General features: G+C 45.0%; 4 protein-coding genes across 8 annotated transcripts; 2 read left to right on the top strand and 2 right to left on the bottom strand.

Annotated features, from left to right (window-relative positions):
* Positions 1 to 8,098: 8,098 nt before the first annotated feature.
* LOC142950068 (putative methyltransferase NSUN7) lies at positions 8,099 to 22,898 on the top strand. The gene is made up of 13 exons (XM_076091972.1): positions 8,099 to 8,141; positions 9,662 to 9,781; positions 10,248 to 10,430; positions 11,877 to 11,935; positions 14,037 to 14,173; positions 14,388 to 14,540; positions 15,247 to 15,430; positions 16,135 to 16,348; positions 17,083 to 17,226; positions 17,346 to 17,447; positions 17,533 to 17,650; positions 20,269 to 20,389; positions 22,047 to 22,898. The coding sequence occupies exons 1-13, from the start codon at positions 8,099 to 8,101 to the stop codon at positions 22,896 to 22,898; spliced, it is 2,430 nt and encodes an 809-aa protein (XP_075948087.1).
* A 2,454-nt stretch (positions 22,899 to 25,352) lies between these two features.
* apbb2b (amyloid beta (A4) precursor protein-binding, family B, member 2b) lies at positions 25,353 to 67,562 on the bottom strand. 5 transcript variants are annotated; one of them, XM_076091012.1, is made up of 18 exons: positions 67,405 to 67,562; positions 52,291 to 52,400; positions 50,827 to 50,894; positions 48,349 to 49,435; positions 43,213 to 43,457; positions 42,423 to 42,554; positions 41,912 to 41,983; positions 41,113 to 41,163; positions 40,312 to 40,397; positions 40,112 to 40,172; positions 38,076 to 38,222; positions 37,393 to 37,520; positions 34,237 to 34,351; positions 32,702 to 32,786; positions 31,073 to 31,153; positions 30,839 to 30,966; positions 29,329 to 29,508; positions 25,353 to 28,564 (listed from the first exon to the last, which is right to left on the bottom strand). In XM_076091012.1, the coding sequence occupies exons 4-18, from the start codon at positions 49,412 to 49,414 to the stop codon at positions 28,394 to 28,396; spliced, it is 2,748 nt and encodes a 915-aa protein (XP_075947127.1). In that variant the 5' UTR covers positions 49,415 to 49,435; positions 50,827 to 50,894; positions 52,291 to 52,400; positions 67,405 to 67,562; the 3' UTR covers positions 25,353 to 28,393. The 5 variants fall into 5 exon arrangements, with proteins under 5 accessions (XP_075947127.1, XP_075947130.1, XP_075947128.1 ...); XM_076091015.1 differs by having other exon boundaries at positions 30,839 to 30,954; XM_076091013.1 differs by lacking the exon at positions 67,405 to 67,562 and adding an exon at positions 67,126 to 67,282.
* Positions 67,563 to 71,630: 4,068 nt separating this feature from the next.
* haspin (histone H3 associated protein kinase) lies at positions 71,631 to 81,285 on the top strand. The gene is made up of 13 exons (XM_076091971.1): positions 71,631 to 71,713; positions 73,084 to 74,782; positions 75,986 to 76,130; positions 76,239 to 76,390; positions 76,518 to 76,706; positions 77,152 to 77,237; positions 77,518 to 77,580; positions 77,665 to 77,756; positions 78,881 to 78,960; positions 79,304 to 79,392; positions 79,964 to 80,106; positions 80,229 to 80,331; positions 80,923 to 81,285. The coding sequence occupies exons 1-13, from the start codon at positions 71,631 to 71,633 to the stop codon at positions 81,122 to 81,124; spliced, it is 3,126 nt and encodes a 1,041-aa protein (XP_075948086.1). The 3' UTR covers positions 81,125 to 81,285.
* Positions 81,286 to 82,530: 1,245 nt separating this feature from the next.
* Positions 82,531 to 106,081, bottom strand: fam184b (family with sequence similarity 184 member B). Its single transcript, XM_076091982.1, is given in 18 exon segments — positions 82,531 to 82,603; positions 83,603 to 84,000; positions 85,827 to 85,934; positions 87,519 to 87,672; positions 87,760 to 88,119; positions 90,085 to 90,200; positions 90,399 to 90,529; positions 90,769 to 90,901; positions 91,083 to 91,202; positions 92,607 to 92,760; positions 93,940 to 94,238; positions 94,324 to 94,431; positions 95,729 to 96,262; positions 96,348 to 96,499; positions 96,925 to 97,060; positions 97,659 to 98,330; positions 100,701 to 100,889; positions 105,929 to 106,081. Coding segments are annotated over 18 exon segments (3,990 nt in total).
* Between the last annotated feature and the right edge of the window lie 3,323 nt (positions 106,082 to 109,404).

The following is a 109,404-nucleotide window of genomic DNA, read 5'->3' as shown; positions in this document are numbered from 1 at the left end:
CACAGCCGCTGAGCTCCAGGAGGAGGCCGGAGCCGTTGGAGGTGTTGCTCAATACATTTTGCTTTAATGCTTACTTAACTCTCCTTCAGCCAACTTTCAATACCTGCACTGTTACAGGTAGGCTGCCGAGTTCACAGTTGGTCATCATCAACAGTGTGTAGGCAGATAAGGCCTATTTACATGTGCGGGACAAGCAATATTCAGTGTGTCTTTATGTTTTAGTTTGTTTTCGTCGAATCGCATTCACTCGTCGTTACTGCTGACAATCACCTAAAGACTGTGTTTTTCGCCACCATTTATAAAATCCCCTCACAGAGACCTGCTCGTCAATCCATCGCAGCGAAGAGCGGGACATTAAGTCGCATTATTGTTGCATGTTTATACAGAGCAGGCTTTGGAAAGTCATCTGCATTAACGACTATATTATAATAACTTTGACATGAAGGGAGGCATCACAAAGACTTTGGCATCGGTTACCAGCAGTGTTAAATATCAATATTGCTTGAGCCCTCTTGTGATCCTTTAACATCTGGTGCAATGGTTCAATAAAAACATTTATACAGTAATGTGAGATGTTTCTTGGATATGTATTTAGTGTGTATCGTTGGTTCAGTGTAATATAATACAGGCCTGCAGTAACTGTGTGGCCCCAGTCACATGTTTGGACCGAAAACCTTCGAATGATTTTATATTCCATTTCACTGTACAGGTGTTAAAAGCAGCAGCTCGGTCTTTTAGTTGATTCTAATGCATCTACCTTACCATGCGGTATCTTAATACCACGAGAGTATCTTGTCATTGTATTGGGATTTTTATCTGTCGAAATAACATGATGGGGGATGAAATACTGCAGGGAGGAATCATTCACAAAGCAGTTGGATGTCAGTTGTAGAGATAAAGGTCATGCTATTTGACGGGAGGGGCAGGATTGTTCGAATATTTATGATCGTTTTATTGGTCAGACTTTCTATAAACACCTCCTGACACAGTATGAGGTCACCAGTAAAGACACACATTAACTAACTGGGAGATAAAAGCAGTTCAATTTTATATCAAGAAAACACGGTTTGGTCATTTTGGAGGCATTTAAAAAATAGTTGAATTAGCTTAGCTGGAAAACTATTTTACAGTTTATTATACAATAATAAATAAATAGGAAATCCAATGTCGCATTCGTAAACAAGACAGACTTAAAGGATACTTGTGGTTTATTATAATTCATTTTGTAGTTGTGACCATTGTGTCTATTGATCACGATGACATCGTGCTCACCAGAGTTACTGCAGAGATCTGAAAACATGGCACCATCCCCGCAGCAAGATTATCTAAGCCGCTTTATTTGTTGGTAAAACAGAAAAATGAGCGCACCTGGAAGGTCAGTAATAATCCCAGAGGAAGACTGTAGGTACAGTAGGACAAAGTACAACTGTAACCTGGGATGGATGTTTACAACGCACAGTTTAGGTAATATTTCTTCCATTGGCTTTCTGCTGATGTTTGTGGTGCAGTAACTTCTTTTGCTGGCTGGTAACCTCACAGTGACGACAAGTCTCCCGAGTATCAATCCTTCTGGTGAAAAATCAAATGAGAGTATTTTCCAAAATTTCAAGTCAAACTTTAATAGTTACAGAAATGTTGGGCAAAACTAGCCAAGCTAGCTGTTCCCCCCTGCCTCCAGTCTTTATGCTAAGCTAACCATCTCCCCACCATGTGTTCATGGTTTTAATCGCTATAGTTCCATGCCTTCTTCAATACAGCATGATGTTCATTTCATAAATTATGGTCCAGTTTAAAGTAAAATAGACATCAAAGAAGGTTATGCTTTTGGGCGGGGCTACCTTGTGATTGACAGGTCGCTGCCGCGGCATTATGAGTGTTTTCATCCTACTATACTTTAAAACTGTGACAGTGTGTTTTCAGGTCATGTAAGTTATTTGTAATATATTGGTCGTCTAAAATTCTATCCAGTGTTCAGTTGTACTGAGCTCCTCTCTCTCTCTCGTGTCACTTCTGGTTGCAAAAAAAAAACAAGATGGCGGCAGACAATAACCAAACTGGCAACAGACAATATCCCAAACTCAACGCTTCAAAACAGCATTCGCCAAACCAACGGGTGACGTCACAGTCATGACGTCCACTTCTTCTATACAGTCCATGCTCCCCGTCTGCTGGCAGTTTAGCTTTATATTTACCGTTTCCCAATATATTAAACGTTTCCTTTAACAGTAACAGAACTTTTGAAAACTAATAAAGTAAGGGCCCATCTGTAATTAACTGAAAATGATCCTTTAATGATGGCTTCATGAACTTTAAGTTTTCAGACACACACACACACAGACACAGACTTGCAGTCGTGCACATGCAGCCTTTTCACAGGGTGTAAACAAAAGCAAACTCTCCCCACAATAAGCAGCTCAGACCCTGCCCTGGTTGCTACACAATGGACAGAAGAGACCTGAGACACAGAGGGCAGAGATTCCCATGAAAACACACCGCTGGTGCTCCAAACGCCCGACAAAGACACACAAAGAGACGGGGAAAAGTGTATCTATTCACCTGCAGCAAGCGGGCCCGATCAAGCCATCACACACACACCGCAAGAAAAACTGAGAAATTGGGAAAACTTGGATCGTATTACTATTTCATCTGCTGGTGAACTGGATTTATCATGTCAGATTGTATCGAGTGACATGTGTGTGTGTGTGTGTGTTTGTGTGTGTGTCGGCTTGTTGGTTTGTGGCCCTGCTGGGGACTTCATTGTTAGTCTCTCTCATGTTACACAAATAAGATCGCAGCAACGTTTCTTGTCAAGTTCTGACCTTGTACTTTTCCACAAAAGCAGCATTCTCCACGTGTGTGTGTCTGTGTGTGTGTGTGTGTGTGTGTGTGTGTATGTGAAGGAGAGAGACAGAGACAGCGATGTGGGTCTAATAGATTCTAATTGGGTCTTGATGAGTGAGAGAGATCAAACCCAACCTCACACACATACAACCTCAATAACTACACTACGTGGCCAGAAGTATGCGGACGCCCCTGTCCAGCTACTTTTGTGTACCAGTATTTTTGCTGTCTGAGGCTTTTTTTGTCTATTAATGGACAGTGTCTCTTGACATTTAAGTTTTTATTGATTTTAAAGGAAGGGTTGGCACACGGTAACAAGTAGACACTATAACAAGACGTAGTGTCACGGCCGGGCAAAAAGACAACTGGAGATGGATCAATATGCAGATAGACACGGGAAACAGAAGGACAATAAACATTGATTTGAATAAAGAAATGTCCAAAACAAAACTTTCTTGCCAGGTAGGTACAAAAGTAGTAACTACAAATTCAAGAGGCAAAGCGACACGGACCAGGTAAATCAGACATGTGCACAAGGGATACTAACGGGAACATAGCAGGCGAACCAACAACCAGCAGACAAAAGACAGGACTATAAATACACAAGAAACTAATCAGACAACAAGACACAGGTGGGCAGACAGGAGGGACCGGGACCAACCAGCAACCTGGAGCAACCAGACCACAGGGTTAACGTTAGCCTGCTAGCAACACACAGTAGCATGTTGCCTAGCTTTGTACCGACTTGGTACCTCAAGGAGACGACGTCTATATTTGATACAGTCTGTGGAAGGTAATAAGATTCTCAAGAAGGCCAATGAATATAATAATACAAATATATTTAATATGTTATGATACAAGTAGTACATATTAAAATGGGCGACCCAGTGCACAATACAACAAGAAGAAAACTGGACATTCTTAACTATGCTTGAAATCTAAACAGGCACTATTCACTATTTACAGGCATGTTTATTTTCATATGTAAGTCCAAAAAAGGTCTTAGTGGGAGGTCCCATCTTCCAAACTTTCTTTTAGAGGAGCAGTGTGTAGGGTTTGGTGGCATCTAGTGGTGAGGTTGCAGATTACAACCAACAGAACGCCGTTTTGCTAACCCTTCTCTTTCCAAGCCTGTCGCAGACATACTGCGGCCTTCAGGTAACCTAAAAAAAGGCAAAAGGCCCTCTATAGAGCCAGTTTTTGGTTTGTCCATTCTGGGCTACTGTAGAAACATGGCGGTGCAACATGACGGACTCCGTGAAGAGGAGATAACACGCTTACAATAGAGGTAGACATTACTCCCCTATATCTTTACATTGCTAATAGTTGTTTGCTGCTATATTAAGGCTCTGAATCACAACAACACAACAACAACATTAGTATTTGACATCTGTCTCCTAATGAACACAAATCAGGAGTCCTAAGGATTACTGCACCAAATCAACTCGGACTTCAATTACTTTGACCCGGAAACATCTCACTAATGAGATCCAACTTCCATTCTGCACTTCCAGCACAAATTAGAAGTTTCGGTCCGGCTGAGGATGGAATCGATGACAGAATTGCGCATTCTGTTGGATGGTGAGTTTTGTGGTGTTTCCATCTTTAGTGCAGACTCACAGCTTACAAATCGTTATTTGTTTGGTTTGGAACCAAAGAATCCCCAAATAGGCACATTTGCATTCCTTTTGCTAATGAGAGCGGACTTCATTCCTGCTGGAGTTAGGACCACTTGGGTAATTACCAGGGCTGTACCGAATAGTTCAAAGCTTCATTCACAACGCTGCCATTTACATTAATATCATTAAAAATGTACAGAAACATTGCACGCAAGAGTTCACCTGCCTCCACCTTCTTTTCCCCTCTCTCTCTCTCAAACACACACACAGCGAGCAATGCAGTGCTGTGTCCTCGTCTCTTAACGAAATATTCCGCTTTAATCCATATTTGTTGGCGTTAAGCCTGTCAAAAACAACATTTTCACTGCGGTTACAGGAACAGCACCATGAATTAGGCTACATTTATACAGTATAACACAAAATCAGACATGTGGTCACTCTTTTCTTGATACGCTACAATGCGGTGAAGCGTTAGTTAATTGATTTTTAGAATTTTATGTTAAGTTATATGATATCTAAACCAGCAGGTCACAACATTTTAGACAATACTGTGTTTCCAACTTTGTGGCAACTTTGAGCCAGCCCTCATTGCCCAACATTACTGCTGCTCTTGTGGCCTGAACGGGAGCAGATCTCTGCAGCCAGCTTCCAAAATCTTGTGGAAAAACCTTCCCAAAGGTGTGGAGGCTCTTATGAAACGTCCAACAATCAATGGGTGTCATGCCACATAGTGCCGGAAACCAGGCCCCCCCCAAGGTCACTCAAGTAGACAACATACATTTACATTCACACACATTAAAGAAAAGTGTGAAAGCCGAATGTGTTCGAACGGAATTGGTGAGAGAGGTTGGACGGTGTGAGTGTGAGAAGGCAAATTTGATTAAAGAGAGAGAAGGAACTCCTTCTAGTACCGTATAGCTTCCCGTAAAGACTAAGACCTTTATTGAGTCAAATTCCAGGTCGGCTTATGGCCGCACGACCCGCCGTCTCCAACCGGGCCGATTATTGAATACGCCGTCACACACACACACACACACACACACACACACACACACAACACATGGAGCAACCTGAGGCCTGTTGTGAGGCGACATTGATGACGCGTGTTGGATGGGATAATCTCTCCAGCTGTACTCTGCCCCGCAGAGTGAGGCTCATTCCCCCCCCAAAAAAAGCTCACTGAGGTTTTTCCACACACTGACGACGACCCCCCCCCCCCCCCCCCCCCCCCCTGCTTTTTCTGAAGCTAGCACTAGTACGCTACCAGAATCAACTTTGTGTTGATCCGTCACGGTCCATCGCTACTGATTTGATGACTGGGTAGTACATGTGCTGAGTTTAGTCTGCGCCCGTCCATGCAGCAGAAAGCCTGACATGAAGAGTCAGCTTCATATTTACAGAAAGTGGCTTTGAAATGGGCCACAGGACCGTAATTCAGTGACGCGTCTCCCCCTGTTGGTTTGATACAGACATCACATAGCTTTGATTCATGATATCTGTCTAAAGGAAATGACCCACTGAGCTGTAACTTTTTATGACTATTAGCTCTTTAACCAAAGTTAGAAAAAGCTTTTTGACTTGTCAGTGTTCAACCTGGTTCATTAACACTGGATGGCAGACATTACATTTTTTTCTAATAATAATTGATCTAATGAAAAAATAACATTCAATGGTAATGTCTTTATATATTTATATATATATATATATTATATTGGGCTTTTGCCCTAGCCAGATGAAAAAAAACAACTTTATTTAGTGAAAAGAGAAAAGTGAACCAATATCGAGCAAGGGTTCTCACTCTTTAGTTTAGTAATTGAAGGCCCACTTCTGATTGTTAAGAAAAAAATCCGGGGACCACTTTCCTAAATAAATGAGGGGGGGGGGGGGGGGAACGATAAACGGGGCTGTGAATATGTGTTATGCCTCTGTCAGCTGTCATGATAAATATAAAATACATATTCTGCTTACCCTTACCCATCACTGGCTGCCATTTGTGAGGAATTTAAGTTTTGAAGCTCCTAATTATGGATATTATGTGATACAGTATATTTACTTGTAGGAGTCTGGTCATTTCATGCATTAAGTGTCTGTGAGAGGGGGTTGAGGAATGTGATGGGGCAGACATAACAGTCTGTCGTGTGGTGCAGATGGGGCCTCACTTTCATTATATATGTGTGTACATTTTGTTATTAATAGTGTGTTCAGTTTGCAACTGTTTAGCTTCTGTAGTTATTAAATATCTTTTGTTTTGATTATAACCTGCACCAGCTGTCTTTTTGGCCCTGCCTTGCCGAAGGACGACACAGCACATGGGGAGGGCCGGTCTTTCTCTTTGTTCAAACCCTAACACATTATGAATCCAAATTTACAAATGTAGTGTCATATTTCCTCACCGCTTGGAGCTTTTAATGCCCACATCACGTTTTCGTTTAAAAACAAAAACGATCCATTTAGTGTCACTGCATCCGAGGGGACGTTAGCTAGCTAAGAGTGGCAAAACAATGTGTTGTAATATTCAAACGGAACATGTCATTGAAATGATGCATTTAGATTTCATGTGTTTCTTGAGCCTATTTATATATAAAAATAACTAGCTTTATAAATAATGAAGAAAAATATGTTTTTTTTATTCCAAGTGTAACAATTTGGCAGTGCCTCCCCTGCCCGATATACAGTGGTTGAGAACAGCCGATGTAAAGAAAGAGGTCACAAATAATAGCTGATATTGCCTTTTTTTTTGCTTTCTGTGAAGAAAGTCATTTTGATGAAACAGGATGCACAACCACACTTTTTTATTTTAGACTATTTTAGCATGAGAAGAGCTACTATGATGTTCAGGAACAGCTCCAAGGGCCTCTGCTTAGTTTTTACTTTCATTTTTCTAACCAATTAACCCACCAGATTCTTGAGCTCTACATGACACTACTGCAGTATATTTTAAAATGGTCCAAAAAAAAAGACAAAAAGAAAGTTGCAACCGCCAACATTGTTGTGGCGTGCCAGATGACATTATCTTCGTTTTCATTTGGCAAGAGGGAAAGGTTAACCCACTCGGAGCGAGTTCTCTCATGCAATTCTTGGCTAATAGAAATACTCTGCGTGGGCGGGATGTGATGACAAGGTGGGAACCAAAGCTGCATTTTCAACTTCACCTCTACTCCGAGAGGCTTCCTTCCACTCTGATCCCTTTGGTGAATGAAAGTATAATAATCACCAGTGGGACATCCTGTCCCCACTAGGGGACAGTCTCATCTACCTGTCACTCGTTAGGGCAGACAGTGTGATAAAGTTAACAACTCCAGCTGGTCGGAGGTCGACTGTATACAGTTAAGAAGAGATCTTACAGTGATAACACGTCTGTAACATTAGTATTAATAGTTGTCCTAAACAGAGTGTATCAAGTATTTTACTGTACATCAGTCACAGAGATGAAAGGCTCATTATCATATTGTTGCCATGGTACTTCAAACTCAGGACAGGACGAAACCAGGCATGACAAAGAGGCTGTGAGTGTGTGAAGTGATCTAACTCAATGGGGCTCTGCGTGATACCCAAACCCGGAGCAGAAAATTACCAGTTTGCGGTTTGACAGCCGGTCTTGGATATTTACTCGGGCTGCGTTTTTTTTTTTAGAGAAGATGAGCTGCATCGCTCCCGTGAGGAGGATTCTCAACGACAAAGGTAAAAGACCTGCCATGCAATTTTAAACAGCCCATCATCACCCATGCAGATTACTGCTAAGCTGTTGTAGCCCTTTCTTCCAGCCCTGCTCCTCTAAAGTGGACTTAAGAGTTCCTCTCACGGAGGGGAGGAAACCGCCTCCACAGTCATTAAATCACTGCCGTTTGATATTCATTAATTCATTCCATTTGCACCGGCCTTATTGGACACGCTGCACATTTCTGGTCAATTCCAATTTTGTGCTTGAACATTGATGAGTGCTGTGAAAGCTGATTACACACTCCGCCTGTGTTTCTCTCCATCAATCCACTTTAATTAGAAGCCAGTGGTCCCTGCAACTTCAGGCTGTTAATCCTCATGCGCCAATTCTTATTGTCGAGTCAAGGGACGTCACGGGTTCGAAACTGCATCCTGCAGACTTGTATACTGTTAACGTCTCTGTGTCCTGGTTCAGACTGCGCTAGCCGCTATTGGCCTGGTCTGGACGTATCGGGTGAGAGGCACTTTCGGGTCTTTTTCGCTGTCATTTTCTTCGGCGATCGCCACCAAAGTGTAAGTAATATTAATTTATACGTATCAAAGAATCTACGTGTCAAAACATGAATATATATGGTCGTTTACATCTCTAATTACTCTAGATAAGTGACTGATGAGAGAAAGCAGTAAGGATACTTGAGTTGCACTTGGGCGACTCTCGGACGATGATCTTTTACTCTCAAAACTGTCTCTGTATTTTCACAGTACTGCTAATATGAGTCAGCATATGAGTGTATTTTGAATTACGGTCTGGGATGTGTTGACAGCATTGATGGTAATTTTGGCGACCCTGGAACAAGTTAATATCCTCGAGGATAGAAGTTAGTCCGAACCAGGAAGAGGATGGCGCACGGCTAATTCCGGCGCGCGGCTAATTCACCGGCGTTAGCGTCCTTTTACCGACTCTGGCAAAGGCAAAGCTAGAGTTTATAATTAAAACGATATTGAGTTAGAAAAGTAAGAAGTTCAACTTTTGTTTAACAACAATAAATCAACTGAAATCATTACATGATCATATCATTATTTCAAGTGATTCTTATTGGAATATTAGCTAAAAACTGTCCAGACTAGCACACACAGATGGTACTTCATATCTGTGTGTGTGTGTGTGTGTGTGTGTGTGTGTGTGTGTGTGTGTGTGTGTGTGTGTTGCACACTGATGAGTGAGGCAGGTCAGTGAGAGGTGGACCTTTGTCCAGGGTCAGACAGCGGGACATTATTTATTCATGCCGACTGATCTGGCCCGTCGGCCTAATTGCACCAGTAGGAGCCCAATTACCCACGGCGTCCTTTGCAGCCGCACAGTCTCACATTCACAGAAAACTGGAAGTCGGATCACACTTATTTACATTTGCTTGGCTCGGATTCAACTCTGTAAGCAAACAGAGTTTGTGTCTGTTTGGATGCAAGATGTCAGGAACCGAAAGAGACAAAAAGACGTAGGTGAGGTCTTTATATGCTGCTGTTTTCCCCCTCTCACACAGTGGGCTCCAGCGAGGACGTGAACACAACCTCTGAGATCTTCATCCCACATCAAGACCACAAGGAGACCCTTCCATTTCTACTTCCTCTTCCTTGTCTCCATTCGTTGTTACAGTCACCAGGTAGACATTTAATCATATTCAAAAGTTTTCAATCTACATTTTCTGGTGAAAGGTTTCTCTCAACATTGAGACATTCATCAAGTAAGAGAAGCGTGGTCGCACACGGATCAAACATGCGTGATGATGACAGCAGCAGTTCAACACAAAGGGGAGATGGCTTTTATTTTGAAAGGAAAGACAAGGCTCTCAAATACACCTGTGTGGCCTCAGGTTGCAGTCAACTATAGCTGAGCTGAATGCACCAGTTGAAGCAGAAAAAACTAAACAAAGCGGTCGCCCCAATTTTGAAACTGTATCCTGAACATCGACTCCTTTTACTGTTTCGGATGGAGCACCTACAGCGTCAATACACAGTATTACCTCTAAGGGCATGCGCCTTCCACTTCCTCTTCAGATGTCTCTTCCCTCCACACATGGCAACGATCTGCTTTAACGTCTCAGTGCACTTCCTCCCCTCTCTCTGCAGCCTCTCCTCCGTCAGATCGGGCCTACCTGCAAGCAGCAGCCATCTTCCGCCGGCTGCGCACGGAGAAGCCGGTGACGCAACAACTCCTGCATTATGGGAGGAGGACGGACACGCCGCTACCAGAGAGCGGAACCAAAACCGCCCAGAGACGGGCCTACCAACTCGCCTTCAGCACACTCAAATGTATTTATCACAGAAGTCACCAGATTTGAGATTTACGTAGAACCACGCACGCCGAGAGGCCGGACTGATGGCTAAACATAAAGTCGGAGGAGAAATTAATTTGATCTATTCTCCCGCTGTCCCTGCGAAACCTTAGCCACCTCCTGTACGGGAGGCCTTATCTCTCTATAATGAATGGCGGTGGAGCTCCAGCATGTGTCAACCCCAATATTCACTTTTGAATTGCGGCTTCAACTGCGGACTGTAGATTAAATAGTATATAGTCGAACATTTCATTCCTCCGTGGGACTGCGAATTACTTGAGCTGGAGGTACAGCAGATGTCTGTATGGGAGGTGATAAGAGGGTGCATGCCATGGAAACACACACACACACACACACACACAAATGTACATGTAGCAGTCGTACAGCAAGCACACAGTATTTGACTGCACGTGTAGGGGGGGGCTGGTTTCTGCATATAGTTAAAAAATTTGATTTGGCCAGGTTTGGAGATATTGCACTAAGCACAATGAATTTGAATGGACTTGTGGTTCCGTGTTGCAAAAAGCAGTTATAAAATGACATTTAAAGCTGCACTGATGAATATTTTCATATTATCAATGGGTCCCAATACACAGAACGTGAAAGGGTTCACGTGTGGTGTGGAACCCACAGAGACATATCACCTCACGTTGCAGTTACCCTCAGCTTTACAGAGCATTTTGACTTCTTTTAAATTGTTTTTTTATTTTACCCTTGACTTTACTGTTATGGTTCACTCTCACCACTCTCATCAACGTAATTTCCCCCCAAAAACAAAAAAAACTCTAATAAACACACTGTACACTACTAGCCCAGCTGCAGCAAGTGGTTCACAAACAGAGTAACTGACCAGCTGGTGAACCTAGTGGAGCATTTAGCAGCTAAAGACACAGATGTTTTCTCAGGAGAACCAAACCAGAGCAAAAAGTAGAGTGAATATTTGCCGACTTTCGTCAGGTGACCAGAAACGCCACTCTAAATTAAAGACAATGTTGCTGCTGAATGTGCAAGTAGGCAACTGCTTACGAACATATTTGACATAACAACTTTATGAGATGATATTATGTCAGTCTTGTGTCTTCTGCTGCCCCCAAGTGGCCAAAAACAGTCAAATAATGATACCATGACACCAAAAAAAATTGTAGTGGCATCTCTTTACAGAAACAATGCCCTTGCTACTCTGATTAATCGACAGTCTTAAGAAATGGTCCCCATGTTAACTGTTAAAGGCCAGGTCTATGGATTATCTGGAGTAACAAAAACACATTTCTTTTAAAGAAACAGTGCTATCAAAATGCTTTTGTTCGTGTTTTTGTCATTTGAAGGAACCAAGCTTTTGAAGTTAGCCTCAGCGTGTCTTAAATGCATCTTACTGATGTTCGGATCATTTTTTTGTCCATTACCAACATTGTTTTCCTCCTAGATCAAGATTTACTGGAGGACATGATTGCCGACAGCTGCTTCCACAAGACCCAGCACATTGTGAGTCCCACCAGATTTGACACGAGTGATCTCAAACCCTAACCTGACGCTCCAGATGGTTCGATGCCGTCATAGGAAACCGTTTGGAAAACGGCAGGCACTTTCCCAAAAAAAAACACGTGGCAGGTGATTGGATGAACCATCTGTCAATCAGACTCTTATCAAAGCGAACCAGGAGAAGAGCGAAAAACATATTTTCCATCGTGAAAGGCCTTCAGTGTCGTTCTTATTCTTTTTTTTTAGTGAAGAAATACCCTCCAGTTCTGATATGACTGATGGTATCTACACTAACCTCTTCAGGAGCCACCAATGTCGCTGAGAACGAACAGTCGCCTCTAACTAAAACTAAAAAGCACTTCAGCACTTGTTAAAATGTCTGTGAGTTATCTGTCTTCTAATAAAGCAGCCGTATTCTCTCTGTCCGTATAGATGCGCTCCGTCAGTGTGAGGTAAAATGAGTGAGGGTGACGGGGATGCAGTTAAAGGCCATTTGTATTCAGATCTGTACGTAGTCTGGCTGGTTATAGATGGCAAATGATGCACACAGGAGAGAAGGCAGACGCACTCCCCAACTGGGAGACTATAAATGACACTATAAAACACAGTGCGATGGCACACACATGGACAACGACACACACCTAGCCTGTGTGTGTGTGTGTGGAAAGAATGATTTTATTGAGGGATGGGTGAAACATACAGAACAGGCTGACAGATCATTAGGCTGAAAGTGTGACTATAAAACCGGTCACGCAGCTCTTTGTGATTCCACACACCTCTTTGCTACAATATAGCCTACTGTACATATTCTGCCCCCCCCCCCCCCCCACACACACACACACACACACCTAGAGAAAAGAAGTTGAGGGAAAGGATGGTGTGTTAGGCGCCATAAAAGAAAGAAAGGGAAATATTTACTTTATATACGTTTATATATTCAAAATGGATCACATGACTACATGTAAGCTAAAGTGAAAAGAGGTCGCTTGTAGTGACAACCCCTCACATTCAGCAAAAAAAAGTTATAAAAAACCTAGTGTACACCTTCAGCACCAAACTGGAGACAGACGCAGTTAGCCGGTGGACATAGTGGAGGATTTAGCTGTTTTGAGCCAGATTTGTCCCTCAGGAGTAGGGAGGAGATCAAAACCAGAGATTAATAATGGACTCCCAGTGAACAGAAACTGTAAGAAGTGGACGTCCTCATCGTGACGTCACTCATTGGTTTGTGGACTGTTGTTTTCAAGCCTCGAGTTCGGCGATTTAGCCGTGGCCATCTTGGATTACGGCCGTTGCCATGTTGTTTTTTCCGCAGCCAATGAACAGAAGTTACCATATTTCGAATGCGGAGGAGTGACGTAGTGACGCCGTATACGGCTCTGGTAGCGGCAGAGACCTGTCAATCACAGTAAGCCCGCCCTAAAGCATACTCTGCTTTATGGTCTATTTGACTCTAAATGGACCATAACGTACTAAATGAACATCATGCTGTATTGAAGAAGACTTGAAACTAGAGATTGAGACCATAAACTCATATTTACAATCTTTATTGAGGTAATAAATCAAGTGAGAAGTAGAATCATTTTCTCGTACACTTCCATACGATCTTTTATTCAACCGGAGGAGTCGCCCCCTGCTGATCAGTAGAGAGAATGCAAGTTTTAAGACACTTCCTCATTGGCTTCACTCGGCAGAACTGGAGATTGCCACCTGGATGATGAGCCAGCCCAGGGTTTAAGAGATGGCAATGTTGTGTTTACAGTTTGTTTGCGCTGCCTCCGAGTGACAATGATTACAATGTACAGGTGTCGTGGATAACATTGAAATCTACTGCATGGTATTTAGGTGCGCTAGCTCCGGGGTCCTGGTTGTGCATACTGGCTCACTGTCGTGACTCACTGGGACACCTGATGGAACCGAGCCATCGTTAACAAAGTTTCATGTGCTTCTCTCTCTATGACGAGTCAAAATGTCGGTGGAACAAGGTCTATTGCTATTGAATTTTTCTTGTCTATATTATGATGATGACGATAATGATGATGACGATGACGATGATGATGATGATGATGACGATGACGATGAAGGAAGCACTCATGTTTTGCAGTGCGGCGACTTGTTGCCATTGGCGATGGTGATGCTGTTTGACTTCCAGGACCGACGCTTTTTGCCGCGTGAGCGTTCAATGAAGGAAGGGGAGGAGCCTTTGCAGGAAGTCAGGGACCTGGAGGGCAGTCTGCAGAGGTGTGTTTGTGTGTGTGTGTGTGTGTGTGTGTGTGTGTGTGTGTGTGTGTGTGTGTGGGAGGAGATGGAACATGTTTTTGCTTCTCGCGTTGAAGAGTTTTTTTACTGTAGTTAATTCTGGATATCGCACAAACTGAAGTTAAGAGAAGTGAAAATGTGACCTGAAGTATGTTTACGATGATGGTGTGTGTGTGTCTGTGTGTGTTTATTACAGGTGTAAAACCAAGCTGGCAGCATCTCTTGCTCGCTGCAGAGTGAAACAGGATCTGCAGAGCTTCTCCTGTTTTCTGTCTGATCCTGTCAGGACTAAACAGCACAGAGCAAAACGTCTGCCACTGTATGCATGGGTCAATACTCTCAAGACAAGGTAAACAGTAAACACGGATTACGGCCTTCGCCATGTTGTTGTTTTTTGCAACCAATGAATAGAAGTTATCAGATTTGAAATCCGGAGGAGTGACGTAGAGACGCCGTATACGGCTCTGGTAGAAACCTGTCAATCACAGTAAGCCCGCCCTAAAGCATACACCACTTTATTGTCTAATTTACTCTAATATAACCATATATTACTAAATGAACATCATGCTGTATTGCAGAAGACTTGCAACTAAAGATTGAGACCATAAACTCATGTTTACAATGTTTACTGAGGTAATAAATCAAGAGAGAAGTAGAGTTATTTTCTCATAGACTTCTATACAATCTGACTTGCTGCTTCTGAGAGAATGCAAGTTAAAGACACTTCTGCCAGGTCTAAACCAGCAAGGGTTGTTAGATCTATGGGAGCAGGTGACGCGAGTATAAAGACAAGTGTTAAACTTTAACACGGTGGCCGTTTATAAAGTGACACTGTGCATTTGTAGTGACAGGCTCTGTTTGGGGGAGGGGGGGATTGCAGGATGAGGTTAATGGTGAGTGAAGTTCACCGGGGCGCATCTCAGACAGAAAGGTTCAGCATGTGTTCCTGTGGTAACACCGTTCATCAGACAACCCTGAGAACAGGAGAACCCCACTATGTCAGTGCCTCAAATGAAGCGTCCAATCGAGCAGAAAACATCTCCTCTCCTCCGTAGTGTTGAGGAAGTGAGCGAAGCGCTGCGAGGCGCCGGCTTGTGTGAAGTGGAGCTGTTGACAGACCTCAGAGAGGCGACGTTCTGCAGAGACCCTCTCTGTCCGGACACACTCGTCTTCTCACGGCAGCTTCATGCTCTGCTGCGGCACAGCAGCCTCACAAGCACACATGCACTCAAAACACAGGTACTACATGGACACGCGTGTGTGGAGTGAAGTGTGTAAATATGCTTAATGATAATAGACCTTTGTAGATCATCTTAGAAGACAAGTACAAGATGACTGGTGGAGAGAGTACAAATGCTGGTTTATAAATTCACGTGAGTGAAAAGTTACCAGGAAGTGAAGTTAAAATTAGAGGTGAGCTAAGAAGTGAAAATAATAAAGAAATTAAACAATGTTCTTATTTTTGCTGGCCAACCATTTGTCACAAATGACCCCAATCTTCTGGTTTCTGTACTTATGGAGCACCAAGCACATGTGTTTCTGTCTGTCCACTTCATTTAAAGCAGAATTATGGGCTTTAAAGAATATTAAAAAGTCCCCAAAATATGCTACTCACTGGTTGCCCAATTAGTTAACCAGGAGGAAATGTAATGAATCACTCCAGGGGTTGACTTATTGTTCTTCTTCCACACATGAATAGACTACAGCTTAATTTTACTGCTGAGAGACAGATTCAAAGTTTGCAGTCGGATTTCCTTTTTATGGCATACAGTTTAAAGTTGCTAATCTGTGTAACCGAAAGAAGCCGGTTTGCACTTAATCCTGATTAGCAACAGTGATCTGTAATACCTGAGAGGACAGTTTTGTAAAAGAAAGGGAAGGCGATCCTCCACGTGTGCGTGAACGACGCGTCCATCCGTGTGTCTCTTTTCCCCCCCCCGCAGGACAGGAGCCTGTGCGTGGCGGTGAGCGCGTTACGCCCCCTGCTGTTCGACAAAGGCGACGTCCTGGTGGCGGGGTCCTTCTCGGCTGTGACCGTGGCTCACGTGTCTGTGGCCGCCGCCGCCCGCTCCGGCCGAGCGCTGGTGTGTGCCGCCGATCACACGCCCGCGCAGCTAGAGGAGATGCAAGAACTGCTCGCACAAATGGACATCAAAAGTGAGCGATGAAAGCACCTTAGAGAGAGAAAAGTATAGGCCTGTTATGCAAGTGGGATGGACATTGTTGTGAGCCAGGGGCGACATTAGGCCTATTTTAGGGGGGCTGAAGCCCCCCCAAATAATTTGGCATTATTGGATTAAAAATAAAAAATAAACTTTTTTTTTTTTTTGGTGATGTCATTAAATTAAACTATTGTTTCTCACATGGACAAGTTATTTATAACTCTAACATGCTACATATGTGCGTGCGTTCTGGTTTGTATGTTTTCTCCCCCTTCAAATTACAATCCAATAGCCGATCATCATACTTAACGATATAAAGTTGACACTGTCAGGTCCATTCTCCATCCATTGTGTACAGTCCCTTTAAGAATTAGGATTTGGGAGTGACGCGGATATGAAAGCTAGTTTATCCGTCTTTCCTTTACAAGCAGGAAAATTATTTCTCTCTTTATTTGAGAAAAGTTCATATTTGTGTTGTCAAATTTCACTATGACCCTGAAATTCTGTCTCTTGTGTTATCATATACTGAATGCAAGCAAAACAGAGCAAAATCACACTCTTTCTGATTGAACCAATCTATGAACTGTCTGAAACAATGGATATCCAAAAAAAATGCTAAGCCCCCCCTTTCTTTGAATCCTAGAAACGTCCCTGTTGTGAGCCTTTATGGAATATTTTCTTTTCAATTTCCATTTATGATTTCCTGATGCAAATTCATGCCCAATGTAGACGTGCGAGTCCTGTCAGAAGCCTTCTGCGGTCTGGACGAGTGGCACGCCGCCGTCCAGCGCTTAGAGGTCATCGTAGTGCTGCCCCAGTGCTCGTCCTCCGCGCTCAATGACCCCGTGCCCACCATCCACAGCGAACATGGAGGTACGTACAAATCAACCGGTAGAAACTGAGATGTATACAGATACTGACAGAGGCAGTGTCTTTCCATTTAATTTCCCATATATGACACGAATGCTGAGTAAGTTTCATCCTGTTGTCAGACTGGGATCTACTGCCAGACTTGTGTCACAATTCTGTGTCCCGGAGCAAAATACACAAAATGGCCGACCAGCAGGCACGACTACTGGCACACGCTCTGTCCTGTGAGTACATATTAAAAGAGGGGTGACCACACACAGCACGCAACATACACGCACCACTACAACACTGTACTGTCTTCTCTGTCAGTCCCAAAGGTCCAGACGTTGGTCTACTGCACGCGCTCAGTGTATCCCGAGGAAAATGAACAGCTGGTGAAAAGAGTGATAGAGAAAGCACGCACTCACCCCAAACTGCTGCCCTTCAGGTAAACACACACACACACACACACAAACCTGCTCTCTCTCTTTGTTTAGGTATTAGTTATCTGTCTATTAAGTATTTAATTATGTTATTTTCATTACTTGCACACAGACTGAAACCACAAATGTAATAAGAAAACATAAAACAATAAGTGCTGTTAGAAAAAGTAGATCATTTACACACTTTTCCCTCCACTGCCCGACCAGAGAGCGAAAGGTGATTGGCAGCTCAAAGTGAAGCTCACCTGCTTTAGCATAAAATTCACTTTGAATCCGACTGTGCTCTGACTGTCACCTGAGATACTGTCAGATCCTTGAATTCATGCTTAACCATCAAGATCATTACTTTCACTGAGATCCAGCAAGATGTTCACTTGTAAAACCCACCTGCATGTCTTTAATCCAAACAAACCAAAGAGGCTCTGTGAGGCTGTGATGAATGCTAACATCAGCAAGCTAACATGCTCACAATGGCAATGCTAACATGCTGACGTCTGGTATAAGGTTTATAGCTAGTTTAAAGTTTTTATGTTCACAATGTTCGCATAGTGTGTTATCATGCTAGCATTTGCTAATTAGCACGAAACACGCTATGCTAACATGCCGATCATAGACTGTGTATAAGAAGTGGAAGTAGTCATCGTGGCGTTACCCACTGGTTTTTGGTCTACCGTTTTGAAGTCTTGAGTTCGTCGAATTGGCCGTCGCCATCTTGGGTTTTTGCAACCAGTGAATGGAAGTGACCATATTTGGAATGAGGAGTGGCGTAGAGACGCCGTATACGGCTCTAGTAGCAGCAGAGACCTGTCAATCACAGTGAGCCCGCCCTAAAGCATACCCTGCTTTATGGTCTATTTGACTTTAAAAGGGACCATCATTTACTAATTGAACATCATGCTGTATTGCGTATCTAACTGCAGAACCCACTTATTGAACAGATTATTTATATTGCACGTGAATGAATAAATGAACGAGGAATTGTTTTTGGTATGTGTGGTCTACTGGGAGCAGTGTTGGTTGTTGGAGTGAGGAGCTTCATCTCTGAGAATTACACACAGCAGGAGAGTGAGTGAGTGAGTGAGTAGATAATGTCTGACTAGTGTAAATATGACAGCATATCTCACATCTCCACTTTATATACCGTATGTACATGTGTGTGTGTGTGAGTGTGAGAGAGGTTACAGGCACCAGGCCTGACGACAAGTATAAAGGATCAGCTGCGGTTGCCGTGGGGACAGTGGTTAATCCTAGAGTCGAGGTGATGGGGTGGAGAGTCTGTTTCACGCCTGCTGCTCCACCCAACTCATTTCTCACCATCAATCCAAATGTCATTACATTTGGTCACATAAGCTCTTTTATCAGCTCACCAGTGCGCAGTGAGACGACCAGCAGCCGCTTCACCTCCGTGTTTACAGCACTAAAGAAGTCCTGTTGGCACTTCTTGAATAAGGATCTTTCAAAGAAGAGGATAGGGAGGACCTAGCAGTAAAACAAACATTATGTCTGCCTCTGTTGTTTTTATGCATAATGATATGTGTCATTGCCTCTTTATTTTCTGATATATTTCAAGTTAAATGCAGTATTGCAGTATAGTGGGAGGCCTAACAAACAAGACCACTTGAGGTATCGATACAGCTCATATCCATGGATTTATAAAGGGTTTCTTCTGACTTTTAAGTTTTGTAAGTTTAACAGATTTGAGTTTGTTTTGTGTATTTCTGTGATACTTATTAGTTATTATTAGTTTACTATAAGCCTCTGTTATGCCAGAAATGTATCATAAAGCTCTCAAAAGATGTATACAACCTGGAGAAAACTATTCATTTTAAAGAGCAACTTTTACAGGTGGCCACAATACTCCCACCTTGATGCAGTAGAAGTGTACGCCAGGGTTTCTCAGTACACCGTGACATCACTGTTGGGTGTGGTTACAGACTGGAAGCTGTCACCAGAGAGGGCAGGGCAATGCTGCTCCAGACTGTTGTTACATTAATCTATTATAAAGAAATGTAGTAAACTTCACTGTGCCTGTTTATTCAAACAATAAAAGTTCAAGCCCACAAAATTTATAGAGAATAATGCTCTGGGCCTCAATTTATTAAATACTTTCATTTTTGTTTCCATCCAGCTGCTGAAGAATGGAAGTGAGAGCTAATTTACGCTCTCTCGGTTATCTTGCTTCCAAAAATGGCTTTGCATTGAGAATTCTTCATGTGAATGAAGGTCACATCAGCACGTCATCTCCATATTTAAACAGCGTTTGGTCCTCTGAGAATTGTTCACCAGCGTTTACCAACAAATCCAATGTTGAGGACGCCAGATGTAGTTACAATACGCAGGAACCGGCGGTGACAGCTGGCAGTGACATTACATCTGGAACTGCTGTCCAAATACTGTTACGAATGTGTCGTGCGCACTGTGTCAACAGTTGATTTGTAGCTTTTTCAAGAATTGTACATACATTTTTTGTATTTGGTTGTCAACATAATTTATGGAACCTTTGTATAATTTCCTGAAACCGCCGATTCTTGTGTGCAACACTCCCATTCCTGTAAGCAATATGTCTCTGAATTAATGTGGCAGTGATGGATTCAAGTTGAAAATGCTAAATTTTTTCTCTCAGGGTGAACGGCCCCATTTTCCCAGACGACTCCCAGTCAGGGGACACGGCGGACTCCGAGTTCTTCCGGCTCGAAGCATCCCAGTTCACCAACGGATGCTTCGTCGCGCGGCTGTCCCGACAGGTGAGAGAGAGGGGGTGGGAGAAAAAAACAAAGTGAGGGCAAGGTTTGCAGGTTTGAAGCGGGAATAGAGTTTTTGTGGTGTGTGTGTGTGTGTGTGTGTGTGTGTGTGTGTGTGTGTGTGTGTGTGATGCGTGCGATTGCTTTGCGACGAGACCTTGCAGTAGTGCTGAGGCTGCACTCTTTTACTGTCCGTCTGCTGGGAGGTCGGGCGGCTCTGCTTGTCTGCGCACACACACACTCTCTCACACACACACACACACACACACACACACACACACACACACACACACACACACACACATTGACTATCTCTCCCTGAAACACTGCAGCTGTATTCCAACACCCTATAAAAAAATAGAGACAAGTTAAAGATGAAATGCATCTGAGCTGCTGAAACATTTCAGCGCTTCACAGTGAAGATGAATGGATAATTCTTATCTGTATCGTTCTTGCAGCCCTCTGGTCTTGTTGCGTCACCTCATTGCTCTGTCTATTTGCCCCCCTCCCCCCCCCCCCCTTTTTATCCTCTCGCTCCACTCATAAAACGTACATCCAGGAGGAAATGAGATGCTGCTCCTTTGATCCCCTGCAGCTAAAAAAAATGGTGCAGGGAGGGAACTGTATGTGTGAGCGTGTTTCTTTTTTTTCCAATACTAAGACACGCACACATACACACACACACACACACAGGGGGGGGGGCAAGGTCTTGCTCACCTGTCCGGTGGCAGTGCAGTCATTTAAAATCGAATGATCACCACGTCAAAGTAAATCGACATCAGAGTGTTTCACACCGCTGCTCAGACGAACAACTCCACGCCAGTCGAACTGTGCTAGAGGTCGATTTAAAGGGATCTGAAATAGACGACAATCTCTCAAACAATCTCTCTTTTAAAAATCAAAGGGAGACATCAGATAACAGATGTGTCCAAGAATCTCGGGAAAACAAGACAAACCTGACAGCTGTGCTTTAGTGCACATTAGCAAACATTAGCATGCTGCTAACACGCCAAAGTAAGACGGTGAACATGATAAACGTTCTACTTGCTAAACATCATCATGTTAGCATGCCGACAATAAAGTTAGCATTTAGCTCAAAGATAAGTGGCTTGTGACTGCAACCATCAACACGTGTCAACTTCCGCTCCTTACATGCATACGGTCTTTAAAATAAACTTCCGTCCTCGAAGGAAACAACTCAGTTAAGTTTAGGCAACAAAACGACTTAGTTAGGTTTAGTAGAGTTTGTTGTTTGGGTTAAAATAACGACGGAGTGCCGTTACTAAAGTATGCAAGTTACGTGACATCTAAATCAACATTAACTTTATGTTTCACACGGGGAACGTCTTTATAGTTTATTCATAATTTCGTGGAGAACATGATTTTGTGTGATATCTATGAATTGCGGCACATTATTTTTCGCATGTATAGCTGCGAATGCTGGATGAGACCAGCCTGAACTATCATGTTGTCTTTCAAATCACCCCCCCCCCCCACACTCTGCTCTCCTCTCCCTCCTCTGCAGGTTAACTTTATGGCTCATTTCTTCAGCATGCTGTTTTGCTGTATAGATCTCCTCGGTGCTATGTAGCCCCAGAGACCCGTAGTTTTAGTGTGTTGCATCCTCGCATCAAATCTTAAGCTGCCCTCGCTTTTGCAGGCGGATCCCACCAAGGTAGAGACGGTCCACGATGTTCTGGCGAGGGCGGCAGCAAAGGGCCTCCTGGGTGGAATAATTCCTGAACAATCAAAAACCGGTAAAAGGGGAAAAAGCAGGAAGAATCGCGTTACGTCGGCCAGCAGCAAACCCTCATCCCCCTCGAGCCAAGAAAGGCAGAGGGGAAGCAAGGTTGTGAATGGAGAAGATCCGGTCGAAGCTTCAGAGCATGAAGAAGAGAGAGGTGAACGTGGAGAGGAGGGAGAGGAGGAAGATAAGGGAGAAAAGGGTGGAAAGAAGAGGCCAGGGCTGAAAGGAAGTAAGCGAAAGGTCAAGGGGCAAACCAACAAGACGACCGAAGTCTCAAAGCAAAACCCTAAAAGCCGCAAGAAGAAATCAACAAAGACGAAAGTCAACCAATCACCTCACAAGAAGCAGCTTACAAGAAGTAAACCCAGAAGAATACCTCGTCTTACACTGACGTTAATGTCCGCCACAAAACCCTCCAACCACTTGTCTCCAATCACGGCCCTCGCGCACAAGCTAAGTAACAGTCCAACGGTTAAATCCCAGCAGACTGACTTTAGCACCCCGTCCTCTGCCCGTCCCGCTCCAGCCGCTCCCCACGCAGCCTCCAAGCAGGTGCAGAGGCCCAGCACAGAGCTCGAAAGAGCAGAGAGGACGTTGAAGGACGCAGCTAGACCAGCGATCCCGCTCAAGGCCAGAGGAAAGGTGGCCAGACCTAGGAAAGAGGATGTGTTGAAGCACGCAGATTTTGTCCTGCCACCCATTTCCTCCCCCTCCTCCGGCTCCAAGCAAACAATACTTGATATTGGCTCTTTCTCATCTGGCTGACTTTCCTACAATCTATTAAAATGTCCTCAGGTTGTTTTTATGAACTGTTAAAGACTTTAAAGAATGAATAAATACTACATCGTGTAAATACGTGGCAATGTGATAATAACAAAAAAAGTACTTTTTTAATGAAGTGTTAAATGTCTTCATGTCCTGCTGCCATGCTGACCTGTCTTCATGTAAAGTTACTGTTCAGTTCTGAGGTAGGCTACTTATAGGCTGCTGTACTTTTCATTTTCTGCTACTTTATACTTCTGCTCCACTAGATCTCAGAGGGAAATGTTGTACTTTTTACTTCACCACATTTATTTTGAAGATTTCTTCACTTTGAAGATTCTGATAATGAATACATTATTATGTATTAGTATAGATTAAACTACCAGCAGTATATCAAGTAGTTGAAATTAGCTTCAACATTAAATTGATGAACATATGAATCAGCATTTATAATATAGTCATTTAATTTTACATTATTTTGAAATGGGCCACTCTGCATAATGAAGACTATTACTTTTAGTACTTTAAGTATATTTTGATCATAACAGTTCTGTACCGTTACTTTTACTTTTCTGAATACTTCATAGTTCATATTCACTTCAAGTACATGAACTCAAGTAGTGAACCATATTCACGTGAATGCAGTGAGAAAAATAACTGCGAGACACCAGCTACCCCGAAGGAAACTTCGGAGGGAACCTGCTGGTTTGATTAGTCTTTCGCCCCGATACCCAGATCGGACTACTGCGGGTCGATCCCCGCCTATATTTTCTCAGTTAAATATTGTTGTAAATTGAATCCCTCGACCATTTTTAACATTTAGGAACTGAGGATAGGCGCTGGAAATAGAGGAAGAGACCCATGTCTCTGATGTGTGTGTGTTGTCCTCCATGCTAGCATTTTGCCTGTGAGTTTTAATTTGATCACTATAAAAAGTTGCTATTGTTATCTCTCTCACTCTTGTGTGTTTCTCTCTCTGTCAGCCACACCCTGCCGTCTCTCTCGTTGGTCTAAACAGCATCACACTAATCCTGGTAGGCGTTTTACTCTGCTGTGCTCATCTACTCAGATGTATTTAACCTTGGCATAGACAAGTGCTCTCAGATTGAGGCATCGTAGAAATTCATGAAAAAATGAAATATTCATCCACATTTATTAGTGAATTTACAAAGAGGAAACTGGACACAGACCACTGTTGAATGCAGGGCTCCTTTACTCATTTTGGTATTCCCATTTCCTCGTCTTCCACACATTTTTTCTTTTTAACGTTTCTGTTTTTCATCAGAAGTGATTGTTTAAGGGTTAAAACAAATGAGACAGTGTGGAAAAATGATTCTTCATCACAGGAAATGGGATGTTTTCTTCAGGAAAATACTTTTTTTATAAACACCGGTCATGTTGTATTGAGTTTGCCTTGAACAAGCAAATTGCTCAAGAATTCATGGAGGGTCATGTATGGATGCACTATAAACATACTTATGATGTGTTGTAATCTGCTTATGGCCCCGTATAATTATAGGTAAAAGCGCACATAATTATTCATAATTCTTTATAACGATAATCATAACACATTATAAAGCATTTTAAAATGTGTTATAAGCAGTGTGAGAAATACTTGGTGGCAATCGCGAGGTTATGTGCTTATAAGAGTTATAACTAATGATACCGTACAATAAGCAAATTATGATTATTTTAGACATATGGACGTCATAAAAAGTGTTAAGCTTTATTTTTCCGGCAAAGTCATTTATTGTTTCAAATATTTCAATGATATTCTTCCCCTGCAATCTGCACAATATCCAGTGAGCAGTGTATTTGTTCTCTTTTTGCTGAAGGGAGGGTATCCTATATTAAATCATAATTGTATTTCACACCTCCCCATGAGGATTTATTATATCATATTAAAAGTTAAATAGGAGAATGTTATCTTTAATTCGTTGCACTTTGCGCTACCAATGGCAAGATTATCATGAGCATGGTATTAGTTCACTGGTATGTGATAGTATTTTGAAATACTGGGGGGAGGATTTTACAATATTTGTCAAGGGGAGGGTCCATCGAAAATCATTTATTTTAGCCCCCCTTCCCACCCCAATCATTTTACTACAGTCCCTTATTAAGACACAATAGGCAAGTTAAAGAAGTCTTCTTGGTCTTGTATAGGCATTGACATTTTATAGATTAAACCAAGAACTCCAAACCTGTGGATCAGGAGCAAGAAAAATCTGAGCCGTCACAAGATGTCTGAAATGATAAGGAAAGAAATATAATGATTCTGCTATGTTTTTTATTTTGTTCTCTCGTTCTCCCACATTTTTTCCTGAAACGATGTGTTCGGTCATCTTCTCAGACCTCTAAAACGTTATCAAAAAGAACAATCTGAGTAGGAGGTAACCTTTATCAATCATCTGTAATGAATACAACAATGAGCTGCAGCGTTGATACACAGACACAGTGTTCGGTTTTATAATGCTGTTTATTCTCACAACTGATTACATTGACAAAGTGTACAAATCGGTGAGCAGCAAACAGAAGCCGACACATCCATCTGTGGGAAAGGTGTGCGTTTGTTGTCGTTTATGTGAGTGAGCTTGACAGAGACGCCGGGAGTCCACTATTGTTACCACCATCCTCATCCTCCACCTCTTCCTCTTGACTCCTGTCAAACTGTTGAGACCAACAGTGGACCCCCGGCTCTCAGTACACTGTACAAGGTGAAGATATATTCCTTTATTTGCCTTTTTTTTTTTTCCTGCAAAGCGGAGCTTGTTGGAGCATTGTGAGTAAACCGGGGACCGAGACAATGACACCGAGTCAAGAGACTTTACTTGCCCCAACTAATAAAATCAGTATATACCTTTATAAAATAGAATAAATAAAATAAAAAATATTTCTGTTCAGTACATACAGTCGTTCCTTCCACCGTCCGGGCATGCGAGGCTTTTCACGACTTTCCATTTTCTCGAGATCAAAATAATGCATAGATAATTGCTCAGTTAAATTCACCATAAAACGGAATTGACAACTGTGGAAATGTCCAATCACCTTTCCTTGTTTCATTATTCGCTCTGGCATTTTTTTTCTTATCTACAACAATGTATATCACTATTTAACACTTTGGCCATTTGGTGAGTTCTCAAAGAAGAAGGCATTTCATTACAAGGAAATAACTACAGACATTAAAAAGGAAAAGATAGCTTATAACAATGATTAATGCCAAATGTTACATTAAATTTGAAGTTATGTACACGCACATTTTGTCATCTCATTCACATTTCAACGTCCTCGTGACAAAAGAAGGTGATGCGGCTGAATTTTCTCACTAGAATCTCAATTACACTCCTGGTTCCCTCCACTAGCGGTGAACTGGTTCAACAGCTCGGCACAAGACGCGGAGGCAACGAGGCGCTGCAGTAAACATGGCCGCTCGCTGAGCCTCCTTTAGATACCACTTGAGGGCTGCATACACCACGTCATGCTAAAAGACTCAGGCTAAAGCTACATTTAGCAGCAAAAACACTTCTCAGCAGTTGATGATCCGTTTAGAGGACGTGGAAATAAAGAAACTGTGTTCTTGTGTTGCAGCGTACAGCCAGTTAGTCCGAGTATTAGTACGTTTAGTGTTATTTCATTTTAACATAGCCCTGTTTGGCTGCTTAGCTTACATACTTGGGACATCCGGGACAGAGGTTCAGGCTTTCAGGAAGCTGGACTAACCGTGTGTTTGGTGCTCTTTGCTGGGTGTAGACTTCCTCAAATCCAGTAAAGAGCAGAACAGAGATGCTCACATCAACTCTGATAAAGGTTATGCTTTTTCTCTTACGTAACCTGTAAACCCATAAAATATAGTTAACTGGCTACAGTAAGCTATTTAGCCTGACATGCTAACAATTGCAGCGTACATTATAGGAGACAGCTTTTTTCCCTACAGCCCCTCACACGCTGCTTCACCACGTGGAGCAACCCTGAAGCTTGACAGACTGGAGACGCACACCTTGCTCCCTCAACAGTCGCTGTTCGGTTCAGAGGTTTTAGCTAACGAACCGTTGTACTAGCTAGGTAGTCATCTTCTGCCTTACATCCAGAGTTAAAAAATATGTTTCTGATTTTAGTTGCAATAAACGTCATAGACTTCATTAGTTATTACCGTACATCCAAGCTTGTCAGATATGCGATAATGAGGAGCTAGCAGTGTTGAATTGAGATGTGTGAGAGGAAAAACTACAGAAAACAGACCAAAGGTGATCTAGTGGCACTGATGATAACAGTGGTGCAGTAAGGAGGCAATGAAAAACAACAACAACTGAGAATTCAAGTGAACAGAACCCTGGACACACATAGATAACAGCCCGGGAGAGTCCTGTCGGTTTGAGTCAACACGTCTCTCTGTTTGGCCGTCCTCTCCAAAAAAAACAGCCGAATCCGGAGGTGAAACCCGTCTGTTCTCCTTCTCACCTCCGCAGGTACAAAAACACTCCATTTGTCTTCTACGAATGATTCCTCCAGCCTTTCTCCTGTTTTTATAAGTGGACATGAAGTCTCTGAGGACTGATGCAGATCCCTATCTCCTTCTCCATTATGGCTATCGTCTGTCGTTTTCCCGAAGGCTTAACGAAAGAACAAAAAACAACAAGCAAACAGGAAGTGTATGAGGGATGTTTCGGGTGAAAGGTCACCGCTCGTTTAGACCCTCCACGCCGACGTTCTCACCCTCCTGTAAGCAGCAGCAGTGTATCGATATTGTCTAAAATGGTTCACTTTGATACAAAAAGTTCATGCAGGATCAGGTTAGTGTGTGTAGACTGACGACCCAATATTTTTAGTCGGAAGCAGCTTCCTTCTTTCACTCATTACGCGCCGATTTAAAAATCAGACGCGATGGCTTTCACGATTCTGTCCTTCCATTTCACTTCACGTTACAGTCCACAGGGGACAATGAGAAAGGGGGGGGGGGGGGGGGGCACTACAGACTAACAGGACAACCAGGTGAGTGACATGGGGGGGTGTGGCCAGGTGTGCAAGGTCATGCTGGCAGCACAGACACAAATACAATTAGAGCACGGAGAGATCAGCAGTTTGGGCAGCAATGAGCTCGCGCTGTGCCGGAAGGAGCACTTCCTACTTCCTCTTCAGGTTTTGCTCTCTTCTCCTCACTCCTTCTCTGCGCTGAGGGGGGATGAGAGTCACTTCTATGTACACGATCACCACATCGGGTGTTTCTCTGTGGTGGTTCCTTCTCGATGTGGGATTAGAGTCTTTATGCATGTCATATTTTGCAGAAACAAATTTGAATTCCGCCCCAAGAGCCGATAAACTCTTGAGGCCAAATTCCAATTTTAGTTCAGAGAAGCGAACTAAAATGTGTTTCCCCAAAACCCCCGGAGATTCGCTGTGTTTCCAAGGTTACTGGGGTCTGCGGTGACGACGGGTTTTTTTTGGAGGCGATGCGACTAGTTACCATGGCGACTGGGGGTTGCGGCGGGGGTCGGTTGCGCGGGTTACTGCGGCAACTCGGTGACGGGTCTCTTCTGTTTGAGGGTGTCGATGAGGGACAGGACGCCTCTCTTCACGCTGGTCGATACCCGACGGGACACCGAGTCACCGGGGGGCAACGAGCCGCAGGCCTTCTGGGAAGGGGGTCGAGCCACCAAACACTTCTGATACCGCAGCTGAGAGAGAGAGAGAGAGAGAGAGAGAGAGAGAGAGAGAGAGAGAGAGAGAGACGTATTGTAAATAAAAGAGTTACAAGCTGCTGAGTGTTCGACTGTGGAGGTGTCTGTGGGAGAGACTGGTGCAGGCTGCTAGCTGTGATCAATAGTAATGACTGGTGATTCCTGTCACCGTGAATCAGTTTTAGTGTGTGGGTGGTGTGTGTGTGTGTGTGTGTGTGTGTGTGCGTCCATATATCCATAGTCGTGATGTGTGATCAATAGCCCAGCCAGCAGTCGACTAATCTTGTGACTCACCCACAGCAGAGAGGGCAGAGGGAGAAGAGTTATCTCCACTAATGGGTTGCATTACAGCAGAAACACCGCATTCTGGGTTGTGATTATGGACGTTATAATGATAAATTAAAAAAGACTGTGAAAGGTTTTTCACAGTTTGTTACATTAAATCAATGTACATGTTTCCTCTTTAAAACTTCTCCTGTAAAGCAGTAAACAATGTGTACATAATCCAAATCTATACTCGAAAACTTTCCTCTTTCAGAGACGACTGATGCTGATCTCAGACTATATTTTAACTTCGGGCGGCTTGAATGCATGTTTTACGCCAACAGTGTTTTGACAGAGGGCCCCATTACAACCTGAATAGAGCATATGGATCGGACAGTGACACAACCATCTGTCAAGGCTGAATAACCCAGCTCTAACACCAGCAAGAGAGGCTCAAAATGCCGTCCCGAAATACAGCCCCATTCCAAGTGACTCACCATACAAGCCGCCTGCACAGCCTCCGACACATGCCCGGCGTTGGGCTCACACCAGAAGATGTGACAGTCGAAGCGATGGCCGCCGGCGTCCATGACGAAGGCGAACGTGTGCACGTTCCGCCCGACGCCCATGAAAGATAAGAATCGAACGCGACACTCCACCAGCACTTCCTCTTCGGCCTGGTCAGAAACATACCGGTAGGTGATTAATCAGAGAGTCATGCAGATTGTGATTTTACTGGAGAGACATCATAAAAACACATTATGAAGGGAATTTACAACCTTTGTTCTGCACTCAGAGGCATGCATATAGTTCCACATGTTCATACAGGGGAGCCGCCCAGTAAAACTGTAGCCTTCTAATAAAGAGGTCCACTGGAGCAGATGGGCTTTATGTGCCTTGATGTTACAGCTAAATTATTTAAATTTCAAAAAGGCATTTTATGTCATCTGCACGGTCGAACACTTCACATTTGTCCCATTGCTCTGGGTGGCTGCTGGCTGCCTTTCATGGTTGACAATGTCAGTAAGGTCTGACAATGAAAAGCCAGAGTCACGCGTTTTCCACCATTTTCTGTCGTTTTACGTGTTAGAATCAACAGTGAAGTGCGAGCAGCGGACACACTTTAAAAGTGTGGTGACTGCTGAAGGAAATAAATGGCAGACTCAGCGATATGTTCTGCACCAGACATAACAAAGCGGTATGTAGCTGAAGTAAATTGCTCAAAGATGACCAACATTCATGAGTTTAGTCTGTAGGAAGTAACGGTAGGTTCTCTAAACAGACAACCGAAACAACAGGCGTTTGGATGCTCCGCCATCTTCTGTCCCACTGCCATAGAGTGCAAGAATGTAGAGAAACTTGGTGGTTGTTTTCCTATAATGCCTCTCCCACATTTTGTCCAGAAGGCAACCCCTGGTTCCAAAAAGTGAAGCCAATGCGGAGGTGCTCAAACTTGCATTCTCTCTACTGGCCATCAGGGGGCGACTCCTCTGATTGTATAGAAGTCTATGAGAAAATGACTCTACTTCTCACTTGATTTATTACCTCAGTAAACATTGTAAACACGTGTTTATGGTCTCAATCTCTAGTTTCAAGTCTTCTTCAATACAGCACGATGTTCATTTAGTAACTTATGGTCCATTTAGAGTCAAATAGACCATAAAGCGGGTTGCTTACTTTGTGAGTGACCGGGTGCTACCAGAGCTGTATACGGCGTCTGTACGTCACTATAGATATGGTCACTTCTGTTCACTGGTTACAAAAATCCAAGATGGCAACGGCCAAAATGCTGAAGTCGAGGCTTTAAAACGGCAGTCCAGAAACCAATGGGTGACGTCACCATGGACTACGTCCACTTCTTCTAAACAGCCTACGGTTCTTTCTTGTGTATGAAGTTTGATTTATCATATTTTATCTTGTCCATACAGAAAACTGAGAAGAACAGAGTGAAGAAAACCAGTGAAAGTCGTGGGGTTGTAGTTCAGCTCCGGCAGATGTGCGTCTTACCTCGTCTTTGCTGATGGTGACAGTAGCATCTGCCACGTTGAGGGCCACAGGGGTCCAGTCCTCTCTGTTGGACGAGCCGATCAGACTGTCTATAGCTCCGTTCAGGATGTCCATTCCTGAAGCAGAGCATGTTAAAAAAAAAAAAAAACAGAAACATTAAAATCATACCTAAAGTTAGACTGCATCTCATCACAGCTCCAGGTGTGTGTGTGTGCGCTCGTGTGTTGGACTAACCTATTGGTCTGGCCACAGGCAGCATCCCGAGGTAGAGCACCTGAAACTTCTGAACCAGCTCCGTCTTTGGTGTGGGGAACTCTGCTGGGGAGAAGCCACGCACACGTTCAAGAGGGGCATTTTCAATTCCATGTCAACAAGCAACAATGCCCACCTACAGAGGGAGTCCACACGCAGCCTGCAGAGTAGATATCTGGATACTGACCACCTTCTGGGTGGCTTCCATTGTATCTAAATGCCACAGCCAATCATTGGTGAGCGATGGTGAGCGATGATAGAAAAGACACGTTGTCATTATTTTAGGACTGAAATTGAGAACCAGTCTCGCTCCAAAGAAATGCAGCATGAGTCTGCGTTTTAGCCGACTAAGAAATCTTGTTTTACTGTCACCAACATCTCCTGGCAGGCTACCTCTCCCATCTGTCTGACTAATAAAAACTTGAGGAGCTCCCTCCACATCTCTGTAAATTTGAGATAATTGAACACCGTCACATGCTGGTGCACTGGACCCCTAAATCTGTTAACGGCCAACAACTGTTCCATGTAGCGTGTGGAGTTTGTTGACCACTGGCAGAGCTAGAGCGATGTTTTTTACGAGCGGGTCAGCGTTCTATTTCACGCCGTCCTACTGATCGATAGCTGGCAGTGATAACGCACAGCTATCACTTAGCTGGCAGTGATAACGCACAGCTATCACTTGAGGGTTGAGGAGTGAGCCGAAGCAGAGAAACAAGAAGACCGCATGCCAGTAAATATGGATGTATATAATGCAGGGTTTAAAAATTGTACTAATACTACAAACTAATATCCCCCTGGGGATAAATAAAGTTTATATCTATCTATCTATCTATCTAATATCTGCAAGTATTTTATGAGGAATGAAATGCATTTGTCAGGCTTCAAGGACACTAAGATCATATGTGATTAACAGATAATTGCATAATGAACCCGCTCACTGCAGCCTACGTGAAACCTTTACGACGTGAGATATAAATCCCCCCCTTCCCTCTCACATCCTCCCAAGCTAGCTAGCCCGACCACATCAAGACAGGAAGGGAGTGGCAAAGTAGTAAAGCCCGCCCTCTTGCTTGATTTGATTGGCTGCCTGGGCCAAGTGTGACATTGACGAGTGGTCCATATGAGAATACTTCAAACGTTTATGCGCATCTAAACACCGTCAGGCACCATAGGAAAACAATGGTTTTGCGAGGGACACAGTTTTAGCGCCGTGTTTACACAACAGTGTGTTTTGTTGAGTAACACCGAATGTCAACGTAACTTTGTTTGTTTACAAGAAAACTTCACACTTTAATCTTTAATTCACTCGCAGTGATGGTTGGAGATCTTTGAGAAAACATCTTTGAAAAAATATTAAAATGTAATTATTCATGAATCAAACTGTCTTGATGCTTGTGTTCAGAACTCTTCGTGACATTGCGCAGCATTAGCAGAGGGCATTGCGGTGGTATTTGAGACTTTCTGCTCTTACAAATAGCCAGTTTAAATGCATGCAGTGTGCCCAAGAAGTGACGACTGTCTATTGATGCAAGTCAGTTGTCACAATCCCTATCTCTCTCTCACACACACACACAGACACACACACACGCTGAGAGTATGTGTGAGGCCTACCTTGTAAAGGGAGATCTAGTCCGGCCTGCATCCTGTCATGGAGAGAGCCCGCCATCGCTTTGGCATTCTTTCGCTCTGTCATTATCTGGATGGAGAGACGGGCAGATACAGAAGTGTGAGGAAACGGTGTGTAACAACGGACGCACAATCAGAATACCGTGGCAGAGACACGGGGGAGGAGGTTGAGGAGATGAGGAGAAACATGTGTGACAGTGAAAGGGGATGAAAAAAGAAAAAGAAAAAGATGAAAGAGCTCAGGAAAAACCTCGAGCAGTTTCACCCCTGATACTGTCATGTTGTTTACTCATTCCAACTGGGGAGCACGCACACACACACACACACACACACACACACACACACACACACACACACACACACACACACACACACACACACACTAAGCAGGCCACACTCCTCTTTCCAAAGAAACATACGGAAAAACACAGAACCAGACGGACAAAAACAGCCAGAATCACACACACAATATGGAAATATACCACACATAATTTATACATATCTTTAATCAGAGAGTTTGTGGCAGCGACCCCTGCTGAGACCAAGTCTCTGCTTCTCCTTATTTATCCTTTCTAGTGTGAAAATTCTGTATTAAACAGACTCCATGGTCTATAATATGTAAAGAGGGGGAGTTAGAATTAGCAGGAAGGATGACAAGAAGGACAAATGGCTCCTTCGTCACCTTTTTCCTCAAAGGAATAACATTTCAGGGACACACTATGCTCGAGTCAGCGGTAAACAAAGACAGAATTTAAAGCTCTTTTACAACATCTTATTCGATTTCGGAAGCTGTAAATATGTTTCATTGGGAACAAAAGTAAAGTCCAGTAATTCCAGGTGAGTTCGGTGAATAAAGCAACTACAATAAAAAAAAAAGTAAAAATGTTGTTCTTGTAACCGGGTTCGCATGAATCTGTATTCATCTCAGAGAGGACGCTCAGAGCAGAGAGAGCTCTCTGATAACTGTGTTTAGAAAGTTTAGATGAGTTTAATCTTGTTGTTGGACTCTTTGAGGAGATTAGTGCTACGGTTAAATGTGTGCCGAGACTGTGGAATAGTAAATATGATAAAACAATACACGAGCTCAGGTGCCACCACTGCTGGTAATACATTATTATTATTTATGAGTATTGTGATTGTAATAATTTTTCTAATTATTACAATTACAATAATTATTTTAATTTTCATTTTATTATTATTATGATTGTTTTTCTGATAACATTATGATCATTATACATATTATTTTCAAGAGTATAATATTTTATGATCATTTTTCTTATATAATTATAACAGTATAATAATATTACAACTTTATTTTATAATGATTCTTATTTTTTTCTAATAACATTATTAATATTGGTATTATTATTATGAGAAAAACAATCGCAATAACAATAACTTTTCTAATGCTGTCCCGAGGTGTTTCACACAGTTTGTTTGTAACATGTATTGTGATCATGACATCAGCATTCTCTCCACATGTTGGAGTTCTATCCGTGCATCCGGGCTGAACCACTCACCCGGGAGCAGATCTCGTGCAGGCTGGTGGCGATGGCTTTGGCTGGCGTGTCACAGCGGAACACATGACATTTCAGGATCCTGGTGTTTTTGTCCCGCGCCACGTATGCAAAGTCCCTGAGAAAGAGAGGACAACACCGGGTCAGTGAAGACACACGGACGGAGGAAAAAAAACACCGAGGGGGGTGGAAATGAGAAAACTACTAGTTTCAGTTCTACTCAGAGACTAGACGTGTGTGTGTGTGTGTGTCTAGTTTTGAGACAGACAGCTCTTGGAGACAGATGACAGATTAGCTGACCTTTATCTGTCTGATGAATACAGGACACACACACACACACACACACAAGTCAATGGACCCTCGAGATCAATAGAGCAGCGTGATGCAAGAGGGAGTTGAATGAGTGACAGCAGGGGAGAACTTTCCCCTGAGCCCAGTGGAGCCGAAAAAACTATCTACCAAGCTGAACAGAGGGAATGAAAACAGAGGGAGGGAGAGAGAGGAACGAAGATGTAGCTGCAACAAATGAAACCAGTACAGCTCTCATGCACACACACACACACACACACGTTGATTTACATCATTCAGATGTGCACATAAAATCCATCTGAATAACTTCCTTCAAGCTGCGTGCTTCAATATGCTGTGCAATAGGAAACACGGGTCTGATGGGTAACAAGATTTCTGAGCCCAGCCCCTCAGGGGCAACTTGTCATTTGCGTGTGTGTGTGTGTGTGTGCGTGTGTGTGCATACTTTAAAAAAAAAAATGCTTGTAGACAGACAAGGACAGAGGAGGTCACCTTTCACTTCACCACAGGAGCCAGTTTGAAGACGAGACGAACGAGACACGGAGGAAATGAAACAATAAGGGGATGACGGAGATGATGGAGAGATAATGTAGGGAGGGATTAAAGGGGAAGGAATGTGTTTACCTCTCTCTGTGTCCAAGGAAGCAAGGGAGGAAAGGAAGCCAGTTAGTGGAAATAAAAGACAGAACAAAAAACAAATTCTTTATACCAGCCCCCCTGCTGGGGGGCCAGGAGGCAAAGAGGAGGCGAACAGCAACTCCCACACACACTAAAACACAAGTTACATACTTCTTTGTTCTGTGCAGAAACTACTTCCCAAGAAACACAGCTTTGAAGAGCGGTGCAGAAAAGCAGCAACGCAGGTCATTTTTATGTGTACTTCATATTTTTGCTCCGAGGGAAAATATATAAAAGTCGGACAGAACTTTGAATAAGGTGCAAAGGAAGAAGAGAGCAACAGCAGGACAGAGAGATGTTCTGGATTCATTGTCGGTTGATTTTTCATAAAGGAAATAGACTGGGAGTGTCTGACAGACACAGAATAAAAAAAATGTAAAAAAAGAAGTTACCTCGAGGAGCGGAGCGAGTGGATATAACGAGAGGAAAGTGAAATACCGGCAGAGGAGACTGGAAGTGAACGGCCACAACGTACACAATTAATATAAAAGCGCTGAAGACGAGGGCAGAACAAAACACTAAGATGAAGAGTGAAGATAAAAGTCAGAGGAAAGGAGGGGGGGGGGATATCTCATTCCCACTATAATCTCATCATCATGCCGACGCCCCTGAAAATGTCAAGGTTGCCGTGGGAATCTGTAATCTCTATGGCGATAATGAGTTTCGTGGCACATGTGTAGAGAGGGGTACGGTTACTACGCCGACACGACCACTGTGAGAGTGTGTGTGTGTGTGTGTGTGTGTGTGTGTGTGTGAGTGAATGGAGAAGGAGAACTCCTCACTACGACCGGGCTTCAAATCAAAAAGGTCTCGTATCTTTAAAGGCAAACGGTCCAACAACTCATGAATAAATACAAGAATAAAAGCAGCTCCTGCCATCACTGCGTTCCTACACACACACGGACACGTGTCAGTCGTGAACTGATGCACGTTTCATCGCTTGGAGCTTCTCAGCATCGCGAACGCTGTTTTCAGACTCCGGACTCGGATGAACGGGACTCTCTTCATCTATTTGTGATCAGCCGCTCTCGGTTCATCGCTCACATCGGATGTTCACACTCCACCTGAGTTTTTCTGTCACATGCACGTCCTCACACTGGCTACAAATCTCCCACAGACTGATCTTTTATTTTGCTACTTCGTAATAAAGCTAAACAGCAGCAGTGGTGGTTTCAAAAAAGCAAGATTACAGAAGGTAAATGTAGATTTACTCACGGCTGTACGCGGCCGTGATCCTGCGTACGGGAGCGTCACACCGTCGACTCCTTGGTGATACCGCGGCCGTGCGCTCACTCCTCAACCTGTCCTGCTCCACACCCAGAGAGCACTAACCATACCTTCCCCCTCTGGCAGCTCCATCCCCCTTCTCCCCCTCTCTCCTGCCAACCCCCCCCCCCTCTCCTCTTCCCTCTGCTACAGCGCTGCATGTATGTGTGTGTGTGTGAGAGTGAGAGAGAACCCCGAGGCAACAGAATTATGCAGTTCTGAACATGCCAAGAGCTTTTAGCCTTACCTCTTTCCCCGAGTGTGCTTCTGCTTTTGCATGTGTTGGTGTCTGTGTGTGTCTGTGTGTGTGTGTGTGTGTGTGTGTGTGTGTGTGTGTGTGTGTGTGTGAGTGTGTGCCAGCTCCAATTATTCAGCAGCAACCGACTGCTCCAGTCCACCTGGCTGTGCCTGATAATCTACATTTGAATCGGTCTCCAGCAGCAGCGCAGAGCGCTCTTTGCCGGTCGCCCGGCAGCACCACCATGCGGCGTCGGTGTATTTGGCCGTGAAAGTGAGGGACGGACTGCCGGGTGTCCCGCCCCCGCCCTCTCCTTTGTCCCGATGAATTTATCCTTCATCGTCAATCACTAGCTCCTCTCTTCTTTCCGTCACCACACCAGCCGTCTGCTGCCCTCCACCGTCATCCTGACCTTTTACTGTTTAACTGAGCGATGTGCCATCGACTTAATTTAAATGAGTGACTAATCCATCAATTATTAAAGTCCTTGAAAACAACAAGAAGTCTCACTAAGTCATGACCCAGGTTGATAAGACACTACGGAGATGTTAGAGATGATTTAGTAGAGCATGGTGTGCATTCTGGGTAAACCTTACACGCTAATGATTAATCATGAGGACAAGAAAAAAGGGGGAAATTAATCAATATAAGAAAAAAGGGTGACTGACCTGCCGTTGTCCCGGCCAACACCCCAGACCCGGATGCTTGCGATTGGCTGAGAGTGAAGCACGCTGCGGTCCATGGGGTCGATCAGGTTCAACATGTTGTTCTCCAGCACCAGGTACATGTCCTTCCCCTGGACACACACACACACACACACACACACACACACACACACACACACACACACACACACACACACACACACACACACACACACACACACACAAATCCTTATTTCCTGCAGCTCAAGACATTGCAAAGAAAGAAAAAAGTATTCATCTAAAAAGGTCAGCTGCTTTCTTTTACTTTTTTTTGTCTTTTATAAGTATATTTGCCTGAAGCGTATCTGTGTGTTATTGAAAGAAGGATGAAGTGCTCCCTCTCTCTCCCTCTCTCTCCCTCTCCTGCCCTCTCCCTGTTCTGTCGCTTCACATTAAACACAACCACCGGAGAGGTAGGAAAAGACTTCATAACGTTGCTCCACTTTGCTCTCTTCACTCTCCTCTCCCTCCCTCCATCTTTGACACACATTGTTCTGTTCACATCTGTCTTTTTCTTACGTTGCTCTGCCCCTTCTAATTCCTCTTCCTGGCTCTCTCCTAGCACCCCTCCCCTTGTAAAGAAACTTTTGTTCTCGGAGCAAAACAATACACATGAAACACTCCCCCCCCTCCCCCTCCCCCCTCACCTCTCCCCAGATGCCGACGGTGTCTCGGATGTCATTCTTGCAGTAGGACAGCTGCCGGATGCAGTTGTTCACGGCGACGCTGCTCTTTCCGGGAGCCAAGTCGTCCTCCGCCATCTCCACCCATCCCAGAGAGCGCACGGCGAAGCACTGAGGACACGCCAAAGCCACCACACGTTACACGATACATGTACGTTGTTCAGTTCAGAGAGCACAGACATATCAAGGCTTTTGGCACGCTGACCAGCAGGGATCGGTTTTAGGCTTCGAGCCAAATCCTTTGAACTGCACAAAGACGAATGCAGATAAACGGATGAGGACAACAAAGCATGTTGGAGGACAAGAAGAAACTGTAAGAGGAGTGAGACACATCCGTCTGTCCTCATCAAGTATTCATTTCATTTCAGCGGTCTGTTCAGAAAGTACTTTGCGGACGACGGAGGTCAACGATGAAAGAGGACAGCTAATAGAGTGAGTCGCTACCAAAGGAACCATTGGTTGTGGATCAGCTGCTCAAATCAAAACAAAGTGAAGGACTACTAACTTTCAGTGTAACACAGCAGGACATATAGTAACATCATGTCTTCAGTGTGTGTCAATCACATAGATAGTAGCCCAGATGGATAATAAAATGCAAAGGTGTGATGCTATTCTATCATAGGAGGTTAGGGTGGTGATATTGTTGTCACTAGAAACATTTTAAAAAGCACTCTGAGCGCCCATAAGGAGTTTTAGCTTGTTATACTAATGTTTAGTCAGGAAGACTCTCTTTACTCTCATTTATTCACAAATCTCTCTCTCAATCAGCTGATTATGGGCGTTAAGTTAACCAACCCGATTCTGCCGCGATCTCCCTAAGCCAATCACATCGCTGCTGTCAAATTTCAAAAACCATCGTCGGATCCTCAGCAACTCCCTCCATGCACGTGTAATAAATCATTGTTTCACTCTGAGTGACGTCGCTCCTGATTGGAATATTTTAAGGTAGTAAAATGGCACCTGTGTGTGTACTGCAGTTATCGGTTTCTCGACTTAAGATAGATAGGAAATTGTTGAGTGAGGCCTTCCTTGTGTTCAGCTCCTTTATTGGTAGAAAAGGGGCCGTTCCAATCCTGATGCTGCAGTGGGCTATTTGCTGGAAGTCTGTGTGTGTGTGTGTGTGTGCGCGCTACCGACCAGACGCCCTGACTGTTCGTCTGTGTTTGTGTCTGGTATTCATCACGATGTCACTGTTGCTAAGGATTGCGAATTTCTGCCAGACAAACACACACAGAGGGAAACAGAAAGGCTGGATGTCCTCTTTAAAGTCTAATCCGGGACGCTTTCGATCTTCTCAGCGATCCGAGAGAACGGCACACACACACACACACACACACACACACACACACACACACACACACACCTCGGTGTGTATTTGAGCCTTTCCTGCAGTTTGTGACAGAATGCAATGACTCTGTGTCTGATAATTAAGTCATCTATTTTTTCTGTTGAATTAGTTGGACTCTAAATTAATGTATTCCTTGCGCTGACATTAGCTGGTATGCTGGCTTGGCCTTCTACTGAGTCATATGTTTTATTGAGCCCAACTTGAAATGTCTCATTTGAATCCCAGCTTTGTCTGTTTCAGAGGCCTTGGGGATCGATGCACCGGCGTGCAGCGCTGAGCTGTAGTTCTTGGTCTCGCCACTTGAGGGCAGCATTGATTAATGTCTCAGCTCCACTCAGCCACCATCAACATAAACACCACCAGTAAACAAACAGGCCTGGGACATAAACAGACAAAAACCTGCAAACAGAATCATTTCACGTGTGTCCTGGGAATGTTGATTGTGTTCCGCAGTGTTTAAAGCAGGATTAGATAACTCTAACTTTAGATACGGCAAAAGATCTCAAACATTGCTGGAGTATTCTGCTGCCGTACTAACATTTATTTATCTAGCATTTAGACATTTAAAAAGGAACTGTGTGTACACATTGTTAGAACAGAAGAGCAGAACAATGTGGACTAAAATACATGCATGCTTCATGCAGGCTCTTACCTTTGTCTCCGGGTCTCTGTTGGCTCTGCTGGACTGCTCTTCTTCCACTTCTGGACGGTTCCTGAAAAAAGAAAATACAAAAAAAGGTTTAAAAAAAATGTGTGACTCCAACACAAGAGTAGAGCAACCAGGCTCGACTGGTAAGACACACAGACAAGTGTAGTAGAGTGTGTGTGTGTGTGTGTGTAAAGGCGTTTCACCTTAGCTTGAGCGATGCGTAGCGAAGCGTCGCGCCCTCGAACTCCTTCAGACTGGGGTCGGAGTTCACCGTGGCCGCCTGCAGGTCCTGGCATGTACAGACGACATTATCAGGAGCGTGCAACGTGACACAGAAAAACACCCCCCCCCTCCTTGAAGCCCGTGTCACACATGTAACCTGTAATACTGTCTGCTAAAACGGTCCTCTGTGTGACGTCTGGTCCCTCATGATGTAACGGCTCCAGACAGATGAGGCTCTAGTTCACCTCCTGTTGGGCCTTTCTTTCAGTTTCAACATGTCAATGTGCTTTTTTTTTTTTATCCAACTAGAGCTGCCGTCCCCACACCTACATGTATGACTGCCGTACCATTCCTAGGTTACATGGAGAGTGAGAGAGGGGCTAAAGCAGGCACAGAGTAAATGTTCTGACCACACGCAGCATGTCGTGCCAGCATGCATCGTTGTGTAGGCCTCGCCGGATGGAGGGATGGCGTGTTACGTGTACATGGGGGCATGCTGCATGGACGCAAGGGAGTTAACGTGTAACGTTCATTCACATCTGCGCCGGCAGGAAGGGAAAAGACGACAACATTTCATAGGTGAGTGAGGAAAAAACAACCTGTCGTATGTGTGTGTGTGTGTTGCTGCAGCCAAATGTCGACGATGCTGTGGTCGGTGCGGTTGCATTTATGTGGAACAATCAGCCACGCATGCTCTCTGCACAAGGCAGTGAATTGGTAGCACATGATGCCACGCTGTGAAATGCACCACGAGAGAGACCCGCTGAGTGCGTTATACTTGCCTTCCACATCTCACTATCAATCTTTCCGCCAAAATCACTCCACGGCTGTTTCTACACACACAGTGTTCAAACACACACATAGTGATAGGGGGAAAGGTAAGAAGGGAGCGAGGGAAGAAAGACAGAAGAAGGATGTTAGCTAACTAGCTCACTCCACACAGAGCGCCTGCTGCAATGAGGAGCGACCCAGCGAGACATTTTATTAAAAAGGAAAAACGCTGCCGATCAAAATGCCTCATGCTGCTATTGATCGGCCTGCTGCTGAGAATCTGCTGATTCCTGATTAGTACGATGTGGAACAATACAGACAGTAGACGATCCCATAAAAAGATTAAAAAGCCCCCCCGTAATTAAAATAAAATGTATAAAACTGATTAATAATAATACAAATAATAATAACAATAATTCTTATCCAGTTTGCAAGATAGAAAGCCACTAAAGAATCAATGCTAAAACAAAAACACTACAATACACTAGTATGTTCATTTAACATTTTAAAGATAAACATGTAAGTGGACTTTGTGTGCCATGTGCGTCTGTAACGTCTCACTGTGTTCCTGCTCATAAAAAGTGTCCATGAGTGCACACTAACTGTCCAAACACTGAACTCCCTGCTCTGTAGGTGACACAAATATACAGTAGAATGCACACATACAGATGCTGTGAGTATCTTCTTTTATCTGTGCCACAGCACACGGCACAGAAAGAAAGACATTAAGCTCAACTCCACGGGGCGATAACAGGAGAACCGGGCGAGCGGTTAGCAGAAGGGGAACAGAAGAGTGTTGAAGTATCCTACCTTGTCCTCATCTTCAAGAAGCTGAGAGCGACTCTCTGGGTCAGGACTCCCCTGTGGAGATGTGGAGCGAGGCTGAGGAGGGGAAAGAGAGGGAACCGGGGAGAGATGAAGATTAAAAAAAAAAAAAAAAGATTATGTCTGCCATTTTGGCTCTGGTATCACTGGCTAGCAGTCGGCAGGTCAGAATGAGATTTTGGCACATCTATCTGTCAACATCAGTCCATTCTCACTGGATCAATATCTTATCTACACCGTGCTCCTCTGCATCACTCTCCCTTCCTCTCTCCGTATCCCTCCATCATTCTGCATGATGACTGATTGACTGACTCCGTGTTCTTGTTGCTCTGCTGCTCGACCGCAGTATCGACGGCGTCGCCCTTCTCTGTCTCGCTCCCTCTACCCAGTCGTCTCGTTGCCTATGTCTGCCACTCCCTCGGCTGATCTCAGTCAGGACATACGATAAAATACCGAGGCTTAAAAACGTGCAGAATACCACAGACGCTTTACTCACAAAGTAGCAGCTGTTGACGAACCCGCACGTGGCGAGGACGGGCTCGTGAGCGGAGAGCGGCTCCACCGAGCTGTCGGAGGTGGTGCTGCCCGAGCGAGTCGAGCCCCTGAAGAAGACCTCTGCCTGGGACGCCTGCAAGTGAGCCCGCCCACACACACACACACGCACACACACACACACACACACACACACACACACACACACACACACACACACACATTCAGGAGGACTGTGGTGTTAGACTGCATTAGTTTTAGCGCGGTGTACTTAATAATGTGGCAACCGAGCGTACTACTGTATATCCACATGCGTTGTAGCAGCTGCTCTCATATTAACTGTCTGCTGTGGGGCGTCTCCAATTGTAATAATGACGATCATGACCCGAGGTTCTAAAAACACAAACGAGACTAATAAAGAGGATTTTAATTTTCAAGTGAATTGCATTGGAGGCATACGACAATATTACTACGGCATATGTAATTTTGACTTCATTATATTTGTATTACATTCTTGTGTTTACTTTATGAAGGTCATATAGAGGCATCAGTATGAAACTGAGACTGTTTCATAACCAGTTAAAAGTTCCTCACAGTAACTTTAAATCTGTGACTTCATCGTCTCTTTACATTGTGGATGGATGGACGACTAACAGCCTGTTCCAACCATCTCAGGTGATCCCAGTTGAACAGCTGCTAATATAACTGACAATTACAGCACAAAACAGAAAAACCCAAATAAGACTGAAGTCAGAGCTAAAATGTGTGTCAGCTTGTTGTTTTCCGTCTCTCACCTCGTGGTCAGGAGTGGGCGAGGGGCTGAGTGAGCCCAGGGTGTGCTTGCGTGGCGTGGAGGCCGCGTGCTCGCCCGGGGCCTGGGACTCGGTCTGTCCCGGGGGTGCCGGGCGGGCGGCGGGTCTCTCCCACTGGGTGGTGCCCGTAGGAATGTGCCAGTAGTAGACGCCGGCCATGTCCGTGATCTTCTTCCATCCTGGAGGCAGGTCCGGGTCGGTCTGGAAGGACTGCTCACTCCAGATATCTGGGGGGAAAAGTCACAGACCTCTTGTGTACTTTTCTTACAAATGCTTGTATACATACGCACACACACACAAACATAAGTTTTTTTCCTCCATGTGACCAAATGGAAGTTAGCCCCCCCACACACACACACACACACACCCTCACACACACGAACATACACTGAAAAATATCAACAGCTGACTGCGATTAGCAGCAGCTGTCATTCGACCAGCCGTGTCTTTCCTCACACAACAACTGAGGAACACTTGGTAAACGCTGCTGTTGTATTTTATGTGAGATGGAAGACCACGAACACCGACAGCAAATCATTTTTAAGAGGCAATGAAATCAGAAAAATGTGCCAGATCATTCCACCACTTCGTTTTCCAGATCGAGAAAACAGGAGGTCTGCAGTGGTTCGTGTCGATTAGAATAATTCAGCCTGAGTTTGACTCCAACCCTATAGTTCCTAAAGTTTATTCCATATTGCGATGGCGATGAAAGCATCAGTGTTGCAAACTCAATTTAGTATACTGCATATCACTCGCACAAAGGGAAACTTTTAGCAGTGTGGGAGTCCATTTTTCCCATATTCACCTGCTATATGATTACCATGTACAACTGAATGAAGCTGACCGACGAGAAATAATAACAATGAATGTAACTGCAATCAAATACCTACAAAAAGTATTCGCTCAGCACAGCACTTCCTGTAATTAAAAATCTAAACTTCCTTTCTCTAACACATCGGCAGCACAGAGAGCAGACCGTTAACATCATTTATTTGACAGTGATGGAATGTGAGGGGAAATACAGCGTTTACCTTGAAAAACACACACACACACACACACACACACACACACACACACACACACACACACACACACACACACACACACAGAGAACTATTGATGGCATGTATGTGTGTGTGTGTGTGACGTTGATGTAGAGACTCATAAAGGTGATATATGCTCTGAGGGACTGGTCAGCAGTGTGTGTGTGTGTGTGTGAGAGTGTGTGTGTGTGAGTGACATAAAGAGTTCTCAAACTGCTGACCATGCAGATGAAACGCAGCCCACGGCCCTGTCGCTACGGCAGCAGGCCACATGTCACCATGACGACTGGGGAGTTCAGACGCACACAGTTATTAAAGGTTTGGTTGTTTTAATGGAAACAGAAATGGCTCATACAGTGTAGAGAAAATGCGCACATACGCTCTTGGCAGACATCCCCCCTGGGGGCTGAAGGCTGTGCTTTAGAGCGAGGAGCCGTAAAGCTGAGCCTTCTGGGAGTTGCAGTCTTTTATGAGCAAAAAAATGGGTCAGAAAATCTACGACAGAGAGAACCGGAGAGTGTCTGTCTGCTGAGAAAGGGGGAAGATGGTGACTCGGAGAACTGGTGCCAGCATGAGATGAACTGGATGTAGATTTAAGCATGTACGTACATAACGGGGGGGAGGGGGGAGAGAAAGAGGGAGGGAGATACCACTGGCTCGAATGGTGCATCATGCCTCCAAGTTAGCAGCGTCACACTCTGCGAGTGTGGAATCAGACGGGAAGAGCTAAAGCGTGCAGTCTGTGGGGAAATGTGCCACAGCCGAGCTACGTAGCAGTTAGCCTACGGTAGCCTCCATTAGCATGCAGCTCCTTGCCAGAGCAGAGTTGAGGGGAGAGGGGGAGGGGAGTGCAAAACACATACACATGTTCTCTCAGTGAAACGACACAGCGCATACACACATACACACACACACACACACACACACCATCACCAACTCACACACACACACAGCATGCACAGACCACAGATATCTAGAGAACGACACCATTGCAGAGACAAACTTTATCCCTGTGCTGAAAGAGACACATATACCCATGCTTGTGCGTGCACACACACACACACACACACGCACGCAGCGTTCAAACTGTAGTTTGCAGCCAACTCCCGACAGATGCACCTACCCTCGTAATTGACAATCACAATGGCCAGCATGTAGTCTTTCCCCAGCATCATAGTTAGCTAGCTGCCTCTCACACAGCAAAGCCCAGTGCTGTAACCAAACAGAGCAAACCCCAGGCAGGGATGGAAAGAGAGGGAGAGAGAGTACAGAGGAGAGAGAGAGGGGGTGGGGGACAGAAAGGCATGGAGAACATGAAGAGAGAAAAGAGTGAATGAAAGAGAGTGGGGGGGAGAGAAGGAGGATGTGTATCCTCCTGCAGCTGAGCTATATTTGCTGTTGTTATTGTCTCTGCTCTCCCTCCATCTGGAGCACAAACAGCTCAAATAAGCCTGCCCTCCCCTTCCAGTCCCGAGAGAGAGACACACACACACACACACACACACACAAGCACACGGAAAGACACAAATAAATCTTCCTCATCAAATGTCAACAATTTCTCCCCCGACCTTCCCTTAAGCCTGGCTTGGTTGTCCCTGGCAACCCAACACACATCATCTTTCATTCAGTATCATATTTAGTCGAGGGGCGAGGATGAGGAGCAGAGAGGAAGGCAGGCATACGGGGAGAAAAGAAAAGAGGAGGACCTCGATAAAGTGAGGGTGAAGAAATGTTGGAGGAAGTGAGCGAGACAGAGAAAGAGAGAAAAAACATCTGGCAAAAGAAAACTGCTGACTCTTACATGTTGCTGTACTGCACTCATCATGTTGTGTGTGTGTGTGTGTGTGTGTTTTGGCTCCTCTGTGTGAAAGCGACTTCGTACTGGCCCTCCAACCCGCAAACATCCACAGAGGAATGTGACACACACCTGGGAAAACAACACGGCTTTGTCGATGTGAGAGGGCAGGAGGGGGGGGGGGGGCAGCAGCATGGACGACTATGTGTTAGATATCGACAACATGAACGATGCCAGGATCAGGACCGTCGACTCCTCAGTAAAACCCTCGAGAGGACGATACGTCTTGACTAAGAGACTGCAGCGTCTACGTTTGTCCCCGTCCTCGGCTCGTCGATACACCAGCATTGATCCACAGCTGCAGCCCCTCGGGGGAGTGGCTGAGGGGTTTTACTCACCCGGTAGCCAAACTTACTTAATAAAATCAACAAGAGATTTTTAACAATTGGGCAAAAAAACATTCTAAATGTTGTTATCTATAGTGGTTATTTGCATAAAACACACAATTTTTATAATAAATAATTGTATTTTTTTTTTTATAATTTGCTTTGATTCATTTTTTGGGAGGCATTAGTAGTTTTAATTATGTATCATAAGATGCTTAGAGCTAGTGTTAGGAAGTCAAACATCCCTCTCTAATATGTATTATTATATATTTATTATATTGCTGTGAAAACATCTTCAAAAAAACTAGATTTATTTAAATTTCTCACCCCCACTACATTTTACAAGATTACATTTACAGTTAATAACCTTCGCACAATACCCATTTTTTAGCCGTTAGCTTCGTTATTAGCAGAATAACGGAGAGACTAAGCTGTCGGCAGAAGAGCGGTTCACTGTGATTGCTCTGAGCAGCATGATGGGAATGAATTACAATTTAATATTTTTATGTGTGATGAAAATGCTGATATATTGTTAGCTCCGTTATTTAGCCAATCAGGACTGTGGTGCCAACCGGTTGCTGACAACGGGCAAGAGGAGAGCTACGTTAAATAAAGTTGCTGATTTCAACGGATTTGTTGCTCACAATGTAGCATTATCAGGCATTAATGGGGATCACCCGATCGCATATTTTTACTGATCATTGGCCCCTAATAAAGATCACATTTATCTTTCATTTGCCCGATAGGACGACTGCATGAGGCATTCCACTCGCCCGAAACACAGAGTGTACTTTCCGGGGAGGCGGGCAACCGTTACTGTTGAGCCCTGACTCTGGAATGACTTAGATGAAGAAGAGGAACACCTGGAAAGTAGATTCTGACAAATTCTGAACAAGCGTGCTCCCAATCACACTCACAGAGAAATGAAACGCACAGATGCTCAGAGCCTTAGATCCACAAAAAAAGGGGACAGTGAGTGATCAGAGAGCTAGCAGAGAAGCATTCTGGGAGAAAAAGGAAAAAGCAGCGGATGGTTTACAGCTGAGCTACAGCTCAGAGGTCGGGGGCTGCTGCTGCTCCAGATGAGATGGATGTGCCTCATATGTCTCGCAGCGAGGCCCGAGGAACAGAGTTTTAAGGGCCCCATTAAACGGGACATCCAGATCTTTACGTCACACCGACGAAGAAGTGCAATGACTTCAACAGACCTGCTGCAAAGGTACAAGCTAGTTTAAGAGAGCAGTGGCCCACAACAGGAGGCGGTGACTCACCACAACGTTCGCTAAGTAGAGTAGTAATTTATCCTCAATGCAAGGTAATGACACTGATAAAAAAATAGATCTTTAACGTCTTCTCGTTCCAGTTTTATGTGACAGTAAACTGAATCTATTGAGGTTTTGTGCTGTCAAGCAATTTCAAGACGTCACTTTAGAAATGTTTCAAATATACATTTTATGGATTTTATGGGTTGGTAAGAACACACACACACACACACACACACACGCGCGCAGGAACACAGCACGAAACAGAACGCAGCAGATTTAGCCTGCTAACCACCCACAAGGTTACGAGGGCACTTCCTGTCCCAGCCAGAGGGATTCTGGGAGATTTACTGGAGGCCAAAGTGTTTGTTATTCTGTTCCAGCAGTGTCTGAGTTCTGTATGCACACACACACACACACACGCACACGCACACGCACACGCACACGCACACGCACACGCACACGCACACACGCACACGCACACACGCTTGGTCCCCATATATAGAATGGTACATTGCAACACAGGAGGGAAAATAACAAGCCAGAGTCGCCGGCACACACTCACATGAAAACTAAATGTCGGCGGCTGTGAAACTGTCTTTCTGGAACGTGTTTTGTGTCAATGGGCGTACCTGTCTCCTCCGGGGAGTTGCTCTCCTGGGACAGAGTGGTCCAGCTCAACTCTTCGTCGCTGGGGTTCAGATTCTGGATGCGGTTCAGAGCGCAGTCCGTCTTTGCCCCCGTCCGTCTGTCCTTCTTTGTCTCCGGTGAGGAGGAGGAGGAGCAGGAGGAGGAGCAGGAGGCCACGGAGAGCAGGGGCGCGTCCTCCTGGCTGGCGTGCTTGGGTGGCGAGGGCGGAGGGGGCACCGGCGAGTCCTTGCCGCCCGATCTGAGGAGCTTGAGGTTGGAGCGGAGGTCGGAGATGAGCTCCAGGCCCGGAGAGACGTCGCACTTCTGCGCGGGAGACTCGCTCCGCACCGACAGCAGAGGTTTCTTCTCCCCGTCTTCCTCCTCCTCCTCCGCCACCGCATCCTCTCCGTCCTCCTCAATCTTCATCTTTGACATCACCTCCTTCTCAGACAGGATGCTGATGTCATTGCTCTCCTCTGCGTCGATGTTCAAGTCAAAGTCTGTTGTCGTGTTGCCGTTCAGTTTGAGCTCTACGGTCGCGTTAACGTCACAGTCCATGTCTGATTCACTTTTCTGCTCGGGCTCCGCGTCGGTGTTTGAGAGCAGCTCGACCTCCTCGTCCTCGTCCTCCTCCCGGTCGTTATTGGTGAGAGCGTGACCCTCATCCTCCTCGGCCGCGTTGACATTGAGCTCATCCGCCATAGCCTCGGAATCCAGGTCCGTCGTGTTCTTGTTGTGATCCTGACCGGCTTTGCGCAGCTGGTTCGCTCCGTTCTTGGCCAGTTTGGGATTGTTTGGGGTCGGGGACCGCGATGGGGAAGACGGCGAGGATGAAGACGGCGAGGATGAAGACGGCGAGGATGAAGACGCCGCTGCCGCCGCCTCCCCGAGGCCCATCGCGGCCTGGATGCTAGTGAGCGCGTACTTTTTACGACACTTGGGAGGGGTGGCGGAGCCCTGCCGGACGACGTCGCCGCTCAGCAGCTGGTTGTGCGAGGAGCGAAGGCTGAGCGAGGTGGGAGGCGTGGCGGCCGGGCAGTTGCGGTTGGTCACGTCCACCGACATCATCGCGGCACGAGACGGGGTCCCCTGAAAGAGGGGGAGAGCGGGAACATGAGCACAACACAGTCAGCTTTCAGTCTCATTGCTTACTGAGGATATGTTCCAATATTGAAAAATGTTATTGTTTATTGTCATGCACCAATCACCAAGCCTAAATCTTTGTATGTGTAATATATTTAGCAATAAACCGTTTCTGATGCAAATATTCACTATTGGCTCTCTACATGAGAAAGAGTTAAAGAACAGATGTTTAAGTTTACAGTCTTTAAAGGGGCAAAAAGGAAAGAAATATAATGCTGGCCTGCAAAATATACAGTGTTTACTATACATTTTTAAACCCAATTGAAAAAAGAAAAAAGCTACAGTCGTGGATAAACAATGATGCCTAACCTCGGGCTGTTTTTCTTCTGGTTTGGTTCGCACAATCACAGAAATGTAACTTCTCATCCTAGAGCTATAATTAGACACTCAAGCATGCTGAACGCATGAAAACATCCTTTCAAGAAAAGTTGGGTTTTCTTGACTACAAACCCAATGAAAAGATCAAAACTACTAACAAGTGTTGCCTGTTAAGCCGAAGCCTGACGCGGTGTATACTTTCCCTCCTGGTTCTCTAAATACTAGTGCACCAAATCCACAGCTGGAAATAGTACCCAACAAACACACTATTTATCCTGTTTGAGTAGTGTTTGCTAAAAACTACAGTACCCAGCTGTTCCAGGAGAACCACGGACAAAGGGGGTCACGGTAGGGATAGGAGAGTATATCGAGAGAACGCAGGGTTGGTTTTTGGCCTTCTGAGTGGGATGTGTTGACGATAACTAAAGTGCAGACTACTGCCAGGCTTACATTCTACATTCCTGAGAAATGTCACCGTAGAGCAGCGATGGAGAACCACTCAGCATGAAGAGCTCTGAGTATGGAGGGTTATTTCTATTCCGACTGACTGCTGAGCACAGCATGCGTGAAAAGCATGTGTGTGAAAGTGTGTGTGTGAAAACGTGTGTGTGAAAGCATGCGTGTGAAAGTGTGTGTGTGTGTGTGTGTGTGTGAAAGCGTGTGTGTGTGTGTGAATGTGTGTGTGAAAACGTGTGTGTGAATGTGTGTGTGTGAAAGCCTGTCTGTGAAAGCGTGTGTGAAAGCGTGCGTGTGAAAGTGTGTGTGTGTGTATGTGTGAAAGTGTGTGTGTGAATGTGTGTGTGTGAAAGCGTGTGTGTGAAAGCGTGTGTGAAAACGTGTGTGAAAGCGCATGTGTGAAAGCGTGTGTGTGAAAGCGTGTGTGAAAACGTGTGTGAAAGCGCGTGTGTGAAAGCGTGTGTGTGTGTGTGAAAGCGTGTGTGTGTGAAAGTGTGTGTGTGAAAGCGTGTGTGTGAAAGCGTGTGTGTGAAAGCGTGTGTGTGAAAGCACGTTTCTCGTACCTGACAGGAGGTCAGCCGTGGACCGGCGCTGGTCACGGTTCAGGGTTTAGTGGTGCTCAGCTGCAGATCTGAACACCACAGAAGAAAAATAAAGAAAATAACGATCAGAAGAAGAATGCAGAGAATTCTTGGTACTCCTTGGGTTGCCCTCGGAGACCACATCCACTCGTGTAGAAACCCGACTACAGCTGGTTTCTATGGAGACGACATAACACAGTGAAGGGACTCCAGACACTGTGACAATCAGAAAAAAGAGGCATTCAAGGACCTCAGACAGAGAGGTAAACAATTGGTGGGGGCTGTTTGTTCGGTGAAGAATTGCTCATCTGACTGTACACACGTGATCAGCCACTGAACGTACAGAGGACAGTGCTTTCCCTGTCAATCCAAATCAAGAGTATTTCTTTCAATACGTTTTTCGGGGTCTTCCCTGTTTAGCAGTGATGCTAAGGTAGCGGCACACAGAAAGGTGCTGCCAACCTGGATATGATATGCGTTTAGTTTGGAGTTTGGAGTTCATCCAAACCAGTGGTCCCCAACCCCAACCGGGCCGCACAGAAAGAATAAATATTATATTATATCCGTTTTATTGATTATCAGAGTCTGAAAGAAGTTTTATTTTGAAAAATGACCGGATTCTCTGGCAATTTCATCCGCCTGTGCCTCTTGACATGTCAAGACGCTTGTCTCGGTCACGTGATACGTTACCTCAAAAATTAAGCCCGCAAACTAGCGAAAATGAGTAAATAACTTTTGGAGAGCTTCTTTGCAAAGAGGGAAAGGCCACTAAGGAGACAGAAGAAGAGCCGACAACTTCCAAGACAATGAAAGCTTCATTTAACAGACAATATCAGGAGTCTGATTAAATATCAGGAGTAATTCTGACGAACCAAGCCCGCTCTGTATATGTGGCGACAGAGGAAGATCAGCTGCTGGAGATTGTAAATGACGGTGGCCTTAAAAGTATGTTTGAGACAACAACTCTGCTGGTGTTTGGATTAAAATCAAGGCTGAATATCCTGAGATCGCCACTAAAGCACTGAAAACCCTGCTTCCATTTCACACATCCTCTTTGTGAAGCAGGATGTTCTGCAGTGACGGCAATCAAAACAAAATTAAGAAGTAGACTGGACATAAGGAACACAATTCGGGTGTCATTGTCTCCCATTACCCCCAGATGGGACCGTCTCGTTGCAGCATTATTGTGAGTTGTATTTATTTATGCATTTTATATTTGTTTTCATGCCGGTCGTATCATTTTATTTCGTCGTATTCTTCCGCCACACCTTGAAGGCCGTGAAAATATTGTCTTACATGAAACCGGTCCGTGGTGCAAAAAAGGTTGGGGACCTCTGATCCAAACAACAACAAGGCCCCAATTTAGCTAAGGGCTCCACCTTAGATTTTACATTAAAATAAAACATACCAAGTTGAAATAAGCCCTTTACGCAGCTGCGGACTTACCGGAGACCTAAGGATTGTGGGAAACTCCAGGATGTCGCGCGTCCATACTGGTAGCCAGTGGTTGTCTTTTTCTCATCCAATCACGGGGGCTTCGGCGAGGCAGCGTTGTCCTGAGGGAGAAGACCAACATAAAACAAGATTAATGAGAGAGAGGGGGGGAAGAGGACTGCAGGACACCAGCGAGACAAATAATAAAGAAGCATTAATTATTTACAACCTCGATCAAACACTAATACACAAGGTGTGTGTGTGTGTGTGTGTGTGTGTGTGTGTGTGTGTGTGTGTGTGTGTGTGTGTGTGTGAACATGGGGCTCATTTTGTATAGAGCTCATATTTCTTTCTTTGGTGCAACCCTTCACTGACTGGAACCATCGTAAACTTAATGCCACAGGAGACTTGTAAACACACACACACACACAGACACACACAGACACACACACACACACTACTGCATAATGCAGTCGAGACTCGTGGACAGTTTCTCACCAACACACAACCGCTATGAGTAGTGGAGGGAGCGATAATAAGCATAGTCAGAATAGACCGTAAGATTCCACTTCTCCCCGGCTGAGTGGCTGGAAAAAAAACACCTGGAATGATTTGGAGGAATGAAATGTCATCCCAATCACATGGATCCGTCAGCTAAAGTATGAGCTGACACTGACCAGTGCAAGGATATTACTCCAAATGACGAGTAATTAATCAACCTTGTTTAAAGAGCCAATCAATTACAGCCACAAATCCCCTGCAGCCGTGAACGCAACAGTGTGCCGATGACTGCGGGAACATTCAGACATTTAAGTGCACGAAGATCGAGCTTTCATCAGGGTTTTGGTAATCAGGCAAATCCTCAGTTGGCAAACGGCAGTGAATGTTACTGGCCCAGACACTGAAACTGATCAGCTAGCTGTTTTAAATGCAGCAAAGTGGAGATTTACCCCACACTAATTGCTCTCATTTGTCTACAATGTGACAGAATTCAGTGTTATGATTCATATGAAAAAAGAAAGGAATGAAAAGTTCTAGTCAGTGGACAGAATGGCGAAGGAAAGCATTTGAATCCCTCATCTGTCAAGCTACCTGCAGTGCTTTGCGTGAGCTGTTGCTTCCCTGGAGGAGAGTTTAGTGATTAATAGTTTGTCCCCTTCAATAAATAAGGCATTAATAATGTTGCTATGTAATTAGCCGAGCTATATATTTATGGCATTTTGCATGCTTAGTGGATCCATCGCATCTTGTCATAAGTACACTAAGCAAATACAGTTTAAGCTACTGTTTTCAAGCCTGTGGATAAATGGCAACATCAGGCCACGTGTCATGTCATCAAGCTGTGCACATTTAGAGAGAATCAAAATGCTAATTGTTTTTATTGCCAACTCCCAAAAATGTTCACTTAAAGATAGAATAAATAACAATGAATCTCCAGGCCTACATGACCTTTATTTTTTTTCCAGTTTATGTAACTACTCAAAGTTATGAATAGTGCATACTTATATGAGTACTGAACCATTTGACTGTGTGTTGGTAAGCAGTGTCCAAAATTACCGATGGTCCCTCCTACCTAGTGCTCCAATGTTATGCTGAAGCAGCCCAGTTTCTTATCAGGTTGGGAAATAGTCACAAAATGCAATCTATTGATTTTGTGTACATGGACGACAATTGGTCAAAGCTAGTGACGTAGCATAGAATTATAATTAATAGAATAGACCAGAGTTCCACACCGCGTTGTAGTTTTGTTGCCTCAACCTAAACGTTCGTAAACATTTTCCTTAACTTAACTACGTGGTTTTGTTGCCTACACCTAATGTCCGTGACCGTTTTCGTAAACCTAACTATGTGGTTTTGATGCTAATACATAATGTTCATTTTGTTGCCAAAGCCTAACGTTTGTTTTGTTGCCTAAGCCTAATGTTTGTTTTGTTGCCTAAGCCTAATGTTCATTTTGTTGCCTAAGCCTAACGTTTGTTTTGTTGCCTAAGCCTAATGTTCATTTTGTTGCCTAAGCCTAACGTTTGTTTTGTTGCCTAAGCCTAGTGTTCATTTTGTTGCCTAAGCCTAACGTTTGTTTTGTTGCCTAAGCCTAGTGTTCGTTTTGTTGCCTAAGCCTAATGTTTGTTTTGTTGCCTAAGCCTAGTGTTCGTTTTGTTGCCTAAGCCTGACGTTTGTTTTGTTGCCTAAGCCTAACGTTTGTGACCGTTTTCCTAAACCTGTTCCGAGCAACACGAAAAAAAACATTTGTGTCCCTTGTACATAAAAACAATAGATTGTATTTCGTGACTATTTCACAAACTGCCATGAGACTGTTTGTACATACGTACTCTTTCTCTCACAATAGAAACAAGACTTCATACAGTAGATGCAATGAACTTTGCTCTCTCGTTGACATATTTCGCTGACTTCATGCATACAGAGTCTTTTAATAGAGTGGAACCATGATGTCGAAGCAGAGAAAATAAATCCACTCCTTTTTAGGTTGAAAGACTAAACTACACATTTGCACTACGGACCATTTGCAACAGAAACAACCGGGTATTCGAAGGCAATATAATGGTAACTGGATTTGCATGTATACAGCACCTTCATAGTCGTCAACATTCACCCATTCACACGCACTCAGGTTCAGCGTCTTCCCAAGGACACAAGGACATGTGGAGTGGAGGAGTCTGGGATCGAACACCCGATCCAGAGAGGACACACCACAAGGCTATTTTGCTGTATATTTGTTAATAAATGTTTTGCAGTATGAATAATGAATACTGCTGGACATAGTAAGATTTTAAAAGATTATTAAAGATTGAAGATTTTCCAGAGACCCCACAGAACTTTGCTGCCGAGGCTTTCTGAGAGTCTCTCACATTTTGCACACAGCTGGTTCGTTCATCCCACATACCGAAGAACACTTGATCTGCCAAAGCAACGGTCTTATACTGAGCCAATACTGTTTACGGATACAATAGACACATCTGGTTTGTCTGGCAACACTAGCTGTTACACAGACTTGTGGTAAAAAGGTAAACCATCTGAAGAGCAGCTGTATAATTTTGACCTGAAATCAGATGTGTGTACTGTAATGGATTTTCTCTAATGGTTTAAGCATAGACTACAAGAGAGATGTCATGTCAGAAGTCTTTCGGTCCTGAAAAATAGCAATAAAAACGTTGCATTCTGGGATTACAAATGACAGGGCGTGCAGCTTGGTTCCCTGAATCCTGCTGCGACAAGTCTGCATACCTGGGAACAGCGAGAAAGTATTTGTATGAAGGGGTGTCTGTCTACACTAACAACTTATGAATCATTTCCCGTGACATGTTGCTGCTGACTTGGCTTTACCGGTTGGATGTGGTATGTGTAATCGCGGTCTACCACCCTCCCCTTAGTACAAGAGTCATTGCTGGTGGTACTGTGTTTAAGGGTGTTCACAGTTATATTAAGTGAACAGTTTATGGAATTATAGTGCTTTTATTATAACCAGTCCCCCATTCATCCTGTAGATTAAGTATAAAGATAATAGAAGGTTTTTGGTCAGCCACCTGACCTCAGTATATCTAAGCATGCGTTTCCCTTGCTGATGTCCCAACTGAAGGCACAAAGACCCCCAAAACATGCAATAGATTGTTTGTAATCACGTGACTATTATGATGTAATTCAGATGGAGGGCAGGAAGTGAAGAACCTATATACTGAGCGAATTGGAAATGGAGGAAAGTGAACACATAAAAGGGTTGGTTGAACCTGCACGCAGCAGAAACACATATTGGATGTGATCCCTACAAAATGAAGAAGAGCGATATTTCCCACAACTTGACCGATTTGCCCGGTGTGGAGGAGACAGTACAAATGACCTCGTCCTCCAGACCTCCTAATACACAGCTTACAACTATTTTGTGTATGGTGGGGCCCACGACCTCGGAACCTTTGGCACCTACTTTACCCACGATGCAACTCAACTGCCGAGATTTGGGTGTGTTATGCCAGTGAACAGCCAATGTGGCTTTCAAGACACTGGCCTCAGGCAGAGATGAGGTCCAGATTTTGATCACTTTAAAACTTGCAGTCTTTATAGCTACAGTTGGTGACTAATATTAACAATAACTTTGTTATATTTGCTCAGACTGTCACTATATCCTGCCAGTTGTAGATGAGACAGATAATCTGTGAATAAAGACCTAAAACACTTGACCTCTTTCTTTACAGTGATTGTACAAAGGCAATAAAGTAGGCCATGAATATGAGCTATGAGTTTACAGATAATTACAATCCCTCCTCGGCATAGTGGAGGCCGGTTACACTAGTTTATTTTTTATTATTCTTCACAGTTCATGTTGTTTGTACGCCCTCTGTCGTGTCGGAGAGTAATGCAACGAACAGGGCATTGAGCATTAACGCATCCTCGGAGCTCACGCGCCGTCTACAGAAGTATAAACAAAGAGAAACGCTGCTATCGGTATTGACAAGATTACCGTCGGTGGGCGGTGGTTGGTTTTTGGCTCGACTGTTTTCAAGATCTGTAAACATACTTTGATGTGCAAAATGGGTGGAGGTGCCCTTTAAAAGGTACCACTTTAACCTCATCCCGACTGTTTCAAGCCCAGTGTGCTGGAGTAGAGCCTTGATGACACAAATGTGTCTCTGGCCAAACACTAACTACAGACCGCTCTGGAGTTGCATAACAACTTTTTTTTTTTCCTACAGACACGGATGTGAAACGTAAAGCTTTTGACACTCGGGTGGAGCTCCAGCTCGGCGGCAAGTAGGCACTAAAGCTGTGACTTCCAGTACCGACGGCATCTGGACATGGCCTCTAATTGGACGGGACGACAGCGATCGTGGTGTCTGTTCTGGGCTTCCTGCAGTCCTGTGCAGCGGACAGGGGGGACGGGTCTAGGCATGATTACAGGGCCCCTCCAGTGGGCAGGGCAGCGCTGACAAAACAGAGACAAACACTCATTCACACACACGAGTAGTAAATATGAGGGTGAACCTTCCAAACTGACAGAGGGAGGAGGGTAATCAGATCTAGGATGTGTCACAGCATGACGGTTTGACCTTTGACTCCTGACCCTCTGGCTAACCCACCGAGTGTGTGCTGTTGCATGTGCGTGTTGTTACTGTGGTATATAATGTTAGGTGTGTTGGGGGGGAGGGGTCTGGCTCCACCAAAGAATGGAGGGAGCAGCTGCGAACACTCCACCACTCACTCTCTCTTTCTTTTCCACCACCAGACTCTGGACGAGCGAGGAAGAGGCGGATTGCTTTCTTGAACATTCATGAGCCAAGTGGACTCCTGCCAGCAGGTCGACAGACCTCTCATCCTTCCTTCCCCGCCCTTTCCCCTCTCAAGGCTCCTCGCCAGTCCAGTTCCTCTGCTAATCCCACCTGACTTTTACCTCTTTCCTTTATCCCATTCTCTTTGGCCGTTTCCTCTCCTCTACCTCTCCTACGTTCATCTTCTACCTCTCACACCCCCCCCCCCCCCCCCCCCCCACACACACACACACACCTCCTCTTTCCTTTGTCTAGAAGAGAATTGCTGTCTTTTCTCATTAAAAGTAAAGAAGGTCTGTAAACTCTCATAAAACCACCCGTTTCGCTCTACAAACCCCTGATTTACAGTCCCCCCCCTCCCCCTCCTGCTCTCGTCTCCCCCTCTGCCTGTAAGGAACCCCATCTGTTGCCAAATAAAAAAGACTGACTGAAAAAGCAAAACTGTCACAGTTAAGAGGCCGGGGCCCGTCGGAAAGATAAAACAAAAACGGACGGATTCGCGGCAACGAGGGACGGCGTGCAGAATAGAAAGTGCAACTGGGTGTTGTTGTTTTTTCTAACTTTTTTGGATGAGGATGTGAACGTGTCAACCAGCTCGTAAAATAGCAGGCAACCGTCCCAGATCTCCCCTGGCTTTATTGTCATTGGCTGCAGACAGAGTGGGCCGGACCCTCATGTAGCTGCAAACGGCCTCCACAAACCAGGCTGAGAGGTTAGCAACACTGCTAACCAAACACATGTAGCTGGAGAGCTCTTCACATTCCAACCACTAGTGTGGCCATATGCTATTATTATTATCACTTTTTGGGGGTAAAAAAATGTAAAAATAAATAAAACAAAGGCAGATCGCTACATTATGTCTACACAGACTATTTAACTCCCTGTATCAATCACAGTTGATTTGAAGCCCGTTTCACTGTATATAAATCTCTAAACAGCTTTAGGACCGGCCTCCACTGCAGACTCCATGTTGTTTTATGTGCCTATTTGTTCACTCGGATCCCAAACTGCAGGTTTGTTTTATGACCAGAAGCACAGCCATGAGAAAAGTGGCGATGCAGCATTTTCAAATGACAGAGTATGTTTATATATTAGGGTTATTCTTAGTCACCTCATATGAAGAGCTACATATTTTGCAGCTACTAGCAAATCAAAATTAATTGATAAAAAAAAAAACATCAATCAGCCCGACACAAAGCTAACAGATGGCTGGTGACTGGTCTATTCTGGACATATTATTATATATATAGATATATTTCTCCAAGCTCACTGTGTGGAGTGTGTTTGTGTGTGTGTGTGTCCACAAAACAAGGAAGAATCAGGTAGGAAAACAATAGCCATCTACAGGATCTGGTTTCCAGAATAACAGCGGAAGGGGAGGCCCAGTGTGTGTGTGTGTGTGTGTGTGTGTGAGAGAGAGAGAGAGAACATCCATATATTGTTGATAGCGGGAAATTACTGAGACACAGTGACAAAACTCTGAGACTGCAGCTTAAACAAACAGTCTTGTATACAGACAAACACACACAAACACACACACACACACACACACACACACAGAGTTCTGTGGCCGTACGTCGTCCTCGCAGCAGCAGTGTACGGACAGAAATAGCTCTACTGTGATACCTCTTTATTCACGCTGCAGTTTGACGTCCACCCAGTGGATGTACTGTACACATACTGTTGAAAGGTATCATTTCTCCTCCGGCGCGGTTTCCACGAGCGGGAGAGCGAGAGACAGAATGACCACAAAAGAAAAGGAGAGCAGTGAGGAATTTCCAGGGTGTGCCAAAAGAATCTCAGGCATGTCTCTCTTTTCAGGGGGGGTGGGGGGGGGTCAAGGCAAAAACCTCTAATTGGTCAACAAAGGTTACAGACAAAACACACACACACACACACACACACACACACACACCCACACCCACACAGAGCTCTTGGAATTGGAGGTTGCATGTGTGGACAGGTTCCATCCACTGACCCTGAGCAGACTGAAGGGCCACGGCAGTGGAACACAAACAAGGTGAGAGTGAGCGGCCTTTATATAGTTACTGCCTATATTTAAATGAAGACCACCGGGGGCAACAGAGCGTTCTGTAACAGCCTCTCACCACACACCCACACACACACACACACACACACACACACACACTCTCAGACTTTGGAATCCTATGACGTGTGGAAAAAAGAAAAGAAACGTTTCAGAAACAGAAGCCCAGGGATGAATTTCCTGGATTTGGGAAGCTTGGTAGCAAGTTAATCCTACCCCCTACCCCCCACTTATTCCCCCCCCGCCCCGGTTCCCAGCCCCTCTCTTCCTGTGGGTGGGTGAGGGGAGGTCGAGGGAGGGGAAGAAAAGAGCGCGCCCCGCCGAAACAGAGCCGAGCGCAGCGAGAGGAGGGAAGTCCCATTTCAGTCCCTCCGTGGGACACACGTGAGCCGGTCGTGTGGCCAGCGCGACTTCACCGCGATGAGACGACGGCTCCTTCCTGGACGCGATGCTGAGGCCACACAAGCTGTGCCAGGAGTAGAGACAGGGAGCAACAAGTAGAGCCACGTCCAGTAGAGTTTTTACATAGTTCAGAGTTCAGGAGTGTCATGTTGACATTCAAATGATTCTCTGTCTCTCTGTGTCTCTCTGTCTCTGTGTCTCTGATTCAGAGACTCCGGCGACTGGTCGTGGGCCCGCAGCGCTGCTTCACATTTTCCACACAGTCTAATACGTGTCATGATCCGGTTCTCCTCCACCTGATGGTCATGCTGCTCGGTGGAGCAGCGACGTTCACCCGTCCACGTAAACCCTGTTTCACAGCGTAGTCCAGAGGAGTCCCGCTGCTCTCTCCCCTCAGAAAGATTTTACAAATCGTTGTAACGCCGTCATCGGCCAAGTACTATCTCCACCAAAAAGCAGACAGGGAAAACAAAAAGGGTGTCTTCTTTTGTATGCTAACCACCTTTTATTTGAAGACGTTCATTTTACCAACAGTTTGAGTTAAGATAATATCCAGTAGCGGTTGGGCACTGAGACAATTTAATTCCAATTTCTCCTCCAAATTAAAGGTTTCACACCTGTGCTTGAGTATATAATCCAAACTCGCTAGCGGTCGCTAAGAGTCTCCCCTCTTCTTGCCGAGCAGTCAATTCCAAGCTAGTGTTGGCCGACAGGTAGCCAATCAAATTTGAAACACGCAATGTCAGCCCCACCAGTCATCAAATTTGTGAAATAAAGCAACACTCTGCGCATGTGTATTTATACTTTCCCCACATACAATACACGTTGCATTGTGAGATGGGGGCCACACAGGCCACCGTAGGCCTACTGCGGACGCCACGGATCATCTGAAGCAGCACGACACTGACTACTGAACATGATGACCACATTAAATCCTAACACACATAATATGAAATTTAGGAAGATTCATAGATAATAACTTATGGCAAATAGTAAGCGTTGAGAATTAATAACATAACATAATTTGTATGCCCCACCCACCCCTAATGACCAGATGTCTTCTGCATGTGGTCTCTTTTCTTATAATGTTATTACTGATGTAATAATAATGTTTATTACTGATGATCTCATCTACAATAATGAGAAATGTGTTATTCTCGGCCTCCGTTCAGTTACAGCGGCGCGTTTCACGAGTAAGATTCGCGGTTTCCTGCCTTTGAACGTCACAGATGTGGAAGTACCAGATATCCACACAGTGGGAGGAATAAATTTTTAAAAAAGCACGTCCTGGTCAAAGATTACGTTGTGAATCCTAGCGTGTCCCGCTGGCAGAGCTGTCAGCCCGAGAGTCCGTCACACCGGACAGTGGAGGAGGTCCTACCGCCGTCTGGGCCAGAAGAAGTTTGGTCGACTCAACTGAAGTTCCTCAATTTCCCATCAGCCTCCTCTTTTTCCACTATAGTGACAAAATTATATTAAACCTCTGAGCCTCGAGCACTTTCGGGGCGTTTTTTACCCCCGTCACATTTTCCTCTCTGTGGCCTTAATCTTCACTGCAAAGTAGAACAGCACAGCCATGGCTAGAGGTAGAGAGAACTCAAGTTGAATTTCTTTGATCATTTAATTTACAAAAATTGGCAAACAATGGAATCCATATATCCAAAATTTGGGTAAGTGTCCAAAAGTGTAACCGATGTTGGAAAAACAAAATGGGGGCTGCACGTGCTTTATATATTGAGATTTCTGACAACCTCTCCTTACAGCCTCTCCTCTCCTCAATGCTCTGTGCTCAGCAGCCTGCAGATCCAAGTTTCACTGATGTGATGACACGGGACTGTTGTGACTTTAATGTTTTTTCACAGGAATGTTGAGAGTAAACGGTTTATTTGTGGCGAAATTTAAAATGAGACATGTAGAATAAAATGTTGATCACAATTTAAACAAAATTCCCCTTGCGGGATGAATAAAGTATATATCTATCTATCTAATTTTAAGCTTAGCTTCGGTTGCTTTTTCTGACGGAAGCGTTCGTCACACATGATGCATTCAAGATGAAAATCTGACGATAGTGGCGTTTTTTACAGCTTCTGGCTGTGATAAACGGTGTAGTTTTGGCGACGGGTTTTGGGGTTCAGAGGGTTAAACTGGGGAGCTACTCGACTGAGGATTGGAATCATAGCGGAGCGGACAATCTTTTTAAATATCTAAATAAGTGACGTGTGGGTACCATGACAAACATGGACGTGCATTAACAAAACAACCAAGTTTTCCTCTTGATCGGCAGTACCACTAATTGGCTACAGCTGAGTAAATCAACACATTTGTCATTTGATGGTCTCCAGACAAAACGTTTCTCTTACCTCTTAGTAATGCATTGTCAATAGCAGAAGTGGGAATTAAAGTAGCGACTCTTGCGATTTGAAAACTGCTCTTTCAAACTGCAAACATTCCCTCCAACACACGCACAAACACACATCCTGTTTAATGAAAACACACACATACCTCTTCACTTGTTATCCATATTTTTGGATGGCTGCAAGCTCCCGTCGCTTCTTTCATCAGCAGAGAAAGTTTCTGAGGGATTCTTATTGGACTGTAAGCGTTACAGCTCTCTTGTCTCCTTCAGTAGTCTGTTTTTGAAACCCCTCTCCCTTTCTCAGTGAAGAAAGCCCCCGTCGGATCTGAGGCGAGGGCAGGAGCGGTGACGAGACTGTGGGTCCTATATATAGCTGAGATGTGACAGGACATCCGAGAGGACGTCTAGACACAAACGACACAGCTCGAACTCAGATTATGTGTGTGTGTGTGTGTGTGTGTGTTACTGTGAGTTGAACATGGCCTTGCTATCTCGCATTTCATGAGAAATGCCTGTGGCGAGCCGGTCCACGATAACGCCACGAGATTGCACGGCCCGGTCCGATCTGATTGGCTGGAAGTTTTGACAAAAGGACTAGAGATTGTGACAGTAAGAAGGAGAGACGCTCCGAGAATGAGAGAGGGGAGGGGGAGGGGGGGGGGGGGGATGTGAGGAAGGAAAACATATCAGAGAGAGAGAGGGTGACTCATCAGAAAAGGAATGTCCCTTCGCTGCCAAAGGAACCACAGACACCACTGCAATCATCGCTCCCTCGCCAATACTTTAAACCATCCCCTCCCTCGCTCTCGTCCTCTCACATAGCGGCCGTCTCTTTCTCCCGACCAACCGGTGGAAGCCATCGTCGTCGTTTCCCCCAGATACCAGCCGAGTATTCTCATGGACGAGCTTGACGCAGCATTTCCAGCACCGCATGTTCCATCAAAGTTACACCGTTTAAGTCATCTCAATTCTTGTCTACAAAACTAATCAAATTTTTTTTTTTAATTATGCAATCGCATGAATCACATCCTCAGCACAGATGTTGACTTATCACCACTCCCCCCCACAGGATGTGAACCCAGGGAAGGCATCTGTCAGGAACCAATGAGATCAATGATTCAACATTCCTGTCGCCCGTCATCCTGAGCGCTCATCACGCAGGAACCACCGTCATACAATCCTGAGCTCCCAAGGTTCATTGTCACGACAGAAGGGAGGGTCTGTCAAAAGCTAGGAGCAAGGCTTGCTGTAGCGTTTTATAGAGGGGGGGGGGGGGGCTACATCACCAGAGAAGAAGAGCACCATCGCAAACAGGAACAAATTGATACACTTCATGAAATAAAACTTGACCCTTCAGGAAATGCAGCAGGGGTACTATTTCACACGGCAAACAGCACACGGCCTATGTCTTTGTTTTGGCTGTAACCTACTGACTAAACTGATCTCTGATCTGGAAAAGTTCACTCTGTGACTGAACGTTGTAGAGCTGCAACTAACGATTATTAATATGCTGTCGATTGTATTCTTGATCGGTCAATTTAGCATTTGAAAGGCCAAAATGCCGAACACAAGGCTTCAAAAAGGGAGTACACAAACCAATGGGTGACGTCACGACGAGTACTTCTCATAAACAGGTATATGGTTCCTGGTGAATGCAGCAATGGTGGGAGATAAGACTACCAAGTCTGTCCTTTTTCAGCCTGTTCCATCACTTCGAGGCTTTCACAGTGTGTGACGATGGGTTTGAAAGTCAGGGAAGGAGGCAGAAAACCCTTATGCAGCTGAACTGGGAGTGATGAACTGTACAGTACGTGAGAAAGTGCAGCCAAGTGGAAAAGACAACATCGGGAGCAGAAACATATAAACAAAAGAGAGTGTGTGCGTACAGCTCCCTTAAAGAGCAGAACACTCCGTCTGCCCTCGCCCGCTTCCACAGCTCATCTGAATAACCTGCGTACAGACTTGACAGCGAGAAGACAGCCGATCAGCGATGGGCTGCCAGGGGCCCGACACGTTACATGCACACACACGCACACACGAGTGTGAGCGCGAAGAAAGAGTGCAGCGTCAAACTGAGCCACAACAAGGTGATGCGGCTCACGCAGGAAAACACGTCAAAAAAAACGTGAGCGAGACTGACAGACGGGACAGAAAGGGGGGGGCCCCGTCGCTCAGCTTCACACCCTACAGGATGAACGGGGGCCTCTGTGCTCCTTCTCTGTTCAAACACACCTCACGGCTGTCTGCTCCCTGCAACAACAATGCAACACACACACACACACACACACACACTGCAGCCTGCCTGACAGTGGGCACAATACGCCTATTGAGGGGCATCGATGGGGGGGCTGAAAGTGAAGAGAGAGAGAGAGAGAGAGAGAGAGAGAGATTGGCAACAACACACATAAACACACGCAAACAAACCGCAGTCTGGTTTTCTCGACAGCCTGGGACGAATCCACTCTCTGCTCCATCAATCATCTGTCCAATCTGGTCGGACTCGTATACGCGCAAATATGCACATGCCCACACACACACGCACACACACACTAGTTTGGTCAAGGGCGGACCAGTGGTATTGTTTCACAGGGGAAGCAGGGTGCTGATAACGGATCTCCACGCTCTTTATCTGATCGCTCACACACACACACACACAGTCATACAAGCCTGTATGCACATGCACGGTTTCACCATCCTCTCTCATCAGCTGTTGTGCATGACCTCGACCACACACAGAGTTAAACGGGTTAGTGCTGCAAGGCAAGAAAGTCCCAACACCCCCCACACACACAAACACATACACGCACACACACACACACACACACCTATAGCCTTGCCAACGTAATTACATCCAATCTGCAGAACACTTTTGGGGCTAGCCGAGATATCGTTTGGTATTTTTGGGTGACTGACGAGCTACCCGGCTCCACAGGGCTTACATTACTGCATTGCTATTTCTGTCCACATCCGTACGCACCGTGTAAATGCGTGTCTCTCCTCTGTGATAGAGGCTACCTCGGCAGAAGAGGGGGGGGATCTTGAAACCGAGGTACTTTTTAGAACACCAAAGCTAAAATAATACGCACACACACACCAGAACCGCAGCGCTTGGCACCAAAACTCGGCCCATAAATGTCCAAGTCACTTTTTCCTTGCTCAGCAAATCCTATGTAGAAAACGCTACAAAGGGAGGGAGAGTAAATAAAGAGGGAAATAATAATAATAATAATAAAAGAGCAGAAAGGAGGGGAGTGGGGGGAGAGGGGCAGAATATAAACCTTAACTGAACAGGGCAGGAGCCCTGAGCAATTAGCAATGACATCATGTTTCTACATGCACACACACACATACATACACAAACACACGCACAAACACACGCACAAACACACACTGCAGACCGAGGCCAGGCCTGGATGAAGAGCAAGCCTGCGGGGCGAGGAGGCTGGACGGAGAGGGAGGGAGGAAGGGAGGGAGGGAGAGAAGATGACAGTGCACCATTTCAACTCCGGTGGTGCGTTCAGTGACACATTTACTCTTTGTGGTCCACGCTATTACTTTTAGCAAACCAGAGTAAACGCTGTAAAGCCACCACAACCGCTGCCCAAAAAACAGCAGGTGCTAGCTGTTTACAGTATTGTGTAGCACTAAATAGGGTTGCATTCATTATGCTTTTTTTTTTTACGCATGCAAAACAAGGTGTCACCTGGAGAGAAACCCCAGTGGTGCACTCGAGAGGAACCAGACGGTTCCCTCGCTAATTCAAGTTATTGTCAACAACTTAAGTGTTCCGTCTCCCTACACAGAGACACACGCAGTGTGTACCACGTTAACGGTTCCACTTGTCCTTGCATCCTTCACTACAACATACCCGGTTCTTGTGGAAGTTACTGAGAAATTTAAAAACCGTAAAGTTATCCACAACATTCTCGAGACATAAACACGACATTAAGTGGCTCCGTGTATTTTTCTTCTTCCTCTTCTTTTTAAACAAACAAGGCGTGTTATCTCGAGGGCCTGGCAGAAACTAGCAAAGCAAGGCTGGAAACGATTAGCTAGCTCGCCGCGTCCAGCCAGTCAGCACCATGCACCAACACAAGCCTCGTGTCGGCCTGCAGCTCCCAGACTATTCCACCTAAGTCATGAGAACACCCTCCGTCATGCTGGGTTGTGTCACAATGAACCTCTTTATTACTCAAATGGTTGCTCAGCACGGAGACCCGCACGGGGGCCAGACACAGGACACGCCGCGGAGCATCTCTGAACGAGAGCCTAGAGAGGACAGGGTGAACCGTCCTGTCAGGCTCAGACGGTTAGTCGACTCTCATTAGTCGACTCACAGAAAACTAATGACAATCAATTTTGATTATCCAATTTCTTTTTTCACCCTAACTTCTCACATTTCAAGGGGTTTAATGATTTTCACTATTTTATATAACTGAAATTTCAGTATCTTTCGGTTTTGGTCTGACAATCAATGAACACAACCAATTTGTATCAATTAAGACATTATGACAGGTAGCTACTGTATATGAAGGTGTTGATGGTTAGACGTGTAATGAAACGATTTATATTTTGTCTGCTTGATTAACTTCTAGAAGTAGTAGTAGTGAAGTAGTAGTTAGCTTATTACTTACTACTACTTACCAGCAGATAGGCCCTTCACATAACACAGTAAGAATCTCGAGCTTTCACAAATGTCACTGCACAGCTCTGTTGTTTCCATACATTAGAATCACAACATAGCGGTGGACTTGTAGTTAGCTAACCTTGTAGTAGCCGTGGTCAACGGCTGGCCGCTCGCGACAACGTTCCAACAACCGTCGCATTCCACGACACTACGTGACAACTCGGTCGCCAAAATATTCCAAGCATTAACTAAAAAAGGTACACACGCGCTGGGTCCCGTTAATACCCCCATCTGCCGCCGCAGCCTCTCGGTCTCCTCCCCCCCCCCCCACCATCCCGACTCGTTCGCAACACAGCAGGGCCCTTCAGACGCCAAAGCAATGCGTCGCGTCGGGAAGAATATGGAAAGTTAAACTCACGTTTCCACTCCAATTCAAGGCGGGGGACGACTGCGACCACAACAGCTCCCCGTGTTCGAGCTGAAATTGTCGGCATACCACACCGCTCACCTCCTCTCCACAGTCCGCTGCGCTCCTGTCTGTGTTATCTCTCCTCCCCTCCGTTTTCTCTCGGCTTGTTCCTTTTCTCCTCCCTTCCAGATGCCGCTGTTCTCCGACAGGGGGAACCGGGGGACGCTGCTCCGGAAGCAAACGCTCCTCTGAGTTTTTTTCTAACTCCCTTTACTGCCTACTGCTAATGTACTTCATCTTCTAGTGGTGCTAAAAAATAATAATTTAATGTAAGTAATCAAAGACAATGAAGGACATTTGCAAAATATTTAGAAAATGAACAATTCTTTAACAGTCTAGATGATGATTAAATAACAAAATAGAGATAGAAAACGTCATTAATCCCAATGCAGACCAGATAGATAGTAACGGGTTACAAATGAGTTATAAAGCCTATTAATAGCAGATAGGTTACAAATCCATAAACAATACCTTACCTCGGAGCAGTGTGTATAAATATATGTTCAAAATCAAGAGAGCGTTTTCCTGGTAGATCAAAGTGACCCACTATATAGCTGTATTTAAAATATATACTTCCAGATACAGTTGTATGCGAGTATAATAATTGTAATCAAGCTAAATGTGACAATAACATTGATATTATATGAACAAATAACTATAAATATGATATCAATATGTGATATACAGATATTTAGGCTAATATATAAACACAAGATAACAGAATACAGTCAACTTACAGTAGCAGTAGAACACGCAGCAGCATTGCAATGATAAGACACAATGTAGAAACATAATGTTGCTGTTGTAGTTTTATTTTGAACAAAATATTGTTAATTAGAAAAGTCAGTAACAATCAGTGTGGTCGGACGGGAGATTGAAATGTCTTCCAAAACATCAAAGGATTCACACTCTCAATGTGATAACTGACAAACCCAAAGCCAGCGCACATACAGACACTATAATTAGTTTGTAACATTATTAGATAACAGCGTTATCTAATAATGATAATATTAATGTAAAGAGTAAGCTGACTTGTTGCCTTTGTGCATTAGTAATACATTTATGGATGATGAAGCAACATTCATATCCGATTTCCCCAATGAAATGAGCACATCTGTTGTTTGGGTGAAATTAGATTTAACAGGATTCGCTGCTCAGCAATAAAGGCTGAAATTAATTAATGTGTTGTTCAGTTACTCCCTTTCATAAAGGAACTTAAAGTGAAGACTTTAAACCTGGTAGTATTCAAGTCTCAAAGGGCTGGACTGGATGCATTGTGTGCACTTTATGATAAATATCTTTCCTGCCCTCTCCTTGCTGAAAACAAGAGTTGCATCACATCTCATCAGGCCGAACACTTTAAAGGCGTATGGTATTTTATTACGTGTGCCTATATGAGACAGGGATTTGGTGAGGCCTTTGAGCTTCTTTCAAGTCTGCTCTAGATAATTTTCATATACAGAAATGAACAGGAAGCAATTGGTGCCTGGAAGGTGAGGCGAGGGATTAAACTAATCGTACATCACTTTGCTTTGACCACATAATTGGCAACACTCTATGGGCTACATGATTTGTAATTAACCGCTTAAAAGTGCAGAAACCACAAAGTAATGACCCTTTAGAAACGTGTGGAAATCTGAAAGGACAGAGTCCAGTTTGGACGGAGGGTGAAGAGGTCTAGCACGCTGTATGTGCACGGTGGTGCATTACACAAGCAGCCAGCACGTGCATTTAAAAAACACATCACAGATTACTTTTTTTTAAAGTCGAAACATTAAAGGAAATATGAATTCTGAATTCTGAAATATGAATTCTGATTCTGAAATGGAAAGTGGTACAGACATTTGTCATCCTTATGATGAATCCTAGTGACCTCTAAAACTAACCACCACATTTCTGTTAGCCGTCCTTGCTAATATATGCATGCTAATGTAATTTACATTACAGTCTCGTGGAGCCAATAAGATTCATGAAAACTGGCGTTAGAAGTAGCCCTGTTTCATTTCTGATGCAATTGCCCACTCATACAGTAAAGGGCAGTACAGTTTAATAAAATGGTGACACCTGGTGGTTAGACGTAAGTACTGCATTGTCTGGTCAGGCTGTGTGTCAGACGATTACATTCACACTATTGGCCACATAAATGTGTTCCCCTTTGTGTCGAATTTGAGTCCCTATTGTAGAGCACTAACTAAAATAACTATTGGCTAAACAACATTTTAGGCCTACAACTTCAACTTCATACACTAATAAGAGATGCTGTTCCGTCCTCTCTCCTTCACAATCCAAGTTGTAACTACTCCAATCCGCCAGGTGGCGCTGTGCTAATATCCTCACCGGCTTTTGACCAATCATCGGTGCCCAGCAGTTTGAACAAGAAGCGGGTGCAGCGGATTCTCATTCCTTCGGGATAATAATGAAAACGATACAAAAAAACGGAATACATAACGGAATTAATCATGGAATGGTTTAAACAGCTACTTAAATAGTGTCTCGTTGAGTTTTGTCGATCAGTGTTGTTTAGGCGTTCATATAGTTAGCAAAAGGTCGAGCTAAACTTGACTCTCAAATATTAACGTTGGTTAGTAACTGGGTTAGTAACGTAGCTAAATGCGCTTGAACACTCGTCGATATAATATAAATTTAGATTATTGGCACCGTTACGTCTGTAATTTCAAGTATGAAGCCTTTAAAGCCGTTATTTTTGAAGACGTACGGCAAGGAGAGCCGAAAGCTGCCCGCCTGGATCTCCCCAGAGAACCGTAAGCAGGCCTTCGACAGCACGCGCTCAACAGACGGCGACAGCTCCGTGTTTGAACCCGCAAAACCTACGAGGAAGAGGTACGTTCACGAGCCACGGTAGTCAGGAAGGGCGTCACACGTTTAGGTTTAAGGTTGAATACTTGAGTTTTAATGGCTTTCTTCAAGTCAGACTCTACCTAACCTGACCCACATCAGAATACAAGGTTTCTGACCGTGTTTTGTTACACAGATATGAACATTCGGCTAAAAACAAGGACAACAAATGTCAACATAAACTTTTGACTACTAAAAATATTAGAGTACCATGTACAGACATACAAATAGTTGTTAAAATAGTGTCTTTATATTCTATGAAATATGTAAACTGCAATAGAGTTGAGCAAGAGTGCAATTTGAAATAGATATTGTAGCCGGTTGCTAACATGAGGATGGTGGATAATGACGGTGTGTACAGCAATGTTGATAGTGATGATATAGATATGTTTAATAGTTTTAAACGATGAAATATGATTTACTGTTAAAGTGGGGATTCACCTGGCACTAGTATGGACTGATGTTCACGCAGATTTATTTTGCTTATCACAGATATGTCGATACACATATATCAGTTGATATTGCTCATACTGTGTGTCAGCGTCAGCTGATAATACACACATAACTGCAGTGCAGGCATGTCATTTATTAACACTCCAGCTCAGTCCTTTACCAACCAGATTTAATGCGTGTTTCTGCCAAGCGATGATTTAAAAAAAGAAGAGAAATTTGCCAATATATGATGATCTAATCTATTTTTGAATCATAGTTTTAAAAATCTTTTTCTAACCTATGTTCTCTCATGTTGGATATCACATCCTCTCTGCCTCTAACTGACGTGTTGATTTTCTCGTCACAGAGAGAGGACGACCAGCGTTGCCAGTCATAGAAGGAGCCGTCCTGCCAAGAAGAAGGCCATGCTGTGTCTGGCTGAGAGGAGCTATGACGAGGAGAACGCACCCTCTCCTTCCTGTCCTCAGCCTGCTCAGCAGAGCAAGACCACCAGGTCTGTGAACAAGCATGCAGCTGGCAATTTTGAGGATGTCATTATTTCATTAATAGGCATTTTGTTACAAGAAAACTGTTGACATTTCACCAATTCTAGATTCTTACCATGCCAGTTACTTAGAATCAGATTTCATTACACTACAAGGTTTTATGATATTTCGTGCACCGCAGCATAGACAATAGATCTTGAGTTTCTTTGCGCCATTTAAAGTCCTAGTATTCAGTTTTTTTTCCTGACCCACTTGCTCAATGCCCTCTCTTGCTCATCAGTTGGTCTTAATCTTCTTTTTTTTATTGTCAGAGTGAAGAAGACTAGTGTCGCCAGTGGTCGGGCAGTGCGTCCTGCCAAGGGAAAAGCGCTATTATGTCTGATGGACACCACCAGTGATGAGGGGAACATCAGCAGGGCCTCTCCTCCCCGCCGTCAGCCCGCCCAGCAGAGCAGTACAGCCAGGTGTGTGCTCGGAGCAGAACACATTATGTAAACATAAAGGGCTGTCAGCATGTACAGTGACTTGTGGTTCTATTTTTTTGACATTACTGGTAATAACAGAGGACTTTCAAGCAGATCCAACTGTTTTCTTCAGTTTCTACAATACCCACCATTCATTGTGAATGCAACAGTTTTGGATCTCGGATCTAGGGCTGCCATTTAAAAGCAATATCAAATGTCAATGCCTTTAAATCACATTTGTCTTCAGTTCAAATGAAGAGAGATAAAAAGTAAGTCTTCAGCCAGTCAGTCTTTTGATCCCCTCATTAATCAGCTGAAGAGTATCTGCCACCTAAGGCTGCGTTCAGATCAGGTTCGGCTCTGTATGAAAAAATAAGCAGATCACTCATTCATTTGAACCAGGCGGCAACCTCTGGTTCTGAAAAGTGAAGCAAACGCGGAAGTGTCTTACACCTGCATTCTCTCTACTGACCATCAGGGGGCGACTCCTCTGTTTGCAAAAAAAAGGTCAGATTGTATAGAAGTCTATGAGACAATGACTCTACTTCTCTCTTGATTTATTACCTCAGTAAACATTGTAAACATGAGTTAATGGTCTCAATCTCTAGTTTCAAGTCTTCTTCAATACAGCATGAAGATCATTTAGTACATTATGGTCCATTTAGAGTCAAATAGACCATAAAGTGGAGTATGCTTTAGGGCGGGGCTACCTTGTGATTGACAGGCCGCTGCTGGTACCCGAGCCGTCGACGGCATCTCTACGTCACTTCTCCTCAGTCCAAATATGGTCACATCCGTTCACTGGTTGCAAAAAACCAAGATTGGGATGGCCAAAATACCCAACTCAAAGCTTCAAAACGCAGTCCACAAACTAATGGGTGACGTGGCGACTGTGGCTAAGTGGATAGCAGGGCCGTCTTTCAATCAGAAGATCGGTGGTTCGATCCCCGGCTCCTCTGGTTGCATGTCGATGTGTCCTTGAGCAAGACACTCAAACCCAAAATTGCTCCCGTCGCTGTGCCTACGGTGTAGAAATGTGATAGAATCTGAATTGTAAGTCGCTTTGGATAAAAGCGTCTGCTAAATGACTGTAATGTAATGATGTCACGATGACTACGTCCACTTCTTATATACGAACAATGGTTTGAACCAGAGGGCAGCTGCTTTTTTAAGTTTAACTTGGCTCAACTTGCTGCATTGCAACATCATTAGGCAAGAGGCTGCTTCGGCTTATTGAAAACATGCAAGGTTACGACATTCATGGTGGGTTACTTTGTAACATGACGGTATTTCTTCTGAACGCCAGCTTAATGTCCTCAGTAATTGCTGAGTCATTAGCTTTCTTCCTCCTTTTTTTCTGTTTCCTTTAGTGGTCATCTTCCTTCTGCGGGCCGCTTTGTAACCCGCCGCAGACGTGCTGCTACCACCAAACCCAAACTCCCCAAATCATCTAACAACACACTCAACTCTTCAGACGACTTTACATCCAGGGCTTTCGGTTCCAGGAGAATTGTTCAGCCCACCAGGAGAAGGGCCCCCCCAGCGTTTTTGGTGTCGAGTGCGGAGAATTCGGTGAACACTGCGGGGGTCTCCAGCTTTGCCACCAACCCTTGCCAAGAGATTTCCCTCAACGAGTTGACGGATCACAGTCTCGGGCCCTACCCCAGGAAACCCATCTATTGCTCCACCCCCTCGGCGGGCTCCTTCAGCAAACGGCCACGCCTTAAACCCCCGTCCTACAACAACCAATCCTCCAGCCCGCCATCCATGTCTGTGAGTTGCATAGGTGTCTTGAGCACATTCCAAGAAGACGTGGATTTGCCAGGGCAGCCCGGCTCCCCGTCACTTTCTGCACCACCCATCCGGCTTCGTTCTGAGGAGAAGCTGCGGTCGTGCGTCGGAGAGCGAGAGCCAGACCCGCATCGCCACAAAGACCTCTCTGGTGATTTGTTTATGGAGCCCACGAGCTCCAACAAGAGACGTCACTGCAGCGAGGAAGACACAAGTACCAAGAATGTCGGGGGGTCGCCAAGTGTGATTCTGCTCTCGACAGACGGTGAACGCAGCAGTCGTTTCGTGTCGGCAGCAGCAGGGTTAGAGTGGCTTACAGATGCTCTGAAGGAGAGATGTCTGACCCAGAGCTGCACCGTGCAGCTGGAACGGTTGGACAAGCTCGCCATGCAGCTTGTCCAACCGCAGCTATGCGGCAAAACGGCCTACTCTTCCTGTTTGGGACTTTCAAGCTCGGCCGAAATCCCGCAGTCTTCCGAACCATTTCGTCTCCATTTATCTGTGAGCAACAGTAAAATCCGTGATTGTGTAGACTCAGTAAATAGTTTAGAGTCTTCTGAACACGCGGCTTCGGTGACTGACGGTCAAAGCGTGAACGCCTCACTATCAGCCGAACACTCGCGCACACAGGACTCCATGTCCGAAGATGACCATACACATAACTCGGAGGACCCAGAAGACGTCATACTTTCAGGAGAAATCACAGAGAGAATGACGTTGTCAACAAACACCAGCGGTCTGGCGGTGCAGACACGGTCTAATCACGCAGAAACGGGGGGAAAGGCAGCGGCGCTCGCGACGACGCTGAAGGAGAAATGTCTAAATGACAAAGTCCTCGTTGAGGTGAAGAGAGTAACTCCGTCACAGCTGAAGGAAATTCTGCATTTCAAAGACGCCGCACTCAAATCCCCCACAGAGGGGCCGGGCTCGGCGGGCGACCACCGGCCTGAGAGTGATGCCAATCGCCGCAGCAAAGAAACTTCCGTCTACGTCGCAAAGAGACTCTCAACTAGCTCCAGAGACGAGATCGCCGAAGAAGAAGCAAAGAGCTCCTGCCACGTTCCCCGCAAAGGAAAAAAAAAGACACACCCGGCTGCTAAAGAAAAGAAGACGAGGAGGAGCACGTCGACGGACCGGCCCGGGACGACCAGGAAGGCGTGTGTGAGCGGTCTGAGCGTGAGCCGCTGGAAGAACAACGCCAGCACAAGCGCGTTCAGGAGCAGGGCGGCGGACTGCAGCATCACCGAGCTCATCTCCACACAACACACACAGCCACGGGTGAGAACAGCATGCACACAAACACGTTCACTCACTTTCGACACAATAATTGACCGTTTTGGTTATTGACAAAAGAAAGAGAATTGAACAGAAAAGGTGTTTCAGTTCACCTGTAGGATTTAACAATGTGGTTGTGGCAAATTCCATCAGCAGGGTCCCTATTCATCTTTTCAGGTGGCGGTATTTCTTTATATGCATATTCCTGGTAAAGAGGACATTTATCATCACTTTGATGTTTCGTCCTGTGGCTTTCTGCAGGTTTTATGGTGAAAATACATGTTTAAACACCAACTGATTTATCAAATATGTTTTTTCTTAGACAATACTGAAAGACTTATTGTACGTACCTGTAAAGAGTAGAATAAGTCATCAGTGATTTTTACACATGTGCATTTGATGTGATGCCGTATTTAGACAGGTTCTAATGGTTTTTGTTCACTCAAATGACAAAACAGAAAAAACAAAGTTCCAATTTATGTTCAGTGCTAACTACTGTTGCCAACAGTTTTGGTTTTGTTTGACTAAAGTTTAATATATTTGCGTCTCAGTTTCTTCATACACAGGAATGATGGTGAATGGAATTTTCTTTTGTGACATTCAAAGTTCATTTAACAAAAAATACCTCAGCGACAAGCACACTTTCCAGATGAAGTGTCCTGGTTACTCCTCAGACCACATTCACAACCTTAACCATGACCGTGTTCTTTTTTTTAAACCTTTTTAAAGTTACTGTGAGGAACTTTTAACTGGTTATGAAACTGTCTGTTTAATCCTGATCCTCTATGAACTACATCAGTAAACGAGACCATCAGAGAGAAGACTGTCTATTTCTATATAGTTATTCTGAATGCTCGTCATCTGGGTCACGGGAGAACCTGGACCAGGACTGAGCGAGGCCGACTGACAGACCCCTTCTTCAGTAAAACGAGGTTTTCTAAAGCGAGTCTGGTGCTTGGAAACACTACCACTTTAGTCCACAGGGACCGCCAAAATCAACACAAAATGTTGCTAAATGACACTATTTAACAGTAAAGTCTATGTATTGCCCTCATTAACATTGAGTTAACTGGCACAGTGTAAACAAAGTACATTTTGTTGTGTTTTTATTTCTCAGCTTGGATGTTAATAGCTTGGGGGGGCATGTAAAGAGATGGGTGGAGCTGTGGCATTGTTGGCAAACTGTGCTATCTGTCCCATGTGTAGGAGTGTCTGGGGGGCGCCATGACTTTCTCCACTCCGCTGAAAGCCAGTCGCCTCAACCTGTCGGCTCTGCTGGCTGACCTGACACCCAACACACACACCTGGAGTCGGCTCAAGGCCGCCCTCTCTGTTCATCGCAAGAACAAGGGTAACGCACACACGTGCACATTTACGTTGTTATTCGGTTCGGTTCAATACAATACAGTGGTGCCACGGTTCGGTACGTTTTCAATACAGCAAAATTCTTTCTCCTCAGTGCTAGTCACTCCGGGCAGTTTACGTCCAGCGGCGCCAGGCTCATCTCGACGAGCGATGTTGACCGACGTCAGTCAGGACCTCTTTGCCACACCCCTTCGAACGCCGCTCCACAAACGCCTACGGCCAGAGCTGCTGAGCACCAATTCCCCGGTACAGTACACACACACACACACACACACACACACACATACACACATAAACGTCCAGATTTTCAAGTACATGCTCGGCGTTTGAATAGGTTGTTACACGTCTTCTCCCTCATGTCTTGTTGCCACAGGTTGCGTGTGAGGACGCGGATCTGTCGGACGTACAGAAGGTGTGTGCCGAGTGCGGCCAGCCGCGCCCTCTGCCGTGGGAGGAGTGCGTTCTCCCTCAACGTATGAAACGTTGTGCAAAGATAGGCGAGGGGACGTTCGGCGAGGTCTTCTCCACCACCAACGCCTCAGGAGCCATTGTAGCACTCAAAGTATGTATGTTTTCATCAATGTGTGTGTTTGTGTGCATTACTTTGTGTGTTAGGCTAGGTTGCAATTTCAGAAATGTTTGTGACATAATATTACAAACTCAAGGTTCACTTACTGGTGTTTTCCGGAGCTTTTGACTGCATTCCTTGTTCGCCTTCAGTGAATGAGCTCAGGTGTCATCTCATGACCTACGTGCGGTCACATGATGGCAAACGGTTGACGACATCTGAGCATACGTCATTTGTTGAAGAAGGCTGTGGGAAACGCTCTGAAGCTCCAGGGGGCAAAACCCAGCGAGCGCTCCTTGAGTTATTTTATCACGTGTTTGGGTTTCCCGGGAAAAGAGTAATACAAAAAAAGAATATTAAATATTTGCTATAGAAGTTTAATGAAAATATATGAGCGTCTGTGTATTGTGCTTCTAAACAGTGGCTCTTGTCTTGGCAGATCATTCCAGTAGAGGGCAGCGAGAAGGTGAACGGAGAGGACCAGAAGACCTTCGGAGAGATTCTCCATGAGATAATTATCTCAAAGTGAGTCGTACGTGGAGTAGTTTTGCTGGGATCCATAATATAAGGGGGAGCGGAGTCATAAGGTCTGAATGTTTCAGTTAAGTGAAACCCAATGATGGGGAACGGCATGAGAGCAGTTCAGCTAAACGTGTGTGTGTGTGTGTGTGTGTGTGTGTGTGTGTGTGTGTGTGTGTGTGTGTGTGTGTGTGTGTGTGTGTGTGTGTGTGTGTGTGTGTGTGTGTGTGTGTGTGTGTGTGTGTGTGTGTGTGTGTGTGTGTGTGTGCGCGCGCGCTTCTGCCAGGGAGCTGAGCAGCCTCAAAGAGAAGCAGCACAACAAGACTCACGGATTTATCGGCCTCAACGAGTAAGGACTCTCTTTGGTTTCCTGTTTTTCATCCGTTGGCGCCTAGGTGGGTTTGTTAATGTGAATCGAATTGTTCCCTCACAGACTCCACTGCGTTCAGGGCCGCTACCCTCCAGAGTTCCTGAATGCTTGGGACATCTTCGACCAGCAGAAAGGCTCCGAGAATGACCGACCAGGTCAGTGAGAGGAAAGCCTGGTCCCGTATGTCAACATGTCTTTTAGGTTGCAGCGGCTGATGGAACTCGACTATTACCAGGCGGCAACCTTCGGGTCTGAAAAGAGAAGCCCACGCAGAAGTGCTTTAAACTAGCATTCTCTCTTCTGGCTCCTCTGGTTGTAAAAAGAAGTCTGGTTGTATAGAAGTCTATAGAAGTGGGCGATTGTGGCTAAGTGGATAGCAGGGCCGTCTTTCAATCAGAGGGTCGGCGGTTCGAACCCCGGCTCCGGCTCCGCTAGTCGCATGTCGATGTGTCCTTGAGCAAGACACTTAACCCCAAAATTGCTCCCGTAGCTGTGCCTACGGTGTAGAAATGTGATAGACTCTGAATTGTAAGTCGCTTTGGATAAAAGCGTCTGCTAAATGACTGTAATGTAATGTATGAGAAAATGACTCTACTTCTCACTTGATTTATTACCTCAGTAAACATTGTAAACATGAGTTTCTGGTCTCAATCTCTAGTTTCAAGTCTTCTTCAATACAGCATGATGTTCACTTAGTAAATGATGGTCCATTTAGAGTCAAATAGACCATAAAGCAGAGTATGCTTTAGGGCGGGGCTACTTTGTGATTGACAGGTTACTAACACCGGTCTGGGAGATGTTATTTGGTCCCTCCCCTTGGTTACTGTTGCTAGGCCTGTCAAGCTTTCCCACCCAGAATGTCAATATGGCATGTGAGCGATATCGGTGAGAGATATTCCAAAGGAGATCATAGCAGATTTCTGGATTAATTGTTGTGAACTATCAGAGAGAAGTAGATGGTAAATACTACAATATACATCTGAGAGGAAACATTACTTCCACAATGTAATCTGTTGGTGGAGTTCAGCGTTCGGTTGTACTTGGTTCTACTCTCTCGTGTCACTTCTAGTTGCTAAAAAAAAACAAAATGATGTCGGGCAAAATGTTCAAAACTTCAAAATGGCCGTCCACAAACCAACGTGCAGCGGTACGCTGACTGCGCCCACTCCTAATATACAGCGTATGCCTTCACGGCATGGTCTGCCTTAACAGGGGACAAAAGTCTCAATAGGATCAGGTCTGTCTATTTCATCAGGTCTCTCTCTCTCTCTCTGCTTAGACTTCTTCCAAACTGATCAGTTATTCATAATCCTGGAGTTCGAGTTCGGAGGCGCCGACCTAGAGAACAGCAATGGAGCGGTAGGCACGCCGCATCAGCAGAAACTCTCTCACTGCTGTAGCCAGAGATTCAAGCACTCTTCCCTCAAATAGAACACTGCTCTCATCACACCAGATGTAGCTCATTACACTAGTACACCAGCTGTAATGTGCTCAAACATTAATAAAGACACTGCATTACAACTTCAAGTTAAATATGCATGCTGAAGGAACTGCTGAAAGATTGAAGATGCTGAGCATCTGAAAGAAATGCTTAACTTCATACAGTATTATGTATATGAAAAGCTGTATTTGATCTCAGTTTTCATTGTGGCCTGAGGGTGCATGTGGGGTCTTTAATTCAAGTCTTCATTGTGTCGTCAAGCTGGCGTCTTTGGCGGTGGCCAAGAGCATCCTTCATCAGGTCACTGCTGCCTTGGCTGTTGCTGAGCAGGAGCTACACTTTGAACACAGGTAGAGTGTACACACACACACACACATATACATTATAGCACATGTGATGTCTGCGTGCATCAGGCCTTGGGCACACCGAGCAGGACGAGACACAGTGTATATACAGCCTATGAAAGTCCAAAGTGATGCATTCAAATGTCTTATTTTGTCCGACCTAAAGTCCAAAATGCATATGTCGGTTTACTGTCATAAAAGATGTAGAAAACCAGCAAATGTGCACGTTAGAGAAGGTATAACTGGAATAGTGTTTGCTTAAAAAGTGACCAAAACAATGAAACAGTTTGTTCAGATGTTTGCTGAATATGTATTTATGTCGTTCGTGACACAAAGCTCATAATGACCCCCACTTGATTTCTGATTTTAATGGATCCACGAAGCAATCAAATCAAATAGATTCACGAGATTGTGTCACCATAACTTTTTATTACGACTGAACGATGATTTGATTGATTGACTGAGAGTAGAAGGTAGCTCACGCCACTCAACCAGATATGATTTGTGAAACGTCCAATGACGAGCGAACTGTCCTTTTAGTTGGACACATTCCTTTTGATGCCTCTGTTGACTGTAGGGACCTCCACTGGGGCAACGTGCTGGTCAAAACCACCAAGCAGAAGACGGGGAGCTTCTTCCTGAATGGAACAGCCCACTCTCTGGACACCAAAGGAGTGCTGGTCCGCATCATCGACTACTCTCTCTCCAGACTGGAAATCGGTGAGATATTTTTCGCCTCCCTCTCGTCAGACTTTGTGCCCTGTTATAACGCTGAAAAGTAATAATAATAATAATATATACGATGATACTAATGGTATTCTAACATGTTTTGCTCTTTCCAGATGGTCTGACGGTGTCCTGTGATATCTCCAATGACGAGGAGCTCTTCATGGGCCGGGGAGATTACCAGTTCGATATCTACAGACTGATGAGACAGGAGAATGGGTCAGTGTCTGTTCCAGAGTCAGATTTGTGAATCCCTCTGTGTGCATTAATATTGAGGCTGATCTTGACCCGATAGCCATGTAACTGGAGTCTCTGTTCTGTGAAGGAGTCACAATACACATATAAAAATAACTAGATCTTCTTCTACACGTGTAATGACGGATTGAATGTGGAGCGTAACGGAGCCAAAAACAGTTTTCTTATTGATTTGACTTCGGCTCAGTCAACATGTCAAGAAGCACAAGTCAGCTGTTTAGTAAGGAAATTCTAAACGCTCAGTAAACATTGTAAACATGAGTTTATGGTCCCAGTCTCTAGTTTCAAGTCTTCTTCAATACAGCATGATGTTCACTTAGTAAATTATGGTTAATTTAGAGTCAAACAGACCATAAAGCAGGGTATGCTTTAGGGCGGGACTACCTTGTGATTGGCAGGTCTCTACTAGAGACTTATACGACGTCTGCATCACTCCCTTAAATGTTGAATTATTGCTGTAAACAGACTTCATCAGTCTCATTTCTTGTGTATAATATATGTACGTATGCGTGTTAAAGTAACATCTCTGACTTGTGAACGCTGTGTTTGTCTCAGGAATAACTGGAGTAACTACCACCCCCACACCAACGTGCTGTGGCTCCACTACCTGTGCTCCAAGCTGCTCTCCATGAAGTACCGGGGCGTGGGAGGGAGGGGCATCAAGGGCATGCGAAAGGAGCTCACTGGTTTCCATGACAACGTCCTCCAGTACAGCTCTGCCACCGAGGCGCTGCAGACCTGCCCCATGTTTCAGTAGTCTGATAGCGTCTGCTTCCATCATCCATGTCAAGACTGTTAGTGATCTCCTTTAATGTACAGTGTTTACAAAGGTTATTAAAATAACCCTTTGAAAATGATGTATTCATGTGTCTTACATTTTATATTTTCAAGCTTCTTTAATGCCTGTTCTTGCATTAGCTGCACATTTTTTAATATAAATAAATAATCATCAGTTACAGCCACACAAGACTCCAGATGATCTGCAGATGTCCTGTTTGTAGTCTAATCTACAGTTCTGTGTTCTAACTTTTTGTTCTAATTAGACAAACACCTGGAGACACTTCACACTGTGGTGTATTCGGACAATCCAAATGCACAGCACTGCTTTATGGACATTAGAGCGTGAGCAACATGTCAGCAGGTATTGGTGTACATACTGTGTGTTGACCAATAAGAAAGATATGAATGTTAAACTGTATCGTTTTTTTTTTTTTTTAAATCTAAAATATCTATTAATATCTGCATCAGTCTGGCTATAATGGTAATTTGGGATTTTTACTTGATTTTTTGCATTGTTTGCATTTTGCTCAGGTATTTGATTTGCTGAATTAGCCAAAAACAGACATGCCCAACTGGTTATATCATCAATATGTTACTATGTGATATAAAATGACACTGATGGAGGACTTCATGCCCATCACCCACGTGTAATACATTCCACGAGCCACCTTTAATTCATACCGATGTGTCCTTGAGCAAGACACTTAACCCCAAAATTGCTCCCGCAGCTGTGCCTACGGTGTGACAGGATCTGAATTGTAAGTCGCTTTGAATAAAGGCGTCTGCTAAATGTCTGTAACATAATGTAATACCTACGATGTATTCTGGGTCTTTCCTGCGGCGGTGTACAAAGAAGCCAGTACAAAAACAAAATATTTTATATAATTTGTTCATCAAGATTATCATACATTTTTGCATTGAGACAAGCTTCATTTTGGTACGGTGAGTGGCGAGTGTCCGTCTTGACGAGGATCTTGATTGAATACGTCGAATGCTTCCATACTCGGAGAGACACCCGGTTGCTGATTTTCAAGAAAGGGATGTTCTCCTGGAATAATCGCGTGGTGGAGATTGGAGCAAAGGTTGCATTTAAAAAAAAGGAAGACTGCTTTAATAAAAAACAACATATGGAGACATTCCAAACTATACAAACAAGATCCGGGCAGGCCTATGTTCCAGAGAAGAGGTCAGGCATGTGTTTGAGAAGCACTTTTTGGTTGAGCTTTGAGGCAATGTTTGGGATGGCCTTGCTGGTGATGAGCCCATATGTCTGTTGATGTGTGTGTGTGTGGGACAAACGGATGTGTATAAGAAGCAATGAACTGTATATGAGGAAATGTACTTGCAGCTGCTGTGCGTGTGTTCATGTGCGTTTTTTTGTGCTCAGAAGGAGAAGTATTTGGTGAACCACTCCTGTTTCAGCCCATCTGTCCCCCTCTGCTCCAGGTACGGGCCCCTGCAAGACACAGAAGAAGAACACACGCATTGGCTTCTTAAAATCATATCTAATATGTCGCCATGTTATGGCTCTGAGTGTTGGGGCTGATTTTGAGACGCCACAGTGACCAAGACAGGTGTTTCAAATCAGGACGGTCAACTTGACAGGAATCAAAGGAAAGGTTGAAATCAAATTTCCATTTCCATGTATGTGCCTTAAATAAAAGACAATAATACTTCCCCAACCCAAATGTTTTTTTAGAAACCTGTATATGTTTTGATTTTTCTGTTTTGCTTATTGTTCTCCATTCATTTCACACAGTCACTTGAGTTGAGTTTATGGTCTTAATCTCTAGTTTCAAGTCTTCTTCAACACAGCATGATGTTCATTTAGTGAATTATGGTCCATTTAGAGTCAAATAGACCATAAAGCAGAGTATGCTTTAGGGCGGGGCTATCGTGTGATTGACAGGTGGCTACCACAGTTTTCGTCTTACAACTTAAACCCGTTCACAGTGTATTCTCACTTCATGAACGTTTATTGCAATATTTTGATAACCTAAAAATTTTGGTTCGGTTGCACTTAGCTCCACCCTCTTGTGTCACTTCTGGTTACAAAAAAACAAGATGGCGACGGTCTGAAACAAAGATGAACGGCCTAAAACCAAGATGGCGACGGCCAAAATGTTGAACTTGGACCGCTTCAAAGAAGTAGTCCACAAACAAGTGGGTGACGTCATGGTGACTATGCCCGCTTCTTATATACAGTCTATGATTTATAATTACATAGTTCCTATTTGAACCCTAAATATTGAATTGAACTATTTTTTGTGAGGATATATTGTTTATATATGTAAATATTTTCTATTATGAGTTTGTATGTTTTTGGTTTCAGGTGACTGTGGTATCTGAAGGCAGTTTGCATAAATGTCGATCATTCATTGGAGTACTGAGTCTGTCCCGTTCCCTTCTTTTTACATTTGTAACATCACAGCCCAGATATAAGAAATGTTCCTACCTGATTGATTGGGCCTGCAGGTGTGCATGTGGCTCCTGACAGGAGGGCGCCACGTAGCGGATGCCCGTCTGCGGCGAGGGGCAGACCGGGAGCGGGGCGGTGGGCGCCGGCGTGGGAGGGACGCAGGAGGTCCGGGATCTGGTGGAGCGAGGGAGGGAGGGGGAGGAATGCTGGCCGAGGGAGAGGGAGGTGTGCTTGTGTGGGAGGGAGGAGGTGGAGTAGTGGGGGGAGGTCTGCGGTTGGGAGGTGGACTGGTGGGGGAGGGTTGAGGAGGAGCGCTGATGGACAGGGGAGGAGGACGAGGATGAGGAGGATGACGGGGGTACGAAGGCGCTCCTGTCGTAGGTGCCGGTGTTGGGGATGCTGGTGACGTGAGGAGGAGACTCCACATGCTTCCTCTGTTGGGGGGACAGATTCACATACAGTCGTTTGTGGGAATTTGTGGGAATTTAATCAAAAGACAAGGCCGCTGATATTCTATATTCTCCTTATTGTCAATAAACACCATGAATAAACCAAAACAAGGTATCAATTCTTCATGATGAACATGGGCACGGTAGTTTACTTTGATTCAATCCCACATACACTTTCCTGTTTCCGTAAATATTCACTAGGGCACAAAATGTGTATTTATCCGCAGCTGAAAATAGGCCCTAACAATTGTTACACACCATTTGCTTTCTTTTTAAAATCAAACTATATATTTGAAGATATTTTAAAAGATTGATTTTAAAGTTTCAGTGAGGAACTTTGAACTGGTTGTGAACCGGTCTCAATTTGGGGTCGGATTCAGCACAACATCATGCAGGTTCACCAGAAACTCCTTCAGCTCTGATGCTGCCGGTCCCCTCTGGGAGCTAACACCGACACCACGCTGGCCGTATTACTGGGCCCGCTGGAGAGAAGGGAGGCTCGGGAGAAACAAGAACTAGGACTGAGCGGAACAGACAGTCAAGAACGCCTGCTGCATTAAAGTTAGAGTTTTGTTAAGGGGACTCTGGTGCTCGGAAACACTACCGCTTTCGTCCACAGGGGGCGCATACATTGTCGCAAAATGAAATTCCATCTTAGTAGCTTTAAATATAGAACATCACCAACCTTATCCTTTAATGAAGTGGATGCCTGGTTCCTCACATTCATCCAAACTAAGTGTAGTTGTTCTAAAACAGGCTTTTAGTGACTACCGTGTGTATATGATTAATCAAATTGCTTCTCAGGACATGCTACAGTTTATTTAATATGGAGCTCACACCATTTTAGCCACAGCTGCTCAGTGAGAGATGCACTGAGAAAGTCTGAATTTAAAATGATACTCTGCCCGAAATACTTAATAGCATGAGTATGAAACCATCACCCGCTGTACGCTGTGCAGCAGCTGTGGTCAGAATGAAATCATATCAGCCACAATATTATTCGAGAGAAGAAGTACATCTGGAGACACTGCTGCAGCATAATGAACTGTATGCTCACTACGTCTGGTTAAATGCACCACCTAAGAAAAGCTGGGGAGGTGTGCATTTAGCAGTAGCTTGTGATGCTTTCATACCTTTTCTCTCCCACTCTCTGCGTTAACATTGACTACCCAAGCTGAACACAGCAGCCGTTAGCTGTCAGGAATAAATCGCAAGGTGTTTCACAACCATCTTTCAAGTCTGCAGAAGGAGTGTGTTTGAAATGTAAAAAAAGATTTGGGGCGGAGTGTAATTTCAAATACAGTCAGTAAACATACGTGTGCTTAGATTTGCCAGCCCAGATGGTCTGTGGTAACCCATCCATAACTGATCCCATAATGAATGAAGGCAAGTTAAAGCACAGCAGAGCGTGCGCTCAGTTGTAGCCTAGAATCATGAGATATGCAGCTGAGATGCTTTTTGTTTTTTCCATTAGAAAAAAATAAAAATAAAATATGTATGTATTATTTTATTTTATATATATATATATATATATATATATTTTTTTTTTTTTTTTTTTTTTTTTTTCACATCATTAAACTTTATTTGTTTTTTTAAGGGACCAAATTTTCCTTCCCCCAAAATTGTTATTGTATTACAGTATTTTTACTGTCCAAGTTATTCGTTTATGACTTCTTCTCATTAATTGTCATTAAACGCAGCGAGGGCGTGAATAGGAAGTGTGTCAGTGGGAAGTTGGCTCCGGCCCAGTGAGCACTTCTGGCTGGAAGGAGGCTCGTTTTGATGAATACATTATGAACACATGCACTCACCCTCATGGTTGGCGTGACACTCCCGGGGCGGGACTTGCTGTCGCGGGGCCTGAGGGTGCTGTTGTCCCCGGCAACCGGAGGGTGGAGCTGCAGCTGATGCCTCTCTTCCTGGAGGGAAGGAGGACGAGGAAGGACTTTCATTGGCCTCGTTCACAGTTGGTGTTGTTGTATTGGAGTTGTGTCTGGAGGGGGCACTTGTTTCATACGCTGCCTCATGCCACACAGATGGCACACACAGCACTCTGGCAGAGGACACTTGGTCTCCACTAATGATTACTGAAGACACTGTTCTAGTTTGATTTGGTCCGAGTGGTCCAAGTTTTTCATTCACTCGTGGTCCCTTTGCTGTTAATTGGCTACAAGAATTTCTTCAGTTTCCAGTTTAGCAGGATGCAATGTCTTTATTGATCTCAACTCAAGGTTCACCTTATCGCCGGCTCTGGAGCTGTTGACCGTGTCACTCGGTTCTGAACTAACTCCTACTTTTTTCAAGGATTGTTTTGGGCCTTTTGCCTTCAGTGGATCGCAACAGTTAAGAGACAGACAGACGACACAGGGAGAGAAAGTCCTGAAGGGACTTAAACCGGGGGCATTGTAGTTACATGGCATGCGTCCTAACCACTGTGTCACCAGGACCCCCATGCTCCACATGATGGGAATCCTAGAAGTGCTCAGATCAATGAAAACTGAGCTAATGAGGACTGCGTGATGTGATCAAAAGCTGCGCAACGAACGAGTAAGTGGACCTTGAGTTTAAGTCAAATGAAAGATATTACTGCTAAACTGGTAAACACGAGCTTCCTCAAATGAGGAAAACCGTGTGTTTCCAAAGTCAGAATGAACTATGGGCGATTTAAGAGTCATTTAGCAAGAAATATTTGAACAAAATACGTTCAAAGCTTTCACCAAATCATGAAAACTGTGACTTGTGGTATAGCTAAAGGCAGGGTAGGTAATCTTCTTCAAAAACATTTTCGATATATATATGTCAAAATTCCATTTACATCCAGACAGCAATCAATGAATCAAATGCTTCCACAAGCTGCTAGCTTTAATAAGCTTGTTCATTATGATCATTTTGGGGGAGTGGCTTTGGCGGGAGGCCCGAAGTGTTGTCAGTTTAATTTAAAAAAATGTAGCTTTCTCTTCTTAGTTTCTCAAGATTACCAACCCTAGTGCGGCTACCAGTTGCTGTGGAAACAGTGCATTGCACAAACAAGTTGCTGTTAGCTGTTAGCAGTGCACAGTGCATGATTTGAAGGATAAGTCTGGCTTTATTCTATATATTTCCTTTACTGTCAACAAATCCAATAAAAGATAGCGCTCCAACTTCTGAATAGCTGACCCGTAAAAAACAGTTCACAGATGTATTGTTTCATAAAAAAATTAAAAAAAATTAAAAAGACTACATATTCTACCAAAACATTAGCATTAGTTTAGAATATTTTCAGCCACAGATCCGGGCCGTAGATAAACTACAGCGCCCATTGTTCACCGTGATGTAGGAACATGTCCCCCAGTGCAATAATAATAGCAACAAAAAATATTTAATAAATATTATATCAGACAACACTCGGAAATTTGTTGACAATAAGAATAACATAAAATATCCTTTATCCTTTATCAGTTCCACAGGTTATTGTTAGAGTATGTAGCGTGTGTGTGTGTGTGTGTGTGTGCGTGCGCTCCCACCACTAATCGTTTAATGAGCTGGTCTCTCTCGGTCAGTCTCTCCTGGAGTCTCCCCAGCTGCAGGTCATCACATCGAGGCTCCCTCCTCCTGCACCGCTCCTCACGCTCGCGCAGTCTGCAGTTAAATCATATACACAAACACACACACACTTTTCTCACATACCCGCCCTTCATTTCCAAACTTGCTGCATTCCCTCTCCACCCCCCACCCCCCACAGTGCTCGTCTCGCTCTCTACTCACTCGTTCTCCAGGGCCACGATGCGAGCCTGCAGGTGCGTCTGGGCGCTGCTGTACTCGGACACCAAGCTCTGCATCTCCTTCTTGTGCTTCCTCCTGATCTCCTCCACCTCCTCTCTCCTCTTGTCCTCCTCGCGCTCCTTCTTCTTCTCCTCGTCCACCTCCTCTTCTTTCACGTCCTCCTCTCTCCTCTCCTCCCACTGTTTCTGCGACTCCTCCAGTTTCTCCATCTCCACCCGCAGCTTCTCCACCTCCTCCTTCAGGCGCTGTGCTTCCTCCTCCAGCTGGGCGTCCCTCTTCTTGCGCAAATCCACGACTTCCTCTACTTTTTTCTCCTCGGCTTCGGGGTTCTCCTGCACGGACCTGATAAGACACGGTAGATGCAAGGGACGGATGGAAATAGTGGAGGCAGCCCGTATAATACAATATTATAATTATGATAAAAAGGGATCTTAAAAATGGTTCATTTGTGCCACTTTTCTTTTACTGTACTACAGTATATATACTTTGTCTGTACTATGTACTAGTTTTCAAATAGACCAGTAAATAATAAAGCTCAACAAAATACACAAAAGAAGTGAAAATATGCCATTCATTGTCACATACTGCAGTGAACCTGTAAACTACGTTTAACCGAGAGATTATGTACATCCTTTTAGACACATTTTAAAAGATGAAAAACACAATTTCTTCAGTGGGAAATGATCTTAAATCTTTTGTCAACAATTAAGCAAGTCGTTAGCAGGGACCGCTGGAATTAAATCAAATGTAGCCAAATGACCCGGGATATGAGATAAGGGATAGTTATACATTTTAGGAAAATGTGCTCCCTTGCAGAGAGTTGCACGACACCGAGATGGAAGCTAAGCTAACCCAGCTACGACCTGAGGCTACTACACTACCCAGCATGCTTCTGGCTGTCTGATGTTCGGTCGCAGGAAAATAAGATCGATGAAAAAAGACTTCAGGTTAACCCAGCGACGGGAGTTCGGTGGGTTAACCTGAGCCCACTTCTTCACAGAGACCTGGTTCCATCGGGACGTCCCGGATCAAGCTGCACTTGACGGGCGAACCGGTGGGACGAGAGGAGGTGGAGTCTGCGTTCACACCACGATGCTTGGTGCTCAAACATACTGAATGTTGATGGACAATGTTTTTCCTGATCTCTGCCACATTATCTGCCCAGAGAATTGTTTTTGTTGCTGCTGTTTACATTCCTTATGATGCAAATACCCGACAGGAATGTACTGCTGTTTTTGTTTTGTTTGCAAATGGGCTACAACTGAATTTCTTTGTGCATCCCTGTGTTGCATAATGACAATAAATGATCCTTGAATCCATGAATTTTACTCATACTGTCTGTCTGAATAAACCCTCTGATTGAAAAGCAGTTCAACGGAATTGCGTTGCTAGGCAACAGCTTGGATCCACGTTTACTGATGTTGTCCAAATGCACTGCAACCGGAAAAGAACTGGGACACATTTAGAGTGATTGCGTTAAAAACTGTTTCTGTTTCCATAGGTCTGGACCCAGGCAACTAAAACAGAGAACTTCAGGAAGATGTTAAAAAATATATATCTTTAGACAGACAGCATGAGGAAAATAAAGAGTTTTTTTAAACATTGAAGCATGTAAACATATTCAAGTAGAAAACCAAAATACAAGTATAATCCTGAAAATGAGCATAATGTCGCCTTTAACTAATCTAATCAAAAAGACTGCAAGCTGGCGAGGTTATGCTCAAAGATACAACTACAAGCAACTCTAAAGCTCCCTAATTAACACACTATACCAGCAGGGGTCATGTAGCTGTCCCGGCTAAATGTGTACCTTCGTGAGCTTTGGAGGCGTTAGCAGGTGTATTTTGTTACCTTTGGACGGAGCCAGTCCAGCTGATCTCCCCTTGTTTCCAGTCTTTGTGCTAAGCTATGCTAAGCTAACGGGATGCTGGCTGCAGTTTCATATTTACCGTACAGTCAAGGGGGCATTGATAATCTCATCATACTATTCCTTTTAACGATTGCAACGATTAATCGATGCATGGATTAGTAAACCGACAGCGAAGTAATTGGCAACTACTTAATAATCGATTCATCATTTGAATTTGAATTTGTGAGTGAAATGTGAGGATTTGATGTTTTCCTATGACAGTACACCGGATACCTTTGGTTTACCCTTGAACATCCCCTTGGGTTTTAAGGAAACTGGGGATTCTTTTTTCACTATCGGCGGATGAACCAACAACGCAAACAATCGTTAGCCGTCGCAGTCCCATATTTCATATCATTAATGTCATAATTAATAACTCCACCGCTAACTTTCCTCACCTCTCCTTCAGTTGCTTCTTCAGTGCTGCGTTTTCTCTCTGCAGCTCCAGCATGGCACAGCGGCTCTCATCCAGCTGTCGCTCGAACACCTGATACTGGTTCTGCTGCTTCAGATCCTTCACACACACACACACACACACACACACGTTGACAATATCTGCCTTCATTCTAAGATTCCCGAGAACGACAAAGACATCAGTTGTGAAATGGCTGCGATTTGCTCGTGTGCTCACATTTACATGTGTGTGTGTGTGTGTCAAAGAGAGATTGTGTGTGTGTCAAAGAGAGATTGTGTGTGTGTGTGTGTGTGTTACCTGTTGCAGGGCCATCATCTGTGTGTGTGCCTGCAGTTGAGCCTGCAGGTCTTCTATCTGCTGCATATGTCTCTGGGTCATCTGCCGGCTCCACTCCGTGTGCTGCTGTGTCAACTCCGCACGCTGCTTATCTGATACCACACACACACACACACAAGCGAAAAAAACCCTAAAATCTATTTGGCCCACTGCTACAGGTACCCATCCGCTGTTGCCATGGTGACGTGTATCCACAGCGATAGCAACTCCACTGTTTAATTCATAACCTCAATGTGTGTATCGCTCTGTGTGTGTCATACGGAATGCGTTGCTGTCTGCCCGCTGCCTGTGTGTGTGTGTGTGTGAGTGTTCACATGCACGTGTGCCATACCTAACTCCAGGTGGTGCATCGTCTGCAGCCTGTTCCTCTCAGACAACACGTCTTCCTTCGCCTGTCTCTCCAACGCCTGCAGGGCCTTGCCGTGGCTGTGCCTCTCCTCTCCTAAAGACTGGGTTTGGGGCTCCTCACACACACAACACACACACACACACACACACACACACACACAGTAGCACTTAGCCGCGCGTACGTAGTACAGACACGTGCGCACTCTGATGGGATCACGTTACAATGCCTCTTCATCATCAAAGCCACTCAATTATTCATCACAGAGAGAGGAAGACCTGTGAAAGATTTCAGGGTACCTGCAGCAGATCCTTCAGCTTCTTGTTGATCTCCTTGGTGTCCTGGACCTCCTTCCTCAGCCTGTCAATTTCGGGGTTGCCATGGCAATCGTCTCCGGGGCCCTCCTTCGTTTTCTCCGCCTGGCGAGAGAATGGTACGCGTACAGTAATCCTGAGATGATGAGTTTGCAATCAGGCCCGGAGTGAAGTGTGAGATGTACGGCTTTTGTTTGAGAATTTGCAGACTCTTGAAATAAATAAATGAATAGAAACGCAGACTTCATTGTGCGCTCAAGAACGGGCTTATGGAGCTAATTAAAAGAGCACTCCAGTGATTTAGTATTGCAACTGCCATTAAGTTGGTCAACTGAAACATCCAGACTTTTTAGATTCTAGTACAAGTCAAGTTTTTAAACACTGGATCCCACATTAGGCCGCTGAGAGATGGGAGTGAAACGCCTCCACATCGCAGGCTTTCTGTTGAACTGTACACACACCCCGGTGACATCATTCGGGTTATTCCTCCTTGTTATGACAAGTGAACTCATCCAGGGCTCTAGATTGTGGACCAAATTTAGTTACTTTTTCCACCAGCACTTCTTCTCCTCCTGTGAAGGAGTACTAAGAGTCTTTTCCCTTAAGTAAAAGCACTAATACCATGATTTAAAAAACACTCTGTTACAAGTGCAAATTCCTGCATTCAAAATCCTATCAGTATGTAAGTATACCATCAAGAAAATGTACACTAAGTAAATGGACTGTACTTGTATATCTCTTTTCTAGTCTTCCGACCACTTCAACACTTTAACACTACATGTCATCATTCATACACTGATGACAGGGGCTACCATGCAAGGTGCCACCTGCCCGTCAGGACTATGTAACATTCACACACACCGTAGGCACAGCTACGGGAGCAATTTGGGGTTAAGTGTCTTGTCCAAGGACACATCGACATGGACTAGAAGAGCCCTCTGAAATGTGGAGTAGAAAGTAGCATCAAAATTACACTGAAGTACAGCACTTGAGTAAATGCGCTTTGTTTCTTTCCATTGCCGATCCACAACATGCTGTCTAAAGTCCAGTTCTCTGAATGTGTGGAGTCAGATATGTAAACTCTATTGCCCAAATGATGTGCGACATGTCATTTTAAAGGGTAAAGAATTATCTCAGATTCTAAACATGTTGTTTTGAAAAATCATCGGCAGAAAACAAATTATTTTTGATAATCCATTAATTGGCTATTTTCTTGTGTTCCAGCTTCCTAAATGCAAGGATTTGCTGCTTGGCTTCGTCATACATGACAGTAAACTGAACATCTGTAGGTCTTGGACTGCTGGCTGATCAAAACTAGCATTTCAAAGACATCACATTGATTGGGAAAAATCAATCGATGCTGCAGTCCGCAACTAACCAACAAAAGTATCTTTATCGAATGAAGACTCGGGAAAAAAATAACAATAAACTCAACAGCGATTCAGTCCAGTTATCAGGCTATAATGAAGGAGGCAACAGCAAGCATCACAGACGGTGGAGGAGACTCACCTCCTGTGACTGCAGCTCGCTCAGTTGACCCTGCAGCTCTGATATGTGGGTCTGCAGCTCCTGCTCTTTGTTCTGCCACCTCTGCTCGCTCTCAGCGACGGCGGCGTTCATCTCTATCCTGAACTCCGCTCTGAGACGATCCTCGCACTCCGCCCTGGAGGCACGCATCGGAATACAAGAAGGGCAAGAAGGACGCGAGTTAACACTACATGCAAATGCACTTTACGGTGTCTTGTGCTTCTCACTCATTTCAACAATCATTTTGAGGTGAGTAGGTTTCGTAGATGAGGTAGAAACTTGATTATTTCTCACTTTGTTTTTGTTCATGTAAGCATTAATCTGTTTTTTTATGTTTTTTTTCTATTTACATCTCCAGAGATTAGGAATTCCCTCGTTGGTTCTGGAGCAGAAACCTGTAAATCTCTCGCTAACAGGTTTTGTAAATGTGTGCCTTTGCATGGAAAAGTCATGTTGAGGGGTACTATTCTAAGAATAAATTATTGTTGTCTGCATGCACACTGGTACTTTGGAGTAATTTAAAGTTACTACAAGGAACTTTCATTCTGTGTATATTTTGGCAGTCCCTGTGGACGAAAATGTTTCCGAGCACCAGAGTCCCTTTAGAAAACCTCTCCTTTTACTGCAGCAGGGTCTGACAGACTTTCCCGCGCAGTCCTGGTTCTGGTTCTCCCGTGCCCCCCTTCTCTCAAGCGGGCCCAGCAATACAGCCTGGGTCTCCAGCAGCGTGTGGTGTCGGTGTTAGCTCCCAGCAGGGACCGGAGGAGCAGAGAGGAGAAGCTCTGCTCTGCTGCTGCCGGGAGCTGAGCTCTCCTCCTCCCCCGTCATCTGTCAACGACGGGCTGGTCTCTGCTGGAGCTGAAGGAGTTTCTGATGAACCTGCATGATTTCATCTCATTTTTATGCAGAATCCGACCCGGTGGCCATCTCTCTGATGGTCTCGTTTACTGATGTAGGTCATATAGAGGATCAGGATTAAACTGACCAGTTAAAAGTTCCTCACATTAACTTTAACTAAAGGTAATGGCTGTTTTCAACATGAGGATACAGTAATGAAGAAGAAGATATGTGAAGTCACTTTATGAGTTAGGACAGGACTAATTGGTTTTCTGAAAAACATTATGGCTCGTGTTTATTTGGATCGGTTTTATTGCTGCAGATCATTTCTTGGCGCGTGTTGTTCTGGTAAAACACATCAGCCGTCGACGAAGCTCGTTCAAATTAAACTGAATTGGATACAGGTTGTTGCGAGCCACAATTTGAAGTATTTGCTTAACTTAAGCCTTAGCAGCTCTGGCAGCGTTTCCTCTGCTACCTGATCCGGTCCTCGGTCTGCCGCTGGCTCTGGTCTAGGAGACTCCGCTCCGTGCTCAGGCGGCTCTGCTCCAGGACTTTCTCCTCCAGCCGGTGCTTGTCGGCCCTCAGGGACGCCGTCTCCCTCTGCTGCCTCTCTCGCTGCCTCTCCGCCTCCTCCTGCATCCGGGCCAGCCGAGTCCGGGCCTGACGGAGCTCTTCCTCCAGACGGGAGCACTGCGGCCCACTCGAGGCCGCGGCCTCGGGGGCCACCTGCTCCTTCTGGTCCTGCTGTCGGATCGCAGACTGCAGCCTACAGACCTGAGGGCAGGAGAGCTTTTTACTTCACACATATTACAACTGATAATGAGAATCATTTCATCGGACGTATCTCATCTGGTAAAACCTCATTGGTGGCATCTTTCATCTTCGTCCTCAGCTCCTCCCTTTCCCTCTCCAGCTCGCTGCGTAGCTCCTCACCGGTCCTCCTCTCCTCATTCAAACGCGCACACACCTGCCAAGAAACGCCATTATGACATGAACAAACTTATCTTCTTTTTAGCCCTTTAACCCACCATACTATCATCTCCTTATTGCTAAGCCTAATTCATAATTCATAAATGGAGAGCACATTATAAGAAGGCTCAAAGGGTAGGCAGTTATGTGGTAAAAATATATTTTCTACTTTTAGTACTTTGCTCTTTAAAAGGGACAGTTCAACCCAAAATCTAAAATATATATTTTTCTTCTTAGCTGTACTGCTATTTATCAATTGTTTTTGTGTGAGTTGCCTAGTTTTAGAGATATCGACCTTAGAGGTGTCTGCCTTCTCTCCAATATAATGTCAAAATAAATAAATATGGCAATCGGCTTGTGGTGCTCAAAGCACCAAAAATCACATTTGATAAACTCAACATCAATGTCTCTTTCCAGAAATCATCACCTGGTTACTCAAAATAACCCACAGACCTTGTTGTGAGCGGTTTTTAATGGTCTTAAAGGGGCAGTTCACCCCCAAAACATCTAAAATACCTATTTTTCCTTCAACTATGGTAGAAAGAAAGCAGTTCCTACGTGACACTGCTCACAACGATATCTCCAAAACTAGGCGACTCACACCAAAACAATCTAGATTGATAAATAGCACTACAGGTGAGAGGAACATTTTTTTATTTTGGGATGAAATGTTACTTTTAAGACCAGTAGTTTCCAAGTTTTCCAACTGGCGAGATGATGACACAGGAGATCAGACTTTTTTTTTTTTACAAATCTAAATAATGTATTTTTTTCTGATAAATTACTTTACAATTTCACCTCCAAAAAACAAAAACAAAATCTTTGTGGTTCACCTGGCCATAAGCCTATGAGCTGCTGACATGGGGTAGGCGTTCATTTTAAAGGCTCACAAGCCCATAATGTCAAGTGAGTGACTCCTCATGAGGAACCGGCTGTGTAAAAGTTACCTAGCTATCGCAGCAGCTTGATATCTTCAATTTCATATAAAAACAACAACCTTCTTCCGGTTGTTGTTTTTATTGTAACGTAATCTCACCTGGAGAATCCTGATTTGTGTTTTTCACACACAGAGAATGGAAAGTATAACTGCTGCAGCTGTGTGACGCGAAGAAAGGAACCAAATTATTCCTCAGAGCGGCTTGTCCTTGTACGCAAATTAATTAAACCCAAAGTCTGACTGAAACTAAAATAATGAAGCCTATAGGAGCCGCCTGCCGCAACTACTTTTAATATTCTGATACAAGTGCCCATTAAAGAACTGTGTCATCACGCCCCCTCCCCAGACAGATGCTGACCTCTTGGTTGGTCTTCCTCTCTGAGCTCAGAGCCTCCTGGACGCCGTGGAGCTCGGCGGCGTGCCTCCTCATCACCTCCTCTATCGCCTTCCGCACCTGCTCCTTCAACCGCTTCCTGTCCTCCTCGGCCTTCTCCACCAGCCTCCTCTTCTCCTCCTCCAGCTTCTGCTGCACATTGGCCCTCTCCGCCTCCACCTGCTCGATGTTCTTGTCCAGCTGCAGACGAATGCGGACCCTCTCCACCTCCAGCTCCTTCTTCTGCCGGTCCACCTCCTCCTCCTTCTCCCTCCTCAGACGCTCCTTGATCCCCTCCACCTCGTCCCTCTCCTCGTCCCTCTCCCGGCGCAGTCTGTTCCTGTCCTTCTCGAACTTCTCCTTCTCTTGCTCTCTTTCCCTGCGCAGGTCCTCCCTCTCTTTGTCCATCTCCTTCTGCAGCTTCTCCCGCTCGTCGTCTGCGTGCTTTTGGATGCGACGCAGCTCCTCGGTCTGGGCTCGCACCATCTCTGAGCGCAGACTGGACAGGGCCTCGGCGTGCTGCGTGGACACACACACAGACATGCGATCAATGCGACTGGACGCGGCCGCTCTTTATTTGCGTGCACGCGTCCGCAGGCCTTACCTGGCGTATCTGTCGGGCGTGGTCGTTGTTTCTGCCGCTGCTATGCAGCTCCAGCTCTCTGTTCCGGCTCTGCAGGCGGCTCGCCTGGCTCCTCAGCTCCTCCACTTCGGTGCACACGCACGTCTCGCAGCCCCCGCGGTTCAGCAGCTCCTCTGGTAGACGCACACAGAGAACACACGCCAAATAAGCACCAACACACACCAAGGTGAACACACACACACACACACACACTGATTGATTATGCATAATAGAAGCAGAATGGAACCAATGGCGAATGAGGAAGTGCCTAAAACAAAAAGTCACTCTCATGCAATTAATAAAATCTCTTTTTTTTTTCTTTTGCTGACTGGGTGTGATGACACTTTGATGAAACTGTTTGCCTTTGTGGAGGATGAATAACGTGCGTTTGTTGCATTCCCTGTATATATTACAAACTTAATTAACGCTGAGTCAGAGTGGCTAGTGGGAATGCGCTGAGCTCAGCGGGTTTCCGCGGACGGCTCTCTCTCCCCGGTGAACAGATGAACAGGCGAGACGACAGGTGAGGGGGGGGGGGGCACAGACTGAGAGGCTATACCTGCTCTGCACTGCAGCTCGTCCTCCTGCAGCAGCAGCCTCTCCTTGGCGACAGCGAGCTCCTCCTCCGCCCGCTTGGCCGCGCCCTCGGCCTCCGACACGCGCCTCTGGTCCAGCTCCAGCTCCTCCTCCAGGTCCTGGTGTGGATGGCACCACCAGAATCGACAAAAAGAGCACAGGGGGACAAGAAGGGGGAGAAAAAAGGAAGACAGGTGAGGGAAGCAGCTTTTAACACAGATGAGGAGGAGAGAAGGAACGCAAGTCAGGGAGGACGATAGGGGGGGGGGGGGGGGGGGGGGTAAATGTGGTGAGTCAGTGAGCTCATCTCTCCCGGCTACGGGCAGTTAATGGTCTGCTGTGTGAGGGCTAACGTCAGCTCCATGCCAGCTCTCGCAGGGCTTCTTAATGCTCGTGCGCGAGGTGGTAATGGTGGTGGTGTGGCGGATCTATCCCGCTCAAACTGCTCATTAGCAGAGAGTTGGCAGCAGGAGCAGCACTCAGGGAAGGCAGCCGGTGGTTAGACGAGCAAGATCCTCCCCCACTCCACTCCCCTCTTCCCCCCCCCCCCCTCTCTCTGCCTCCAACTCGCTCCCTTTTCCCGTCAGCACCATCATTAGCTGGGCGCATCCGAGACAGGAAGCTGCCACATTTCAATTTCCTCTCACCTCCGTTTTCGGCCCTCCAGTTGGAATGGAAGGGTTATATGTGTTTGTGTGTGTGTGTGTGTGTGTGTACCTGTATCCGCTCTTGCAGTTTGACCGTGTTCCTCTTGCCCTCCGCCAACCTCTCCAGGTGGCCCTCCACCTCTGCCTCAGCCCTCTTCACCCTCTCTCGCAGGGCGCTGTGCATTCCTCTCTTCTCCTCCTCCTCCCTCTCCTCCCACCTCCGCCGCTCCTCCCTCCACTCCGCCTCCATCCCCCTCCTCATGTCCTCCCGCTCCTCGTTGAGGTCGTTCACCCTCCGCTCCCACCGCTCCCTCTCCTCTCTCCCTGCCCGCCCCCTCTCCTCCTCCGCCCGGTCGCCCTCCTCGCGCATTGCCTTCAGCTCCTCTGAGAGCGCTCGCACTTTTTCCGAGTCCTCCCGCTCCTCCGTTTGCCTCTGCTCCTCTCTCTTGTTCTCTTCGTCTTCCCTCTGCCTCTGCTCCTCCTTCCACCGCCTCTCCTCGTCGGACGCTTTCTGCAGCTCCTCACACTTGGCATCCAGCTCCAGGATCTGCTCCCTGGCCTTCTCCAGCTCTTTGCTGAGCTGCAGGTTCTCCTCCTGGGCATCGCCGATGTGGGCCTTGGCCTCCTGGAGCTCTTCCTCCGCAGCCTGGAGCCTCTCCTCGAACTTGTTTCTCAGCTCCACCTCTGTCTCACGCTCTCTCTCCACTGACTGGATGCGGAAGCACTCGAAGTCCACCTGCACCTGGAGGCAGAGAGGAGAAGGTGTTACACACTGCACTTACATTTATATATCACTGGGGACTTTTCTTTTGTGTTGATTTTGCCAATCGCTGTGGACGAAAGTGGTAGTGTTTCCGAACACCAGAGTCCTTATAGAAAACCTCAAATTTTACTGCAGCAGGGGTTTGGCAGTCGGCCCCGCTCAGTCGTGGTTCTGGTTCTCCCGCGCATCCTTTCCCTCCAGAGGGCCCAGCAATACGGCCTGGGCCTCCAGCGGGGACCGGAGGGGCAGAGTGGAAAAGCTCTGCTCCTGGCAGGAGGAGGAGACACTTGTGCCGGGGGCTGTGCTCACCTCCTCCCGCCTGATCTTCCGACTGCAGGTCGAAGCCGGATCTGGGTCTGTCCACGATGGGCTCCGCTGAAGTCTGAGCTAAAGGAGTTTCTGGTGACCCTGCAGTATGTCACTTCACCAGAATCTGAACCGGTGGCCCGGATAATTACACAGAAATAGACAATCTTCTCTCTGATGGTCTCGTTTACTGATGTAGGTCATATTAGGTCTGCAGTATTAAATTGAGACAGTTTCATAAACAGTTAAAAGTTCCTCACTTGAAAGTCACTCCCCACTGAGTGTGAAGACACCCTCTTCTTTCAGTATGGCCCAAATCATTTCAAGCATTGATTCAAAAAAATGATGTTATTACTCTGAACAACACTTTCAGATGCTTTGCCCCACATGAAAACGTCCTTGAGTTCAACTGTTTCCGTGCTGGCACATTCACACTGCAAATATGCTCCAGCATTTCATCTCAGAGGAGCTGCTAAGATCACGGCAGGGAACAGTGTTTATGCAAAACATTTGAAAAGTGCAAGAACTGTGGCCACACAGGCAAACTAGCTACAAACTAGCTACAGTGTACAGACCAGGCGGAACACCTCCAGGTAAAAAAATGTGAAGCCAAGACGGAAGTGCTTTAAACTCTCTACTGACAGATGTCTGATTGTATAGAAGTCTATGAGAAAATGACTCTACTGCTCACATGATTTATTCCCTCAGTAAACATTGTAAACATGAGTTTATGGTCTCAATCTCTAGTTTCAAGTCTTCTCCAATACAGCATGATGTTCATTTAGTAAATGATGGTCCATTTAGAGTCAAATAGACCATAAAGCAGAGTATGCTTTAGGGCTACCTTGGGATTGACATGTCACTACCAGAGCCGTATACGGCAGTTTAACATAACTCCTGCGCAGTCCAAATATGGTCACTTCTATTCACTGGTTGCAAAAAACCATGATGGCGAGTCTATGGTACATTCAAACAATACTCTCAGGATGAGGCAAAATATCATCACCAGCTGGCAGGTTGATCCAGACAGAGTGGTGGTCAGACTGTTGACTGTGTTTGATGTTTGTTGACAGATTTTTACAGATATTTACTGTGATACATGTGATGTACATGTGATGTACATGTGATATATTGCTCCTGAATATGCAGCAAAAACAACAACAACTGAAACAGGAAACAAAAGGACAGACGAGAGTGGCCACACGTTTCAAAATAAAAGTTAAGAGGTCCATGTCACATTACCTCTTGTCTCTTTAGTTGTTCAGATGCATTCTGTTTCCAAAGAGCTCATAAGGAAGTCATGTGGGTCTTAATGATTCATGTCGATGTTTTATTGTGCATGAAGTCTGAGGCTGTACAGTCACAAGCTATCTGAGCTCGGGTGACTGTTGGAGGTCACATGAAGTGTGGGTTTGATTTGCTGCTCCCACTGGGGTTTTACACGTGACATTACAGCAATACAGGGAGCCCTTGACTGTGGTCAGCTTATCTCATCATCAGGAGGTTCACCATATAGACTGTATGTAAGAAGGGCACGCAGTCAATGTGACATCACCCTGCAGTTTTGTGGATTGCAGTTTTGAAGCTTATAGTTCGGCATTTTGTCCCTCGCCATCTTTGTTTTTTGGCTTCGCCATCTTGGATTTTGCTCTTCTCCATATAGTTTTTTTAATCCTTTTCCATATTGGTTTTTGGCCGTAGCCGTCTTGGCTTTTTGCAACCAGAAGTAACACAAGAGGGTGGAGCACAAGTACGATTGAACGCTGCATAAAGCATTTTTAGGTGACCAAAATGGATACAATTATCTTTCATGAACTGAAAACACACTGTGAAAGGGTTTAAGTTGTAAGACATACACACGGACAACTCTCAGACCGGACCACGGCGTGGTAACGACCTGTAGCCCCGCCCTAAAGCATACCCTGCTTTATGATCTATTTCACTCCTAATGAGATCATAGTTTACTAAATGAACATCATGCTGTCTCCCGCTCTTACCCACACACTCACACAGGAACACACACACACACACACACACACACACCTGGGCTCCAACCCTCTGCTGCTCATCCAGAGAGTCCTGCATCTCCAAGAGGCGTGTCCTCAGCGGCGACCCCTCCCCTTCATGACACGTCTCCACCAGGATGCGGTGCAGCTCTTCGTGGTGGGCGTGGCTCAAGGCCTGCAGGGCCGCCTCCTGCTCCTCGTTCTTCATGTTCAGAGAATAAATCACCTGGAGTGCGTCGACAACAGACAAGGAAAGATTCAACCGTTAGTGCACACCAAACGTATGTTCTAAACTGTATCTGTTTATCAACTCTTTCGGGGATCGGCCATCGTGCTTCTCTGCAGCCACTCCGCTCCACTGACTCCTGATTATGGCCATATCTCATTCTGATGTGCCTTTTACCTTCAATGTTTTTTTTTACTGTTTGTTAATTACTGTTGTCCATTGTGTTTTGTAGTCATGCCTAATTAGTATATTTTTTAGAAAGTCATTCAGGGATTTCTTCATGTTTTCTTTTTTTTTTTTTACAGTAAACGTTTTAAGGTTTTCTGTCCCTCAGGTTGAGAGATTTGAGGAAAAAGTGCTTTTGTGTAGCCTTCCCCCTACTTTTGGAACTAACTGCAGACTAATTTAAAGCAGGAGCAGCCAGTCATTGTTGAGGTGAAGCTGACATTGAAAGATTTGCTTGCAGACTGAGTAATAGATGTTTCCCTTTTGATAAGAAAAGATTAAAATGGTCCCTGTTATTGGCAGTAGTACAAAACTGTTCTTTTTTATGGACTATAGTTTAGATTTTATTCACCGTTTTCCTTTTTCTTTTTACGGGACTGATATCATCGTGTGGTGATAGCTATCAATGTTGCCTTCTTGATCTCCTCTGGAAAACAACCTGGTTACAGTTATCACCCTCGTGGATTCAGATGATCCACTCTGTGTGGTGGGAGTGCATCACAAACAGAAGACAAACTGACACCAAGAACACAGGCATTATGGAGCCAGTATAATAAGAACTGGCAGCTTTACGAAAAAAACAAATATCAAACTGACACGGATTGACCCTAACACAACAATCCCCAAACACAAATAACAGAGGTCACACTGGCAGACAGTGTGCCGTGAGTTAATACAGTCCAGTGATTCTCCAGCCTGTCAGCATGTGTGGAGTCCCGATATAGTCTGTGACTAACACCTGAAATATGGCCCGTTTCTCCCCCACTATTCACTGTACTCCACATCTACAGTGTCATCATCTGCTCCTACTGACCCTGATGGCTCACTTACACATACATCCGCAGAGATGTGTGTGTGTGTGTGCATGTGCATGGGTGTACGCAGGGGGACGCATAGGCTCATATTTTACCCGGACGCCTCTCTGTCTGCAGCACACAGCTGGCACAGCATGCTGGACATTCCCTCTGTCTGTGTGTGTGTGTGTGAGCATGTCACCACCTCTCTTTCACACGCACACACACACTTACATGGTCTCATAATTTGTCAAACTCCTTTAATCTACGATGTATTTCTTATAAATAAGTGACAGATATCGATGATGGATGGGACATATTTCGAAATCCTGTGCTACCGGTCAATCGAAGAGCGTCGCTGTCCATGAACTTTGACCCGTGACTCAGAAGACTGAAGGGGACTCTGAATCGAAGGCATGGTTCTGAGGGGAGGGGTGCGTGTGTGTGCTGTTCTTCGCAGTCCTCTTTGGCCAGAGTGAGAGCAAGGAGGGTGAAGAGGAAAACCGAGCAAGCGCTCCCACACCCGGAGGTGTCCGCTACATGTCCAGAGCTATGTGAGCATCCGAACATTACACCCATGCGCCATTCTGGGAAGGCTCTCCAAAGACTTGGTTGCACAATAAAAGCACCAGTAAGGTCGCGCGCTGATACTAGTCGTTGTTCCTTTTCGTCCCAAAGTTGTTGGACGGGGTTTAAGGTCGAGTCCTCTGAAACACCAAACACACCAAGCTCTGACAAACATTTCACTGGAAAACCCCTCAGATTGACCTACAACATAAAAAAAAAAAAAATATATCTTACTTTATCCATTTGTTTGCCAGGAACTATACATATAGGCATTATTACGTTTAAATAAAACAACCGATACAATGTATATAGGACCTCTAGTCGTGGCTAATTTGCAGCCCTTGTACCTGGTTAGGCTTATAAGGGATACAACACATAATAAAACACTCTAATACAAGCATAGAGACAAACTATTTTAAAAAGCGGTCAAACCACCACTACAAGGCCAATAACAGGAGAAAGACGATACAGAGCTGATGGTGTTGCATTTATATTCGAGAGATAACTTTTGTGGGGAGAAATAAACTGAAAACAGGTCAGATAAGACTTTTCAGCTTGCTTTAGAACCAGCTGCTACTGGGAACGCAAAGTTTTAGCACACATTTTGTAACCCATATCGCCAGACTGATGCGTGATGAAAACAATACCTCAAATTATCTAAATAATGAATAGCGCTGGAGCGCACTGAGTGCACTAGCTGCAAATGGCAGAGGGCAGACAGCTTGGTGAGTTTGATTTTGTTTTTGGCAAGATTTTATTAAATATCTTACACGACTTTACAACATTCTCTTATAAATGAAAAGTTAAAATTACAAGCAACAAAATGTACTCTTGTTCAACAACCTCATGGCTAATGCCAGCTCACGTTGGCAAACTTTACACTGATATCAATGTGTACCTGACCTTAAGCAGTAATGCGAATTTCGCATATTCATGTCACGTCATTCACCTCATTTAGCGTCTACTTGCGTCCATTCGCGTCTTTGCATCAACTTTGTATGTAATGTCGTTGCGTGAAAAATTTACTACGCGTTTGGTGTGAACACAGCATAATAAGGCAGTGTCACACTTTGATTCCCCTTTTGGGGTGTAAATTCTCAAAGACGATTGGCGTGGCAGCTCTGGTCTACTATAAATCCTGCCCCAAGATCCCCATATTGATCCTGCCAGTCGATAGTGTTATTCATGCGGCCTCGCGAGCCAGTGCCCCTGCTTATTGACAATAACTTCATAGTCAGCAAAGCATGAAATTAATATTCTGTCTACAGTGTGTAAAGGAGCGGCGGGACGAGGCTTTTTTAAAAACAGGGGTGAGATGTGGAGTGGATGGTTGGTGCACAGAGGAGAGGTTAAGCGAAGAGACAAGCACACACGCACACACACACACACACACGCCTCCACACATATCAAAGAGGGCACCGTTTGCTCTGGATCACAAAGCGGGGACCATTGTGACAGCTTAAGCTTCATCAGTACAGGAAGTCGAACAGACAGAATTAGAGCTGCCAATCGAACGTGTTGGCATATATGTGCATCCTTTAATGTGCCACTGTTGATCTCCGTGAGTCACATTAAAAGACTCTCCTCTGTGTATTCATGTGGGCGTGTGCATGTCCGTGCACGCGCAAGCTTATGTGAACATTCACAACAGCTGGCCTGACGCGGTCGGCCCTCACTTTCTTCCCGTTGGCTTGTTCCGCCACGTAAACACACTCCGGCGTGCTACCGGTTTATCTTTAGCAGCACCCATTCAACCGGGGCGGACCACTCTCAGAGGCAAAAGGGGGGGGGATGGGGAGCCGTGAAATTCAAGCAGAAGTGTAGACGGGCGAGTGGGGGAGTGAGGGACGGGCTGACGACGTGAGGTTTGTTAAGTACAAGTGCATGACTGCGTGACTGTGTGTGTGTGTGTGTGTGTGCGGACAGCCTCCCTCGCCTACACAGAGAGCAGAGGTTAATAAATATATATACGGTTACCACAGCTGACCCATTTCCCGCTTCTTCTCCACTCCACACCCCCGCCCCGGCAACACTCAAATAAACCGTGTGTCATGCCCGGCATCCCAAAGCCCCGAGAAAAACGCTTACACCAAATATCGGATTTGATGATTCTTATGTTTCATCAGCGCTGTGGGTTTCGGATTTATTCACTGCGGTCATCAAAAGAGCCAAAGCTGGGCTGGGCTGGCGGGGCTTGCGTGAAGTTTCAAGAGAGAGAAGCAAGTTCGGCTTCTTCTTCTTTTCTTTTTTTCTTCATTTCAGGATGGAGGAGGTCGAAGGACTAGGCTGGCAAATTCCCCTAACAAGCACAGACACAAGTGCTGACCCCCCCGATTTGTTGTCATCTTTGTTTGTGCACGTCCCGAGAAGAAGCTCTCTGAACAACACGCTGCATATCCAACTGCAGCATGCATTGCATCACACACACACACACACACACATACACACACACACACACACACACACACACACACACCTACAGGCTACACAGAGGTGAGCCCATAAGGGAGGATGGGAACTGCACAGTCATCAGTAATTGTCATAGCTCAACAAGCGATGGGTCATGCCCTGCTTCTGTAAGCATTATTGTGCACTGGAGAGAGAGGGAGAATCCCCATATAGCAACGCTCCGCGGGTTCATAGGAATGTTATCGATTACTCAATTGATGCATTTTTTTTCCTCCCAGCTTCTTCAACATTTTCTGCTTTTATCTGTTTGATATCGCTGTTGATTGATACCTCTGGGTACCTTTTTTGTTATCTGCTGGTCACACAAAAATAAATGGCATTTATGCAATCTTTGAGATGTGCAGTTATTTTTATAATTATTATTTTTGAAATTTTTTTTTTACATATAACCATCTAAGCTATGAATCGATGCATGGTGAAGATAAACCATACATTAACTGATAATTACATCACTCATAATTGATGCCCTGAAAGGTTTGGCTCTCAAATAGCTGTAGATCTGCTAAACACCCTGAAGCTCTCAGTAATGTCTGATTAGTGTGTCAGTCACGAAGACCAACCAAGACAACATTTCCAACCATTATCCCAAGAGATCGTTGTGATTTGCATGTATGGTTTTATGGTGGATATACATAAATATATAATTTTTACGCTAGGTTTGGGTTACTTCTCTTAGGCTGTTTATTATCTTAATCTCCCTGGATCCATTTTATATGTCTATAAGCATTTACATTTTGTTTTTTGCTGCGATGATCCGTTGTTGTCCCTCGAGGCCCATATTTCATATATCACAGGTTCATTACAGGTTTGCCTTCTCAATATGTTATTATGTAGCGGTGTGATGGCAGATACAGTGAGGCGGCCATCAGATCATCCAATCAGCCTGACAGATCCGGTGCCAAGCGCGTGCGGCGGCGCGCCTCTCTCTCCCTCTCTCTCTCTCTCTCTCCCTCTCTCTCTCCCCCTGTCATTGGCGGCTCTTACCTTGGTGAGCTGAGCGATCTTCTTGCACATCTTGCCGTGCATCTGGTAGTCATACAGCTCCTGCTCGATGTTCGGGAACTCTGCCGCAGTCCCGTTAACCGCGGTGCCCGGCCCGGGGGGCTGTGCAGCCTTACCGGCGCCCGCTGAAGCCATAATTTAAAAAAACCTATACCTCGCGCAAACTTCCCAGACCGCCGGAGGATAGTCAGAAATTATCCCGCCGCCTCTCAGATTAAAAATCCCCAACAAAAAATCGTGTAACTTTCTCACTCGCGCATCTCATTCGTCCGTCGGTAGACCCCCTCCCGTTTCGAGCGATTCGCTGGGAAACATTTGGCAGTAGATCGGCGGGGTCTCTCCTCGCGCGCTCCGGTTGCTGCTGCCCCCCTCTCCCGCTGTCCGCCCGGTGATCGCGGAGGTCACACGCTGGAAGTCCATCGGGGACGCGCTCGCGCCTACCGACCCTTCCCCTGCTGTCAACAGATATTATTATTTTTTTACTCTGAGAGGGAGCGCTCGAGGATGAAGGCGTACTGTCCAACCACCTGTCTCGCGGCAGGGGCGGAGAGGGGCGTGTGTATCCTATGGAACATTACCGGAGACAGAGAGAGAGAGACAGAGAGACAGAGAGAGAGAGGCGCACTGCTGCAGTGCTGCCCCGCCCCTACCGGCGCTGCTGTTTCAATCACCGTGCGGATGGGAGTAGGGGGGGGGGGCTCCGGAGACCAGTCGTGTGATTTTACTCCATCAGTCCGATAAACAGAAACATATGACTGCTGCTTCTTTTTTTTATTAAACATTTCGGTTGGATACATCTTCTACTACCACTACAATTATTGACTGTGCTGCCATAGCAACAAAATGCTCCCAAAACAATTTTTCTCCTAACTTAATACATTTGTGAAACTGCTCCCTCTATGCATAGACGATCAGTTATTTCCCCTCTTATAGATGTAGGCATTCAGCTAGGCCCAATGTGGAGTTTAAAGTGCAAACCACAAGAGCACATTCTCATACACAATGTGGCACTCCCTAACCTTAAAGGGGTAGTCCAGCAATTTAAGATTTGTAGTTCCATAACGTTGGGGGACTTGCAAGAAACATTTAAATTCAAGATCGATGCAGCGGAGGCCAAGCTTTACCCACACTAGTCCCCAAAGCTCCAAAAACACACTGATTCCTACATCTCCCATAATGCAATTTGGCAGCATAATTTCATTTGAACCATAGACTGTAAGAAGTGGACGTAATCATCGTGACATCACCCATTTGTTTTGTGGACTTCCGTTTTTGAAGCCTTGAGTTGGGCGATTTCGGCATCGCCATCTTGAATACGGCCGTTGCCATGTCGTTTTTTTTGCAACCAATGAACGGAAGTTACCATATTTGGAATGTGGAGGAGTGACGTAGAGACGCCGTATACGGCTCTGGTAGCGGCAGAGACCTGTCAATCACAGTAAGCCCGCCCTAAAGCATACTCTGCTTTATGGAATATTTGACTCTAAATGGACCATAATTTACTAAATGAACATCATGCTGTGTTGAAGAAGACTTGAAACTAGAGATTGAGACCATTAACTCATGTTTACAATGTTTACTGAGGTAATAAATCAAGTGAGAAGTAGAGTCATTTTCTCATAGACTTCTGACTTATTTTTGCAACCAGAGGAGTCGCCCCCTGCTGGTCAGAGAGAATGCAAGTTTTATGACACTTCTGCATCGGCTTCACTCTGCAGAACCAGAGGTTGCCGCCTGGTCACGCCACATTTGAATTGTGGCATGTAATTATTTTTCAATGTGAAAGATCATTTTGCAAGTCGAGAAAGTCGCAGTTTGTCATAGATTTGTCGTGGTACCATTTAGTTTGGTGTTAAATTGATCAGTGATCTACATCTTTTGTCTCACAACAAGGCCGGTACCGTGGCTTGCTAACTAGCTAAGTAACGTAGCTATGTTCCACTCCGTTTTCTTACCTGATGTGTTTTATCCAGTGACTGTTTTTATCAGCCGGGAAGCGAAAGAACGAACGAGACTGGTTGTTCATGTGAGTACATCCAGGTAGGAAACACACAGGCATCGTAGCTTCAGCGAGAGGTATCGTAGCTTCAGCGAGAGGCATCGCTAACGTGACTTTTGGGTGTGTAGTCCAATTACATATTTTCACAGTCTTAAGAGTTTTACAACAAAATGCAACTTTCTTGACATGCAAAATTATCTTCAAGAATTGAAAAACGTTATATGTGTAAATTGTCAAATCATTTTTTGTCTCTCGACATTGACTACCGTACATATTTTTTACGAAATAAGGTCCCATGGTGGTCAATCGGAAGGGGTGCGACTAGATGCCCATGTCTTTCAAAGTCCCAGCCCTAGTCATCATTTTTCCATTATTGTACTGTTATTATTGGTGCTACTACTGCTATTACTTAGCTCATATGGATAATTTATATCATACAAATAGACTATTTTGTAACTCTGTTATGTTGTTCATTCTGTACACATGACATGTGTTGCACTTCTGGCCATCCTGGGAGAGGGATCCCTCCTCTGTTGCTCTCCCGGAGGTTTCGTCCTTTTTCTCCCTTTGTTTCCAACAAACATTTTTAAAACCCACAATCTTACAATCCACATCACGCAGCAATGGGCTGTCGAGTTCTCTTTCTTCATTCTTCCACCAGTTATCACATATCCAACCAAGTGCAACACCATGAATGCCTTCAAGGAGAGACTGTCCGAAAGTGTGTGTGTGTGTGTGTGTTATACCCATTAGTACGATTTATTGCTCTTGATAGTACTAAAAAAATGCGAAAGACGCAGACTTCTTGGAGAGAGATTGGTGAGGTAGAGGCGGATGCATGATATGCTTTTCACCCCCTCCTTCTAGCGTGGCCATTTGGAGCAGCTATAAACAGTTGTATCTTAAGAAGTGGTCTGATGGCACATCTTACGACCTAGTTTGTTCAAAGCATACTGAGGCCTTAAGACATGACCGCAGGATAACTAATGCAGGACCGGTTCTTTAGTCGAGCATACCTCAAAACAAATTATGAAATGAATCAAATGGTCACAAACCAATTGGCCCTGGCGCTTCAGGGGACCCCAGGGGTCTTGGGCCTCTCGGCTTTTTTGTCTGCTTCGCCCAGTTTTGTAACCCAGCCTTGGTCACAGCGAGATATATATTGTCACACATATGACTTTAAATATCTAAATGATCATTATATAGTAAGATAGGTGTATGTGTTTAATGGAGCTACTCAAACCATTAGTATTAATCTGTGCTTTAAAAGTGTAAATGAGTGCACAGTAATGCAAAATGGTAGTTTAGCACAGGGAAAGCTCTGGAAAGCATTCGGACGTCTGAAGTTGACCCCTTGTACAGTATCCATGGATTTGTAGAAGCGCTAAAGCCATTTTCCCACCTCTTTCTGGCTCAGGACATTGCAGGTGTACGGACTAATGGAGAGACTCTTTGCCCC

The sequence above is a fragment of the Anarhichas minor genome, unplaced genomic scaffold (assembly GCF_050575085.1).
Source record: "Anarhichas minor isolate MPS153535 unplaced genomic scaffold, ASM5057508v1 ptg000014l, whole genome shotgun sequence".
NCBI classification, from domain to species: domain Eukaryota; kingdom Metazoa; phylum Chordata; class Actinopteri; order Perciformes; family Anarhichadidae; genus Anarhichas; species Anarhichas minor.
The sequence above is the reverse complement of the archived record's forward strand: the minus strand, read 5'-3'. Positions and strand labels throughout refer to the sequence as shown.

What these genes read in the sequence shown, in the direction of transcription:
- apbb2b (XM_076091012.1), bottom strand. Translation starts at nt 49,414, where the DNA reads ATGATGTCGGTGGACGTGACCAACCGCAACTGCCCGGCCGCCACGCCT. An exon ending in TCGTCAACAGCTGCTACTTT is followed by an intron (nt 41,984 to 42,422) that starts GTGAGTAAAGCG and finishes TCCCCTCCTCAG; the next exon opens with CCTCGCTCCACATCTCCACA. An exon ending in ACAGAGACCCGGAGACAAAG is followed by an intron (nt 38,223 to 40,111) that starts GTAAGAGCCTGC and finishes GCGTGTCCTCAG; the next exon opens with TGCTTCGCCGTGCGCTCTCT.
- haspin (XM_076091971.1), top strand. Translation starts at nt 71,631, where the DNA reads ATGGACACCACCAGTGATGAGGGGAACATCAGCAGGGCCTCTCCTCCC. An exon ending in CAGCAGAGCAGTACAGCCAG is followed by an intron (nt 71,714 to 73,083) that starts GTGTGTGCTCGG and finishes TGTTTCCTTTAG; the next exon opens with TGGTCATCTTCCTTCTGCGG. An exon ending in CACAACACACACAGCCACGG is followed by an intron (nt 74,783 to 75,985) that starts GTGAGAACAGCA and finishes TCCCATGTGTAG; the next exon opens with GAGTGTCTGGGGGGCGCCAT.
- LOC142950068 (XM_076091972.1), top strand. Translation starts at nt 8,099, where the DNA reads ATGAGCTGCATCGCTCCCGTGAGGAGGATTCTCAACGACAAAG. An exon ending in TTCGTTGTTACAGTCACCAG is followed by an intron (nt 9,782 to 10,247) that starts GTAGACATTTAA and finishes CTCTCTCTGCAG; the next exon opens with CCTCTCCTCCGTCAGATCGG. An exon ending in TCCACAAGACCCAGCACATT is followed by an intron (nt 11,936 to 14,036) that starts GTGAGTCCCACC and finishes CATGTTTTGCAG; the next exon opens with TGCGGCGACTTGTTGCCATT.